Source organism: Hemiscyllium ocellatum, chromosome 32 (genome assembly GCF_020745735.1).
Source record: "Hemiscyllium ocellatum isolate sHemOce1 chromosome 32, sHemOce1.pat.X.cur, whole genome shotgun sequence".
Lineage (NCBI taxonomy): Eukaryota > Metazoa > Chordata > Chondrichthyes > Orectolobiformes > Hemiscylliidae > Hemiscyllium > Hemiscyllium ocellatum.
The window spans coordinates 42,032,231-42,176,409 of record NC_083432.1 but is presented as its reverse complement, the minus strand read 5'-3'; the positions used below and the strand labels follow the sequence as shown (position 1 = coordinate 42,176,409).

Here is a 144,179-nt window from a genome sequence, read left to right as displayed (position 1 = left end):
ACAGTATTTGTGGAGGGTGATTGTGAGGGATGGGTGTGAGAGGGCAAGAGATTTAGGACAAGGTTGATATTGACTGCTCGGGCCAGACTGTGAGGCACCTGCAGAGGGGAAATGAGTCACAGAGTCATAGGGTTGTGCAGAACGGAAACAAACACTTCGGGTCCAACTAGTCTGTACCAACCAGCTTTCCCAAACTAAACTAGTCCCATTTGCCTGTGTTTGGCCCATATCACTCTCAACCTTTCCTAATCTTGTACATGCTCAAATGTTTTTTAAATATTGTACCTGCATCCACCACTTCCTCTGGTAGTTCATTTCAAAGATGCACCACCCTCTCTATGAAAAAGGTGTCCCTTAGGTCCCTTTTAAGTATTTCTCCTCTCACCTTAAACCTATGTCCTCCAGAGTTGAACTCCCCAACTCTGGGGAAAAGACCTTTGCTATAGCCCTTGTGATTTTATAAACATCTATAAGGTCACCCCCCACCCTCCTACACTCCAGTAAAAAAGTCCCAGCCAACCCAGCGTCTCCTTATAACTCAAACCTCCAGTCCCAGTAACATCCTCTTTTCCACACTTTGAGAGTGCTGTCCAAGTTGGAATGTGGGACATGACAACTGCCAATGTTATGTCACCCTCCTGAGACAAAAAGGAGAATTTGCTACAGAAACTCAGCAGCTCTGGCAGTATCTGTGGAGAGAGAAACAGAGTTAACATTTCAAGTCCACTGTGCCCTTGTCACTCTGGGTGCCCTGTCCCCGGGATGGAGGGACGTCACTCCTATTGCAACAAAGCAACCCTGAAACTGACCATCGGAAACTGATCTTGAGTTCTGGCCCATACCACAGACCAGGGAGTCCACCACAACAGCCCATCACCCACCCCGCAGGGTGCAGACCTGACCCAGTGGGGGGGGATCCAACGTTCCTGGATCTCACCTCTGGATCCCAGTGATCTGGTACTGCCCAGCCAGAGCTCCAGGTAGGAATCAACGAGATCCCCAGGGAAACTCCACTGGGGGGAGATCAACCTGAGCCAAGATCGTGTTGCTGGAAAAGCACAGCAGGTCAGGCAGCATCCGAGGAGCAAGAAAATGAGGCTCATTCCTGATGAAGGGCTTATGCCCGAAACGTCGATTCTCCTCCTGGTCAGATGCTGCCTGACCTGCTGTGCTTTTCCAGCACCACACTCTCGACTCTGACCTCCAGCATCTGCAGTCCTCACTTTCTCTAGATCAACCCGAGCACCAACCACCCCCACCTCCACCCCACCTTCCCCTCAAGTGTGTAGGGCGCCTTTAAAGTTTGTGAAAGTTTGGTTGTTTGGAAAATCAGGGAAAGTTTGGGAAGTTTGTGAAAGTTGGGAAGTTTGTGAAAGTTGGGAAGTTTGTAAAAGTTGATCCCAATCCCGATCCCGGAGCCACCCTGAGCTACCTCCCAATGGAATTTCCTTTGGGGTCCCCGTGGGGGATGGGTCCTGTCACTCACCGGGAGGGAGGGAATGAAACAGGATCTTCCAAGCTCCAGGCAACTGACAACTCAGCCCCCAGAAAAACTTCCCCGTTCCCCTCCAGTCCCCGCTCCTGATTAAATCACTGAACATGGGGCTCTCCCTTCTATTGAGAACCTTCTGATAAAAGTGTGCATTGGAAATCAGAAACAAGCCCAGAAAATGCAGATCAGGGAACAGCTGTCAGTCCGATATGTACATCCCTTCATTTACATGTTCCTTAAGCCAAATGGCCAAGCTGTTAGCTGTAACTCATCAATGTTTATTGTAATTGAGATTCATCCGTGAGCTTGCCTGTTTCAAATGTTTTCACGTTATGATGTAACACCTTCTGATCCCTTATTGCACAAAACTATCAGGTGTAGGAGTGAAAGCTGGCCACTCAGCCCATCGACTCAACCTCTCCCTTTCAATGAATCATGGCTGACCAGATCATCTTTGAAATGACTGTTTTTTTTGTGTAAATCTACAATAGTGAGTAGAGTGAGGTTTTTAAGATTCTATATTTTATTGAGATCTGTCTTTTGATTAAACTTTGAAACTGTAAAACAGGAATACTAAGTTATCCTGGAACAGGAGCAAAGATGGGCTTTAGTAGAGTGACGTGTCCTTCCTGTCAGTTGTCGGAGATGAGGGAGAATTTCCATGTCACTGATAATTGAGGCTGTTGGAAGTGTGGCTATCAGTTGTATTGGATTGCATGGATTGTTGGAGCAGCAGTTAGATGCAATGAGGAATTTACAGGAGCTGGAGGTGTGATGGAAGGGAGGAGAGAAACCGAAGATAGAGTCAGATATATGGGTTACCTCCAGGAAAGGTAGGAGAGGAAAGTAGGTAGTTCAGGATTCTCCTGTGGCTAGCCCCATCTGTTTTGGAAAATGTAATCATTGATGGGCTCTCAGGCGAATGTAGCACTGTCAGGCAACCTCCTGAATCGGAGATAACGAAGAAAGAGATCAATCTGAGACTGATGCAGTTGGAAAAGGAGCAAGTCAGGCCATCAAGACAGACAGGAACAAAGCAGAGAGATGATTTAAACAACATTTTTTTCACTCCAAGAGGTCTAACATGTAAGGCAGATCAACGCAGAACATGGTTGGGAACATGGGACTGGGATATCACTGCGATGACAGAGATGTGGCTCAGAAATGGACAGAACTGGCAGTTTAATGTTCCAGGACATAGAAGCTATGGGAAGATAGAAAAGGGGACAATAGAGGAGGGGAGTGGTGCGATTGATTAGGGATAATATTACATCTGTACTTAGGGAGGGTATTCCAGGAAGTAGGGCAAGTGACGTTATTTGGGGGTAACTGAGAAATAAGAAAAAGATAATAATCGGATTAGGATTGTAGTATAGACCCTCAAATAGTCAATGGGAATTTGTAAGGAGATCTCAGTTCTTGTAAGATTAATAGTGTAGCAATGGTAGGGGATTATAACTTTCCAAACATGGATTGGGACTGCCTTTCTGTTAAGGGCATGGATGGAGAGGAATTTGTTAAATGTGTAAAGAACATTTTCTGATTCAGGATGTGGATGTATCTACTAGAGAAGAAGGAAAACTTGACCTACTGTTGGGAAAGAAATCTGGGCAGTTTACTGAGGTGTCAGTGAGGGAGCAACTTGGGACCAGTGATCATACTTTTATTAGTTTTAACAGTCATGGAAAATGATAGATTGGATCTAAAAGTTAAAGGTTTAAATTGGAGGAAAGCCAATTTTGACATTTTTGTGCAAGAACTTTAAAAATTGATTGGAGGCAGGTGTTTGCAGGTCAAGGAATGGCTAAAAAGTGGGAAGCCCTCAAAAATGAGATAACGAAAGTCCAGAGCCAGTATATTCCTGTTCAGGTGAAGATCAAGGCAAGTAGGTGTAGGGAATGCTGGATGATGAGAGAAATTGAGGGTTTGATCAAGACAAAGAATGAAGTATACGTCAAATATAGACAGCAGGTTTCGACTGAGTCACTAGAAGAATATAAAGGCAGCAGAAGGTTATTTAAGAGGGAAATCAGAAGGACAAAAAGGGGACATGAGATAACTTTAGCAAATCAGGTTAAGGAGAATCCAAAGGGATTGCACAAATACATTAGGGACAAAGAGTAACTCGGGAGAGAATAGGGCCTCTTAAAGATCAGGAAGGCAGTCTATGTGTGGAACCGCATGAGATAGGCGTAATACTAAATGAGTATTTTGCATCAGTGTTTGCTGAGGAAAAAGATATGGAATCTCAAGAACTTGGGGAAATAAATAGCAACACCTTAAAAAATGTCCACATTACAGAGGAGGACATACTGGACATCTTAACACATATAAAGATGGGTAAACCCCGGGACCTGGTCAGGTGTACCCTGGAACTTTGTGTGAAGATGAGGAGTGATTGCTGGGCCCCAAGCTCAGACATTTGTATCATCGATAGTGTTAGAAAGTGGAGGTTGACCCCCCCACTCTGAGAACTAAAACTGAAACACCCTAAGAGGAGCACTTCACTCTGTAATCCATAAAAGAAGTATGAAAAGTGGTGTAATCTGCTTGTCACCAACTTCTAGTGATTAAATAAAATAAATCCCCGACACTCACTTTAAAATCAACAAGTAACAATTTATTTATCTAACTCTAACATTGACCAAACTAACTAAACTATTGGCAAACCAAATAGATCCCTTCTAACTGTTAACTATTCCCAAATAAAGCAAGATTTTAATGGCATACTGTTCCAATAAATACAACTCTCACTCATATATAAAAAACCCCCATAATTTAGCTTCTTGACATTTCAGCAAGGTTGCGTGTCTTCCAGAATGTTCTGTGCCTTCTCCGTCGATTCTTCTGTCAGGAATGCCTTCTATGTCATTGGTATCATTATTATTTTGACGGTGCTTTCTCTATGATGTGGATGAGGCTGAGAGAGCCAACGATTCTCTCTCTCTCTCTCTCTCTCTTGAGAGAGAGAGAGAGAGAGAGAGCTGAGGGCTGTTAGCTCTAGTGGATGGCAGCTTGCTCTGAGGTCTTTGTTCAACTGCCCCTTTCTTTTTTATCATTGATAACATATCAATATCTCGTACGATAGGATTGGTCTGAGGTCATCAAAGCCATCAGATTTAAATTTAGTAGGTTTTTGGCATTTAATTACATTGTTCAAATTGATTGGCTAAATTCAAAGCCTGTTGTCTTGGTAAAAATAACTGCTGCTTGGCCTTTCAATCCAAATGTTTCAGTTGAGGTGCTGGCTGTGTATTTGCAAACTTTCAATCTGCTGCTCACAAATATCCATTTTAAATCGGTAAGTACCAAAAAAAGCACAATCTTTTAAAGAGACCATGGAATGCAGCCCTCCCTCACCCTGAGCATTTTACAACTTTACGACTTTACAAACGCCAAATTCTAACTTCCTGCCTTCCAATCCACAATTCCTCTACCCAATTTCACAACAGTAGCCACTGGTGAGGTGCAGGAAGACTGGTGGTTGGTTAACGTGGCGCCACTATTTAAGAAAGATGGTAAGGAAAAGCCATGGAACTGTAGACCAGTGAGTCTAACATCAGTGATGGGCAAATTGTTGGAGGGAATCCTGAGGGACTGGATTTAAATGCATTTGGAAAGACAAAGACTGATTAGGGATAGTCAACATGGCTTTGTGCATGGGCAGTTGTGTCTCACTAATTTGAGTTTTCTGAAGAAGTAATAAAGGGGATTGATGAGCAGTGGACGTGATCTATATGGACTTCAGCAAGATGTTTGACAAGGTTTCCCATGGTAGATTGGTTAACAAGGTTAGATAATTAGGAATATAGGGAGAACTAGCCATATGGATACAGAACTGGCTTGAAGGTTGAAGGAAAATAGTGGTGGTAGAGAGTCGCTTTTCAGATTGGAGGTTGTAACCAGTGGTGTGTCACAAGGATCGATGCTGGATCCACTGCTTTTTGTCATTTATATAAATGATTTGGATGTGAAAATAGGAGGTATAGTTAGTAAATTTGTAGATAACACCAAAAGTGGAGTTGGAGTGGGCAACGAAGAAGGTTATCTCAGAGTACAATGGGATTTTGATCAGATGGGCCAGTGGGCTGAGATGTGGCAGATGGAGTTTAATTTTGATACATGTGAAGTGCTACATTTTGGAAAGGCAAATCAGACCAGGATTTATACACTTAATGGTAAGATCCTGGGAAATGTTGCTGTACAGAGAACTTGGAGCACAGGTTCAAAGCTATTAGAAAGTGGAGTCATAGGTAGATGGGATAGTGAAGAAGGTGTTTGGTATGCTTTCCTTTATTGGTCAGTGCATTCAGTATAGGAGTTGGGAGGTCATGTTGTGAGTTTGGAGGTCATGTTATGAGTTTACAGGACATTGATTAGGCTACTTTTGGAATACTGCGTTCAAACCTGGTCTCTCTGCTATCAGAAGGATTTTGTGAAACTTGAAAGAGTTCTGAAAAGATGTGCAAGGATGTTGGCAGGTTTGAATTATAGAGAGAGGCTGATTAGGCTTGGGTTATATTCGCTCGTGCATTGGAGGCTGAGGGGCAACCTTACATAAATCAGTGCAATGGGTTCTGACTAACCAGCTCAAAGCCAGTCCTTGAATGAGGAGACTCCCTGGATCTACTGTTTATAGCAGTCAGTGAGGGCTCCATGATTGGCCCAGGTTAATAGCCCCAATCAAGGATCTCATAGTCAATGAGATCCACCTGGCCCTCATTCTAATCACTATGATCCTCTACTCCACTTTCCTGCTTTTCCCACAATTCTTGATTCCCTCACTGATTAAGAACCTACCTCAGCCTTGAATGTACTTGATGGCCCAGCCTCACTAGCCCTCTGTGGTAAAGGATTCCACAGATTCACTTCCCTCTGAGCGAAGATACTCATTTCTGTTTTAAACATGTGACCCCTTATTCTGAGATTATGGTCTCTGGGGCTAGGCTGTCCCACAGGAGGAAAGCAGACACTCCATGAATCAGATAATCCTGATCACGGTCTGTACGACTGGGAGATGGTGTGACTGGCGTGGAAACACTTACCCCCTCCTGCTCGCTATGTAACAGTGCAAGCTTCCTGTATAAAATTCAGATAGGGAAATAATGGTTTCAGCAGTAGATTAGGTTTCGATTACTTACAGCATGGAAACAGGCCCTTCGGCCCAACAAGTCCACACCGACCCGCCGAAGCGAAACCCACCCATACCCCTACATTACCCTTACCTAACACTACGGGCAATTTAGCATGGCCAATTCACCTGACCTGCACATTTTTGGACCGTGGAAGGAAACCAGAGCACCCGGAGGAAACCCACGCAGACACAGGGAGAACGTGCAAACTCCAAACAGTCAGTCGCCTGAGACAGTGAATCGAACCCAGGTTTCTGGCGCTGTGAGGCAGCAGTGCTAACCACCGTGCCACCGTGCCGCCAGTAAGGTGAACTGATACTGGATCTATGATAAATGAACTTGCATGTAACTCTAATGAAGTCCATTGTTCCAGCTTTACTGTGGAATTCTAAATCATATTTTACATTTGTTGATATTTAGAATCATGTTTCAAGAACTAACCAAGGAAATTGTGAATGAGATTGACCATGATGACAGATGGATTCCTATATCAAGCTTGGCTCAATCTCACTGTAAACCACTTCATCTCATCCTGAAAAAGAAGCCACGCATGCCCTTTTTTCAAGACAAATTCATCCCAATGCCATTCACTCTGACTGACATACTGCAGAACAGCAAAAACTTAGATTATGGTAACTTGTTCTTTTTATTTCAATTTGACTGTCTCAGCCTGGGTTCTCTCGCTAATGGGAGGGGGTGAGCGGGCAGGGCAGGGGTGGTGGGGGAGGTATTTGGATTCTACACCTTTATCACATTGGAGCAGGAGCAATCGCTCTTTCTCACTCAGTTTCAGATGAGTCATTGAGCCAATGTGGTAGTGTCACATCTCTAAGCTATCACCACCAACTCTCCGTCTAATTTTCATCCCAGGCCCATAGCTCTCTGAGTCCCATGCATGACAGAAATGTCCAGAACTAGAAGTCAATGCCTTGACTGGAGTACGGAGGCTAATTGCTGCGAGTGAAACAGATGTGCAGCTTAGAGGGAACTTTAATCATCACGATGACAAATAATAGCTCTTCTACTAAATCTCTTTTCATTCTTTCTGAAGGATTTATCTAGTTCTGTCAATGTAAATTAATGTGGCAGAATGGAACATCATCTCATTTTCCTGTAACAATGAAGGGCCTGTTTCCACACTGTAAGTCTAATCTAATCTAATCTAAAAAAACAAAGAACTGTAGATGCTGGAGATCTGAAACAAACAAAACAAAAAAATCACCGAATAAACTCAGCAAGTCTGGTAGTATTTGTGGAGAGAAAACAGCTAATGTCTCGAGTCCCCCCCTTATTCAGAATTAAATGCAACAGGAATAAGGTAATATTTCTGCTGATGATGGGAAAGGTAGGATGGAAAGAAGTAGAGAAGCTGAATAGGTGATAATGCGGTTTGGATGGTTGAAAATAGGCTGGCTGTGCTGAAAGCAACCCATTTCATAACTGCACCTGGGGTTGTGGGAGTCGGTAAAAAGACATGAAGAAGGATGTTCAGGTTCTGAAATTGATAAATAACTGTTGAGTCCTGAAAGCTGGAAAATACATAAGCAGAAGGTGAGGCGTTGTTCCTTCAGTTTGTGTTGAGCTTCGCTGGAGCACTGCAGTGTGTCTGAGGCAGAAATGGTCAGAAAGGAAACCCAGTGGTATGTTGATGTGATAGGCAACAGGAAGCTCAGGGCCATTTTTTGCAAACAGAATGTAGGTGTTCGGCAAAGTGGTCACCCAGTGTGTGTTTCATCTCCCCAGTGTTGAGGAGAGTGCATTGTGAGCAGCGAATACAGTAGACTAGATTGAGTGAAGTGAATAGTGATTGTTACAATTCAGCCAAGTGGACCTCATAGAATGTGAGTTGCCTTATTGGGCGGTCAACCCGGTTCAATCAGGGAGTCCAGGCTGACAGGTAAACATAGATTCTGTTCTCTGGGGGCTGAATCAGTGTCAAGGACTCTCCATGTGTGAATAAAGGGTGACTTGCTGATGGGATACCAGCCTCAGTGGAGTTATTTTGAAGTGAAGTTATATCGCTGTTTCACCTGGAAGGTGTGCTTGGGGCCTTGGTTAGTGAGGAGGGAGGAAACAAACAGGCAGTTTACATGGGAGGGTGACATGGGTGTGTGGATAGCTGTTGAGAATGGAGGAAGAGTAGACTGGGATGAACTGGTGGAATGGCCCCAGCAGAATGTTGATAAGGGAGGAGAGGGGAATATGTGTCTGCTGGTGGCATCCTCCTGGAGGTGGTAGAAAAATTCTTTATGATCCTTTGGATGTGGAGGTTGGTAGGATGGAAACTGAGGGCAAGAGGGACCCTGTTATTGTTGTGGAAGGGAGGAGTAGGGATCAGGGCAGATGTCCTGGAAAGAGGTTCGACACGCTAAGAGTCTTGGTCATTCTCAGCTGAGGGAAAAGGTGAACATTTCTGAGGCACCCCTGTAGAAGGTGGCATCGTTAGAACAGATGCAATGGTGATGGAGGAACTGGGAGAATGGAATGGCATTCTTATAGGAAGCAGGGTGTGAGGATGTATCGCAAAATGTGAGAAACCGAGGGTTTATATTGGATATTGGTGACCAGCCTATCCACAGAAATGGAAACAGAAATGTCAAGGAAGCCAAGGGAGGAGTCAGAAATGAATCAAGTGAAAATGAGGAAAGGATGGAATAAAATTGAAATCATCATGCATTCAACTAGTGTACACAAAACTGTCACTTTTCTCATCTCATCTTGGGATCTCCCCCACACAGCCTTCCAACTCATCGTCCTCCAACCCCATTCAGCATACTTCTGTCATCTTCCCAAAATCAACAAACATAACTGCCCAGGCAGACCCATTGTTTCTGACCATTCCCACCCCATGGCATTTATTTATTCCTCCCTGTACTTGAACGTTTTTTCTCCCCATGTCCAGTCCCTACCCATTTACATCTGACACTTCATGTCAGTTTCAAAGTTTCCAGTTTGTGGGCACTGACCCTTTCCCCTTCGCCATTGATGTGCAATCCCTCTCCATACAGCTCCCATCAGAACGGGCAGAGGGTTCTCCACTGCTTCCTGGAAAGAATGTCCTGAGCCTTCCCCATCCATCACCACCCTCCTCTGCCTGGCCAAGCACGTCCTGACCCTCCTCTGCCTGGCCAAGCACGTCCTGACCCTCCTCTGCCTGGCCAAGCATGTCCTGACCCTCCTCTGCCTGGCCAAGCACGTCCTGACCTTGAGATCTTCCTCTCACTTTCTTTAGGTCAGAGAGGTAGCCATGGGAACCCACATGGCCCTCAGTTTTACCTGTCTTTTGTGGGATATGGGGAACATTCCTATTTCCTGTCCTACTCAGGCCCCTCCCCACAACTCTTTCCCCAGTATATCAATGGCATCATCAATGCTGCTTTTCTCTCACGCTTTTGCTTCTAGCTCAGAAGAAAGGTCACTGAACCTGAAACGTTAACACTGCTTTCTCTCCACAGTTGCTGCCAGGAGTTTGTGCAGAAATTTCTGTTTCCTTAATTTCCTATTTGGCATTTTATAGTGCTCTGCCTTCAACAATGAGTTCAACAGCTTCATACCATCAAGCATGCCCCACCTTTCAATGCGGTCATGCCAGATCAAACACTTCAATGACTTTCATCCGCTCCATCTCCATAACCCTGTACCCCTTTAGTAATTAGAATTACATCAACCTCTACCTTAAAAACACAAAGACTGAGCCTCCAGAGGCATCTACAAGAGAGAATTCCAATGGTTCACTGAGTAAAAGCAAGTTATCCAAATCTCAGTCATGGGTGGTGTTCCATTTATTTTTAAATTCTGTCCACCAGTTCCAGACTTGACAAACGGGGGAAATATCTTACCTTCATCTACCCTGTATATCCTTCCAAATATTTTGTAACCTTCAATTAGATCACCTCTCGTTCTTCGAAACTCTGAAGAACACAGACCCAGTTGGCCAATCCCTCTTCACAGAACAGATCTAGCATCCTGGGACCCCACCCCACTCTGGCCTATCACCCTCACCTTGACCTCCTTCCATCTATCACATCTCCATCGCCCCTCCCCTAAGTCCCTCCTCCCTACCTTTTATCTTAGCCTGCTGGACACACTTTCCTCATTCCTGATGAAGGGCTTATGCCCGAAATGTCGAGTTTCCTGTTCCTTGGATGCTGCCTGACCTGCTGTGCTTTTCCGGCAGCACATTTTCGGCTCTGATCTCCAGCATCTGCAGACCTCACTTTCTCTTGGGAACAAGCCTGGTGAACTTTCATTGCATTCATTGTACGACAATGATATTCTTTCTGAGATAAGGAGATGAAAACTTAACACAGTGCTCCAGGTGTGGTTGAAAGAATTATACAATTGGAGCACCTGTGTTTAGGTCCCCCGTACTCAAATCCTCGTGCAATCAATGTAAAACTTCCTTTAGCCTTAGTAATAGCAGGCTGGACCAACAGGTTAGCTTTCAGTGCATTGTCAACAAGGACACATGGGTCCCTTTCCAACTGCTTACCATTTAGGAAATAATCTACACACTTGTTTCTCTGACCAAAGTGGATAACCTAACATTATACAGCATGTGGCACAATCTTATCCTTTCAGTAAACCTGTCCAAATCCTCCTGAAGCCATAACAACTTGCTGTTTTTCTGTTTTGTTTGTAGTATAATTGAAAAAACGTCAAGTTCATCCAGCACAATTCCAATGAACTCTGCCCTGCACTTCGAGTCTCTATCTTGTTTCTCAGGTTTTGCTTGCGGTCAGAACTGACCTTTACGGTGCTATTAATAATCACTCTTGTCAGTGCTTTCTTCCTTCACTACAACCTTTGCAAACCTCTCTATGTTGTCATTTCATAACCCTTTTGATCCATAATCTCTGTCATCAACTAAAATTTCCCTTTAGTTGCATTCCGTCCCAATCTGCCCAACAGCACTATGTATGTTAGCTTCCCATTGCCCTTAGATCACAAGGAGCGTTGAACTGGATTCAAAGCCTTGACTTTAGTGGGCGGCATGGTGGCACAGTGGTTAGCACTGCTACCTCACAGCGCCAGAGACCCGGGTTCAATTCCTGACTCAGGCAACTGAGTTTGCACATTCTCCCTGTGTCTGTGTGGGTGTGCTCCGGTTTCCTCCCACAGTCCAAAGACGTGCGGGTCAGGTGAATTGGCTATGCTAAATTGCCCATAGTGTTCGGTTAGGGATATGGTAGGGTTGCGCTTCGGCAGGTTGGAGTGGACTTGTTGGGCCGAAGGGCCTGTTTCCACACTGTAAGTGATCTAATCTTTGTTTCTGACTTCACAGACACTGCCAGATCTCTGGCATTTTCAGTTTTTAATAAAAATACTTAAATTTGTTTGGTTATCCATGTCATTTGGAATCCTTAAATATCATGAAAAATGCCAATGACTTATTCAATATTTTGGGATTCTTTTTGACTTCAGGAAGTATTATATCACACATAGGATAGTCTCAATCTCCTGTTAAGAAGCCTTCCAAATGTAGTTTCCAGTGTTTTGAGTCAGGTGAGCCAAGTTTTACATTGCTGTCTAAAGTTAAAATGCCTCTATCAAATCAATTCCTTCTATTTTTTTCTCAATTTATCTCTGTCTTCTTGAAATTGTGACACCCTGATAGGGAATGGTTGATGGCATTTCCCAGTATCAGACCCAAGAGGCAAACTCTAGGGATGGGTGACATTGAGTGTTAGTTGAAGAGCTGTTCTCATTGGTCCAATCCTCTCCATTAGAGTGGTGCTTCAAAAGCACAGCAGGGCAGGCAGCATCCAAAGAGCAGGAAAATTGACATTTTGGGCAAAAACCCTTCATCAGGAATGAGGCTGGGAGTCTCGGGGAGGGATAAATTGGAGGGAGGAGGTAGTTGAGAGTGCGATAGGTGGATGGAGGTGGGGTTAAAGGTGATAGGTCAGAGAGGAGGGTGGAGCGGATAGGAGGAAGGAAGATTGACAGGTGAGACAGGTCATAAGGATGGTGCTGAGCTGGAAGGTTGGAACTGGGGTAAGGGGGTGGAAGGGGAAATGAGGAAACTGGTGAAGTCCACACTGATGCCGTGGGGTTGAAGGGTCCTGTGGCGGAAGATGAGGTGTTTTTCCTGGACCTCCTCCATTGTCACTCCCTTACTATTTGACACCTAGAGGAAGAATGCCTCATCTTCCACCTCGGGATCCTTCAACCCCATGGCATCAATATGGACTTCACCAGTTTCCTCATTTCCCCTCGCCCTACCTTACCACAGTTCCAACCTTCTATCTCAGCACCATCCTCATGACCTGTCCCACCTGCCAATCTTCCTTCCCACCTATCTGCTCCACCCTCCGCTCTGACCTATCACCGTTACCCCCACCTCCATCCACCTATTACACTCTCAGCTACCTCCTCCCCAGCCCCACCCCCTCCCATTTATCTCTCCACCCCCAAGACTCCCAGTCTCATTCCTGATGAAGGGCTTTTGCCTGAAACATCGATTTTCCTGCTCCTCAGATGCTGCCTGACCTGCTGTGCTTTTCCAGCTCCACTCTAATCTTGACTCTAATCTCCAGCATCTGCAGTACCCACTTTCACCCAATCCTCTCCATGCCCAATGTCCATAATACCAGAGAGAGAAGGGAGGGAGAGATTGTGGAAGAGGGAGAGAGAAGTCATATTTCTATTGGTTTATTTTGTTATTGTAGGATTGGAATCCTCACCCGTGGCCAGTTATGGTCAGGGCTCTGACTCCTTCATCGATGCAAAGGTTTGGGTACCAATTGGGGAAGCAGGAGCTGACATTTCAGGAAGCAAATCCAATGCCACGTCTGTGATAGAAATGATAAAGCGAGCCATCTCAGAAACGAAACTGGCTGAAAATATCCAAGACAGGTACTTTTTCTAAACTCAAACTGACCCACCGACGAGAAGGAATGCAAGTGGCACATGCTGACAAAGACTATTTTTGCTACATGAGGCAATATATTGTATCTCTGTACTGTACTGAGAACCAGATAGCAATATCTAATGACAGCTCTTACCAGACTAATATTGTGGATAACATATCAAATTTTTCATCCAACTGTTATCATAAAGTGAAGTGACAGGTTTTATACTCAGCAATGGAACAATACTTCATACGTGCTTTCTGCACTCAGTGATGTGCATAACTTTGTAAACGTTGTTTCTGTTATGATGAGCAATACTTTGCATGATTGCTAATCCAAAATAAAATAATTTGATAATTTATTGTTGCATTTGCTTTTCTGAATCTCCATATAAATCAACGTACTCAACGCTGTTGTGACTATTCCATGATCTTGAACACTTTTATTTATGAAAGAAATATATACTTGATTTTATAACACGATTAGACAGGGAATTGTGCAGTTAATATCACTGACATTGTCCATTTTATGTCTAAGTGAACAAGGAAATCCTGAATAAACTGATGTCTTTTTTCTCTTTTTTCTCTGTCCAGGAAGATAGACAGAGAGAACAGCTTTGTGAAACAACTGAAGGATAATTTCATTTATATCATCACAGAAGTGATAGAGACAAAGGATCCATGTTATCTAGTCAAAACATTCAAGCCATCTTTAGGGATGAAATTCCTACTTAAGCTTATCAAGGGGAGTATAACTGTATCTGTAATGATTGTAATGAGGTCAACCAGAAAATGGGTATCCTGATTAGGACTGTTAAAATAGTCCAATCAGAAAGCCCTGGCTGACAGATATAAACAGGAGTGATCACAGAAAAAAAAGAATAAAAAAAAATAAACAGGAGTGAACAAGGTGGCAGCAACTATTATAACAAGAGGGAATGGACATCTTTTGAAATCCTTTAAGAAGTGAAGAAACCTGTCACAAATTTTGTTTTGCATTATGGGCAGTGTTGGATCTGGTGGACTTTTTTGCGTTTCCTCTGTAATTTTTAAATGCAAGTAATATTTGATGACTGTGACATTTTTTTGTAAAGGAGAAAAAGTTGTTGTGTGAAGTTTTTAAACTAATATAATGTACCACCATTTAGTTTTACTGCTGGTGAGCACATCGTGGATCAGTGTGGCAGATGTAAGGGGAAAATGTTTTTTTTGGTGTATGAGCTCTGTGAAATATTTCCATTTGTAACTCCTCCTGCGTGATTAAATAAAAACCTTTGTACGTGTTAAAAAAAATAATAAACAGGAGTGTTGTGTCTCACACCTGCACCCACACACCTTGGGTGCTGGGGGAAAAAAAAGAAAAAAAAAACAAAAAAAATGAAAGAATAAAAAAAACCCAGAGTGTCAGGGGTTTTGTTCACTCTGTGAGGTGGCACTGAGGAAGCTGGATCAGTGTCAAGGACTGTCCATGTGTAAATAAAGGGTGACTTGGCGATGGGATGGAGTTATTCTAGTATTAAACTGTCACCAAAGTTGGTAGATGAAGGATGAGCTGTAGATGTCATATACATGGACTTTAGTAAGGATTTGATAAGGTTCCCATGGTAAACTAATAGAGAAAGTGAAGTCACATGGTGTGCAGGGTGTTCTAGCTAGGTGGATAAAGAACTGGTTGGGCAACCGGAGACAGGGTGGTAGTTGAAGGGAATGTCTCGAAATGGAGAAATGTGACCAGTGATGTTCCACAGCGATCCATGCTGGGGCCACTGTTGTTTATGATGTACATAAATGATCTGGAAGAGGGCACTGTTGGTATGGTCAGCAAGTTTGCAGATGACATGAAGATTGGTGGAGTAGCAGAAAGCATAGGGGACTATCAAAGAATACAGGAGAATATAGATAGACTGGAGAGTTCGGCAGAGGAGTGGCAGATGGAGTTCAATCCAGGCATATGTGAGGTGATGCATTTTGGCAAGTCTAATTCTAGAGTGCATTATACAGTAAATGGAAGAGCCTTAGGAAAAGTTGATGAGCATAGAGATTTGGGCATTCAGGTCCATTGTACCCTGAAGGTTGCTGCACAGGTGGATAGAGTGGTCAAGACAGCATACGGTGTGCTCGCCTTCATCGGGCGGAGTATTGAGTATAAGAGCTGGCAGGCCATGTTAAAATTGTACACGAAGTTGGTTCGGCAGCATTTAGAATACCGTGTACGGTTCTGGGCGCCATATTACCAAAAGGATGTGGACGCTTTGGAGAGGGTGCAGAGAAGATTTACGAGGACGTTGCCTGGTATGGAAGGTGCTAGATATGAAGAGAGGTTGAGTGGGTTAGGTTTGTTTTTACTAGAAAAAAGGAGATTGAGGGGGGACCTGATTGAGGACTACAAAATCATAAAGGGTATAGACAGGGTAGATAGAGATGAGCTTTTTCCCAGGGTGAAGGATTCAGTAATGAGAGGTCACGCATTCAAGGTGAGAGGTGAAAAGTTTAAGGAGGATACAGGCGGCAGTACTTTACACAGAGGGTGGTAGGTGCCTGGAACGCGTTGCCAGCAGAGGTAGTAGAAGCAGGCACGGTAGATTCATTTAAGATGCATCTGGGTGAATGAGTAAGTGGGGAGCAGAGGGATACAGATGCTTCGGAATTGGGTGACAGGTTTAGACAGTCGATTTGGATTGGCTTAGGCTTGGAGAGCCGAAGGGCCTGTTCCTGGGCTGTAAATTTTCATTGTTCTTTGTTCTTTGTTCTATGTGATTGATTACTTCCTGTGTAGATGATTTACAATGAGAGAGGGACATGAATTCAAATCCCATTTTTGTAGCTGGGGAATTTAAATAGTCAGTCAAATAAAAATCTTGTACACTGTAACAGTAATAGTGGTAATGAAGTTACTGGAATATTAGGAAAATCCATGTGGAACAGTAATGTCATTCAGTGACGTTAGTTGCTTTACTAATTTACAAGAAGTCATTGACAAATCACATGACCTTGTGTAACAGAGGTTTGCTGCGGTCACATATCGCAGGGATAGCTCTGACATTGGCAGGTTCACTTCATGTTATGCTTAGACCGGAGAAGTTGCCACTTTTAAAGGGAGAAGACCCTGAGTAGCAGCTGCATGCAGATCCTTCGAAGGAGGAACGGAACAGAGCAGAGCAGTAGGCCATTCAGCCCGTTGAACCTGTTCTGTATTCAGTTACATCATGACTGATCAACTACCTCAGTGTTGCTTTCCAGCATTATCTCCAAAATCTTTTGATGTCATTAGTCTAAAGAATTTTATTGATTCCTGTCTTGAATATGTCCACAGTCATGTCACAGCATTCCAATGATTTACCACTCCCTGAGTGTTTAAAAGGGTTAACTTTATATATTAAATGTTATGTTTTTCTTCATTATATTAGATTGCTGCAGAATGCAAAATGAAAGAGACAAGAAAAATATTATTTCCTGCTGGAACTCCTATTGCATACAAGATCTCAAAACTAGCGATTGCTGGGGATGACACTTTAGGTATGTAGATGGAGAAGATGAAACCTGAAAATGGACAGGAGACTGTCCTGGTAGCAACTTGCTTGTGTTACCTCATGTTAATACAACTTCCTTCAGCTGTTTGTCTCATCTCCATGCATGCAATATTCTAGAGACTTTGTATTTTATAGATACCAGAATACAAACTCTTTAGATGCTTGGCTGAAGTTCCTATTTGCTCACCCTTGCATTTAGCATTGTCACCCAGCTCAAAATAAATTGGCAAGCCCTCCACTAAGACAGCAGTGAGGTCAATCAATTCCAGACTAATTCAGACAAGCAGCATATATCAGAGACTGGCCATGCTGCAGCAAATACAGCAATCCATGCCTGCTTAAAGTCGTTCTCCTATTCACAATGTCCTGGTCAGAAATGATATGGAAAACTTGCCACTTTGCATGATAGGTGGAACTCCAGAACTATTCATGAGCTTCAAGCATTATCCTGGAAAAGAGAATTCATGTACTTGGGAGCATCTCCAACACTTTAAACCTTTATTCTCTCCGCCAACAGTGTCCCTATCTCTGGGGCAGAAGGCCTGGGTTCAAGTCCTTTCTGTCCCAGCCATGTGTAATTATATCCTTGAACTGGTCAACTGGAAACTGTCTATACTGTCCACAGGATGCACTACAGAAAAAACTCTCCAAGGTGTGTCTTCAGCAGCATCTCCCAGATCTGATGCTTCCACAAAGGACTCAGGGCAGCAAGTGCATGGGAACATTGATATTGGCCATTTTTTTATTGTTGTCAAAGTGCTGGAGTTCTTTACCTAAAGCAATTGTGGAAGCATCTTCACCACATAAGCTGCACTCACAAAATCCCAACAGCAACCTGTTATGTGCAATCCAATATATATAATGAATGGGAGCCTTAATAATAAAATTGTGATGATCTCATGCATTAGTATCTCTGTAATTATTAAGGCCATTGTTTATTTCAGCTTTTCCTATTTGACTACACACTATTGGAAGGCAAGGCAATAGCTGTAAAGGGCGTGGGGGGGATTAGTAAATGACATGGTTAATGGGTTGAACAAGGAACCATTGGTGATTCTTGTTGTTTTACAAATTGATGGCCAATTCCTTGCAGGAATTCAACATTTTTGTCTGGTTTTTCAGGACTCCAATGGATGAAAACTAAACCTTGCTCTCTGCAACTTAGTAAGCCTGCATTATATTTCATAATGTGTTTTTTTACTAATCCAAGTAATCACAATACCACCATCCTAATGATTTGGAAGTCAAAATCAGAATCAAATCATCTTTAATGTATAACATCAGGAGAATCCAGCTCCACATGCACAGTTTCTTAGATTATCAACAGTAACCCAAATTACAACAGTGTGATTTTATAATTTGGTTCATCATCTTTGCTTTTAACATGCATAGTCAACTCTTAGAACAAAAATGATATGTCCAATGTTCATTGACGTGGAACGTCCACAATGGTCCATAAGAGTTAAGCCCATCACCTCCTGGAGAGACAAAGCAGCCTGAGGTAACCCCATGTAAATCACTGCTTATCTACCACACACCAAAGGTCATCCTAATCTCTGGGGATAGTCGGAGATCAGACACGCCCAAAAAATGTATGTCTGAAATTCCCAGGACGTTCAACGTTCCTTCGGGTATTCCTCTGCATTCAGAACGCTCCGATAAAAGCTCCAATGTGGCGACCTGATTTATTTACCTGGATACTTCCCCAGAGGATGTTAAGAAGTTTTGGGTAATTGTAGCCTGATCTCACTGACTAAATAAACATTTCTAATTTTATGACAATTTCTCCTGAAATCTCAGTTATAATAACTTCTTGCTTTGTAGCATCCAGGTCTGCCCAGAATGATGAGATTGACAATTCACTTGCTGAACTAACCAAGCTGCCGAAAGACAAACACCTGCTGTTCCACAACACATTCGTTGAGATCCTTGACAGCAGTGATAATCTTCCAGATATTGAGACAATGGTTTGTACTTTCATCTTCTGAAATTTAAAAGTAGAGATATTGCTATCCAATGATATTTTGGTGCCAAACACTTGTTTCCTTTTGGAAGGATTGATTTCAATAGTGGGAAATAAAATACATTTATAGAAATAAGACCTGCTCAAGTGTAATCAGGCTGCTCACCTGTTGTCATAAAGTTTGAGATGGGCTAAGTCATGAATATACCTCAATTCTTGCAAAACCATCTAATGCCACTTTCACACTGTTAAGCAAGACAGATGACAAACCATATTGCTTGACTCTTAAGGGTGTAAGATCACATGTAACACAGCCAGAATTAACTATCAAAGCTCATTGGAATGATGGGGGCCGTAAAATTTGAAATAAAGCTCAAAATTGGCAACAGAGTAGAGGAAACAAAGCTCTATTGCATATCAAAAATATTTATTTATTTTATCTATAACATATCAAATGTTAAGTTGGATTCACCGTGAAAAAAAAAAGTGAGAGTTGCCATTGTCCCAGAAGACTCCTCTTTTTGGCACATCCCTACATTAAAATATAGTTCACTCATTCAAAATTAAAGAATCAATTGCAAGGCTTTCTTGAGTAAACGAAGGAGGAACTTATTACTTTGTAACCTTGAGAAAGAAAGTATGCTACACATAGCATTCCACATTTACACACTCACAGACACAGGTCATGCAGTCATAATTATGAAATCTATTAATTATAGAGTCATAGAGTCATAGACATGTACAGCATGGAAACAGACCATACATCCAACTCATCCATGCAGACCAGATACCCCAACCCAATCTAGTCCCATTTTCCAGCACTTGGCCCATATCCCTCTAAACCCTTCATGTTCATATACCCATCCAGATGCTTTTTAAATGTGATATCTATGAATTCTTGATGAATTTGTCCAATTTGCTTGATCTCAAAGTTTGGGAGAAGATTTGTAGCTCGGGTGCTCGTTGTTGTGGTTCTGTTCGCCGAGCTGGGAGTTTTTGTTGCAAACGTTTCGTCCCCTTTCTAGGTGACATCCTCAGTGCTTGGGAGCCTCCTGTGAAGCGCTTCTGTGATGTTTCCTCCTGTATTTATAGTGGTTTGTCTCTGCCGCTTCCGGTTGTCAGTTGCTGTCCGCTGCAGTGGCTGGTAAAGCTGGATCAGTGTCAAGGACTGTCCATGTGTAAATAAAGGGTGACTTGGCAATGGGATGGAGTTATTCTAGTATTAAACTGTCACCAAAGTTGGTAGATGAAGGATGAGCTGTAGATGTCATATACATGGACTTTAGTAAGGATTTGATAAGGTTCCCATGGTAAACTAATAGAGAAAGTGAAGTCACATGGTGTGCAGGGTGTTCTAGCTAGGTGGATAAAGAACTGGTTGAGCAACCGGAGACAGAGGGTAGTAGTTGAAGGGAATGTCTCGAAATGGAGAAATGTGACCAGTGATGTTCCACAGGGATCCATGCTGGGGCCACTGTTGTTTATGATGTACATAAATGATCTGGAAGAGGGCACTGTTGGTATGGTCAGCAAGTTTGCAGATAACATGAAGATTGGTGGAGTAGCAGAAAGCATAGGGGACTATCAAAGAATACAGGAGAATATAGATAGACTGGAGAGTTTGGCAGAGAAGTGGCAGATGGAGTTCAATCCAGGCATATGTGAGGTGATGCATTTTGGCAAGTCTAATTCTAGAGTGAATTATACAGTAAACGGAAGAGCCTTAGGAAAAGTTGATAAGCATAGAGATTTGGGAGTTCAGGTCCATTGTACCATGAAGGTTGCTGCACAGGTGGATAGAGTGGTCAAGACAGCATATGGTGTGCTCGCCTTCATCGGGCGGAGTATTGAGTTTAAGAGCTGGCAGGCCATGTTAAAATTGTACACGAAGTTGGTTCGGCAGCATTTAAAATACCGTGTACGGTTCTGGGCGCCATATTACCAAAAGGATGTGGACGCTTTGGAGAGGGTGCAGAGAAGATTTACGAGGACGTTGCCTGGTATGGAAGGTGCTAGCTATGAAGAGAGGTTGAGTAGGTTAGGTTTGTTTTTACTAGAAAAAAGGAGATTGAGGGGGGACCTGATTGAGGACTACAAAATCATAAAGGGTATAGACAGGGTAGATAGAGATGAGCTTTTTCCCAGGGTGAAGGATTCAGTAATGAGAGGTCACGCATTCAAGGTGAGAGGTGAAAAGTTTAAGGAGGATACAGGCGGCAGTACTTTACACAGAGGGTGGTAGGTGCCTGGAACGCGTTGCCAGCAGAGGTAGTAGAAGCAGGCACGGTAGATTCATTTAAGATGCATCTGGGTGAATGAGTAAGTGGGGAGCAGAGGGATACAGATGCTTCGGAATTGGGCGACAGGTTTAGACAGTCGATTTGGATTGGCTCAGGCTTGGAGAGCCGAAGGGCCTGTTCCTGGGCTGTAAATTTTCATTGTTCTTTGTTCTTTGTTCTATGTGATTGATTACTTCCTGTGTAGATGATTTACAATGAGAGAGGGACATGAATTCAAATCCCATTTTTGTAGCTGGGAAATTTAAATAGTCAATCAAATAAAAATCTTGTACACTGTAACAGTAATAGTGGTAATGAAGTTACTGGAATATTAGGAAAATCCATGTGGAACAGTAATGTCATTCAGTGACGTTAGTTGCTTTACTAATTTACAAGAAGTCATTGACAAATCACATGACCTTGTGTAACAGAGGTTTGCTGCGGTCACATATCGCAGGGATAGCTCTGACATTGGCAGGTTCACTTCATGTTATGCTTAGACCGGAGAAGTTGCCACTTTTAAAGGGAGAAGACCCTGAGTAGCAGCTGCATGCAGATCCTTCGAAGGAGGAACGGAACAGAGCAGAGCAGTAGGCCATTCAGCCCGTTGAACCTGTTCTGTATTCAGTTACATCATGACTGATCAACTACCTCAGTGTTGCTTTCCAGCATTATCTCCAAAATCTTTTGATGTCATTAGTCTAAAGAATTTTATTGATTCCTGTCTTGAATATGTCCACAGTCATGTCACAGCATTCCAATGATTTACCACTCCCTGAGTGTTTAAAAGGGTTAACTTTATATATTAAATATTATGTTTTTCTTCATTATATTAGATTGCTGCAGAATGCAAAATGAAAGAGACAAAAAAAATATTATTTACTGCTGGAACTCCTATTGCAAACAAGATCTCAGAACTAGCGATTGCTGGGGATGACACTTTAGGTATGTAGATGGAGAAGATGAAACCTGAAAATGGACAGGAGACTGTCCTGGTAGCAACTTGCTTGTGTTACCTCATGTTAATACAACTTCCTTCAGCTGTTTGTCTCATCTCCATGCATGCAATATTCTAGAGACTTTGTATTTTATAGAGATACCAGAATACAAACTCTTTAGATGCTTGGCTGAAGTTCCTATTTGCTCACCCTTGCATTTAGCATTGTCACCCAGCTCAAAATAAATTGGCAAGCCCTCCACTAAGACAGCAGTGAGGTCAATCAATTCCAGACTAATTCAGACAAGCAGCGTATATCAGAGACTGGCCACGCTGCAGCAAATACAGCAATCCATGCCTGCTTAAAGTCGTTCTCCTATTCACAATGTCCTGGTCAGAAATGATATGGAAAACTTGCCACTTTGCATGATAGGTGGAACTCCAGAACTATTCATGAGCTTCAAGCATTATCCTGGAAAAGAGAATTCATGTACTTGGGAGCATCTCCAACACTTTAAACCTTTATTCTCTCCGCCAACAGTGTCCCTATCTCTGGGGCAGAAGGCCTGGGTTCAAGTCCTTTCTGTCCCAGCCATGTGTAATTATATCCTTGAACTGGTCAACTGGAAACTGTCTATACTGTCCACAGGATGCACTACAGAAAAAACTCTCCAAGGTGTGTCTTCAGCAGCATCTCCCAGATCTGATGCTTCCACAAAGGACTCAGGGCAGCAAGTGCATGGGAACATTGATATTGGCCATTTTTTTATTGTTGTCAAAGTGCTGGAGTTCTTTACCTAAAGCAATTGTGGAAGCATCTTCACCACATGAGCTGCACTGGTTCAAGAAATCCCAACAGCAACCTGTTATGTGCAATCCAATATATATAATGAATGGGAGCCTTAATAATAAAATTGTGATGATCTCATGCATTAGTATCTCTGTAATTATTAAGGCCATTGTTTATTTCAGCTTTTCCTATTTGACTACACACTGTTGGATGGCAAGGCAATAGCTGTAAAGGGTGTGGGGGGATTAGTAAATGACATGGTTAATGGGTTGAACAAGGAACCATTGGTGATTCTTGTTGTTTTACAAAAGTCCGAGCATTGATGGCCAATTCCTTGTAGGAATTCAACATTTTTTTCTGGTTTTTCAGGATTCCAATGGATGAAAACTAAACCTTGCTCTCTGCAACTTAGTATGTCTGCATTATATTTCATAATGCATTTCTTCACTAATCCAAGTAATCACAATACCACCATCCTAATGATTTGAAAGTCAAAATCAGAATCAAATCATCTTTAATGTATAACATCAGGAGAATCCAGCTCCACCTGCACAGTTTCTTAGATTATCAACAGTAACCCAAATTACAACAGTGTGATTTTATAATTTGGTTCATCATCTTTGCTTTTAACATGCATAGTCATCTCTTAGAACAAAAATGGTATGTCCAATGTTCATTGACGTGGAATGTCCACAATGGTCCATAAGAGTTAAGCCCATCACCTCCTGGAGAGACAAAGCAGCCTGAGGTAACCCCATGTAAATCACTGCTAATCTACCACACACCAAAGGTCATCCTAATCTCTGGGGCTAATCAAAGATCAGACATGCCCAAAAAATTCCCAGGAAGTTCAACGTTCCTTCGGGTAATTTCTCTGCATTCAGAACGCTCCGATAAAAGCTCCAATGTGGCGACCTGATTTATTTACCTGGATACTTCCCCAGAGGATGTTAAGAACTTTTGGGTAATTGTAGCCTGATCTCACTGACTAAATAAACATTTCTAATTTTATGACAATTTCTCCTGAAATCTCAGTTATAATAACTTCTTGCTTTATAGCATCCTTGTCTGCCCAGAAAGATGAGATTGACAATTCACTTGCTGAACTAACCAAGCTGCCGAAAGACAAACGCCTGCTGTTCCACAACACATTCGTTGAGATCCTTGACAGCAGTGATAATCTTCCAGATATTGAGACAATGGTTTGTACTTTCATCTTCTGAAATTTAAAAGTAGAGATATTGCTATCCAATGATATTTTGGTGCCAAACACTTGTTTCCTTTTGGAAGGATTGATTTCAATAGTGGGAAATAAAATACATTTATAGAAATAAGACCTGCTCAAGTGTAATCAGGCTGCTCACCTGTTGTCATAAAGTTTGAGATGGGCTAAGTCATGAATATACCTCAATTCTTGCAAAACCATCTAATGCCACTTTCACACTGTTAAGCAAGACAGATGACAAACCATATTGCTTGACGCTTAAGGGTGTAAGATCACATGTAACACAGCCAGAATTAACTATCAAAGCTCATTGGAATGATGGGGGCCGTAAAATTTGAAATAAAGCTCAAAATTGGCAACAGAGTAGAGGAAACAAAGCTCTATTGCATATCAAAAATATTTATTTATTTTATCTATAACATATCAAATGTTAAGTTGGATTCACCGTTAAATAAAAAAGTGAGAGTTGCCATTGTCCCAGAAGACTCCTCTTTTTGGCACATCCCTACATTAAAATATAGTTCACTCATTCAAAATTAAAGAATCAATTGCAAGGCTTTCTTGAGTAAACGAAGGAGGAACTTATTACTTTGTAACCTTGAGAAAGAAAGTATGCTACACATAGCATTCCACATTTACACACTCACAGACACAGGTCATGCAGTCATAATTATGAAATCTATTAATTATAGAGTCATAGACATGTACAGCATGGAAACAGACCAAACAGTCCAACTCATCCATGCAGACCAAACACCCCAACCCAATCTAGTCCCATTTTCCAGCACTTGGCCCATATCCCTCTAAACCCTTCATGTTCATATACCCATCCAGATGCTTTTTAAATGTGATATCTTTGAATTCTTGATGAATTTGTCCAATTTGCTTGATCTCAAAGTTTGGGAGAAGATTTGTAGCTCGGGTGCTTGTTGTTGTGGTTCTGTTCGCCGAGCTGGGAGTTTTTGTTGCAAACGTTTCGTCCCCTTTCTAGGTGACTTCCTCAGTGCTTGGGAGCCTCCTGTGAAGCGCTTCTGTGATGTTTCCTCCTGTATTTATAGTGGTTTGTCTCTGCCGCTTCCGGTTGTCAGTTGCTGTCCGCTGCATTGGCCGGTATATTGGGTCCAGGTTGATGTGTTTGTTAATACAATCTGTGGATGAGTGCCACCGATTCTATCAACAAACACATCGACCTGGACCCAATATACCGGCCACTGCAGCGGACAGCAACTGACAACCAGAAGCGGCAGAGACAAACCACTGCAAATGCCGGACGAAACATCACAGAAGCGCTTCACAGGAGGCTCCCAAGCACTGAGGATGTCACCTAGACAGGGGACGAAACGTTTGCTTGATCTTTTGAGACACTGAGAATGAAAAACAAGGCTGCAGTGAGAGTCATTCAGCTGAACTGTTTCAAATCCATTACGTCTCCTCTTTGCCAAAAAAATTCAGATCGTTTGTTTATTCCTGTGTTCTGGATTAATTTATTTTAAATCAACTTGGATAATCTGAAGGAAAGACTTTCATCCTATTTTGTGAACACTTTAAAAAGGTGTATAGAAAACTAGATATACAGATCGAAGTGACTGGTCTCAGTCATTTTGGTGACTTGTTAATTTCAGTTCAGACTTTTATTGACTGTCTCATGAAGCATGGCTCAACCAGGTCAGCTGATAACAGTGGCCATCTGATGTCAGTGCTTTACCTTTTATAATAAACATTTCAGTTCACAATAATTTCCAGTATTAGGTGCTGATGATGGATGTCAAACAGTGACAGTCCATTTTTGCCACTGTCATATAAATCCCATTGTCCCATTGGATACAAAAGTCAATCTAATTTTAACTTTCTACTCTTGCACATTCCCCCACATGTTTGAAGTTTGACCAAATGTGTGAAAGTCTCCAACCTGACCTTCAAATACTGGAGCTGATGGAAGATAAGGATGCAGCACATGTGGAGAAGCTGCTGGATCTGTTAGGAATTCAGAAGGCTGATCCACCGGGACAGCCCCTCACCTTGACACCTGGTCAGAATGAAGTCATTAAGACTGTAGCCATTCTCATCCAGTCACTCAACGGTATGAAATAAAGTGTACTTTGTGAAACTTACAGTTCATTAATGAGTTAACTTCTACCTTCCGATGCCTAGGGCTAAACTCTGGAATTTTCTGCTTTAAACCTCTCTTCCTCTCGGTTACACTCTTGCCTCTTTTAATATATTACTTAAAACCCCCTCTTTCATCATGATTAATTGTCTGATGTCAATTTGTTTTTGATACCATCCCTATGAAGTGCCACAAATACATGCAGAGGTGAACATGGTATTATCAAACAACTGACATCAACACCAAAGGATCCAGTTGGTTGATTGCTAACATTGTCTGTCTACTGTATTGCTGGGCTCTGTGCTGTAACCCAATATATTTCTGACTGTAAGCTGACCAGTATGACTGAAGTGCATTTAAAGAGAGATTCCTTGAAAAGTACCCTAACTAAAAGCTGAGAAGGAGATGCTTTGAATCACAGGGTCAGCAATCAGTCATGTTGAGTTTTCTGAAACAGAGGCACAAAGAACAGACTGGAGATTGGGAGGCTTGAACATTTTGAGTTAAGGACACTCTGTTACTGATCCAATTGTTTCAGTTGTCTTATGGTTGCTCTGGTACTGAGTGGAAATGTTATTTGACCAAAAGAAGGGTGTGACAACAAACTGTTATAAAGTTGAATGCCTGTGGACTATGAGTGACAATTTACAATGCAAGTTTAGCTTTGCTGTGAAGGAATGCACTGACAATATTTGCAGTGACCTGATGCTGGAGTGAATGCGAATGAAACTCTCTGGAATGAGCAGTAGATCTTATGAGGAAAGATTAAGCTGAGTAGAATTGTTTCCACTGGAAGGAATGCATTGACAATATTTGCAGCCTCATCTGGAGGCTCCATGCCTTCATTCCTGATGAAGAGCTTTTGCCTGAAACGTCGATTTTCCTGCTCCTCGGAGGCTGTCTGACCTGCTGTGCTTTTCTAGCACATTCTAATCTAGACTCTGATTTCCAGCATCTGCAGTCCTCACTTTATGCCTAATATTTGCAGTGACCTGATGCTGGAGTGAATACAAAGGCGACATGGTGGCACAGTGGTTAGCACTGCTGCCTCACAGCACCAGAGACCCGGGTTCAATTCCCGACTCAGGCGACTGACTGTGTGGAGTTTGCACTTTCTCCCCGTGTCTGCGTGGGTTTCCTCCGGGTGCTCCGGTTTCCTCCCACAGTCACAAAGATGTGCGGGTCAGGTGAATTGGCCATGCTAAATTGCCCGTAGTGTTAGGTAAGGGTATGGGTGGGTTGCGCTTCGGCGGGTCGGTGTGGACTTGTTGGGCCGAAGGGCCTGTTTCCACACTGTAAGTCTAAGTCTAAGTCTAAGTCTAAGAAACTCCCTGAAATGAGCAGTAGGTATTATGAGGAAAGATTAACAGGATAGAATTGTTTCCACTGGCATGTAGAAAACTGATGGATGACATGACTGAAATTTGTAACTTCTTGAATGTCTTTACAAGGTCTACAGCGAAGGTTGATTCCTCTTGCAGCTGAGTCCTTTCTCGAGGCACTGTTTAAAATGTGAGTTTGCCCACCTAGAACCAAGACGAGGAAATTAAGGTTCTCTCAGAGGGCTGTGTGACTTCTTAATTCTCAGAAGATGGTAGAGTCGGGTTCACTGAATATTTGTGAAGCTGTTATAGACATTCTTGTCAGGCAGTCTTGTCCAGGGTTAACGGGTTGGATTGGAATGTGGAAGGCAAAATACAAACAGAACAACAATGATCTTATTTATTGGCAGAGCAGGGTCGAGAAGCTGAATGGCTTAATTCTGCTGCTCATTTGCATGTTCAAAGGCAGAGAGGAGGATGATGAGCATTGTTCAGTCTGACATTTCATGGAACATAAATCCAGGTCCATGATAAATCTGTCTTACAATATGTTCAGAGTTTGTTGGCACTTCTTGAAATATTTTCAATCTATGTGATCCAAATTTAAATAACTCCACCCCAATCTGCATGTCCTTGGTGGAGTGGGAGGGGGAGTTGAAGTGTTGAGCCACAGGGTGGTTGGGTTGGTTGGTCTGGGTGTCCCAGAGGTGTTCTCTCAAACGTTCCGCAAGTAAGCGGCCTGTCTCCCCAATATAAAGGAGGCCACATCGGGTGCAGCGGATGCAGTAAATGATGTGTGTGGAGGTGCAGGTGAATTTGTGGTGGATATGGAAGGATCCCTTTGGGCCTTGGAGGGAAGTAAGGGGGGAGGTGTGGGCGCAAGTTTTACATTTCTTGCGGTTGCAGGGGAAGGTGTCGGGAGTGGAGGTTGGGTTGGTGGGGGGTGTGGACCTGACGAGGGAGTCACGGAGGGAGTGGTCTTTTTGGAACGCTGATAGGGGAGGGGAGGGAAGTATACCTCTGGTGGTGGGGTCCGTTTGGAGGTGGCGGAAATGACGACGGATGATACGATGTATACGGAGGTTGGTGGGGTGGTAGGTGACGACCAGTGATATTCTGTCCTGGCAGTGATTGGAGGGGCAGAGCTCAAGGGAAGAGGACCAGGAAGTGAAGGAGATGCAGTGGAGGGCATCGTCGATCACGTCTGGGGGGAAATTGCGGTCTTTGAAGAAGGAGGCCATCTGGGTTGTACGGTATTGGAACTGGTCCTCCTGGGAGCAGATGTAGCGGAGACAAAGGAATTGGGAATATGGGATGGCATTTTTACAGGGGACAGGGTGGGAGGAGGTGTAGCCTAGGTAGCTGTGGGAGTCGGTTGGTTTATAGTAAATGTCCGTGCTGATTCGGTTGCGCGAGATAGAAATGGAAAGGTCGAGGAAGGGGAGGGAGGATGCTGAGACGGTCCAGGTAAATTTGAGGTCGGGGTGGAAGGTGTTGGTAAAGCGGATGAACTATTCAACCTCCTCGTGGGAGCACGAGGCAGTGCTGATACAGTCATCGATGCAGCAGAGGAAAAGGTGGGGGGTGGTGCCAGTGTAGCTGCGGAAGATGGACTGTTCCACATATCCTATGAAGAGCAGGCATAGCTGGGGCCCATGCGGGTGCCCATGGCTACTCCTTTGGTTTGGAGGAAGTGGGAGGATTGGAAAGAGAAGTTGTTCAGGGTGAGGGCCAGTTCAGTCAGTCGAAGGAGGGTGTCGGTGGAATGGTACTGGCTGGTACGGCGGGAAAGGAAGAAGCGGAGGGCTTTGAGTCCTTCGTGATGGGGGGATGGAGGTGTACAGGGACTGGAAGTCCATGGTGAAGATAAAGCGTTGGGGACCAGGGAAGCGAAAATCATGGAGGAGGTGGAGGGCGTGGGTGGTGTCCCAAAAGTAAGTGGGGAGTTCTTGGACTAAGGGGGACAGGACCGTGTCGAGGTATGCAGAGATGAGTTCGGTGGTACAGGAGCAGGCTGAGACAATGGGTCGGCCGAGGCAGTCAGGTTTGTGGATTTTGGGCAGGCGGTAGAAGCGGGGTTGTGGGACTATGAGGTTGGAGGCGGTGGATGGGAGATCCCCTGAGGTGATGAGGTTATGGATGGTCTGGGAGATGATGGTTTGGTGGTGGGAGGTGGGGTCATGGTCAAGGGGGCAGTAGGAGGAGGTGTCCGCGAGCTGGCGTTTAGCCTCTGTGGTGTAAAGGTCGGTGCACCAAGCTATTACCGCGCCTCCCTTGTCTGCCGGTTTGATGGTAAGGTTGGGCTTGGAGCGGAGGGAGTGGACGGCTGCACGTTCCGAAGGTGAGAGGTTGGAGTGGGTGAGAGGGATGGAGAGGTTGAGGTGGCTAATATCGCGGCAGCAGTTGGCAATGAAGAGATCAAGGGCAGGTAAGAGGCCAGCACGGGGTGTCCAGGTGGATGGGGTGTGTTGGAGGCGGGAGAAGGGGTCATCAGAGGATGGGCGAGAGTCTTGGTTGAAGAGGTAGGCGCGGAGGCGAAGGCAGCAGAAGAATTGTTCGATGTCTCGCCGCGTGTTGAACTCGTTAATCTGAGAGTGTAGGGGAATGAAGGTGAGGCCACTGCTGAGGACTGATCTTTCACCACCCCATGGCTCAACACTTCAACTCCCCCTCCTACTCCACCATGGACATTCAGGTCCGTGGACTCCTCCATCACCAGACCATAGCAACATGACGGTTGGAGGAAGAGCGCCTCACCTTCCGCCTAGGAACGCTCCAACCACAAAGGATGAACTCAGATTTCTCCAGTTTCCTCATTTCCCCTCCCCCAACCTCGTCTCAGTCAAATCCCTCAAACTCAGCACCGCCCTCCTAACCTGCAATCTTCTTCCTGGCCTCTCCGCCCCCCACCCCCACTCCGGCCTATCACCCTCACCTTGACTTCCTTCCACCTATCGCATTTCCAACGCCCCTCCCCCAAGTCCCTCCTCCCTACCTTTTATCTTAGCCTGCTGGACACACTTTCCCCATTCCTGAAGAAGGGCTTATGCCCGAAACGTCGAATCTCCTGTTCCTTGGATGCTGCCTCACCTGCTGCGCTTTTCCAGCAACACATTTTCAGCTCTGATCTCCAGCATCTGCAGTCCTCACTTTCTCCCTTAGGATTCATTCCCTACATTTCTCCACAATACAACCTCTTTCTCCAGTGTCAACCTGTTACCTAAAACTTTTAGTCACCTGTCCTCATAACTACTTGCCTGTGAAAGTTATTTGATAAATTTCTGTGCAATGCTTTGGGCCATTTACCATGTTTAAGCAAGGCTCTGACGTTGCTGTTCAAGCGCAAACTCAATGGAGTTTCAACCCAGAAAGGCCTGAATTATTCTCCTTCCTTTTCAGAACTGAATCCTGATATTCTACCTGATTTGGCTGCTAGTGTTAAGATGAAGATAATACCCACACTATTAAAACTGGTAAGAAATAAGCTTTGTCATTAATTCTGGTGAACGTGTGTAGAGTTTGTCGAGACACATTAATTGACTTGATGCTGACCAGGATTTGAATCATATGACGGCTTCAGAAGACAGAGGTTCTTGAATGGAGTTAATTATAATGTAAGAAATGTTTTGAAATACAGAGGACAGAAATTACTGACACTCAAGTTAATATATGAATCATCAAAGGACTTGTAATAAATTCTTCTGTGTGATAACTTAAACAGATTTCACAAATTTCAGGAAGAATTTGACAAAATTTGCATAATACAACAGGAATATGCATGACCTTTGGACTGTGAGAAGCAGTAGTCCATCTCCAAATCAGGGACAGTACGTATAACAGAGAATCAGGGTTATGAGGGAAAAGGCAGGAAAGTGGAGTTGAGGATTTTCAGATCAGCCATGAATGGTGGAGTAGGCTTGATGGGCTGAATGGCCTACTTTACCTTCTATGTTTTAACAAGGCCAGTAAAAACTGGTAAACCCAGTTGGCAACTCATCAATTCTCTCTTGGTTTTGGTATTAAGTACCAGTAGCATTTCAATTCACTGCCACCAGGTAGAACACAGCTCTCCCTGGTAGCTTTCCACTGGTAGCTGGGCAGTAGATTTTTGATCTCAGAAGTTTGTATCATTCACAATTTCATGACTTAAATTAAATTGGTTCTCCAAACTGATTTTAAGTTTTCATAGCTATCAACATTGATGTAAATTTTAAATTTTATTGGTAACTTAAATTTGAAACAGTATGTCAGATGTGCGCTTGAATGGGACACAGACGCTCATAGCTCTTTTTAAACTTTTATACTTTTGCTGTGAAAAACCCCAAAAAGAGAACAATGAAAATGTGAAATTTAGTGAAGGAGATATAACACTTATTGAATCGATAAATTGTTGGAGGGTTATTTACATATCGTATTGTATCTGATGCGCATGGCTCCTTGTTTAAGTTTTGGATCCTGTCAGATTTGTAGCCGTCATTTTCTGTAGCTCCTTTGTAGCTCCTTCCCACTTAGCCCCTAGATGTGGAGTGTGGAGTGCAAAGCATGTGCTGTTGGTGTTAGACAAATGTGACCAGCCTATCTTCTCCGCACAAGATAGACATAAATCCAAGAGAAACAAAGTTGACATCAGACAACAGCTTGGATACCTCTGACAGCACCCAGCTTTGCAGTGGTTCCAATTCTCACAAACCATAGAGCTATGAAGGGAGTACTGAGCTTATGTGTGTGGTGTATCTGCATGACTCTCTTTTGATTGTGGAGCCAAAGCAATGAAGATCGAGTATTGAATCCCTTGGAAGGGTGGAAACAGTCGTACAAGCGCAGAAGTTTGTTCAGTATATTGAGTGATACCACAGCACAATAGTTATCCTACATGAAGAATGAGCACTGCAGATACTGGAAAATAGCTGATACCTGTGGAATTGTCCTCTAGCCACATACATCACCTGCACGAGTGAAGAAATTTGAGGGGAAACACATGTGGAATGAGTTAACTCTTGATGTTGTTGACGAGAGGGTCTCTTAAGTTACCTGTTCCTTGTTCAAATAAAATCAGCAACTTACACAGTATGTTTTACTCCAATTGTTTTTCCAGCTGGAAAAGATTGAGAAACGATATTTCAACCCATTTCCAATTCAGTTGGTGGATGAAGCTGGAAATATGCAGAAACCTGAGGAGACTCTGGAGACCCTGGCCCTTCAGTTGAAAGACAGTGAACTTCTAACAACTCAGAAGATCCTGAAACAATTTGGAGTTGACCTGAAGAGAGCGAAGTCTACAATCACACACCATTGTGATAATGGGCATGAGGCGATGCTGTTTCACATCTTCAGTAGTTTGTACATTCTCAGTGCTTGTGCTGAGTAAACATGATTCATGCAATGGTCCATGATCCTGATGATATCAGCCTTGAATCTTCAGATATCTCTTTGCTGATGTGAGGCTGCATCTCATCCTTATCTTTCCCCTTGTTGATGTTGTCCTTCAGTCTGATAATGATGGCAATATGCTCCTTTGGTCATTTTTTGGCTACTTGATCACCTTTGATGCAGAGGGTATCTTTTGTGCTTTGTGCTTACCTGTAGCATTGTAGAACTACAGAAAGTATATCTTTGTCAGCTCTCTAAGCTAATGTGGTGTACATGGTTTTATTATATTCTGCTGTATCACCTGTTACTTTGGTTCAATAAAGTCCTTGTATCTTACAATCGTGAAAGGAGAAATAATTGCAGTTCTACAGCACATTTCTCTACTTCAGGATCGTTCAAAAATCTTTACAGTCAATGAATTCCTTTTGAAATGAAGTCATACTTGTAAAGTTTAGAAAAATGGCAGCTCATTCATGCAGAGCAAGATCCCACATAGTAACATGAAAATACAGGAAAATCTGTAATTTCTGTGATGTTGATTGAGAGATGAATATCAGCCCAATGACCATTTCTTGCCTAATTACTTAATCAGTGGAAGCATACAACAACACTTGTCTTTATAGATCCCTTAACTTAGAAAACTGTACTCATGGACATCACAGCTGCATATTCAGACAAGCACTGACACTAAACTTGAGATGTTATTTTATGACCAAAAACATTGTGAAAGCAGTAGCATTGAAAGGTGGGCCGACAGTGAACCATGACAGGTATGACCATTAAATGAAGCCACTGTCAAGATTACAGCTTGATTTTTTTTTCCACGATACAGGTCACCCTGTACATGAGTTGGGAGAAAGTGAGGACTGCAGATGCTGGAGATCAGAGCTGAAAAATGTGTTGCTGGAAAAGAGCAGCAGGTCAAGCAGCATCCAAGGAGCAGGAGAATCGACGTTTCGGGCATAAGCCCTTCTTCAGGAATGAGGAAGGTGTGCCAAGCAGGCTAAGATAAAAGGAGGGACTTGGGGGAGGGGCGTTGGGAATGCAATAGGTGGAAGGAGGTTAAGGTGAGGGTGATAGACCGGAGTGGGGGTGGGGGCGGAGAGGTCAGGAAGAAGATTGCAGGTAAAGAAGGCGGTGCTGAGCCCAAGGATTGGGACTGAGATAAGGTGGGGGGAGGGGAAATGAGGAAGCTGGAGAAATCTGCATTCATCCCTTGTGGGTGGAGGGTTCCTAGGCGGAAGATGAGATGCTCTTCCTCAGGGCATCATGTTGGCATGATCTGGCGAAGGAGGTGGCCAAGGACCTGCATGTCCTTGGTGGAGTGGGAGGGGGAGTTAAAGTGTTCAGCCACGGAGCGGTTGGGTTGGTTGGTGAGGATGTCCCAGAGGTGTTCTCTGAAACGTTCCACAGGTTTTTCTGTAACGATAAGAAATGCAAAACTTGTGCTCACACCTCTGTCCTCACTTCCCTCCAAGGCCCCAAGGGATCCTTCTATATCCGTTCCAAATTCATCTGCACCTCCACACACATCATATACTGCATCCGCTGCACCAGATGTGGCCTCCGCTACATCGGAGAGACAGGCCGCCTACTTGCAGAACGTTTCAGAGAACACCTCTGGGACACCCGCACCAACCAACCCTACCGCCCCGTGGCGGAACACTTTAACTCCCCCCTCCCACTCCGCCAAGGACATGCAGGTCCTTGACCTCCTCCATCGCCAGACTATGGCAACACGACACCCAGAGGAAGAGCGCCTCATCTTCTGCCTAGGAACCCTCCAACCACAAGGGATGAATGCAGATTTCTCCAGCTTCCTCATTTCCCCTCCCCCCGCCTTATCTCAGTCTCAACCCTCAGACTCAGCACCATCTTCTTGACCCGCAATCTTCTTCCCGAACTCTCCGCCCCCACCCCCTCTTCAACCTATCACCTTCACCTTAACCTTCTTCAACCTATCGCATTCCCCATGCCCCTCTCCCAAGTCCCTCCTCCCTATCTTTTACCTTAGCCTGCTTGACACACCTTCTCATTCCTGAAAAGGGCTTATGCGTTGGGAAGTCAGATTGCAGGTGTACAGGATATTGGTTAGGCCACTTTTGGCATATTGTGTGCAAATCTGGTCTTCCTCCCACAGGAAGAATGTTGTAAAACTTGAAAGTGTTCAGAAAAGATTTCCAAGAATATTGGCAGGGTTGGAGGGTTTGTGCTATGGGGAGAGGCTGAACAGCCTGAAGCTGTTTTCCCTGGAGCGTGGGAGGTTAAGGGGTGACCTTACAGAGGTTTATAAAATCATGAGGGGCATGGAGAGGGTAAATAGACAAGATCTTTAACGTGGGGTGGTGGAGTCCAGAACTAGAGGGCAAGTGGTTTCATGTGAGAGGGGGAAGATTTAAAAGGGATTTGAGAGGCAATTTATTTCATGCAGAGGGTGTTGTGTGTATGGAATGAGCTGCTGGAGGAAGTGGAGGTGGCTGGTATAATTACAACATTTAAAAGGCATTTGGATGTGCATATGCTTAGGAAGGGTTAAGTGGAATATGGGCCAAGTGCTGGCAAATGGGACTAGATTTATTAAGGATAACTGCTCGACATGGTCGTGTTGGACCAAAGGGTCTGTGTCTGTGCTATTGGACTCTATGACAGAAATAATGAAAGCTTCATATACCGGGGATTCCACTTACTTTCGTGGAGATATTCTATTCCTAAACTGTCCATGGTTCCTACCAGCACTGCTAACTATGGTCCTGACTTTCCTCACCTCAATCATCTCGTCATCACCTTTTTGCACTTTCAGTCATTATCATCACCTTTGTCATTTGGTCACACCTCAATGTTCACTCAGACAGTGACCATGGAAGGGCAGTTTCGCTTTGAGGTGTTTGCTGTTGTGAGAGTTTTTGTTTCACTTGGGTTTCCTCAAGGCTGCTTCCGCCCAAGTGTGCTTCTTCTTACTTCGGAGCTTTTGCTCATTAGGAACATTTTGTTTCCTGTCTCTGCATTACGCAACTGGAGACAAAGCTGCATTTAATCTCCTAGCCAGCACCACCATCCGCAACGCCCCCCCCCCCCCCCCCCCCCCCCCCCCCACCCCCGCAAGTCCTGACACGTACAATTCTAATCAACGTGCTCAGATGAATTCTTAAATACCTGCAGGCCAAATGAGACATGAGTCAGGACTTGTCACTTGTACCACATGACCACAAATACCTTGAAACCAATGTAATGTGAGCCCACTGGGTGTGTTAATTGGAATCCAAGAGAGAAAAAAAGCTATTTCAAGAGAATCTTTTTGTTTAGTGATAGTTTCCCAATCTCTGGACCAGAAGTTCTGGATTCAAATCCTTACCTGCTACAGAGTCATGGAGTCATAGAGTCATAGAGATGTACAGCATGGAAACAAACCCTTCGGCCCAACCCTTCCAAGCCGACCAGATATCCCAACCCAATCTAGTCCCACCTGCCAGCACCCGGCCCATATCCCTCCAAATCCTTCCTATTCGTATACTGTGTTTTTGATTTAATTTATTATTGTCACATGGACCTAGGTACAGACAGATCATACCATACAAAGTGCATTAATAGGATATTAGAACACAGTGAAGAATATAATGTTATAGCTGCAGAGGAGGTGCACAAAGAGAGAGTGAAGAGTGTGGTGCTGGAAAAGCACAGCAGGTCAGGCAGCATCTGAGGAGCAGGAGAATCGACATTTCAGGCTTAAGCCCTTCATTCCTGATGAATCAGTGTCTGCAGTCCTCACTTTCTCCTTGCACAAAGAGAGAGATCAACATTAATATTTCAAATTTAAGATGCCCACTGAGAAGTGTAGGAACAGCAGGGATGAGACGGGTCTTGAATTTGTTGCTACACCTGTTTAAGATTTTGTATCTTCTGCCTGATGGAAGAGGTTGGAAGAGATTATAACCTGGGTGGGGGTGGTGGGGGTTGGGGGGGGGCTGGAATCTTTGATGATGTTGGCTGCCTTTCTGAGGCAGTGGGAAGTGGAGATGGAGTCAATGGATGGAAGGTTGGCTTGTGTGATGGACTGGTCTGTGCTCATAACACCCTGTAGTTTCTTACCATCCTGGGCAAAGCAGTGACTGTACCAAGCCATGATGCATCTGAATAGAATGTTATATGTGGTGTGTCTGTAAAAATTGGTTAGAGCTTTTATGGATATAGCCTCCCGAGGAAGTAGAGGTGTTGTTGTATTTTCTTGACCACAGCATCAACTTGGGTGGGCCAGGGCAGATTGTTGGTGAGCATCACTCCCAGGAATGTGACACTGTCAACCATCTCCAACCTAATCCATTGATGTAGACAGAGGTGTGCCCTCCACGTTGCTTCCTGAAGTCAATGACTAGATGTTTAATTGTGATGATGTTGAGGGACAGCTTGTTATTTTTACATCATGCCACCAAGCACTCTGTGTCTTTCCTGTATTCTATCTCATCATTGTTTGAGATTCAGCCTACAATGGGGGTGTCCAAACAAATCCAATAGAAATCATTTGGGAGTTGGATGAAAGTAATGGAATTTTTACTGCTCTGATAATCGAGAGGCTCTGGGTCATGACAGGGGATCAAATTCCACATGGAAGGTGGTGGAATGTGAATTCAATAGAAAGAGAGCAAATGTGCAGAAGGTGGGTTATGACTCATCCAAATCAGCTGATTTTTTAAAAAAAAGTCACCAGCATTCTCCTCAGAGAATCATGAATCCACAATCAGAAATCCATTCCAAATCTTCTGCAGATGGGTCCATGGACTCAAAACATTAACTCTGCTCCTCTCTCCACAGATGTTGCCAGACCTGTTGAGTTTCTCCAGAATTCTCTATGTTTGTTTCATTCCTCAGGTCAGAGACCATGGACTGGTGGTGCATCTTGGCCTGCATTCTGTACCCTAACGTTGGCAGGGAATAAGTGAGGGTGTTGCATCGTAGAAACCCAGAAATGATGACATGCAGGATGTGTGAATATTTAATACTTAATTAGGACTGATTTCTGATATACGAAGAGTGATTGGATCGATTGGGACTGTATTCATGCCATTCAGAAAAAAAAGGGACAATCTCATAGAACCTATAAAATTCTCACAGAACAAGATGGGGTAAATGTAGAAAGGACGTGGCCTATAGCAGTGGAGTCCAGAACTAGGGTGACTGATTTGAGGATATTGAGTAGTCCCTTTAGCACTAAGAAAGATTAGATTTCTCCAGTGTGGAAACAGGCCCTTTGGCCCAACCAGTCCACACTGACCCTCCAAAGAGTAACCCACCCAGACCCATTTCCCCTCTGACTAATGCACTTAGCACTATGGGCAATTTAGCATGGCCAATTCACCCTGGCCTGCAGGAGGAAACCCACACAGCACAGGGAGAATGTGGAAACACCACACAGACAGTCACCCAAGGCTGGAATTGAACCTGGGACCGTGAGGCAGCAGTGCTAACTACTGAGCCACCCTGCCTTTACTGAATTTCTTCATTCAGAGAGTGCTGAGCCTGTGTAATCCTCTATAGACAGGCAGAAGGCTGGAAGAACACAGCAAGCAAGCCAGCCAGCACCAGGAGGTGGAAGAAGTTGACATTTCAGTTGTAACCCTTCTTCAGGACAGTGTCACAGAAAGTGGTTGAAGGCAAACCATTTAATGTTTTCAAGAAGGAGATAGATACAGTTGTCATGTAGGGCACTGGGTAGTGTTGCTGAATGAACAGACCTCAGGGTTCAGGCAAAGAATTCTTCGATGTTTGTGTCATAAGTAGACAGGGTGGTTAAGAAGTTGTTTAGCATGTTTGCCTTCATTGCTCAGACATTTGAGTAGAGCAGTTGGGATGTCTTGTCGAGGTTGTACAGGACGTTGGTGAAGCCTCTTTTGGAGTACTGTGTCCAGTGCTGGTCATCCTGGTATAGGAAGGATATCATTAAGCTGGAGAGGGTTCAGAAAAGGTTTACCAGGATCTTGCCAGGAATGGCGGGTTTGAGTTATAAGGAGAGGATGGAAAGTCATAGAGTCATAGAGATATACAGCATGGAAACAGACCTTTCGCTCCAACTTATCCATGCTGACCAGATATCCCAAGCTAATCTAGACCCACTTGCCAGCACCCAGCCCATATCCCTCCAAACCCTTCCTATTCATATACCCATCCAGGTGCCTTTTAAATGTGGCAATTGTACCAGCCTGCACCACTTCCTCTGGCAGCTCTTTCCATACATGTACCACCCTCTGTGTGAAAAAGTTGTCCCTTAGGTCTCTTTTATATCTTTCCCCTCTCACCCTAAACCTATGCCCTCTAGTTCTGGACTCCCCCACCCCAGGGAAAAACCTTTGTCTATTTATCCTATCCATGCCCCTCACTATTTTATAAACCTCAATAAGGTCACCACTCAGCCTCCGACACTCCAGGGAAAACAGTCCCAACCTATTCAGCCTCTCCCTATAGCTCAAATCCTCCAACCCTGGCGGCATCCCGAGAAATACTCCCACTTTCCCCCCACTCCCAGCTCCTGGTTAAATCACTGAACACGGGGCAATCTACCATTGTAGATATTGTTTTCTAATCAGTTTGTTCAGAGATGGAACATGTGCAGGTTTGAACCGGGACCTACCCCTGCCTCACAAGAGAGCCCCCCCATTGGTATGCAACCCCCCCACTCACACCACCCTCTTTCACTATTCTCCCTCCCCTCATTCCAGCTCTGTCCTCACAATCGATTCCCAATCTTAGTGGGACTTGAGGAAAATCTGCAAACACACTTTTTCTTTATGTTTTTACATGATTAACCCCAAACCCCAACTTCTCAGCACAAACTCCCGACTGCATACTGGATAAAATCAATGGGGTGAGTGAGTGCCATGGTCCTGGGCTGTCTCACTGGGCAGTGGGGAGGGCTCACTGATGTGGAATAATTTTCCCTCTGCTTTTTTCTCTCACCATATAGTAGCACCCTATTGTAGAAATTAAGGAATAAGAATTAACAAATTGGACATTAAATGTAATACTAATTAGTATTTATTGCCCATATGCAGTATACCTGAGAACTCTGTGTGGGAAGTTCTCAACGGAGCAGGTAAGGGCTGTTTGGCAGTGGCTGTTTGAAGGCTCGGTGACGTTTGTTTAACGGTTTAAATTTGAAACCAGAAGCTGGTGTAGCGCAAGCTTCATCCTGGTGAGTCTTTTTCTGAACCCTTTCAAGTTTCACAACATCCTTCGATGGGAAGGATACCCGAATTGCACACAATATTCCAAAAGTGGCCGAAGCAACTCCTGGGGTTAGGACTTTTTTCACTGGAGCACGGGAAATTGAGAGGTGACCTTAGAGAGCTTTATAAACTCATAAAGGGTATTGATAAGGTGAATGGTGGATGTCTTTTTGTTTGGGTGAGGGAATTTAAGATTGGGGGCATATCTTTAAGGCGAGAGGGGGAAGATTTAAAAAAGACTTGAAGGGCAACTTTTTTACACACAGAGTGGCTGGTGTGTGGCATAAACTTCCAGAGGAAATGGTCGATGCGGGTAAACACTGAGGATGTTTAAAAGGCATTTGGATAAGATCATGAATGAGAAATGTCAGGCAGGATATGGGCCAAGTGCAGGCTGGTGGGACTAGTTTAATTTGGGATTATGGTCGGCATGGACTGGTTGGACGGAAGGGGCTGTTTCTGTGCTGTAACACTCTTACGATATGGAGGGAAAGCAGGAATAGGGGAGTGAGCTGGATCATACTGGGTGGCAGTGCAGGTTTAAAGGGCCCAATGGCCTCCTCCTGCTTATATTGTCTATATTTCCAAGAGATAAATTTAAAATTACTTCTGAACCTCTGCTAGTTTCTGACTGGACTGAATGTAGCAGAAAGCTCAGATGTTGCACTCCACTGAAAGTTTCACATTGATGTCTAAACTCTTCAGAAGGGACATTGCAATGGCCAAAGATGAAAGAAAATTAAAAACTTCTCCTGTCCCCCCACCCATATGTTTAAAGTGATGATGTAAACTTGCATGCAGAAGCATGTTTCACAAGATGTGTTGATGCCAAAGCATTTTGATACAAAAAAAACCTGCGGATGTTGAAGATCTGAAACAAAAACAGAAATTGCTGGCAAAATCAGCAGGTCTGGCAGCATCTGTGCAGGTAAAGCAGAATGAACATTTTTTTTAGATTAGATTGCTTACAGTGTGGGATCAGGCCCTTCGGCCCAACACGTCCACACCGACCCTCCGTAGAGCAATCCACCCAGCCCCATTCCCTTACATTTACGGGCAATTTAGCTTGGCCAATTCACCTAATCTGATGCAGTGTTCTGAAGGATAATCACTGGAGCCGAAACATTAATTCGACTTTCTCAGAATTGCTGAGCTTCGAGGCATTTTAAAGTTGCTCAGCCACTTTTGAGTTGTAGTCACATTTGTAACGCAGAGAAACGCCCACCCCCACCTTTCACAATTCAGACAGGAATGGGACAACGTCTTGTATCTCAAGGCGGCGGAGGTTGAGGGGGTGGGACTCTCTGGGAGGAGGGTGGGTGAAAGAACCTTTAAATAGAGCCAGCGTGAGGCAGAGGGAGGGAGAGAGAAGGACTGGACCCAAAGGTAAGTCTCACTGTGGCTGTGGTTATGAGGAGGTGGGTGTTCATCCAGGGAGCCCTCTCCCTTACCCACATAACAGTCCATCACCCACCCAACAACACTCCCCACCCCCTCACCCCCCATAACCCTGGGGTTGCAGACTTTCCCCCAGTACCCCCTTCCCCCGGGGGGGAGGGAGGTGCAGCCCCTCCTCTGGGTGGGGGTCACTTTCAGAGGCAGTGGGAGAGGTTTTTGTGTCCGTGCGGGGGACATCCAATGTCCCTGGATCCCGCCTCTGGATCCCAGGGATCTGGTCCCGCCCACCCGAATCTACCAGATCCCACCGCGACCCCCCCACCACCGGGAGATCCACCCGAGCTCCCCTCCCCCGGCTCCAGTCAGGAACGGGTCTTGAAAGTTTGGTAAGTTTATGAAAGTTGTGAAGTTTGTGAAAGTTGATCCCAATCCCGATCCCGGAGCCGCCCTGAGCTGCCTCCCGATGGAATTTCCTTCAGGGTCCCCGCGGGGGAGGGATCCTGTCACTCACCGGGAGGGAGGGAGTGAAACAGGACCTTCCCAGCTCCAGGCAACTGACAACTCCCCCTCCCACACCCCCAGAAAAGCTGCCCTCTACCGCCCCCCAGTCCCAGCTCCTGATTAAATCACTGAACACGGGGCAATCTACCATTGTAGGTATTGTTTTCTAATCAGTTTGTTCAGAGAATGAACATGTGCATCTTGAACCGGGACCTCCTGCCTCAGTGGTGGGGATACTACCCCTGCATCACAAGAGAGCCCCCCCCATTGGTATGCAACCCCTCACTCACACCACCCTCTTTCACCATTCTCCCTCCCCACCATCCCAGCTCTGTCCTCACAATCGATTCCCAATCTTAGTGGGACTTGAGGAAAATCCACAAACACACTTTTTCTTTATGTTTTTACATGATTAACCCCAAACCCCAACTTCCCAGCACAAACTCCGGACTGCATACTGGATAAAATCAAAGGGGTGAGTGAGTGCCATGGTCCTGGGCTGTCTCACAGGGCAGTGGGGAGGGCTCACTGATGTGGAATAATTTTCCCTCTGCTTTTTTCTCTCATCATATAGTAGCACCCTATTGTAGAAATCAAGGAATAAGAATTAATAAATTGGGCATTAAATGTAATACTAATTGTTACAGTCAGTCAAATTTATCAGAATTCTTTGAAGAGGTATCAGCAAGATACAGTGGGTGTAATATATTTGGATTTATACAATACAGGCAGAAACAGGCCTGTATTTCCACCTACCAAGCCTGGACAAATTCCTAATCTTTATTTAGACCCGCTATTTATTGCCCATATGCAGTATACCTGAGAACTCTGGGGGAAGCTAGAGAAGTGATTGCTGGGCCACTTGCTGAGATATTTGTATCATTAATAGTCACAGGTGAGGTGCCAGAAGACTGGAGGTTGGCAAACATGGTGCCATTGTTTAAGAAGGGCGGTAAAGACAAGCCAGGGAACTTTAGACCAGTGAGCCTGACCTCGGTGGTGGGCAAGTTGTTGGAAGGAATCCTGAGCGACAGGATGTACATGTATTTGGAAAGGCAAGGACTGATTCGGGGTAGTCAACATGACTTTGTGCTTGGGAAACCATGTCTCACAAACTTGATTGAGTTTTTTGAAGAAGTAACAAAGAAGATTGATGAGGGCAGAGTGGTAGATGTGATCTATGTGGACTTCAGTAAGGCGTTCGACAAGGTTCCCATTGGGAGACTGATTAGCAAGGTTAGATCTCATGGAATACAGGGAGAACTAGCCATTTGGATACAGAACTGGCTCAAACGTAGAAGACAGAGGGTGGTGGAGGGTTTTTTTTCAGACTGGAGGCTCAGTGAACAAACCTATATTCAGAACCTCAACCTGAGCTATAAATCTTCTCAAAACTTGCCAAAAACAGACCATGCTGGTTGAACTCAGCAGGCCTGGCAGCTTCTGTGGAGAGAGAAGAAAAACTTCTGAAGAACATTCATATTATCCTAAAAACATGAACCATATTTCTCTCTCCCGAGGTAGTGCCAGACGTGGTGAGTTTCTCTAGGATTTATGAAAAAATGGGATCATCTTGCTAAATTATAAAAGATACTGGCTGGTCCACATGTGGAATATTGTAATCAGTTTTCGTCCCCTTATCTAAAGCAAGATAAAACAACATTTCAGTCAATCCAGAGTATTGGGTATGGAGAGATTTTCTTATGCAGTGAGGTTGGGTAGGTTGGACCTGTTCTCATTAGAACATAGAAGAATGAGAGGAGACATTATGGAAAGACATATGATTTTTGATGGACTTGACAGAGAAGACGTTGTTTTCTCTTGTAGGACAGTCAAGGGATCAAGGGCATAAACTCAGCATAAGGGATCATCCAGTTAGGATCGGGATGAAGGGAATGTCTTCTCTCACAACGTTGTGAATCTGTGAAATTCTTTACTGCAGAGGGATGTAGATGTTGCGTTGTTAGATAGATTCAAGGCTGCAATAGACATTTTTTTTGTTAATTTGAGGAAAATCAAGGGTTATCAGAAAAATAGGAAAGTGCAGTTGAGGTTTATCATTTCAGTTGTGAAATCATTGAACAAATTTGATGGACCAAATGGCTCTTATATCTAATGTTCTCATAATGATGTAATTCTAGATGTGCGGGTCAGGTGAATTGGCCAGGCTAAATTGCCCGTAGTGTTAGGTAAGGGGTAAATGTAGGGGTATGGATGGGTTGCGCTTCGGCGGGTCGGTGTGGACTTGTTGGGCCGAAGGGCCTATTTCCGCACTGTAAGTAATCTAATCTAATCTAATCTAACCCAGTTTATTGTTTCAGTTTCAATGTATAATTATAAATTAATTCATATTTTATGTTTGTAGATTTGTACATCATGTTTCACAAAGCAACTCAGAAAATTGTGAATGAACTTGATCCTTATGGTGGCACACTGATTCCTGCCACAAGTCCCTATTTTTCTGATGACTTCAAGCCCCTGCACATCATCAAGAAAAGGAAGGGAACTTGGTTTTTCACAAAAGACAAATACATCCCAACATCCATCACACTGGCTGACATATTGAAGGATGGCAAAGATTTAGACATTGGTAATTGATTTGCTTTCTAGTAATATCTCTCTGCACAAAGTGAAACAGAGTAATCAGATAAATACTCAAGCAATATGAATTAAATCACACTGTTTATTAGGAACAGAAATATACACACCCGACTCCATGTACAGCATACTAGCAATAAAATGGGATGGTCAGGCTCTGATCTGAAGGTCACTTGTATTCTCTAGGTTCCTGACCTAGGGTCACGAGCTGGACAGTGATTCCCAGTTTATTGGTTTCACAATTCTACTTCCTCCCTCGTTTATACATTTTCTAGTTACCATTTACCTGGCAATTTAAGCTGTTGTTTTATATTCTTACTCCCCCTTCTTCATGCTGGTTAATTTGATCAAGCAAAACTGTGTTTTCACATTGATGCATTACTGTAATTTTTTACTGTTTATTTTACTTTCTCAGAGAACTCTAGCTTGTCCCCAGTAGAACGGTGTTGCAGAATGTTGGGTTCTCCACCATGAAGGGAGCTGGTGATGTCATTGGACCCGTAATCCACAACCCCAAGTTAATGTTCATAGAACGTGGTTCAAGTCTCACCACAGTGAATGGTGGAATTTAGAGTGATTGAGTCATGTAATTGTATAGCACAGAAACAGACCCTTTGGTCCAACTCATCCAAGCAAACCAGATATTCTGCATTAATATAGTCCCATTTGCCAGCATGTCGCCCGTATCCCTCTAAACTCTTTCTATTCAGATAACCATCCAGATACATTTTAAATGTTGCAATTGTACCAGCCTCTACCACTTCCTCCGACAGCTCATTCCATACATGCACCACCCTCTGTTTGAAAAGGTTGGCCATTAGGTCTCTTTTATATCTTTCCCCTCTCACCTCCCACTTACACCCTCTATTTTTGGAGTAGTTTAATATCTGTAATTAAAAAATAGTTAGTTTAGTGGCAACCACATAATCACCGAGAGTTGTAAAAGTCCATTGAATTCACTCATGCCGTTTAAGCAAGAAAATCTGGGCTACATGTGTCTCCAGATCCACACCAATGTTTGTAACTCTTAACTGCCATCTGGGTAGTAAATGCTAGCCAAGCCAGTCATACCCACACTAACTCATTTTTTAAATGAACACATTGGAACCTTTAACATTCAATTTTGGATAAGCCATTAAACCAGTGATGCAGTATCACTTCTTTGAGTTGAATTGAATTGAATTAGCTTTATTGTTACATGTACCCAAATGAGTACAGTGAAAAGTCTATAAGTCACCACTGCAGTGCTATCTTAGTTACAAATGCGGTTCCATTGTTTATAAATGGTAAGAAGGAAATACCAAAAAATTCTAGGCTAGTTAGTCTTACTTCGGTAGTTGTCAAAGTGCTGAAATCAGTCCTGAGAGATCGGATAAACTGTCACTTAGAAAGATATGGACTAGTCAAGGGTAGTCAGCATGGCTTTGTTAAGGGGAGGTTGTGCCTTACAAATTTGATTGAACTCTTTGAGGAAGTGAAAAGGAGTATTGTGGAGGCTAGTGCAGTGGATGATAACTACTTGGACTTCAGTGAGACATTTGACAAGGTTCCACATGGCAGACTGGTCAAAAATGTAAGAGCCCATTGGATACAGGGCAATGTGTTGAATGGAATCTAAACTTGGCTTGGAATAAAATAGAATATCCTTCATTGTCAGTGTTAGGTTCTTTTCCTGAGATTTTACACACGAGATGCAATTCGCACACACCAACTTCTGCAAACAGTTTATTAAAGGTTAGGTGACCCCCTTTGACCCTGTTCGCAAGTGTGCAGAGTCGAGTCAAAGTGAGGCCCTGAACAACGAAATGCATTCCCTTTGTACAGGTCAGCTGGTAATGCTTACAGGTATTATGGCCACTCCCCCACAGTCACATGCCACTCAAGACAACCCCCAGTCACTCCCTCGCAATCACGTTACCCCAGGTACAATGATAGGATGAGATCATCATCAGAGATAATGCAAATGTAAATGCCCTAATGCCGGGGAATCATTATGCAAATAATTTCCTGACTCAGTTATTCCCCAAGACAATGAAGGTGCGACATACCTCGCTGCCAGGAATGGCTGATGAAAGCATTTCTGAATGGAAGAGATTGAGTGATTGTTTAATTTGATAACAGTAGGGGGAGTAGTAGCAGTCGACTGTCTAATTGGGGGTGGGTGATTGGCATTCTTGCATGAATGTCAGCCCCACACACTTCCAGACTGTTCACTCAGTGCAGTTTAACCCTTTAATATTACATTAATGTCCAGAGAGATATTGCCATGTAATCCAAAATGATATAATTGGGTCGGTGGAGTGGGCAGAGAATGGCATTTGGAGTTCAGTTCTGGTAAGTGTGATGTAATGCATGTACGGAGACTAAACAGTAAAAGGGAATATGCAATAAATGGGAATATAGTGAGAGGGGTAGAGAAAGTGGGAGATCTTGACGTGCAAGAGCACAGCTCTCTTAATGTAGTGGGACAGGTGGATAAAGCTGTAAAGAAGGCATATGGAATACTGTTCTTTATTGGTAGAGTTAAAGAATATAAAAGTAGGATATGTGGGCTGCACGGTGGCACAGTGGTTAGCACTGCTGCCTCACAACGCCAGAGACCTGGGTTCAATTCCCGACTCAGGCGACTGACTGTGTGGAGTTTGCACGTTCTCCCCGTGTCTGCGTGGGTTTCCTCCGGTTTCCTCCCACAGTCCAAAGATGTGCGGGTCAGGTGAATTGGCCATGCTAAATTGCCTGTAGAGTTAGGTAAGGGGTAAATGTAGGGGTATGGGTGGGTTGCGCTTCAGCGGGTCGGTGTGGACTTGTTGGGCCAAAGGGCCTGTTTCCACACTGTAAGTAATCTAATCTAATCTAATCTAATCTAAAAGTAGGATATAATGATGAAACTGTATAAGACATTGGTGAGGCCACAACTGGAATATTATGTGGCAGTTCTAATTGGCACATTACAGGATGTAATTGCGCTGGAGAGAGTTGAGGGGAAATTTATTAGAATGTTGCCAGGGCTGTAGAATTATAGCTCCAGGGAGAAAAGTTGGGATTATTTTCCTTCGAACAGAGAAGGTTGAGGGGTGACATGATTGAGGCATATAAAATTGTGAGGGATCGAGGTTGATTAGACATGAGGAGCCTGTTTCTTTTTGTAGAGAGTTCAAAAACCAGGGGTCATTGATTAAGCGAAGCGGCAGAAGGTTGAGAGAGGAATATGACAAAGAAACATTTTTGCTGAGGCGGTGGATGCCTGAAATTCATTGCATGAGTTAGTGATTGAAGCAGAGACCCTAAAAAGTCCCTGGCTCTGCACTTTAAGTGCTGGACGCTGCAGAGTTATGGGCTATTTGCTGGAAGATGGGATAAGAAAGAGCATCTGGGGTCTCTGCGTCAGCATGGACAAAATGGGCCAAATCCCTCCTTTCTTCCTTTTTGTGGTTCTACAATTCTAACCATTCCATGATTCTATGAAGTACTCTTAGTATGGGCAGCATGATGGCTCAGTGGTTAGCACTGCAGCCTCATAGCGCCAGGGATCTGGGTTCAGTTCCAGTCTCAGGTGATTGTCTGTGTGGAGTTTGCACATTCTCCCTGTGTATGTGTAGGTTTCCTCTGGGTGCTCTGGTTTCCTCCCACAATCCAAACGATATGTAGGTTAGGTGAATTGGCTATGCTAAATTGTCCATAGTGTTCAAGGATGTGTCAGTAAGGTACATTCGTCAGGGGTAAATGGGTTTTGGTGGGATATTCTTAAGAGGTTCGGTGTGGATTTGTTGGGCCGTAGGTCCTGTTTCCACACAGTAGGGATTCTATGATGATGGTTTCCTCAGATCTGTTTCTGTTTTGAGATGTGACTGGATCTAAGTATGAAAAGAGTTCCTTTTAATTTCTCATAGCTGAGCATCCAAGGCAATGTCAAGACTATTCAATATGATTATTGCCAATAGAAGTTGCTGAACAAAGAGACCTTGGAGTGCAGGTTCATAGCTCCTTGAAGGTGAACTTGCGGGTAGATAGGTTAGTGAAGAAGGCGTTTGGTATGCTTTCCTTTATTGGTCAGAGCATTGAGTGCAGGTGTTGGGACTTCATGTTGTAGCTGTACAGGACATTGGTTAGGCCACTTTTGGAATATTGTGCGCAATTCTGGTTTCCCTCCAATCAGAAGGATGTTGTGAAACTTGAAAGGGTTCAGAAAAGACTTACAAAGATGTTGCCAGGGTTGGGGGATTTGAGCTATAGGGAGACTCTGAATAGGCTGGGTCTGTTTTCCCTGGAGCATTGAAAGCTAAGTGGTGACTTCACAGAGGTTTATAAAATCATGAGGGGCTTGGATAGAATAAATAGAAAAGTCTTTTCCCTGGGATGGAGGACTCCAGAACTAGAGGGCATAGGTTTAGGGTGAAAGGGGCAAGATATAAAAGGGACCTAAGGGGCAACTTTTCACGCAGAGGGTGGTGTGTGTATGAATGAGCTGCCAGAGGAAGCAGTGGAGCCTGGTACAATTACAACATTGAAAAGGCATCTAGATGGGTATATGAATAGGAAGGGTTCAGAGGGATATGGGTCAGGTGCTGGCAAATGGGACTAGATTAGGTTGGGATATCTGGTTGGCACGGATGAGTTGGACTGAAGAGCTGTATATTTTTGCGCTGTATATTTCTATGACTCTCCGACTCTGTATTTTATCCCACGTTTAGTGTGTTTTGTTATCCATTTCATTCGAATTTACATGAATTTATTGATCATGCCTGGAGGCATTTGGATCATAGACAACAGTGTCAAATACTCAATAAAATACAGGTCAACCCTTCCACTACCATTTCTGTTGATTAAATGGAGCTAGAAGCCAAGTATCGGGTGATAAGCTGAGATTTGCACAGCAGTCTAAGTCAAAATTCTTCTTCAAATTTGAAATAAGAATGTGTATGTGTGTGTGTGAGAGAGAGAGATGGAATGTTCAAACTTGATTATTTATTTTTTTCTAGGATTGCAAACCTCAAATTTTAGTGGCTATGCTGAGACATCTAGCTTTTATATTTTGGGAGAAGTAGATGCCAGTGTGTGTACTGTCGATGCAGGAGTGCATGCATCAGGTGGCGTGGCTGACATCATATCTACTGTGGAAATGAAGAAGCGAGTAATCTCTGAAATGATGCTGCTTGAGGCTACTAAGGACAGGTACTTTTATTTCAAACCCAAGTGAAGTAACTGGCACATGGAAACAAAGAGGATTTTGTAATGGGGAATTTTTCCAGTGTGTCTCAACTCCAAACTCTGCTTGCTATCAGCATTCAATTTGTAATTGCAGCCTTTTACAGACTCAAATAATGGACTTTATTTTGAATTTACCATCATCCTACATCCATTATCATCATCAATATCATCATTATTTTGTAAGTTTTGTGATCATTATTGGAATGAGCTTCACTTTGTAAACTATGGTTTTGTTATGCTATTATTGTACTAAGTTTAAATGTCTTAATTTGTTGACTTAGGGCAAAGCAGCCTTTACTTTTCTGAATCTGTATAAGGGGTCATACTGCAAACTTATTCTGAGCATTTCATATAGATATAAATTTTCCTGTTTTGTATGAAGTGTTCAGAGAAGATATTTTTGATCAACCTATTTAGGCATGTTACAACTTACCTCAAGAACAGGTGGGGCTTGAACCCAAGCCTTTTAGCTCAGAGCTAGGGACATGATCATTGACCCACACGAGCCTAAATTTATATGTATGAGTTTGAAGTTGCACATCATTTCAACTTGGAATGGGGAAAGGCAATGTTAACCAACTGTCATGGTTCATGGGTTTTCATAGTTAAAACAAGATCATCTCCTCCTTGATGAACGTATTTTCTCTGACACATGTAAATTCTCCTTTGTTTTCCTTCTATCTTTTCAGGAAGATTAACAGAAGACACCGTTTTGTGAAACAACTGTGTAACAATACTTTTCACATCATATTAGAAGTGGTGGAAACAGATAGACCATGTGACCTAAATAGCCTTTTCACGGCACATGCAGGAGTGGAAGTCCCAACTAAGATAATGAAGGCAAGTATGATTTAACCTTATCGCTTAGTCATAACTAACATGTTTACAGTGTTAGTTCATATGTGAATATAATGTGGTTGTGATTTTGAATTTATTATTGTTGAACATTAGGATAACGTGATCTGAAGCCATGACTACAAATCTTATCATTGCAGCTGAAGAATTTAACTTCTGTTCATTCAAAACTGAAGGAAAATAAGCTTGTGCCAGATGAGGTTGTGACTGGATTTCCATAAAAATATATTCGATTCCCAAAGGTCTTTTAGGAACAATTACCTGCTATCCCTGACCGATTTGGGTTTATATGTGATTGTAGATCTACAGCAATGTCATTGACTCTTAATTGTTCGCTGAGATGGCCGAACAAGCCAGTCAGTGATTAGGGAAGGACAGTCAATGCTGATCTTGACTGTGATGCCCACCTACTCTGAACACACAAGACAATCTGGCAAAACCCAAATAAAAAGAGTATCAGGACAAAAGTGAATTTCAACATTTCACTACTCATTCAGTGACATTTTCGGACTGAGAAAAGATACTGAAATAAAATCGCGAAAGAATAGGGCAAGGCAGAGCAGTGAAGAATGTTTTCTCAGAGTTGGCAAGATGGCAGCGATTCTGTAGAACTGTCATGGACATCTCTGTCTAACAGACACGGCATATTGGTGTTTTTGTCATTCCTGGCCAACTTATGTGGAGGAGTTATTAGTTTAAAGTTGTTGTGGTTCTGTTCGCCGGGCTGGGAGTTTTTCTTGCAAACGTTTCGTCCCCTTTCTAGGTGACATCCTCAGTGCTTGGGAGCCTCCTGTGAAGCGTTTCTGTGCTGATTCCTCCGGCATTTATACTGGTTTGAATCTGCCACTTCTAGTTGTCAGTAGCTGTCCGCTGCAGTGGCCGATATATAGGGTCTAGTAGCCTAGTATAGGATATCCCTAGTAGCCATACACTCAGATGACAAACAACATGAATTCCATTGGGACAACACCACTATTATAGGACAGGCCAAACAGAGAACAGCCAGGGAATTCCTAGAAGCATGGCACTCATTCACGAATTCAATCAACAGACATATCGACCTAGACCCTATATACCGGCCGCTGCAGTGGACAGCTACTGACAACCGGAAGCGGCAGATTCAAACCAGTATAAATGCCGGAGGAATCAGCACAGAAGCGCTTCACAGGAGGCTCCCAAGCACTGAAGATGTCACTTAGAAAGGGGACGAAATGTTTGCAAGAAAAACTCCCAGCTCGGTGAACAGAACCACAACAACGAGCACCCGAGCTACAAATCTTCTCACAAACTTTGAACACCTACGGGCGAGAGACACTAAGACAAGCCAGGAAATGGGAATCCTGTGCTAACCGCCTAAGCGCCACATATGAACAACTCTGATTCCTGCATGAATGCCGGAAGAATCGAATCCTTCCACGATGTGTCAGATACAGACCACCAGTCAACAATCCACAAGCCAGGGACACAGCCAGACAGAACGGACTCAGGATGATCCAGGTAATGATTACAGACGCTCACAACAGACTCCACAAATACAGACAAGAAATTGCGCGCCAAAAATCGTTAATTTAAAAACTACCAATCAGGAATGGACCTGGACCAGAGAACAGGCTATCACCTTGGTACAGAATAGGACCACGCACCACAAAAAACGGCACTGAAAGAAAAAAATGGCCAAACTAACACACAACGAAAAGGACACCACAACACAAACCTGGGTTAAAAACCTTTCCCACAGACAGCTCACAGACACGGAAAGAACAATACTGGCCAAGGGACTTAACTACAACCACAGGAATATCAAGACAACAGACTTCCTAGCAGCACTAGAATGCACACTCAGGAACAATGGATTAACAGAAGAGACACAACAAACAGTGAGACAAAGTATCGTACCTATGATAACAAGGAAAAGACAAACACACAACCTCAACACTAAGGAGTAGGAAGCACTAAAATCACTAAGAAACGATAAGACCATAATCATACTACCAGCAGACAAAGGCAGAATGACTGTTATACTGGAGAAGTCAGACTATATCTACAAAGCAGAACAACTACTTGCAGACACCAACACCTACCAAAAGAGGGAGTTTGACCCCACTCCACATCTCACCAATAGGATAAACAACACACTGAGGAATCTACAACAAAAAAACAAAAAAAACGGACAGATAACCAGGTCTGACCTACAAAGAATGAAACCGGAAAGCAACAACACCCCCAGATTCTATGGACTACCTAAAGTACACAAACCAGACATCCCACTCAGACCCATAGTATCACTACCAGGAACACCAACACACAAACTGGCTAAAGAACTACAGCAGAAACTGAAACACCTGGTTAGCGGATCCAGACACTCTATACAGTCAACACAAGAATTTTTGGACGTCATTAAAAGTATACACATTGACAAGGAAGAAACCATGGTCTCATTCGATGTAATGGTACTGTTCACCTCCATTGACAAAACCCTAGCCAGAGAAACAATATCCAACCTGCTGTCATACATAACAGACAACAGGACGCTGAACCTATTAACAAAGACGGCATACTTAAACTACTGGACCTGTGCCTCAACACACTTCACATTCAACAACCAGATATATGAACAAATCAACGGAACACCCACGGGCTCACCGATCTCCGGACTGATAGCAGAAGCAGTAATGCAAATGTTAGAAAAAACAGTTTTAACGCAACTACAACCCAAACTCTGGGTCAGATACGTGGATGACACCTTTGTAATCATTAAAAACACAGAAATAGAGAACACACACCAGATCATCAACGCCACACTAAAAAGAATCCGATTCACGAGAGAGGAAGGAAAGGACAACCAGCTCCCATTCCTGGATGTAATGGTACAAAGAACACCGAACGGAGAATTCACCATGAAGTATACAGAAAAGCCACACACACAGACCAAGTCCTGAACTATGAAAGCAACCACCCCAACACACACAAACGAAGTTGCATCAGGACATTATTCAAAAGGGCCACAACACACTGCAGCACACCTGAACTTCAAAAAGAGGAAGAAGAACACCTATACAAAAACGGATACCCGTGCAATTTCATCAACAGATGCCTCAGGGAAAGACAACGAAATGAGGACATGCCACAACCCAAAGGACTGGCCACACTCCCATACATCATGAGCATTTCTGAACTGACAGCCAGATTGCTGCGACCCCTAGGACTCATAACAGCGCACAAACCAATAGCCACTCTCAGACAACAACTCACCAGGACAAAGGACCCGATACCCAGCATGAGCAAAACCAATGTAGTGTACAAAATCCCATGCAAGGACTGCACAAAACACTACATAGGACAAACAGGAAGACAGCTAACAACCCGCATCCATGAACACCAACTGGTCACGAAACGACACGACCAGCTATCCCTAGTAGCCATACACTCGGATGACAAACAACATAAATTTGATTGGGGCAACACTACTATTATAGGACAGGCCACACAGAGAACAGCCAGGGAATTCCTAGAAGCATGGCACTCATCCACGAATTCGATCAACAGACACGTTGACCTAGACCCTATATACCGGCCACTGCAGCGGACAGCTACTGACAACCGGAAGCGGCAGATTCAAACCAGTATAAATGCCGGAGGAATTAGCACAGAAGCGCTTCACAGGAGGCTCCCAAGCACTGAAGATGTCACCTAGAAAGGGGACGAAATGTTTGCAAGAAAAACTCCCAGCCCGGCGAACAGAACCACAACAACGAGCACCCGCGCTACAAATCTTCTCACAAACTTATTAGTTTAAAACCTTACAGAACACCTATTTGTTAATATTTGGGAGTGGGAGGGATGCCAAAAGGAAAAGGAGCAAGCAGACAGCAGCAGGAAGGACATCTCCTGCAGCACCGGTCACGCCAGAGGTCACAGCATCAGCCTCTTCCCGAAACCCCAGGGGACCTGACGGATTCATAGAAATTGGCGGTGGCGATAGCAAGATTTACCGCAGAGGTTGGGACTGTGATTGAGGAGACCCATGAGGAGATCTGTGCCCAGATCCAACCCATTGCGTCCATGCTGCACAAGCCTGAACGGGAGCTCCAGGGCCTCAGGGAGTGGATGGAGGAGGTGGAGGGTCGAACCACCGTCTTGGAAGCAGCGATCGAGTCCTTGTCCAGATGGATCCAGGCCTTATGAGACCAGGTCAACGACTTGGAAAACTGAGGTCAGAGGACGAAGCTATGGACTATCGGTGTCCGGAGGGTGAAGAAGGTGGGCAGCAGTCAGCTTCTTTGAACACTGGCAGCCGCAGTTCCTGGGCCTTCAAATCGAGTCCGGCCAGCTGCACATTGACAAGGCCCATCAGGGGGTGGTGTGCAGATCCGGCCTGGTCTAAATGCACTTGTACACATACAGGGACAAGCTAAAAGTGATAAAAGCCTCCAGATCGCTGGGGAAAGATCCGCAGGCACTGCTGCACAAGGGGCCAAAAATCATATTTTTCCAGGATTTCTCAGCAGCTATAATCCGAAAGAGGAAGTCCTTCGATGAAGGTAAAAAGAGGCTGAGGAACCTGGGCATCCAATACTCCATGAGTTATCCCGCACTGCTCTGTTTCAGCCACGAGGACTCAGTTTATCTGTTTGACTCAGCAGATAGAGCCAAGAACTTTGTAAACACTTTAAAATAGACCGACCGGTCTGAAGTATACGATTGATGTTCATCCTTTTTTCCTTCTTTCCCTGTGTTTTTCCTTCCCCTTTTTTTTGTTTCTGTTTCCCTACTAATTAAAAAACAAAATCTTGGAATATGTTTGGATGGATATATGAATAGGAAGGGTTTGGAGGGATATAGGCTGGGTGCTGGCAGGTGGGACTAGATCGGATTGGGATATCTGGTTGACATGGACAGGTTGGACTGAAGGGTCTGATCCGTGCTGAACATCTCTATGACTCTATGTTGTTCCTATTACATTTTTATAACTGGATGGGAAATTTCATGACTGACCTTTGTTGTCTCCCTTTTTTGGTTCTCTTTCTCTTGGGTTGACATGGAGCCGGGGATGAACAGAGTGCTTATCCTGATTTTTTCCTTTTTTGTTGATTTAAGGATCATCTCCTTGTTTAGACATTTTTGCCTAAGGCTGGAGCACAGACCGGGCTTGAAGGAGCTGTGAATAGGGGGATGGGTAGGGTGAGTGCCCCCTATGGACAGGGGGGAGAATCTCTTATTCAAGGTTTTACTGTTGGTTTTCTTTGTAGTTTTCTGGTAGCAGTAGTCATTTGTAGTTTGATAGAGTAGTTTTTGTATACACAATTCTGCGACTCTAGAGTCTTTACTTACTTGTGCTCGGTGCATTGAGAGCAGGGTTCTCCCTCCTGGATGTTCAAGTGTCTTTGAAAAGGAATATGGCTAAATGTCTTGTTAAATGGTGCACCTGGAACATCAAGGGAAGTCATTTGCCTATTAAAAGAAAAAAAGTGCTCTCTAGCCTTAAGAGGGAAAGGGTTGACATCGCAGGAAACCCATATTGACGATGGGGAACACATGAAATTACAACAGGGGGGTTATGACCGGGTATTTTTTTTCATCCTTCACTACTATGCGTAGGGGAGTGGTGGTACTTATCCAGAAAAATCTTCTATCCACATTACTAGAGCAGGTGAAAGGTGAGCAAGGATGGTTTGTGATACTTAAGGCCCTAGTACATGGGGAGGAATGTGGCATTTTAAATGTCTACTGTCCTCTGGTGCATTCCCTCAAATTTTTGATTAGTGCCTTCTCTAAGCTGAGTGCCCTTGGAACACGGCACATGATTATGGAGAGGGGTGGATTTCAGTTGCCTTTTGGATCCAACAGTGGACAGGATGCCTCATGGGCCCCCAACTATCTCTTCGCAGGCTGAGCAGGTGGCTGACTTATGCGAGGAGTTGGCACAGATGAACATTTGGAGATGTCTTCACCCTACCGGCAGGAACTTTACCTTTTGTTCAAACTCACATAAAAGTCACATGAGGATTGGTCTTTTTCTAGCTCCCTTGGCCCTTCTGGATTCGATTATGGGTTGTAAAATGGGAACATAGCTATCTCTGATCACGTGGCGGTGTATTTGGGGGTTAAGGCTACATTCACAGCACTGGCATCTGGATCCTTTTCTCCTCAAGGGTTCCAAATTTATGGAATATGTTTTGAAGGAGTTTCAGAAGTTTTTTACTAGCAACTCAGGCACAGCCAGTAGTCCGTCTATGCTATCGGAGACCGCTAAGGCCTTTGCTAAGGGATTAGCTATTTCCTATTTGGCTAGCCGGAAACAACAGAATGGGGAACAGCAGCGTCTACTTGAGATGTGTTGAAAGTCGTGGAGGTGGCACATTTTATGAGGCCTTCAGTGACCAAGCTACAGCGTATCACTACCCTCCGGGCTCTCCTGAATTCATTATTTACTTAAATCGCAAAGAAAGAACTTGCTTTTGTGAGACAAAGGTTGTTCGAGGAGAAAATGAGTACTGCAGATGCTGGAGATCAGAGTCGAGAGTGTAGTGCTGGAAAAACACAGCAGGTCAGGCAGCAACTGAGGAGCAGGAGAATCGACGTTTCGGGTATAAGCTCTTCATCAAGAATCTAATCAGGAATCTAAAGGCTATTCGAGTATGGGGATAGGCCAGAGAAGTATTTATCATATCTGACTAGGAAAAAGCGTGCTCCCAATCCATTACCGTAATTAGAGACAGCAGCGGGGTCCTTACTTATGATGCCAAAAGGATTAATGAGACTTTTCAGAGTTTTTACTCTGAATTGTATCGGTCTGCAGGTTATGAGGACAGGTGAGCTAAAATGGAAGCCTTTTTTAAGAACCTGGACCTCCCAGAGGTAACCTTGGAACAGGCCTCTCTCCTTAATGCCCTCCTGACAGTTTAGGAAATACAGGAGGCAGCTAGGCAACTTCAGATTGGGAAAGAGCCTGGCCCTGATAGTCTCCCAGGTGAGTTTTATAAGGAGTTTACAGAGATTTTGTCAGGGCCGATGCTGGAAATGTGCAATCACTCCTATATGCATGAAAGCTTATCACCATCTTTGAGAGAAGCTAATATTTCCCTCATTCTTAAGAAGGGGAATGTTCCTGAGGATTGTGCCTCATACATCTCTCTATTAAATTCAGATTTTAAGATTCTATATAAGATTTTGGCATTGAGATTGGAGAAGGTGTTGCCTCATATTGTCAAAGAGGACCAGATAGATTTTATAAGGGGCCGTAGGTCTTCTAACAATATTAGAAGGTTGCTGAATATGATTGATTCAGGGGTTGGTGATTTCCTCAGATGCAGAGAAAGCCACATCTCTTTTATGTCTTAGAATAGTTTGGGTTGGGTGGGGTCTTTGCCAGGTGGGTGGAGGTTTTATATCGCCACCCTCTGGCCACAGTCATCACCAGCAGGGTGAAGTCTGGGAACTTTAGGATTGACAGGGATAGTTGTCAAGGCTGCCCCCTCTCACCGTTGTTGTTTACGTTAGTGATAGAACCGCTGGCAGAGGCCATTCATCAGAATGTCCACAAAACCGCTCCGGAAGTGGGGTCTCGGGTACACAAGACTACACTGTATGTGGATGTTTACACTCTATGTTTTTATCGGAACCGATGACCTCCATACCCCATCTGATGCAATGTATTAATTCATTTGGGGCTATTTCAGGATATAAGATTAACTTTGCAAAATCAGAGGCTATGCCTTTAGAGGATCTTAAGGAAGTGCCAGAGGTTGAAGGTGGCCTTAGGTTCCCCTTTGAGTGGTGATGGATGGGGTTCCGATACCTTGGTTTTTTTTTACCCCGTGTTTGATTGGTTATTTCAGATTAACTTCGCTCACTTGCTCGACAATATTAGGTGGCATCTCCATGGGCTCTTCCAATTTCATGGTTGGGCCAAACAGCCCTCATTAAGATGAATGGCCTTCCTCGTTTACTTTCTCCCATGTGTATCCTCCCTATAATGTTTCCCAGGTCAACGTTACGGGGTTGGTTCAGTCCTTTTGTTTGGCGTCGTGGGAGGCCACTCATTAAACTTACTAAATTGTAGTTGCCTCAAGGATGGAGAGGAGTTGATTTCCCAGACATCAGGACATATCATTTGAGTGCCCTGCTGTCCTTTGTGTGCGATTGGGCAGGCTCAATATGGCTGGATATCGAGGCCTCCCCAGCAAAGTACCCCATAAGACCATAAGACCATAAGACATAGGAGTGGAAGTAAGGCCATTCAGCCCATCGAGTCCACTCCGCCATTCAATCATGGCTGATGGGCATTTCAACTCCACTTACCAGCGTTCTCCCCGTAGCCCTTAATTCCTCGAGACAACAAGAATCTATCAATTTCTGCCTTGAAGACATTTAGCGTCCTGGCCTCCACTGCACTCTGCAGCAATGAATTCCATAGGCCCACCACCCTGTGGCTGAAGAAATGTCTCCGTATTTCTGTTCTGAATTGAACCCCTCTAATTCTAAGGCTGTGTCCACGGGTCCTAATCTCCTCGCCTAATGGAAACAACTTCCTAGCGTCCACCCTTTCCAAGCCATGTATTATCTTGTACGTCTCTATTAAGTCTCCCCTTAATCTTCTAAACTCCAATGAATACAATCCCAGGATCCTCAGCCGTTCCTCATATGTTAGACCTACCATTCCAGGGATCATCCGTGTGAATCTCCGCTGGACACGTTCCAGTGCCAGTATGTCCTTCCTGAGGTGGTGGGGACCAAAACTGGACACAGTACTCCAAATGGGGCCTAGCCAGAGCTTTATAAAGTCTCAGTAGCACATCTCTGCTTTTATATTCCAACTCTCTTGAGATAAGAGACAACATTGCATTCGCTTTCTTAATCACGGACTCAACCTGCATGTTTACCTTTAGAGAATCCTCGACTAGCACTCCCAGATCCCTTTCTACTTTGGCTTTGCTAATTTTCTCACCATTTAGAAAGTAGTCTATGCTTTTATTCTTTTTGCCAAAGTGCAAGACCTCGCACTTGCTCACGTTAAATTCCATCAGCCATTTCCTGGACCACTCTCCCAAACTGTCTAGATCCTTCTGTAGCCTTTCCACTTCCTCAGTACTACCTGCCTGTCCACCTAACTTCGTATCATCTGCAAACTTCGCTAGAATGCCCCCAGTCCCCTCATCCAAATCATTAATATATAATGCGAATAGCTGTGGCCCCAACACTGAACCCTGCGGGACACTGCTCGTCACCGGTTGCCATTCTGAAAAAGAACCTTTTATCCCAACTCTCTGCCTTCTGTTAGACAGCCAATCTTCAATCCATCCCAGCAGCTCACCTCGAACACCATGGGCCCTCACCTTGCTCAGCAGCCTCCCGTGTGGCACCTTATCAAAGGCCTTTTGAAAGTCTAGATAGACCACATCCACTGGGTTTCCCTGGTCTAACCTACTTGTCACCTCTTCAAAGAATTAACCTTATTAACCTGTTGATAGATCAGATGGGGACAGTTATTGACCACTGCCAGAATCCCATTGTTATTAGTATGGTCAAGGCATAGAGGGCAATGCGTCAGAGTGAGGGTTGCATATCCAAAACTTCGCCACTCACTCCCATAGATGGTATGCCGGGGTTCCGACCAGGGGTGATTGACTCAGAGATCAAACTACGGGCAGCGAGAGGAGTTGCCGGTTTGGGAGACTTGTTTGAGGGGGAGGTTATGATGTCTTTTGAGCACTTGAGCCACAAATACGGGTTGCCCAGAAGAGACCTTTTCCATTTCTCTCAGGTTAGGGATTCCATCCCGAAGAAGACAATGCTTCTCACTAAGCCCTATAAGCCCGATACAGAGAGGATGTTGCTACATTCCACAAGCACCCTTTCGGTTAGTGCCCTCCATCACCTGTTGGGTGGCAGGGCCTGGCAGGATATTAACCGGTTATATGAGGTCTGGGAGCAAGAGCTAGGAGTGAAGATCTTTTCTGAAATCTGGGAGGACATATGGGAGAATGTGGGAAAGATCTCAATCTGTAGTAGGACATGTGCTAGGCAGTTAAAAGTTCTGCACAAGGTTCATCTGGCACCAGACCGTCTGGTGAAATTTAAAAAACAGGCATCTTCAGTGTGCCCCAAGTGTAAAATAAGTGTAAGTGTTCTTACCCATTGCTTCCGGACATGTCACAAGCTCCGTCTTTATTGGACCGCTGTGGCGGGAGAGATAGAGAGGGTACTGAGGACCGAAGTTAAAAGTAGACCTGACATCTCTCCTCCTCGGTCGACTGAATTTATCATCTTCATGGCTCAGACGTAGGAACCCTACCACTGCATTACAAGAGCCCTCTTAAGATGGCAGTGGGATCAAGAAGCTATAAAGTAACACAACCTTAAAACTATCAATGTGTCAAACCTGATTGATGTCCCACTTGACATAACTGGCAAGAAATTGTGAGTACGTGTGGAAAGCTGGGTTAGAGAGAGCTTGGGCTATGAATGACAAGGAAAATTTACTCATCAGTTGTGCTAAGTTGGCTGAAATCAAAGTTAGCTAGAATGAGGCTGACAATTTTCTGTTAACTTGTTCATTCCTAAGTGTCAATAATTGGGTTTCTCTAAAGGAATGGCTTAAAGTCTGTTAGTTTTCGACCGAACACAACTTTAACCATTGAGGTAAAAATTCTATCCTCTGTTCTTTGACAGTTTATGTCCATTTTTATTATTTGTGAAATGCAGTGCATCACTGAGATGACAGATTTTCTCTGATACTTTTCCCAGTGATTGGTTCTGCCAGCTCTTTATCTGGCTGCGGTTCCTGCTGGAATGCTGCATTCCACACCGTAGCAACCATTCCCCTTTATGTTTATAGTCTGGTTGAAGATTTGTAGCTCGGGTGTCCGTTGTTGTGGTTCTGTTCGCCGAGCTGGAAGTTTTTGCTGCAAACGTTTCGTTCCCTGGCTAGGGAACATCATCAGTGCTATTGGAGCCTCCTGTGAAGCGCTGCTTTGATGTTTCTTCCTGTATTTAAAGTGATTTGTTCTTGCCACTTCCGGGTGTCAGTTTCAGCTGTAGTGGTTTGTATATGGGGTCCAGGTCCATGTGTCTGTTAATGGAGTTTGTGGATGAATGCCATGCCTCTAGGAATTCCCTGGCTGTTCTCTGTCTGGCTTGTCCTATGATGGTAGTGTTTTCCCAGTCAAATCCATGTTCCTGGTTGTCTGAGTGTATGGCTACTAGGGATAGCTGGTCGTGTCGTTTTGTGGCTAGCTGATGTTCATGGATGCGGATTGTTAGCTGTCTTCCTGTTTGTCCTATATAGTGTTTTGTGCAGTCCTTGCATGGTATTTTGTAAACTACGTTAGTTTGGCTCGTGCTGGCTATTGGGTCCTTTGTTCTAGTGAGTTGTTGTCTGAGTGTGGAAATTGGCTTGTGTGCTGTTATGAGTCCTAAGGGTCGCAGTAGTCTGGCTGTCAGTTCTGAGACGCTCCTGACGTATGGTAGTGTGGCTAGTCCTTTTGGTTGTGGCATGTCCTCGTTCCGTGGTCTATCTCTTAGGCATCTGGTGATAAAGTTGCGTGGGTATCCGTTTTTGGTGAATACCTTGTATAGGTGTTCCTCTTCCTCTTTTCGCAGTTCTGGTGTACTGCAGTGTGTTGTGGCTCTTTTGAATAGTGTCCTGATGCAGCTTCGTTTGTGTGTGTTGGGGTGGTTACTTTCATAGTTTAGGACTTGGTCCGTGTGTGTTGGTTTCCTGTGTACCCTTGTGGTGAATTCTCCGTTGGGTGTTCTCTCTACTAACACGTCTAGGAATGGGAGTTGGCTATCCTTTTCCTCTTCTCTCGTGAATCGTATTCCTGTGAGTGTGGCGTTGATGATTCGGTGTGTTTTTTCTATTTCTGTGTTTTTGATGATTACAAAGGTGTCATCGACGTATCTGATCCAGAGTTTGGGTTGGATTTGTGGTAGGGCTGTATGTTCTAACCTTTGCATAACTGCCTCTGCTATGAGTCCCGAGATTGGTGATCCCATGGGTGGTCCGTTGATTTGTTCGTATATCTGATTGTTGAATGTAAAGTGTGTGGTGAGGCACAGGTCTAGTAGTTTAAGTATGCCGTCCTTGTTGATAGGTTCGGCCTCCTGTGTTCTGTTATGTATGTCCAGTAGGTTGGCTATTGTTTCTCTGGCTAGGGTTTTGTCAATTGATGTGAACAGTGCCGTCACGTCGAATGATACCATGGTTTCTTCTTTGTCTATGTGTGTATTCCTGATGATGTCCAAGAATTCCTGTGTTGATTGTATGGAGTGTTTGGATCCGCTGACTAGGTGTTTCAGTTTTTGTTGTAGTTCTTTGGCCAGTTTGTATGCTGGTGTCCCTGGTAGTGATACTATGGGTCTGAGTGGGATGTCTGGTTTGTGTACTTTGGGTAGTCAGTAGAATCTGGGGGTGTTGTTGCTTTCAGGTTTCATTCTTTGCTGGTCCGCTTTGGTTATCTGTCCGTTTTTTTGTAGATTCCTTAGTGTGTTGATTATTCTATTGGTGAGTTGTGGTGTGGGGTCGGAATCCTTCATTTGGTAGGTGTTGGTGTCTGCGAGTAGTTGTTGTGCTTTATTGATGTAGTCTGATTTATCTAAGATGACCGTCATTCTGCCTTTATCTGCCGGTAGTATGATTATGTTCTTGTCATTTTTCAGTGCTTTCAGTGCTTCCCTCTCCTTGGTGTTGAGGTTATGTGTATGTCGTTTTCTTATCATCATAGGTACGACCGTTTGTCTCACTGTTTGTTGTGTCTCTTCTGTCAGTCCATTGTTCCTGAGTGTGCATTCTAGTGCTGCTAGGAAGTCTGCTGTGTTGGCATCCCTGTAGTTGTATTTGAGTCCCTTGGCCAGTATAGTTCTTTCCATGTCTGTGAGCTGTGAAGAACGGATTCAGGATGGTCCAGGTAATGATCACAGACGCTCACAACCGACTGCACAAATACAAGCAAGAAATTGCGCGCCAAAAGTCGTTAATTTTAAAAACCACTAATCAGGAATGGACCCGGACCATAGAACAGGCTATCACTATAGGACAGAACAGGACAACACTTCGCAAAAAAACGGCACTAAAAGAAAAAATGGACAAACTAACCCACAAACAGGAGGACACTACAACACACACCTGGGTTAAAAACCTCTCCCACAGACAGCTCACAGACGTGGAAAGAACTATACTGGCCAAGGGACTCAAATACAACTACAGGGATGCCAACACAGCAGACTTCCTAGCAGCACTAGAATGCACACTCAGGAACAATGGACTGACAGAAGAGACACAACAAACAGTGAGACAAACGGTCGTACCTATGATGATAAGAAAATGACATACACATAACCTCAACACCAAGGAGAGGGAAGCACTGAAAGCACTGAAAAATGACAAGAACATAATCATACTACCGGCAGATAAAGGCAGAATGACGGTCATCTTAGATAAATCAGACTACATCAATAAAGCACAGCAACTACTCGCAGACACCAACACCTACCAAATGAAGGATTCCGACCCCACACCACAACTCACCAATAGAATAATCAACACACTAAGGAATCTACAAAAAAACGGACAGATAACCAAAGCGGACCAGCAAAGAATGAAACCTGAAAGCAACACCCCCAGATTCTACGGACTACCCAAAGTACACAAACCAGACATCCCACTCAGACCCATAGTATCACTACCAGGGACACCAGCATACAAACTGGCCAAAGAACTACAACAAAAACTGAAACACCTAGTCAGCGGATCCAAACACTCCATACAATCAACACAGGAATTCTTGGACATCATCAGGAATACACACATAGACAAAGAAGAAACCATGGTATCATTCGACGTGACGGCACTGTTCACATCAATTGACAAAACCCTAGCCAGAGAAACAATAGCCAACCTACTGGACATACATAACAGAACACAGGAGGCCGAACCTATCAACAAGGACGGCATACTTAAACTACTAGACCTGTGCCTCACCACACACTTTACATTCAACAATCAGATATACGAACAAATCAACGGACCACCCATGGGATCACCAATCTCGGGACTCATAGCAGAGGCAGTTATGCAAAGGTTAGAACATACAGCCCTACCACAAATCCAACCCAAACTCTGGATCAGATACGTCGATGACACCTTTGTAATCATCAAAAACACAGAAATAGAAAAAACACACCGAATCATCAACGCCACACTCACAGGAATACGATTCACGAGAGAAGAGGAAAAGGATAGCCAACTCCCATTCCTAGACGTGTTAGTAGAGAGAACACCCAACGGAGAATTCACCACAAGGGTACACAGGAAACCAACACACACGGACCAAGTCCTAAACTATGAAAGTAACCACCCCAACACACACAAACGAAGCTGCATCAGGACACTATTCAAAAGAGCCACAACACACTGCAGTACACCAGAACTGCGAAAAGAGGAAGAGGAACACCTATACAAGGTATTCACCAAAAACGGATACCCACGCAACTTTATCACCAGATGCCTAAGAGATAGACCACGGAACGAGGACATGCCACAACCAAAAGGACTAGCCACACTACCATACGTCAGGAGCGTCTCAGAACTGACAGCCAGACTACTGCGACCCTTAGGACTCATAACAGCACACAAGCCAATTTCCACACTCAGACAACAACTCACTAGAACAAAGGACCCAATAGCCAGCACGAGCCAAACTAACGTAGTTTACAAAATACCATGCAAGGACTGCACAAAACACTATATAGGACAAACAGGAAGACAGCTAACAATCCGCATCCATGAACATCAGCTAGCCACAAAACGACACGACCAGCTATCCCTAGTGGCCATACACTCAGACAACCAGGAACATGAATTTGACTGGAAAACACTACCATCATAGGACAAGCCAGACAGAGAACAGCCAGGGAATTCCTAGAGGCATGGCATTCATCCACAAACTCCATTAACAGACACATGGACCTGGACCCCATATACAAACCACTACAGCTGAAACTGACACCCGGAAGCGGCAAGAACATCCATCAACAGACACATCGACCTGGACCCCACATACAAACTACTACAGCTGAAACTGACACCCGGAAGCGGCAAGAACAAACCACTATAAATACCGGAAGAAACATCAAAGCAGCGCTTCACAGGAGGCTCCAATAGCACTGATGATGTTCCCTAGCCAGGGAACGAAACGTTTGCAGCAAAAACTTCCAGCTCGGCGAACAGAACCACAACCTTTATGTTTATTTCAGAAATCTCAGTGTCTCTAGTTTGCCAGATAAATGAAGCCTCTTATTTTTGGTTACATTTCAGTAATTCTTTTCTAAAACCTATTGAATAATTTTGATTTTCCTGAGAACTCAGAATCATTGATTTGCAATATTAAGTATTATCATTTTCTTTCTTGGGCTAGGCTAAAGGAGGAGTTAATGTAGCTTTGAAGCAGAACTTATCGTTCCCTGCTGGAACTACCATTGCATTCAAAGTCTTAAAACTGAGGATAACAGAGGATGACACCCTGGGTATGTAAAATGCTAAAAAGGAAAATGGAGAGCTGACTGTAGACTTTTCCAATCGCAAATTGTTTTGCTAATGACTATTTTAAACATTCTCCAGCCATTTGTCCCACCACGTTGGCTGTTTGCTCACTGAGCTGGTGAGTTTGCTTTCAGATGTTTCATCACCATGCTAAGTAACATCATCAGTGAGCCTCCAGTGAAGTATTGGTGTGCTGTCCAGCTTGCTATTTATGTGTCTTGGTTTGTTGTGGTGAGTGATATCATTTCCAGTTCTGTTTCTGTGAGGTTGGTAAATGGTGTCCAAATCTATATGTTTGTTAATGGAGTTCCGGTTTGAATATTAGGCTTTTAGGAATTCCTATTGTGTCTTTGTTTAGCCTGTCCCAGGATGGATGTATTGTCCCAGTTGAACTGGTGTCCCTCTTCATTTGTGTGTATGGATACCAGTGATAATTGGTCATGTCATCTGATGGCTAGTTGGTGCTCATGTATCTGGTGGCTAGTTTCCTGCTGGTTTCTACAATAAGGCGTGGCTCAGTGGTTAGCACTGCTGCCTCAGGCACCCGGCTTCAGTTCCCACCTCAGGCAACTGTCTGTATGGAGTTTGCGCATTCTCCCCGTGTCTGTGTGGGTTTCCTCCAGGCGCTCCGCTTTCCTGTCACAGTCCAAAGGTTAGGTGAATTGGCCATGCTAAATTGCCCATAGTGTTAGGTGCATTAGTCAGGGGGAAATGTAAGGGAATGGGTCTGAGTGGGTTGCTCTTCGGAGGGTCAGTGTGGGCTTGTTGAGCCGAAGTTTCCACACTGTAGTGAATCTAATCTAATATGTTTGTTGCAGTCCTTAAAAGTAGATCTGACATCTCTCCTCCTAGGTCGACTGAATTTATCATCTTCATGGCTCAGATGTAGGAACTCTACCACTGCATTACAAGAGCCCTCTTAAGATGTTGTATTTGGTCTGTTGGCTGTGGGTATGGGAGTCCATTAAATTCATTAATTAGTTGTTTTAGTGTGGCAGTAGGTTTGTGGGCTAGCATGATTCCAAGGAGCTGGAGTTGTCTGGTGGTCATCTCTGAAATGTCTTTGATGTATGGTAGGGTGACTAGAGTCTCTGTGCACGTTGTGTCTTCCTGTTTTGGTCTGTTGTGCAGGAATCAGCAGATAGCTCTGAGCAGGTAACGGTTGTTCCTGAATACTTCGTGCAGGTGTTTCTCCTCGGCTTCTCGCTATTCTGGAGTGCTTTAGTGTGTTGTGGCTTGTTTAAATAGTGTCCTGATGCAGCTCCACTTGTGGGTGTTGGAATGGTTGCACCTGCATTTGAGTATCTGATCTGTGTATGTGTGGCTTTCCTGTAAATGCTGTTCTGCAGTTCTCCATTTTCGTTCTAACATGACGTGCCAGAAGGGGTGTTGGTTATTGTTCTGTTCCTTTTTGGTGAATTTTGTATCAGTGAGGATGTTATTTATGCGTTTGTGGGTTTCTTCTAGTTTGTCGCATTTTGTGATGACAAAGGTGTCATCCACATGGTGGACCCAAAACTTGGGTTGCATTGTGGGAACTGCTTCTGCCTTATGTCCTGGTATTGATGGTCCCATGGGCACCAATAAACGGAGCTGTACCAGAACATTATATAAACGAGCCACAACACACTGCAGCACCCTGGAACTATGAGGAGCCAAGGAAGAACACCTGTACAACATATTCAGGAACAACAGTTACGCAATAGACATAATCCGCTGATTCCTGCACAACAAATCAAAACAGGAAAACACAACACAATCCAGAGACTCTAGTCACTCTTCCATACACTTAACACATTTCAGAGATGACCCCAGACTACTCCGGCTCCTAGGCATCATGGAACCCACAAGCCTCCTATCACACTAAAACAACTACTGATGAATTTAAAGGACGCCATAGCAACAGCCAACAGAATGAATGTAATACACAAAATACCCTGCAAAGACTGCACCAAACATTACATTGTACAAACAGGTAGGAAACTAGCCACCAGGACACATGAGCACCCCCTAGCTTTTCTAAAATTGATTTTTCTCTCCCGCACTACATTTGGTGTTTGTCACTCATTTAAAGTAAGTTTTCTAACAGCTCCAGTAAGACAACATTGGGATGATTTTTGGATCAATTCAGTCAAGCCAAGGAAATTGAGTATTTGTGCACCTCTTAATTCTACTAAAGTTTATTTCCTATTGACAAGCCAAATAAAAGGTGATGTGGAATACCGTCCATTTGCTTGAATTGATACAACTCCGATGTTCCACATGAGTTTCAACACCCTCCAGCGGGATGCTGTCCATTTGACCAGGGTCTCGTCCATCACCTCATACATCTACCTCTTCCACCAATGGTGGACCCTGGCTTCTGTATACACTATCTGCAACTCATCCTGCTTTCATCAGTAACAACTCTTAACACAGCATCTTCTGCCAAGGACAAGGACAGCAGGAAAGAACATCACCTCGAAGTCACAGACTGTCTCAATTTGGATATATTCCAGTTGTCCTGCAACTCTTAATCTACCTTCATTGTGGAAGCACCTTCCACACAACGAAATGAAATATTTCAACAAGAAAACTCACCACCGATTTCTTAGGGTGTCTTGGGTTGGGCAATAACTGCTAGGCTTACCAATAATAATGCTAAACAGCCTGAGAATTACTTTTCAAAAAAAAATCAAGAAAAGATGGAGAATTAAAAAAGACAGAATAATTGGCAATGATGCCCACGTTCTGTCAATCCTTCTGTAGATGATTAGTTACCCAAGTAACAAGTTTTTAAAATCTGAAACCTCTATTTCTTTGTTCTTTCAGATACAGTTTGGCAAGAGTTTCAGACTTACAATTGTGGTAAATGTGTTTTCTATTTCTTAATTCTCCAGTTTTGTTATTGTAAATATGTCACATATCCAAACAATATCTTGATCTCAAGGAAGTGTTTGATAACAAATGAAAAAGATAATGGCCAGTGAAAGTACTGTAGTATCGACTGACTTCTCTGAACTTGCAGTGACAAGAACATCATCATATTCACTTTATCAGAACGTGGCATTTTCAATCAAAAATATTAGCAATGTTATATGACTTTGGTTCACAATGTGGTTCAATGCCAGAGGTATTTATTTCAATGCAAGAGTCCAAACAAGTAAGGGCATGGTTAGGAACCATGGGATGGGGATCTCATAGCAATTACAGAGGCATGGCTCAGGGATAAACAGGGGACAGACGCTTTCGGAAGGATAGAAAAGGGAACAAGAGAGGAGGGGGAATTTGATTAGGGATAACATTATGGTTGCACTTACGGAGGATATTCCTGGAAATATATCCAGGGATGTATTTGGATGGGACTGAGAAATAAGAAAGGGATGATCACTTTCTTGGGATTGTACAATACACCACTTCAGTAGTTAGCAGGAAATTGAGAAACAAATTTATAAGGAGATCTCAGTTATCTGTAAGAATAATAGGGTGGTTATGATAGGGAATTTTAAGTTTCCAAACAAAGACTGAGACTGCCATAGTGTTAAGGTAAGCACAAACTTTCAAAAGTTGTTTGGGGCATGGATGTTCGCAGGTAAATGGATAGCTGTAAAATGGAAAGCCTTCAAAAATGAGATAACAAGAGTCCAGAGACAGTTTGTTCCTGTTAGGATGAAAGGCATAGGGAATGCTGGATGCCTAGACAAATTGAGAGTTTGGTTAATGTTAAGAAGGAGATATATGTTAGCTATAAAGTTAAAAATCACACAACATCATTGTAACCCAGAATTTACGATTGAGCCCTCCACAATCACCTGATGAAGGACCGTCGCTCCGAAAGCTAGTGTGCTTTCAATTAAACCTGTTGGACTATAACCTGATGTTGTGTGATTTTTAACTTTGTACACCCCAGTCCAACACTGGCATCTCCAAATTATGTTAGCTATAGACAGCAGAGATCGAGTGAATCCCTTGAAGAGTATAAAGGCAGAAGGAGTTAAGCAGGAAATCTGGAGGGCAAAAAGTGGACATGAGATAGCTTTAGCAATTAGAGTTAAGGATAATCCAAAGGGATTCTACAAGTACATTAAGGATTAAAGGGTAAGTAGGGAGAGAATAGGACCCCTTAAAGATCAGTAAGGCCTCCTATATATGGTAAATGAGGATTTGCATCAGTTTTCACTGTGGAGAAGGATATGAAAGATAGAGAAATAAATAGTGACATCTTGAAACATATTCATATTACAGAGGAAGAGGTGCTGGACATCTCAAAATGCATACGGACAGATAAATCCCCAGGACCTGATCAGGTGTAATCTAGAACTCTGTGGGAAGCTAGGGAAGTGATTGCTGGGCCCCTTGCTGAGATATTTGTATCATCAATACCCACAGGTGAGGTGCTGGAAGGTTGGAGCTTGGCTAACATGGTGCCACATTTTAAGAGCGGTGGTAAGGAAAAGCCAGGGAATTATAGACCAGTGAGTCTGATATCAGTGGTGGGCAAATTGTTGGAGGGAATCCTGAGGGACAGGATTCCTATGTATTTGGAAAATCAAGGACTGATTAGAGATAGTCAGCATGGCTTTGTGCATGGAAAAACATGTCTCACTAACTTGATTGAGCTTTTTGAGAGATAACACAGAGGATTGATGGGATCAGAGCAGTGGATGTGATCTATATGGACTTCAGTAAGACATTTGACAAGGTTCTTCATGGTAAACTTGGTTAGCAAGGTAAGATCACATGAAATAGAGGGAGTACTAGCTATTTGGATACATAACTGGCTGGAAGGGTGGTGGTGGAGGGTTGCTTTTCAGACTGGAGGCCTGTGACCAGTGGTGTGTCACACGGATTGGTGCTGGGTCCACTGCTTTTGTTATTTATATAAATGATTTAGATGTGAACATAGGAGGTATGGTGAGTAAGTTTTCAGATAACACCAAAATTGGAGGTGTAGTGGATAGCGAAGAAGGTTACCCCCATATACAATGGGATCTTGATCAGATGGGCTAGTGGGCCAAAGGTTGGCAGATTGAGTTTAATTTAGATAAATGTGAGGTGCTGCATTTTAGAAAGGCAAATCAGGGCAGGACTTATACACTTAATAATAGGGTCCTGGGGAGTGTTGTTGAGCAAAGAAACCTTGGAGTGCAGATTTGTAGTTCCTTGAAAGAGTACTTTCAGATAGATAGGGTAGTGAAGAGGGTGTTTGGTATGCTTGCCTTTATTAGTCAATGCTTTGAGAATAGGAGTTGGATGTCATGTCGCACCTGTACAGGACATTGGTTTGGCCACAATTTGAATACGGTGTGCAATTCTGGTCTCCCTGCTATAGGAAGGATGCTATGAAACTTGAAAGCATTCAGAAAAGATTTACAAGGATGTTGCCAGGGTTTAAAGTGTTTAAAGTGAGGCACAGGTTTAAAGTGAGAGGGGGAAAAAATTAAAAGAGACCTAAGGACAACTTTTTCACACAGAGGATGGTACATATCTAGAAACAGCTGCCAGAGGGAGTGGTGGAGGCTGGTACAATTACAACATTTAAAAAGCATCTGGATGGGTATATGAATAGGAAGAGTTTAGAGGGGTTTGGACGAAATGCTGGCAATTTTTTGATTCATTTATAAATTTAAGATATCTAGACAGCATGTATAAGTTGGACCGAAGGGTCTGTTTCTGGGTGTCTATGACTCTGTAACCCTATAATGCAATAGAAATGCTATGTCCAAAGCACACTGGGATGGAATTGCAATGGATTCACACTGGAAGTTCAAGAGATTACCCCTCTCCCACCAAGTAGATTCTTGTTTGTTGATCACATTTCAAGGATCATACTTCCAAACAATCCTCAGAAAGTTGCTCTGAAATCAATATGCTCCAATGTAATGTGAACACTTTTGTTCAGATGAATGGTATGGGTAACCATTCTATATTTTAGACGAATCAGAATCAAGGAAACACCCATCCAGGAGCAACGCGTTACCCAGTATGTCAAGCCTTTGCTCTTTCAATCATGTTATTTGTTATTAAAAATCTTAGTCCATTATTTATACTAACTGTTCAACCAAAAACCGCCTTTTCCCTTTGGAGAAAAAGGACAGGATCTCACTAGATTCTTATTCAGAATTTCATTAACAATTTGTCTTTTGAAATATCAATCGCAATTTCTTTTCCCTTTTAGCAGCCTCGTGTTACCGGAAACCTGAGATTCCCTTCACAGAACTGACCAAACTGTCGAAGGACGTGAGCCAGCTATTCCTCAACACATTCCTTCAGATTCTTGGCAACAGCGATAACCTTCCTGTTCTTGACACAATGGTTTGTATCTTCTCAATTGTAGATTTACTGATGGCGCTGGCAAACCATATTTCTGTGGGTCATCACTTCCCTTCTTTAGGTTGATCATGGCAAGAGATTCGTTGCGGTAAATTGTGATCACCCAGTTTAGACAATTACACCCCATTTATTCAAAACGTACACCATTCACTCCTCATACCCAATTCTGGCCAAGACCTGAATTCTACTCCCATTCCTGGCAACTTCCTAAACTACTCGTGGTCACTACGCTGAGAAAGCTCTGTTTTGTGTTTAAAAAGCCATTAGGTTCCTTCACGGAAATAGTAATTGGCTTTTGTGACCATCCCCTGTCTCCCATTTGACCCATTTAATTCCTTACAGTGTGATTTTGAAGCAAAGCAGATGACAGTAATTTATTTCTGGGCTTTTCTTTTTGTGAATTCAGATGCAATACCGAAGGATCTCAGTTTCTGTCTGTGCCAGTGTTGATGAGCTGTGTAACTGCTAGTTACAGATTCACAACTGTGGGAATTTAATACCTAATTGAGTAATGCTTCCTTCACTCTGTCCTTAGTTTTGGAAGATTCTCCTATTGTCCCTAGAAGATTTTCCATTCTCATTTATCACTCGGAACATTCTCAGGGCTCATTGCCTGAGATTAATGACAAATTCTGATCAATTCCAGCATGTGGGATTTTTGTCAGTGCCACTGTGAAATTAATTTTACACAGATACTTTTAACATTCTGACAAAGGAGGTAATTGTTCATTAGGGATGACAGCAGTTGGACTAAATTACAATAGTTCAGCAAAACTGGGGAAGTTTGATTCTGCATCAGTCAATACAGTATCTCATTAGAGAATGCAGGATGCCAGCATTTCAAGTCTGAATTTGGAAAGCATGCCAATTCCTGACATATTGTCCCTTGTCACTGTGTACTATTTCTAATGTTACCTCGTCCATGTCTCAACATTTTCAGCTTGACCAGATATGTGAAGGTTTCCAGCCCGACCTCCAAGTCCTGGGTCTGATGGAAGACGAGGATAGAGCCTGTGTGGAGAAACTGTTGGATCTGTTGGGAATTCGGAAGGTTGATCCACCAGGACAGCCCCTCACCTTGACACCCCATCAGAATGAAGTCATAAAGACTGTAAACATTTTCGTCCAGTCACTCAATGGTATATTGCTTGTACACATACTGTCTTCTGCATTCAACCTTCTAGGTCCTCTGGCATTCACTCTCTAGACCTCTCCTCCTCCCTGTCTTTCCTTTAGACTTTGCTAGGAACTACCTCTTTGACCAACTTTAGATGATCTCTCCTTCTTCTAATGTGCATTACATAAATGCACATTGTACTCATTACTCCTAAATAGCTGATAGTAACCATTTCATCTCCGGGCCATTCATCATTGTGATTGGAAATATATTACTCATTCCTTCACTGTCGCTGGGTCAAAATCATGGAGTTCCCTCCCTAAGGGCATTGTGGGTCAACCATATGGACTGCAGCAAGTCAAGAAGGCAGTTCACCACCACCTTTTGAAGGGCTGATAAGGATGGACAATAAATTCTGGCTCAGCCAGAAATGGCCGCATTTCATAAATGATTAAAAGAAAAATTATTAGATCCAGTTGAGGGATTGTTAATGCTGCTGGATAGTACTGCAATCTGTGCCATAACCTAACATTTCAAGCTAACCAGCATATATCATGAGTATTTAAATGGAGACTTGTAATTAAGTTCTCTTGTTGAATGCTGAGAGGGCTAGTCTTTGAATTCAACGTCAACCATTGACCATGTTGGTAATTCAGGGGAAGTAGAAGCATACAGGACAGACTGCAGAATCCTGGTGTGAACATCAGTATGTTGATTTCTGTTTAAGAATCTATTCTCACTGGCCTAGTTGTTATCATTGAATGAATGATGCCATTATAACCTGGTTACAGCATTAAATATGTATGGACTCTCATTGTGCATTAATACTTTGCTTTGGCATGAAAGCATTGCTACTTTGTACTGACAGTCTCAGAGTGTCCAGTTTGACCTGTATCTGGAGTGAACTGAGACAAGATGGGATGCAGGACGATACTAGCAGTGATCAATTTGAAATGTCATGGAGCCTAAATCCAGGGCATATAAAATCCGGTTTAACCTTAAGAATCCTAATAAACAGGAATTAAAGTAGGCCGTTCGGCCCCTCCATCCTGCCCCACCATTCAGTAGGATCATGGCTAAACTCTTCACGTTCTCTTTCTTACTCTTTCCCCATAACCCTTAATTCCCCTCCTGATCCGGAATAGAAAATGGCTTAGAATATGCTGAGCACTTCTTTAAACCTTTTCTAATTATCTGGCCCCATTTTAAATAAGCAGAGGGCAATAATCTTACCCCAACTTGATCCCTAAACTTTTAAATGCTTAATCATAGAAACAGAAAGAGACACGTACATATATCCACATTTATGTGAAACTCTTCCTGAAATGAGACATTTAGCCAATTATACAGGAGCCTAGCAATGATATCAGTTAGCTAGCACACACAAAATGCAGCGACTACTATCAAACTGACCTTGAATGATACACAAACTCCCCCTCAGCTCTATGAAAACAAATAGGATTAAAACAGCATAAACTAAGTGCAACTTAACCTCAAATAAAACTCTTCTGCCTTTTCTACGGCTTGTACTAATTTGCTGTTCATTCATCAATTCTCTGAAGTGCTTTTGATCAATTTACTTTATTAAAGACCTTCAATGTACAATGCAATGGATCCATCATAGTAAGGTGCTCTGAATTATTCTGTTTCCTTTCAGAACTGAATCCTGACACTTTACCCCTACTGGCTACTAATGTTGAGATGAAGATTATATCCAGACAACTAAAGATGGTAAGAAATACACTTTATTGTTTTGTCATCTCAGGTGAATTTGCGAGGAGGGAACAGAGATACACAGACAAATTTAATTTCTGTTGGGTCGCCAGAGTCAGAAAGGTTTTGGGCACCCAAACATCAGAGATGGGGTTAATTACAAGATCAAAAAGGAGTTTAGCAAAAAAGACAGTTGCAGGAACCAAGACAGATATTTAAGTTTAAAAAATCACACAGTACCAGGTTATAGTCCAACAGATTTATTTCAAAGTACTAACTTTGGGAGTGCTGCTCATTCATCAAGTAGCTGTGGAGCAGGATCATCAGGCACAGAATTTAGAGCAAAATATCACAGATATTTAAGAAAATTGTTTGTGACTCAGAGCCAAGAGGTACCTTTGATATATGCGAAAGAGGGATTCTCGGAAGGGGAAATCAACCATGGTTAGCCTCAAAGGTTAAGGATAACATCAAACTGAAAGAAAATGTTTATCGCCTGATGAACATTAGTGGAAAACTTAAACAACTGGGAAACTTCAAAGCCAACAGAATATGACCAACCAAAACTTCAAAGGAGAAAAATAAAGTATGAGGGCAAACTAACAAGTAATAGAGCATCAGACAGTAAGAGCTTCTTGAAATCTAAAAAAAGGAAACATGGAGTCAGAGTGAACATAGGCCCCTTAGAGAATGAATGGGGAAATAATGATGAGGCGGTAAGAAATGGCAGAGGAGTTGATAACTACTCTATGTCGGTCTATATGGTAGACAACCTTCAATAGCATTCCAAAGATAATAAATAAACAAAACTCCAAGGTGGATGGAAATAAACAATAATGAGAGAAACTAGTGGGAATAAACATCATTTTGTCCCCTCAACTTGATTGGACTCATTCTAGGCTTTTAAAGGAAATAACTTCATAGATAGTGGATGCACTGGTTGTAAGCTTCCAAGAATCCTTCAGTTCAGGAAAAGTCCCAGATGATTGGAAAACTGGCAACGTAACACTTATTAAAAAAAGGGAGACAAAAAACAGTTAACTAAAAGTGAGGAAATTTAACATCTGTCATTAGGAAATATTAGAGTACATTACAAAGAATGTAGTAAATGTATTAGAGTCACTATGGATTCATGAGGGGCAAATTATGCCCGAAGGTCATAAGAAGAGGTAACAGCAGAGTAGATAAAAGGAAATCAGTAGGTATAATATATTTGAAATTCCATAAGGTGTTCAATAAGGTACCAATGATAAAGGTATTTAATAAGGGCCCATAGTGTTAGGAGTAGTATATTAGCATGGCTAGAGAATTGGCTAACCAGTAGAAGACAGAGAGTTGGAGTAAAGGAAGCATTTTCAGGATAGCAATCTGTAACTAGTGGAGTGTCACTGGGACCCAGTGGAGGACCACAATTATTTACAATCTATATTAATGACTTGGATGAGCAAAGTGAATATACTATAGCCAAGATTGAAGATGAGTCAAAAGTAGGTAGTAAGGCAAGTTGTGAGGATGGCACAGGAGTGTACAGAGGGATAGAGACAGATTGTGAGTGTGAAAGGACTTGTCACAGAAATATTCACCATGCTGTGCTATCCATTCCTTGTCCTTAGAGTCATGCAGATCCTTTAGTCCAACCTGTCCATGCTGACCAGATAGCCGAAAGTAATCTTGCCCCAATTACCAGCAATTGGCCCATATCCCTCTCAACCTTCCTATTCATTTACCCAAGCAGATACCTTTCCAAATCTGTTATATAAATGACAGAAAAACTGTGGACCCAGCTCCAATCTCCATAATACACTGCTGGTCACAGACTTCTGGTCCAAAAGCAACCCTCTACCATCACCCTCTGTCTTCTACCATCAGGCCAATTTTAAATCCAAATGGATAGTTTCATAGTAATAGGAGCAGGAGTAGGCCATTTGGCCCATTGAGCCTGCTCCGCTATTCATTAAGGTTACGGCTGATCTATTCATCATCTCAGCTCCTCCTACCTGCATTATGCCATAACTCTTTATTCCCCTACCATGCAAAAGTCCATCCAACTGTGTCTTGAATATATTTAATGAAGCTGCCTCTACTGCTTCCTTGGGCGGAGAATTCCATAGATTCACTACTTTTTGGGAAAAGCCCTTCCTCTACATTTCTGTTCTAAATCTGCTTGCCCTAATCTCGAGACCATATCCCCTAGCCCAAGTCTCACCCACCAGCAGTAACAACTTGCCTGCCTCGACCTTATCTACCCCTTTCATAATTTTATATGTTTCTATAAGATCCCCTCTCATTCTTTTAATTTCTGGTGAGTACAGTCTCTGTATTCCATGTGATCAGACCTTGCTAATCAGTCTACCATGTGGAACTTTGCCAAACGCCTTACTGAAATCCATATAGTCAACGTCCATGATTCTGCCTTCATGAATCCTCTTCGTCATTTCTTCAAAAAATTCAAACTAGTAAGACATGACTTCCCACACACAAAGCCATGTTGACTATCCTTAATCAGTCCTTGTCCTTCCGTGTACATATAAATCCTACACCTCAGAATCCCCTCTAACAACTTGCCCACCACTGATGTCAGGCTCACTGCTCTATAGATCCCTGGATTTTCCTTACCACCTTTCTTAAATAGTGCACCACATTAGCCAACCTCCCGTTTTCGGGTACACCACCCATGGCTATTGATGATACGATTATTTCAGCTTGTGGCCATGCAACCACTTCCCTAGCTTTCCACGAAGTTTGAGGGTATACCTGATCAGGTGCTGGAAATTCATCCACCTTTATGCATTTTAAGGATTCCTCTGTAATATGGGCACTTTTCAAGACATCATTATTTATTTCCCATGTTCTCTATCTTCCATATCCTTCTCCACAGTAAACACTGAGGCACAATGCTTGTTTAGTACTTCCTCCGTCTCCTGTGGTTCCACACATAACTGGCCTTGCTAATCTTTAAGGAGCCCTAATCTCTGCCCAGTTACTGTTTTGTCCTTAATGTATTTGTAGAATGTCTTTGGATTCTCCTTTACCCTATTTTCCAAAGCTACCTCATGTCTCCTTTTTGCCCTCCTGATTTCCCTCTTAAGTATACTCCTACTGCCCTTATATTCCTCAAAGGATTCATTCAATCCCTGCTGTCTATACCTGACATACGCTTCCTTCTTTTTCTTGACCAGAACTTCAACTTGTCATTTCATCCGGCATTCCTACCGGTCTCGCGCTTCACCCTAACAGGAACACACTATCTCTGGATTTTCATCTTTGAAGGCTTCCTACTTTCAAGCCATCAATTTACCTGTGAATATCCACCCCAATCAACTTTTGGAAGTTAAATAGAATAAATTGGCACCCTTACAGTGTGGGAACAGGCCAATTGGCCCAACAAGTCCACACAAAGTCTCTGAAGAGCACCCCACCCAGACTCATCCCCTCACCCTCTCCCTGTAATGTCTGTTTTTCCAATGGCTCGTTTACATAACCCAGCTTTGGAATGTAGGAGTAAACCAGAACATCCAGAGAATGTGCAAACTCTACATAGACAGTCACCCAGGTGTGGAATTGAACCCTACTCCCTGGCACTGTGAGGCAGCAGTGCTAACCTCTGAGTCATTGTGATGTCCCAAGTATTGTCAAAATTGGCCTAACTCCAATTCAGAACACTGAATTTTAGATCAGATTTAAACTTTTCCATAGCTATTTAAAAACTAATAAATCTATGTTCACTGGCCCCAAAGTGCTTCCCCACTGACACCTCAGTTACTTGCCCTGACTTATTTCCCAAGAGTAGGTTAAGATTTGCACCTTCTCTGGTAGGTGAATCTGCAATCTGAATATGAAAATTTTCTTGTACATAACAAGGTACTTAACAAGTACCTCTCCATCTGATCCCTTAACACTATGGCAAGCCTACTCTATGTTTGGAAAGTTAAAATCCCCTACCATAACCACACTGTTATTCTTACAGATAAGTAATTGCTCTGCACTTTATGCAGTGTACAACTGATTTGATCAGTACAAAATACTGTGACATTTCTTTTACAGTTTTAAGACAGAATAAAAGAAGACAGAAGACTAACTAAAATATTTTGTGCTAATTTGTTTTTCAGCTGGAAAAGATGGAAGAAAGATTTTTCATTTGTTTTGCACCTGAAATGCAAATCGATCCAGCTGAGGAGACTCTCGAGAGCCTGGCCCTTCAGTTCACAGAGAGCGAGTTTGAAATAACTCAGGGGATCCTGGAAGAATTTGGATTTCACCTAAAGAGCGAAAACACTTCAATCTCATGTGAAATGCATCACAGAAATGAGGATATGTTCTGTTCCATCTTTGTTGTTCTGAGTGTTCTCAAAGCATTAGATGACCAAGTAAAGATGTAATGATTTACATTGGTCAGCTATATTCCTTGAAGATTTACCCCTTCTCCTTCCAATTAGCTCCCTGCTAACCCAAGGCTGCATCCTTTTTCTATCCTTGAATGAAGGCAAAATACTGCACATGCTGAAATCAAAACCCAACACATCATCAGTTGAGAGAGAAACAGTGTTAACGTTTCAAGTCCAGTATGACTCTTCCCCAGCACATTCTCTTTTCTGTCTCTTTGAGAACTTGAAACACCGTTATTGGCTGCAAAAGAAGCTTTCCATGTATTGCACTTGCTTATATTAGTGAAGAACTGTAAAGTACGTATTTCAGTCAGCACTCTGCGAGGGAAGTTGGATATGTTGCTGCATCTTGTTGTACCACCTGAAATCTGTTTTAATAAAGTCTGGTGGAAAATAAATAATTTGTATTTACATTGTGCCTTTGACAACATTCGGACATTTCAAAGATCTGTGCAACTAATTAAATACTTGTGCATTATCATCACCACTGTAATGTGGAGACATGGCTTCTCAGACAGCCAACTTGCACAAACAGTACATGATAATGGCCAGGCGGTGTGTCTTCTCATTGAGGAATAAATATTGGCCAATATTAGCTTCATGGCCTAACGGGAAGCTGCGCATAGCAACAAGAACTTGCCTTTATAACAACAACATCACATTCCAAGGCATTTTGCAGAACTATAATTCAAACAAACACTAAGATGGATCATGTGGTAGATTTAGAGAGGACCTTAAACAAGGAGAATTCAAGGCTAACTAAGGAACTGATTACCAGAGACTGTGGCCCAAGAAAACAGTAGATGTAGATAACAACTGTAGGTTGAAGGAAGCAAAGGAGGAACAAGAGCCCAGAGCTGGAGGAGCACAAAGTTCTGAGAGATTTTAAAAGCTCACAGAGATATCGAAGAATGAGACCAAACAGTGATTTGAACAAAGGATCAAGAACTCTTGAATGGCCTTTGCTAATGTCCTAGCCACCTCGTTGGTTTCCTTGATAAATGGTGTTTAACATGTGCATTCCTTAGTAGCTCAATCCTGTCCTGAATTTGAATTTCTTACTGGAGGCTTTTTAGCTTTCAAAATGACGGCAGAGTAAGAAGTTCCAGTCAGAGCTCCTCTGCCCATCAGTTCCTTTTCTTTCTCCTCTTTATAGTACTTTTTCTTCCCCTCCCCAACTTTTAACCACCCTGACCTGGAGAATTGAGTCAAGGGATACAAATCCTGGAGCGGGGAGCAGAGTGAGTGTGGGCCGAGTCCCGGAACGGGGAGCAGAACGAGTCCTGGACAGAGGCCAGATCTTGGAGGCAGCGTGCCCGCATGTGAAAGCCAGTGGGTACAGACTCATGTTGGAAAGGACTAGGACTTAAGTACTTTGTCGTGAATTTTTATTATCATTATGAATTTTTAAACTCTATTCCCATGCTAACCAATTTTTTAAACTCTGTAACAATGCTTAAAGTAAGTCTACCTAGGTATAGTATCAAGGTAAAGTATCCGCACCAGAATACTCTGTAGCTCCCCTGGCCCTAAGAGGTGACATTACACACTTTTCAATGCACTCAAACGAATGCCTGTGACAATAAAGGCTAATTTATTCTAATCTATTCTATGCTATTCTATTCTAAAGTGTCTGTAAAGTTCTTTGCTCATTTTATTTATGATTTTTGATGATTTAAGTCTGAACTTTGCTTTTCAATTTGTTAAATGTCATCCTTTCATGCATATTTTGTTACTCTGTTTTGTCAGCATCTTTGTCATTGACGGTTTGACTTCTTGTAGTATTTGCTTTACCTTATTCAAGGTATTTCATTAGTATCATTCATAGAAAGTTTGCTCTTTTTTAAAGCAGAATAATTTACGCTGAACTGTACCTTTGCAAGTAACTCATACTGCTGTCCAATATTTTTATCAATTTCTTCTTCCTAATCTATCTGCCTTTCTTAGTTTGATGTTCAGCTCCTGATTTTTTTTCCCCAGCCCCATTACATTTGGAATTTGTCTCACTTATACCCTTTACAAATTTTATGTGAAACTTTGTTATCTTATCACCTCTAATTCCTCACACTTACTTAATTACCTGCCCTGGAGATTATTTTTCCTTTGTGTTTACCATGGAAAAAGACATGAAGACTTCAGAACTCGGTGAAGTTAGTGGTGACAACTTGGGGACAGTCAATGTCTCAGTAGAAGTGGTGTTGAATGTATTAAAATGTATGAAGATAGATAAATCTCATGGTCCTGGCTGGATATATCCAAGAACTCTGCAAGAGGCGAGAGAAGAAATTGCAGGGGTCCTGGCAGATATGTTTGCATAATCATTAGACAGGGATGAGGTCCTAGAAGATTAGAGGGTAGTAAATGTTGTGCCAATATTCAAGAAAGGCTGCAAAGAAAAACCTGGGAACTATAGACCAGTAAATCTAACATTTGTGGATTCTGAGGAATAAGATATACATGTATTTGGAAAGACGGGGTTTGATTAAGAGTAGTCAGCATGACTTGGTGCATGAGAGATCATGTTTCACAAATTTGTTAGAATTCAATGATGAAGTGACCGGAAAGGTTGATGAGAGCAGGGTGGTGGATGTAGTCTATATTGATTTAAGTAAGACCTTTTGTAAGGTTCCAAATGGTAGGCTGCTTTAGAAGGATCGATTGCATGGAATCCAAGGGGAGCTGACAAATTGGATACACAATTGGCTTGATGGTAGAAAGCAGAGGGTAATAGTGGAAGAATGCTTGTCAGACTGAAGGCCTGTGATTAGTGGTGTATCTCAGGAGTTGGCACTGGGCCCTTTGCTGTTTGTTATCTATATTAATGATTTGGATTGGAATGTACAAGGCATGATTAGTAGTATGCACATGACACTAAAATAGACAGTATCATGGACAGTGAGGGACGTTATCAGAAGTTGCAACAGGACCTTGATCAGCTGGGATAGTGGGCTGAGAAATGGCAAATGGAGTGTAATATAGATAAGTGTGAAGTCTTGTATTTTGGAAAGTAGGAGGAGTTTTAGGTGAATGGTAGTGCCTTAAGGACTGTAATGGAACAGAGCGACCTTGGAGTTCAGGTGCACAGTTCTCTGAAAGTGGAGTCCCAGGTAGATAGGACAGAAGGCTTTTAGCACAGTAGCCTTCATCACTCAGGGCATTGAGTGTAGAACTTGGGAAGTTATGTTGCTGTTGTATAGGACATTGGTGAGGCAGCACATGGATGTTGATATATATCAGTTTCTAGTTAAGAAATTAATTCTGTATCCACAATAAGAACAATATTTCACTACCAGCTCTCGCTACTTTACTTTGGCAAGTTGAAATCTCTCATGATTATTGTTCTGTATGTTTTATTAAGTTAATAGATTTGGATGCATATTTTTACTCCAATTCCCTAAGTAGTCTGGCAAATGAACATATTAGCATTAGAATCTCTTCTTGTCCTTTAGCTTAATCCATGGATTCTCTTTCTAGATTAGTGTTAGCTATCTCATTTTATTAATACTATTGCACTGTCTCTAACAATACTGCAAACCCACCCCCTTCCTCCTTCCCTATCTCTTTAAGTATTTAATTGTCATTGCTATTCTTTCATTTTTCTATTACCAATATTATTTCTGATTACTTCTCTCTTATGGTTTGCTTCATGATGGCATCTTAGAAGCAATGGTCATTTCCATCCAAACATCCAAATATACAGTGTAATGCAAGTACTTTAACATTTCCAGGTATAAACAGTTGTGTCAGGGGTTCTGTTCACTTTAGGAGCTGTCTCTGATCTATCTGGGTTACTGTCATGTACTATGCAAGTGTAAATAAAGGGTAACTTGGTGACAGGATAACGACCTTCGTGAAGTTATTTCAACTGGGACAGGTTTTTATTGAAAGGCTATCAATTATTTTCTGAATCAGCTATTTCACACAGTCGGAGTTTTTAAACAAAGCTGCAGAGCAATTTTGGAAGCATTTTCACCACAAAAGTTGCACTGGTTCAAGAAAGCCCAACAGCAACCTGTTAAGTACAATCTGATATGTATAATGCACGGGAGCCTTAATATTAAAATGCCTCAGCATCATTGTTTATTTCAGCTTTGTCTATCTGACTATCCACTGTACAATGGCAAGGCAATAATGGTGGGTGGGTGGTGGAACAGGATTTTGGGGTGTTGGATGATGGTTGTGAGGTGAGGGGATGGTTGGAGTGGACTGTGTGGGGAATGGGAATAGGGGGAGCGTGGATGGGGTAGGGGTGGAGGGACAGGGTGAGGTGGTGGGTGGGAATGATCAACATGATTAATGGATGATCAAGGAACCATTGCTCATTCTTGTTGTTTTATATCAGTCCTAATATTGAAAGCCAATTCCTGTTTAGGAATTCCAAACTTTTAGTTTTGTTTCTTCAGGATTTGAGTGGAAGAAATGTGAAAATCAATGTCTGCATCTTAGTAAGTCTGCAGTATATTTCTTAATGCATTTTGTCACTAATCTAAATAAAGAACACCACCATCCCATTGTTGTGAAGGTAAAAATCAGAATCAAATTATCTTTAATGTATAACATTCAGAAGAATCCAGCTTCACCTGCACAATTTCTCAGATTATTAACAGTAACTCAAATTAATTGAACATTATGATGTTATTATTTGGTCCATCAACTTTCTGTTTTAACATGCATAGTCATCTCTTACAATAAGAATAGTATGTCCCATATTCAATAGCGTGGAACCTCCACTGTCCACAAGATGTAAGCCCATTTTATGCTGAAGCCACAAAGGAACTTGAGGTAGTCCCAAGGAAATTCCTGCTTATCTACCAAACACCAAAGGGCACCCTGCTCTCTGTCTCTCTGGATAATCAAACATTGGACTTACCTGAAAAGATCTAACTGGACTACATGAGAAGTTTAACGTTCCTTAGAGTAATTCCCCTGCATCCAAAAAGTATCCAATGGTGTGACATGACTTATTTACCTGGATATTTACCCAGAAGATATTAAGAATTTTGCAAATCAGAGTCAGATATCCTGAAATCTTAGTAAGAATAAATGTTTGCTTATTAGCATCATTCTCTGCCCAGATAGCTGAGATTGACAATTCACTTCCTGAACTAACCAAGCTGTCTAAAGACAAATCCCTGCTGTTCCTCAACATTTTCCTTTAGGTTCAAGGCAGCAGTGATAATCTTCCAGATTTTGAGACAATGGTTTGTACTTTCATCTTTGAAATTTAAAAGTAGAGATCTTGCTGGCCAATAATGTTTTTGTGTTAAGCGTTTCTTTTCTTTTGGAAGGATTGATTTCAAAATTGGGAAATAAAAAAAAATCCATTGGAATAAAATTTGCTCAACTGTAATCAGGCTGCTGACTTGCTGTCATAAAGCCTGAGATGGACTAAGTCATGAATACACCACAATTTTTGCAAACTATCTTCCAATGCCACTTTCACACTGTTAAGCTGGACAGATGACAAATCATGTTGTGTGATTCTTAAGAACGTAAGTAACATGAGCAGAATTAGAGCTAAGAGCAGCAAGGAGGGGACATGAAAAGTCCTTGGTTGGTAGGATTAGGGAAAACCCAAAGGCTTTCTATAGGTATGTCAGGAATAAAAGAATGACTAGGATAGGAATAGGTCCAGTCAAGGTTAGTAGTGGGAAGTTGCGTGTGGAGGCTGAAGAAATTGGGGCGACACTGAATGAATACTTTTCGACAGTATTCACTCAGGAACATGACATTGTTGCTGATGTGAATATTGAGTCACAATTAATTAGAATGGATGGCTTTGAGGTATGTAGGGAAGAGGTGTTGGGAATTCTGGAAAGGGTGAAAATAGATAAGTCCCCTGGGCCTGATGGCATTTATCCTAGGATTCTCTGGGAAGCAAGGGAGGAGATTGCAGAGCCATTGGCCTTGATTTTTATGTCCTCGTTGTCTACAGGAATAGCGCCAGAAGACACAGAGGATAGCAAATGTGGTTCCCCTGTTCAAGAGGGGGAGTAGGGATAACCCTAGTAACTATAGGCCAGTGAGTCTTACCTCTGTTGTGGGCAATGTCTTAGGGAGAATTGTAAGGGATAGGATATATGAACATCAGGATAGGAATAATGTGATCAAGGATAGTCAGCATGGTTTTGTGAAGGGCAGGTCGTGCCTCACAAACCTTATTGAATTCTTTGAGAAGGTGACTAAGGAGGTGGATGAGGGTAAAGCGGTAGATGTGGTGTATGTGGATTTTAGTAAGGCAATTGATAAGGTTCCCCATGTTAGGCTACTGCAAAAAATACGGAGGTATGGCATTGAGGGTGCATTAGAGGTTTGGATTAGGAATTGGCTGGTTGGAAGAAGACAGAGGGTAGTAGTTGATGGTAAAGGTTCATCTTGGAGTGCAGTTACCAGTAGCGTTCCACAAGGATCTGTTTTGGGACCATTGCTGTTTGTCATTTTTACAAATGACCTGGAGGAGGGGCTAGAAGGTTGGGTGAGCAAGTTTGCGGATGATACGAAAGTCAGTGTAGTTGTTGACAGTGAGGAAGGATGTGGCATGTTACAGCGGGATATAGATAAGCTGCAGAGCTGGGCAGAAAGGGGGCAAATGGAGTTCAATGTAGCTAAGTGTGAAGTGATTCACTTTGGTAAGAGTAACAAGAAGATGGAGTACTGGGCTAATGGTCAGATACTTGGTAGTGTGGATGAGCAGAGGGATCTTGGTGTCCATGTACACAGATCTCTGAAAGTTGCCACCCAGGTAAATAGTGCTGTGAAGAAGGCATATGGCGTACTGGCTTTTATTGGTAGAGGAATTGAGTTCCGGAGTCCTGAGGTCATGTTGCAGTTGTATAAGACTCTGGTGCAGTCGCATCTGGAGTATTGTGGGCAGTTTTGGTTGCCATACTATAGGAAGGATGTGGAGGCACTGGAATGGGTGCAAAGGAGGTTTACCAGGATGTTGCCTGGTATGGTAGGAAGATCATATGAGGAAAGGCTGAGGCACTTGGGCTGTTTTCATTGGAGAAAAGAAGGTTTAGGGGTGATTTGATAGAGGTGTACAAGATGATTAGGGGTTTAGATAGGGTTGACCATGAGAACCTTTTTCCACTTATGGGGTCAGATATTACAAGGGGGCATAGCTTTAAATTAAGGGGTGGTAGGTATAGGACTGATGTTAGGGGTAGATTCTTTACTTAGCAAGTCATGAGTTCATGGAATGCCCTACCAGTAACAGCGGTGGACTCTCCCTCTTTATGGGCATTTAAACGGGCATTGGATAGGCATATGGAGGATAGTGGGCTAGTGTAGGTTAGCTTGGCTTGGATCGGTGCAACATTGAGGGCTGAAGGGCCTGTACTGCGCTGTTTTTCTATGTTCTATGTTCCATGTTCTAATTAAGTATGCCGTACAAACGATCAAAACTTAGTGAAATGATACAAGGTCATGAAATTCAAAATGAATCACAAAATGGACAACAGTAGACGAAATGCAATTCAATTGCATATCAAATTTATTTATGAAGATTTATTTATTATCTATTACATATCAAATTATAAATTGGCTTCACCATTAAAAAGTTACATCGTCCCAAAGAACTCCTCTTTTCGTCACATAGCTACATTTTATTTCCATGAAAATATTACTCACTACTTTAAACTGAAGGAGCCATTTGCAAGATTTCCTTGAGTGAAAGAAGGAGGAACGTCAGAAAGAAAGTATGCTACACAAAGCACACCACATACACATACACAAACACAGGTCATAGAGTCAGACAGCATGGAAACAAACCCTGCATTAATTTTTTTAAAAAGGCAAGAGAGTCTCATAAAAAAAGGGTGGCACAGTGGTTAGCACTACTACCTCACAGTGCCAGGGACCTGGGTTCAATTCCCGCCTCGGGCAACTGTCTGTGTGGAGTTTGTACATTCTTCCCATGTCCTTCGGGTGCTCCGGTTTCCTCCCACAGTCCGAAGATGTGCAGGTTAGGTGAATTGGCCGTGCTAAATTACCCATAGTGTTAGGTGGATTAGTCAGAGGTAAATATAGGGGGGTGGGTTTCTCTTCGGAGGGTCAGTGTGGACTTGTTGGGCCAAAGGGCCTGTTTCCACACTGTAGGTAATCAATTCTTGATTGAAATACTTGACCTGTTGATTTAACCTGACCATATGTTTGTTTAATTGATGATTAATTACCATTAGTAGTGAAATCTACTGATACTTTTGAATTCTTTCTGAAAAGATTTTTGTCCAATTTGCTTTATCACTGGGCATTGTCTTTTGAAATGCTGAGAATAAAAAGCAAGGCTGTAGTGAGAGTCATTCAGTTGTGCTGTTTGTTACAACACAGGGTAAACCCCCTCTGCTTAAAGGTATAGTACACCCACATCTTCATAACATGTTACAAATCCTTTACATCTCCTTTATCGTTGCCAAAAAGTTACAGTTCATTTGTTCATTCCTGTGTTCTGGATTAATTGTTTAAAACAAGCTGAATAATGTGAAGGGAAGATTTTCATTCTATTTTTTGAACACTTAAGAAAGGTGTACATCAAGCTGCAGATACAGATCGAAGTGACTGGTCTCAGTCATTTTGGTGACTTGTTAAATTCAGCTCAGACTTTTATTGAATGTCTCATGAAGCATGGCTCAACCAGGTCAGCTGATAACAGTAGCCATCTGATGTCAGTGTTTTACCTTTTATAATAAACATTTCAGTCCACAATAATTTCCAGTAGTAGGTGCTGATGATGGATGTCAAACAGTGACAGTCCATTTTTGCCACTGTCATATAAATCCCATTGTCCCATTGGACACAAAAGTCAATCTAATTTTAACTTTCTACTCTTGCACATTCCCCCACATATTTGAAGTTTGACCAAATGTGTGAAAGTCTCCAACCTGACCTTCAAATACTGGAGCTGATGGAAGATAAGGACGCAGCACGTGTGGAGAAGCTGCTGGATCTGTTAGGAATTCAGAAGGCTGATCCACTGGGACAGCCCCTCACCTTGACACCTGGTCAGAATGAAGTCATTAAGACTGTAGCCATTCTCATCCAGTCACTCAACGGTATGAAATAAAATATATTTTGTGAAACTTACAGTTCATTAATAAGTTAACTTCTACCTTCCGATGCCGAGAGCTCACCTCTAGATTTTCATTCTTTAACCCCCCCTTCTCTATCACACTCTTGCCTCTTTTAACATATTCCTTAAAATTCCCTTTTTGATCATGATTGATGGTTTGATGTTAATTTGTTTTTGATACCATCCCTATGAAGTGCCACAAATACATGCAGAGGTGAACATGGTATTATCAAACAACTGACATCAACACCAAAGGATCCAGTTGGTTGATTGCTAACATTGTCTGTCTACTGTATTGCTGGGCTCTGTGCCGTAACCCAATATATTTCTGGCTGTAAGCTGACCAGTATGACTGAAGTGCATTTAAAGAGAGATTCCTTGAAAAGCACCCTAACTAAAAGCTGAGAAGGAGATGCTTTGAATCACAGGGTCAGCAATCAGTCATGTTGAGTTTTCTGAAACAGAGGCACTAGGAACAGACTGGAGATTGGGAGGCTTGAACATTTTGAGTTAAGGACACTTTGTTACTGATCCAATTGTTTCAGTTGTCTTATAGTTGCTCTGGTACTGACTGGAAAAGCTATTTGACCAAAGGAAGGGTGTGACAACAAACTGTTATAAAGTTGAATGCCTGTGGACTATGAGTGACAATTTACAATGCAAGTTTAGCTTTGCTGTGAAGGAATGCACTGACAATATTTGCAGTGACCTGATGCTGGAGTGAATGTGAATGAAACTCTCTGGAATGAGCAGTAGATCTTATGAGGAAAGATTAAACAGAATAGAATTGCTTCCACTGGCGTGTAGAAAACTGATGGGGGACTTGACTGAAACTTGCAATATCGTGACTGTCTTGACAAAATCCGCATGGAAAGGTTGATTCCTCTTGCAACTGAGTTCTTTTTACAAGGCACTGTTTAAAATGTGAGTTTGCCCACCTAGAACAGAGATGAGGAAATTAAGGTTCTCTCAGAGGGCTGTGTGACTTTGGAATTCTCAAAAGCTGGTGGAGACAGGTTCACTAAATATTTGTGAAGCTGTTACAGACATTCTTGTCAGGCAGTGATATCAAGGATTATTGGGGTGGATTGGAATGTGGAAGGCAAAACACAAACAGAGCATTTATTATTAGTATTTATTTATTGGCAGAGCAGGAGAGAGAGGCTGAATGGTTTAATTCTGCTGCTAATTTGTATGTTCATAGGCAAAGAGGAGGATGATTAGCATTGCTCTGTCCAGGTCAATGCCAGATCTGTCTTACAATGTGTTTAGAGTTTGTTGGCACTTCTTGAAATATTTTCAATCTATCTGACCCAAATTTAAACAACTCCACCCAAGTCGGTGCTGTAAATATCTAAAATCTTTCCTGTTGAGTGAGGGTTGTGTACATGTTGATATCCGGATATACAAAAAGTTGTTTCTGGAGCCAGATATTTAGCCTTCCAACAAGGCAAGACCAAGGAATGGTTTTAGTTCACTGGAGCACAAACTGAGCCAACATCCCCAGGGTCAGACTAACAACAGAATTTCCTCAGCTGAATGAAATCCAGTTGCATTCAATAACTTTAATTTAAATTTCTCTATCTTCATGACATCATCCTTCACAGTCACAGATTCAGACAAGCACAGACATCAAACGTAAGGACATGTTACTCTATGACCTCAGCATTGTGAAAGAGCTAGCTTTCAAAGGTGGGCCTTTAATGAACACTGAGAGGTCTGACCATTAAAGGAAGTTACTCTCAAGATTACAGATTGATTGTTTTCTAATCCCTTTTTATCTGCTTTTGTCATTATTTGCTTTATTTTTTTGATGATATAAGTTCAATGTTCCTTTTAACTCTTTATTCATCCATATATTCCTTTATTGGCTAGTTTGGTTTTGTACCTTTAGCAAAACACAATTCTCCTGAAAGCTGCAGATGAACTTTCTAATTGTTTCCCTCTGGTCATGTTGACCTTTGTCAATGTTTTTTTTCCCAGATTGTAGACTCATACACTCATACAGCAGGGAGACAGACTCTTCAGTCTAACTCATCCTTGCCAACCAGACATCTCAATCTGACCTAGTCCCATTTACCAACATTTGACCCATATCCCTCTAAACACTTCCTATTCAAATGCCCATCCAGATGCCTTTTAAATGTTGTAATTGTATTAGCATCCACCACTCCGTTTCGTAGTTCATTCTACACATGCACCACCCTCTGTGTGAAAAGGTTGTCCCTCAGGTCCATTCCTTTCCCCTCTCACCTTAAATCTATGTCTTCTAGTTCTGGAACCCCCTATCTTGGGGAAAAGACCTTGGCTATTCACCCTATTTTTCCCAGTTTAATCTTCTTCCCCTAATAATTTGACTTTCCAATCTATTACTTTGCTCTTTGAAAATGTTGGAAAAGAGAATGCTCCAAAGTAGAGTCAAACTGGACTTGAAATGTTAACTCCGTTTCTCTCTCAATGGATGATGTATTGGGTTTTGATTTCATCATGTGCAGTATTTTGCCTTTATTCAAGGATAGAAAAAGGACGCAGCATTGGGTTAGCAAGGAGATGACTGGAAGGGAAGGGATAAATCTTCAAGGAATATGGCTGACTGACATAAATCATTACATGCTTACTCGGTCATCTAAAGCTTTGAGAACTTTCAGAGCAACAAAGATGGAACAGAACATACCTTCATTTCCATGATTCCTTTCACATGAGATTGAAGCGTTTTTCCCTCTCTTCAGGTGAAATCCAAATTCTACCAGGATCCTCTGAGTTATTTCAAACTCGCTCTCTGTGAACTGAAGGGCTAGGTTCTCCAGAATTTCCTCCGCTGGGTTGATTTTCCTTTAAAATGCGGAATATTTGGGGAGATTCAAGGTGGCGGCAATCTGAAAAGTATGCTGTGTTGAGCTCTGTGCCACACCCCAGACAAGGTGAGCTCCTAAACCCCCGCCACCACCCACCACCCCCACCCCAGCTACTCCTGAGGAAAACTTTCAGTACAAAGCAGGCAAAGCACCTAGACCCCTTGAAATTAGGATTTGGAGACTCTGGAATCGAAATGAAGATGTCTAAAGGAGAGGGAGCTAGGGGAGAGCAGCAGGGACAGTACTCCCCTGCTGTGTCGGGTGCACCTGTAGCTGCTGCTTCAACTCCTGTGCCGGCGCCTTTAAGCTCGGAGGGGCAGCAGTACCTACTCACAGAGTTTGCAAAACCCTGTGAAAAAAAATTGAAACAGCGCTGGAACTGATTTCTGCCATGCTGACAAAGCATGAGCAGGAGATCCAGGCGTTGGATTGCTGCGTGGAAGCGGTTGAGCAAAGGACTGCAGCCTCTGAGACTGTGACGGAGAACTCCAAGGGGCGGCTCCAAACCTTGGAAGACCAGCTTCGGACCTTGCGGGAACAGGTCGACGACCTCGAAAATCGAGGTGGGAGGAAAAAAGCTTACGTGTCGTGGGTCTTCCGGAGTGTGAGGAGGTCGAGAATCAGGCTGTGTTCCCTGAGAGGTGGCTCCCAGAGTTGCTGGTGCTGGAGACCAAGTCGGGCCGGGTGAGTCTGGAGCGGGCCCACCGGATTGCGATGCATAGGTTTAGGTTGGATCAGCACCCCTGCCCGGTCCTAACTGCGACTCCAGCACTATAAAGAAAAGCAAATAATAGAGACATCCAGAAAACTGGGAAGAGATCCACAGGTGAAAATGTGTTGCTGGAAAAGCGCAGCAGGTCAGGCAGCATCCAAGGAGCAGGAGAAGCGACGTTTCGGGCATAAGCCCTTCTTCAGGAATGAGGAAGGTGTGCCAAGCAGGCTAAGATAAAAGGTAGGGAGGAGGGACTTGAGGGAGGGGCGCTGGAAATGCAATAGGTGGAAGGAGGTTATGGTGAGGCTCAGTCAAATCCCTTGAACTCAGCACCACCTTCCTAACCTGCAATTTTCTTCCTGACCTCTCCCCCCCACCCCCTCTCCAGCCTATCACCCTCACCTTGACCTCCTTCCACCTATCGCATTTCAAACGCCCCTCCCCCAAGTCCCTCCTCCCTACCTTTTATCTTAGCCTCTGGACACACTTTCCTTATTCCTGAAGAAGGGCTCATGCCCGAAACGTCGATCCTCCTGCTCCTTGGATGCTGCCCGACCTGCTGCGCTTTTCCAGCAACACATTTTCAGCTCTGTGATCCAGCATCTGCAGTCCTCACTTTCTCCTAAGAGATCCACAGGCTCTGGTTTATACCAGTATCGAGGATAATGTTTTCTCAAGGCTTTTCTGGGGCCATTATTAAGAAAAGGAAGACTTCTGATGATGTTAAGAAAAAATTAAGAGACCTAAATATTCAATATTCTTTGAGGTACCCGGCAATGCTACATTTTAATTATGGGGGATCTGTCTATAACTTCAACTCTGCAGAAAAAGCAAAAAAATATGTGAACTCGCTGAAATAATAGACTGGGACCAAGGGGGAAAGAGGAGAAGATGTATGCAGACACTGGCATAAGTTTTTTTATCTTCACTTTCTTTGTTCTTTTACCTTTCGTGGTCTTGGGCCTTATAGGCTTGGTATTGCTTTAGTGTAAAATCTGGTTTGTTCCATATTATGTTCATTTGGTTATCTGTTATTGTACTGCTCTGTTTTTCTGGTTGAGGGGTGGTTACTTCTTTGATGTAAACATGTATAGGGTTGAGATGTGGAGGAGGAGGGGTGGGTGTCCATTGTTAACTTGCAGGGGTGTAAATAACATGTTTTTTTCTCTATTGCCTGGGTTTGGGGCGCAGTCTTAACTGGAGGTGCCATGATGGCTGTGAGGTTGGGAGTGAATGCCCCCTATTGGCGATGGGAGAGATCGCTGGAGACTTGTGGTTTGTGTATTTATTTGTTCAAGTTAGGAGTAGTGGTTAGTTTCTTAGTTTTAGTAGTATTGTTGGGAATAGTTTTCAGATTTGATAAAGTCTGTGTTTTTTCCAATCATCGCACATTGAATGGGCTTCTTCCTCTTGGGGGAATGTGGGCTGCAGTGTGCAGCCATGACTAGCAATCTGTTCAGGTGGGTCAACTGGAATATAAAGGGGAGCCATTTCCCCAATAAAAGGAAAAAGGTGCTCTCACATCTTAAGAAAGATGGGATTGCCATCACTCTGTTGCAAGAGACACATTTAACCGATAGGGAACATCTGAAGTTACAGCGGGGGATACGGTAGGGCATTCTTCTCTCCTTCAACTCCAAAAGCAGAGGAGTGGCCATACTGGTAGAAAGGAACCTCCTGTTTCAGGTGATAGATCAAATCAAGGTTGAGTACAAACGGTTCATCATTCTCAATGCTCTGGTACACGGAGAAGAGTATGGCATCCTGAATGTTTAGATTAGATTCCCTACAGTGTGGAAACAGGCCCTTCGGCCCAACAAGTCCATACGACCCTCCGAACAGAAATCCACCCAGACCCATTCCGCTACATTCATCCCTGACTAATGCACCTAACCTGCATATCTTTGGACTGTGGGAGGAAACGGGAGTACCTGAAGGAAACCCACGCAGACATGGGGCGAATGTTCAAACTCCACGCAGACAGTTGCCTGAGGCGGTAATTGAACCCGGTGTCTAGCGTTGTGAGGCAGCAGTGCTAACCACTGAGCCACCGTGCCACCCCTACTGTCCCCCTGCGCATCCTCTCAAATTTTTAGTTGACCGAGTCTCTAAACTAATGGCTCTTGGGGTGTGCCGTACGATTATAGGAGGAGACTTTAATTGTCTCATGGACCCTGTGGTAGACACGATGCCAAGGGGTCTGTCAGGTACACCTCTGCAGCCTAGACAGTTAGTGGATTTGTGTGAGGAGCTGAGGCTAGTGGATGTGTAGAGGTGTCTCCACCCTAATGGGAGGGATTTTACCTTTTACTCGAACCTGCACAAGTGCCACACAAGAATTGATATGTTCTTTGTTCCATCAGTTTGTTTGGACTTGGTTTGGCCTGCAGGATTGGGAACATAACTATTTCTGACCATGCTGCAGTGTACTTGGATGTTAAGACCAAGGGCAGTAGAATAGAAACATGGCGCTGGTGCATGGATCCATTTCGGTTGAGAGATGGCAACTCTGTACAGTACAATACAAGGGAGTTCAGGGCTTTTTGGGACATCAATTGGGGTACGGCCAGTAATCCACTGGTGTTTTGGGAGACCACCAAAATGCATTTAAGGGGTCAGATTCATACTCAACATGAAAAAGAGGCAGAGAGGGGAGCAGCAATGGATGCTTGAGGCCTGGCCGAAGGCAGCCGAGTCGGCTTATTATACCAGACCATCCGTGGTCAAACTGCAATGGTCATGGCTGTCCGGGCTGCTCGGAACTCAGTGCTCACACAAGTGGGGAAGAGAGGGGTCTCATTGGCAATACAAAGGCTGTTTGAATATGGGGATAAGCCAGGTAGACACCTGGCCCACCTGGCTGGGAAAAAAAGTGTTCTGTTGTCCATTGTAGGGTGAGAACTGGCAACATCACACATGAGCTGTAAAAGATTAATGCCAGATTCCAGGAATTCTATGCAGAGTTATACCAGTTGGAGGGCTGTGGGGTTGGAGAAATGAGAATGGAATCCTTTTGTGAAAACCTGGACCTCCTCTGTATAAACGCAGATCAGGCCTCCCTTTTAAATGCACGTCTGACACACAGGAGGTGCAGGAGGTGGTAAGGCATCTCCAAGGTGGCAAAACACCCAGTCCAGATGGGTTCCTGAGTGAATTTTACAAGGAGTTTATACCCATGTTAGCTGAACCACTCCTGGAGATGTATTGTCATTCATACAGCCAAGACTGTCTTCCGCCCTCTCTTAGGGAGGCCAATATCTCCCTTATTTTAAAGAAAGGGAAAGACCTCAAGGACTGCACGTCATTCAGACCCACCTCGTTACTGAATGTAGGCTTCAGAACTTTATCAAAGGTGCTGGCTGTGAGGTTGGAAAAGGTGTTGACTGTTATTATAAAAGAGGATCAGATGAGTCTTATCAAGGGCCGCAGCTCCTCTAACAGCATCAGGCGGGTATTGAACACAGTGTAAGCTTTTCAGCAGAGATTGGTTCCCGGCTTGGTGGTCTCCCTGGATGCAGAGGAGACTTTTGATCTGGTGGAATGGTCATATCTCTTTGATGTTCTAGATCATTTTAGCCGAGGAGAGGCCTCCACCAAGTGGGTGGCAGTGTTACATAGAGACCCCAAGCCATTAAGAATGGTGTGAAATCGAGTAAATTTAGTGATGGGAGAGGCAGCTGACAGGGATGTCCTCTCTCGCCACTGTTAATTACCTTGGTAATTGAGCCATTGGGGGAAGCCATCCGAAAGGAGCCTGGAATAATAGCTCCAAAAGTGGGAATTGGGGAACACGAAATTACTCTTTACGCAAATGGTTTTGGCTTACCTGGAAAAGTCCGTAACCCAACTAATGCAAACAATTAAATAATTCAACAGTTTTCCGGGACACGGGATAAATAGTGCAAAGATGGAGGTCATGCCCGTGGGGGGATTGGTGGAAGTGTCTGAACTGGAGGACAGTTTCTTTTTCGGTGATCACAGAAATGTTTTCTCTATCTGCGAATTTTTATTACACCTACCTTCCGTCAGCTATATGGAGCTAACTTTTTTGAGAGATAAAGCAGGACTAGCAGCGGTGGGAGGAGCTACCATATCATGACTAGGCCATATAGGCTTGATTGAAATGCATGTTCTTTCTCAGTTATTATATCCTATGAGGATGCTCCCATTGTTATTACCCGAACAGGGGCTGCGGGGGTTTGCCAGTTGGCTTGGATCATTTATCTGGTGTCGCAGGTGTCCCCTAATTAAATTTACCAAGCTGTAACTTCTGCAGGATATGGGGAGGGGTGGGTAGACCTCCTAGATCTGAAGAGATACCAAGCAGGTGCCTTGTTGTCATGTGGGGGGTACTGGGCACGTAATGACTCAAGGTCAATATGGCTTGATGTTGAGGCTTCACAGGCGAGATGTCCCCTCATCAACTTACTGTTCATGGATTCACCCTGCTACAAGATTCGTGGATTCTGGGGTACCATTGTGAATGAGCCTGATTATCATAAATATGGTCAAAGCATGGAGGATAATGCAGCAGGGTGAGGGCAATTTGCTTAAGACATTGCTATTCAACCCATTAGTGGGAGCCCCAGGCTTTCGACCAGGGTCAATGGACTCCTGCTTTAGAGCATTGGAGGGTAAGGGAGTCTCCTATTTGGGAGATTTATTCAAGGGAGAGGTATTGATGCCTTTCAACCAATTAAGTCAGAAATACGGGATTCCTAATAGGGACTTTTTCCAATACTTCCAGGTTAGGGATTATATACAGAAGAAGACCATGCTCTTGGGTCAACCCTACAAGTCGGGTATAGAGATAAGAGTGCTCCGATGTGGGAGTGCTCCCTCGGTTAGTACCATATATCATCTGCAGAGAGGGAGTGCCTTGGGGCATACGGAGAGACTCCATGGCATCTGGAATCAAGAGTTAGGGGAAGAAATCTCATCGGAAACATTGGGGGATATATGGGGGAATGTAAAGAGAATTTCAATAACCAATAAAGCACAAGCTATGTAATTGAAGATCCTTCACAGGGCCCATATGGCACCAGAGAGGTTAGTGAAGTTAAAGAAATGATCTTCTCCTAAATGTCCCAAATGTAAAATCAGCACAGGTAGCCTCACAATTGCTTTTGGCCCTGCTACAAGATTCGTGGATTCTGCGGTACCACTGTGAAAGAGCTGGAGAAGATCCTGGGAATTGAAGTTAAGGTGGATCTGGTATCCCTTCTATTGCGACTACCAAATTTGCCCTCTCTGGGTGAGCATGGGAAGAGGTTATTTAACATTCTCTCACACTGTGCGAGGAAGAACATCCTCATGAATTGGATATTAGAGAAACCTCCAGATCTTGCAGGGTGGTGCAAACTTGTGATGGAGCACGTCCCCCAAGATTATCCGACAAGTATAGTGCGCCATGGAACAGAGCAATTTTATAAGACATGGCAACTTTTTCTAAATTACATAGACACAGCCCTATTGGCGGTACTGATTAGGTCCTTTATATAGCCACGAGGTCTGGGGATGCCAGGGGGGAGGAGGCTGAATTAAAATGGGCATAATAATTGTTGCTCCCTTGGACATATGCTTCAGTGGAGGTGCAGCTAGTGGAGTAATATAATGTCATTTAATTTTAGTGGATTGCAATTTAATTTAATACCGTTTCATTTAACTTGAGTTCATTTTAACTTTGGTTCAGTAAATATGAAACAATTGTATCTTGAACTGTAGTAGGTTATTGTTAACATTACTGCAATATAATAATGTGTTATTATTTCTACTTTTCTGTATTTTTGTACTTTTATAACTTTTCAATTTTTTTGTAGAAGAGTAAATATTTTTCAATAAATATATATATATATATATATATATATTAAAAATGCAGAATGTTTGAAAGATCTTTCCTTAGTCCTTTCCAACTGAAAAACAAATTGGCACAAAATATTTCAGTTAGTCTCCTGGCTTCCTTTATTCTGTCTTCAACCTGTTCCATTGAAAGAAGCTGTCACAGTATTTTGTACTTATCAGTCCGACCATACAGTGCATAAACTGCAGAGCAATTAATTATCTGTAAGAATAATAGGATGGTAATGATAGGAGATTTTAACTTTCTGAACATATACTGGGACTGCCGTAGTGTTAAGGGATGGGATGGAGAAGAATTTGTAAGTGTGTACACCGTGGGCGGCACGGTGGCACAGTGGTTAGCACTGCTGCCTCACAGCGCCTGAGACCCGGGTTCAATTCCCGATTCAGGCCACTGACTGTGTGGAGTTTGCACGTTCTCCCCGTGTCTGCGTGGGTTTCCTCCGGGTGCTCCGGTTTCCTCCCACAGTCCAAAGATGTGCGGGTCAGGTGAATTGAGCATGCTAAATTGCCCGTAGTGTTAGGTAAGGGGTAAATCTAGGGGTATGGGTGGGTTGCGCTTCGGCAGGTCGGTGTGGACTTGTTGGGCCGAAGGGCCTGTTTCCACACTGTAAGTAATCTAAAATGTTTTTGTTCAGAACGTGGATATACCTACTGGCAAAAGAGCAAAACTTCACCTATTCCTGGGAAATAAGACAGGACAAGCAACTGAGGTGTCAGTCGGGAAGTCATTTGGGACCAGTGATCAAAAATCTATTCATTTTAAATAGTTTTAAAATTGTTTTTGTGATGGGAAAGAAAATGGGGGATGTGGAGGTAGCAATTTGTAAAGCTGTCAAATAATGGGATTGTGATCTCTGATGGTGTAGCAGTGGCATCAGCTAATGTCCAAAAAGAGACAAGATCAGTCTATTTGGGAGAGATATGCCAGCCTTACTGTATAGTATTAGAAAGTTGGTTAGCTCAGTTGGCAGAGTGACACCAAAAGCATGGACTCAATTCCCACATTAGCTGAGGTTAACGTGAAGGATTCTCATTTTCAGCCTCTCCCCTGCCTTAAGGCATTGTGACCCTCAGATGAAACCACCACCAGTCGTTTCTCTTGCTCATATGATTTGGTAAGACTATGGCAATTTTACCAGTATAGTTTCGTTTTGATTTATTATTGTCAAATGTACTTTGGTACAGTGAAAAGTTTTGTTTTGCATTGTTATGGACTAGGCCAGACCACTCAAAATATTCTTAAGCAGGCAGCCCAGACTGTAACTTTGCAATTTCTTTCAGTAAATGTACAGTGAAAATTACCTAGAGTAAGGTAGCTAGGTTGACTACTAGGTTTTAAAACAGACAAAAATGTATTCACAAAATTACGGAATCAAACAAAGAACAGAATAAAGAATACCTGCAGAACTCAGACTATCCCAAACTATACTTAATTATGCTGTTCCGAATGCACACAACAGTACCAATTATCAAACCCCTTAAACATAGTAGAAATAAAACAGAGGCTTACAGGTCAATGTTAGAAGGGCAGAAAAGGGAGAGTTTAAACAGCCTGTTTCCACATAGATCCTGCTGCACTGACTGAAAAAAAGACTACAGCTTTTAGGACTGACCACTCCCCTTTCATTATACAGGTCACTTCTACAAGATTAAAGCTTTGGCCAAAAGCCCCATCTGTTTACTTACAAATAAAAAGGCCTCCCAATACTCTTTTATCTCTGTACTAAACCAGTCAATTCAGAGTGTGAATGGTTTACAATCCCTCTGAAAAGAACCAAGAAAACAGTACCCTTTAGAAATAGAGACCAGCTTTGTGACACTATACACACGCAAAAATGCACAACCACATGCGTACTCAGGCTGTGGCACACCCGCCTCCGAACACCCCCCATATCTCATTCGAGTCTCGACAACACGCCAGCAATCACGTTCTCATGAACCTGCCATGTGCACAATTGTCAAATGGAATGGCTACAACAACAAGCTCCATTTAGGCAATCTGGCATTTTTGCCCTTAAGTTTTTCCACAAATGTCAATGGGCTATGATCAGCGTATACGATTGTCCCAGATGCATTGCTGGTAATATATAAACACTGAAATGTTGTAATGCCAACACCAAGCTCAAAGTCTCTTTCTCCACTGCTGAATATTTCAATTGATGAACATTCAACTTCCTGGAAAAATACCTGATTGATCTTTCTATTCCCTCGTCACCCTCCTGCAGGAGCACCGCACTGACACCCACATCACTGGCACCAATAGCCACCTTGTAAGGCTTCATGTAATCAGGTGTGACTAATACTGGGGCAGTGGTTAACACAGTCTTCAGGCTGTCAAATGCCTTTTGACAGTCCACTGTCCACTGAAAGGTCTTGCCCTTTTTTAACAATTCAGTGAGTGAAGCAGCCACACTGCTAAAATTTGGCACAAACATTTGACAACATCCACTCAATCCCAGGAACTGTAATACTGCTATTTTCGTTGATGGCGTTGGAAATTCCTCAAATACTTTCATTTTCACATCCCATGGGGCCATTTGTCCGTGTCCAATGACATGGCCCAGGAAGGTGACTTGGGCTTTGGCAAATTCACTTTTATCTGGGTTTACCACCAAGCCAGCCTTCCGAAGTCGATCGAATAAGTCCGATCAATGCTGTAAATGTTCCTTCCACGAGTGACTAAAAATCACCAGGTTATCAATATCCACCGCATGGTTAGGTAATCCGGCAATTACCTTATTAATTAGTCTCTGAAATGTGGCTGGAGCATTTTTCTTACGAAATGGCATGACTTTGAACTGATATAGTCCATTTGGAGTTATGAAAGCTGAAATTGCCTTTGCTCTGTCTGACAGAGGTGCTTGCCAGTAGCCTCTGAGTAAGTCCTACTTAGAAATATAAGTTGCTTGTTCCACCTTTTTGACGCAGTCCTCCAACCGCAGAATTAGATATGCCTCAGTCTTTGTAACGGCATTGACTTTGCGACTGTCTGCACATAACCGTGGGTACCATCTGACTTTGGCACCATGACTATGGGTGAGATCCAGTCACTGTAACTTACTTTGATTATGCCATCTTTGAGCATGCATTCTATCTCCTTCTGAACCTGTGCCAACTTTGGAGGGTTATGCCTATATGGAAGTTGCTTAATTGGAACAACGTCTCCAAAATCTACATCATTCATAATTAGATTCGTACTTCCCAGTTTATTAACAGATATCTCCCATGTGATAGTAATAACTCTTTTAGGTCATTTTGATTTTATTGTGAAAGGTAACTCAATAATTTATCTCAATTTTTGACCACTTCCTCATTATCCAATTTGATTTGAGGAATGTCCAATTCAGAATCCTCTGAACTTGGTTCTTCAGTCTGTGCTGTAGTTATTAACACCTTCTTCTCTGGCTTTCATTCCCGATCAAAATACCTTTTGAACATAGTCACATGACACACTCTGTGAGACTTATTCCTGTCTGGAGTCCTTCTCCAGTAGTTCACTCACTCAGTTTAGATTAGATACCCGACAGTGTGGATATAGGCCCTTCGGCCCAACCAGTCCACATCGACTCTCCAAAGAGTAAACCGCCCAGACCCATTTCTCTCTGACTAATGCACCCAGCACTATGGGCAATTTAACATGGCCTACACGTCTTTGTGGAAGGCAACCAGAGGAAATCCACATAGACATGGGGAGAATTTGCAAACTCCACACAGACAGTTGCCCAGAGCTGGAATCAAAACTAGGATCCTGGTGCTGTGAGGCAGCAGTGCTAACCACTGAGCTACCATGTCAATTAAGGTTGACTAAGCCTTGCTTTTATAGGTTCACCTTTTACTGGAAGTAACACCAATACCTTATCCTCAAAGGCAAAATTGTGATATTTTGATTTCTTATCGACTTCCTGTTTCATTGCATGCTGCGATACTTTTAAATGTTGTCGCCAAATCCCCAGCTCTATTTAGTCATTTCCTAAAATTTGACACATAGTCCAAATGTGTGATCTCTGAATTCTGGCTTCTTAATGATTAGGAGATGCCGGTGTTGGACTGGGATGTACAAAGTTAAAATCACACAACAGCAGGTTATAGTCCAACAGTTTTAATTGGAAGCACTAGCTTTCAGAGTGCTGCTCCTTCATCAGATAGTTGTGGAGTATAAGACTTAATAATTTCTCCTTAATGAATTTTAATGGTCATCTTACTTCATGCCCAAAACTTAATTTAAATGGACTGAATTTGGTCGATTCATTCGGTGCATCTCTGATCATAAAAAGCACAAATAGAGCTCCCTTATCCCAATCATCTGGATAAACTTGACTGTTGCCCTCAATATGGTCTTTAATGTTTGATGCCATCTCTCTGTGCTCCCTGCAATTCTGGATGATACGCAGTAGATTTGAATTGCTTTACTCCGAACCTCCTTAAATAGTTTGGATGTGAAGTTTGACCCTTGATCGGACTGTATCTCTATTGGTAGTCTGTATCAAGCAAAAAAGGTTGATTAATTCTTCTACAACCCTTTTAGCTGTGATATTGCGTAATGGTACTGCCTCTGGAAATCTCGCCAATACGTCCATTATTGTTAATAAATATTTATTTCCGCTTTTTGTTTGAGGCAGGGGACCTATGCAATCAATCAAGACTTTTGTGAAAGGTTCCGCAAATGCTGGAATAGATATTAAAGGTGCAGCTTTAATTACTGCCTGTGGTTTTCCGATTACTGACACGTGTGACATGTCTGGCAAAATTCAGCTACATCTTTGTGTAGTCCAGGCCAAATATCTTTGTATTTTAGCCTGTGTTTTCCTCGCTCCTAAATGACCTCCAAGCGGTAGCTCATGCGCCACTCACAGCACCTCCTTTCTATTCCCTCCTGACAAAACAATCTGATGAATGTCTGGCATTCCTCATCTGCTTGGCTGTGAGATTGTCTCCATTTCCTCATTCAGACATCATTTATTAAGTAATAACACACAGGGATGCCTTCACTCTCCTTCTTGGTATATACCTTTTGATACAACTGTTTGAAATTTTCATCTCTCTGCTGCAACTCAATAAGCTGAGCAGAGTGAAAGATATTTGCATGTTTATCTATTTGATCTTGTTCTGTCCCACTTATCTGATAGAAGAAAGTCTCTAATAATACTTCAGCTTCCTTATCTGTACATTTTGATCTCTCCTGCCTCAGCTTGTGACTCTGTGACCTCATTACTACACAATCAGGGAAGATCCCAGGATAAATGTCCTGCGTTTCTTCAGTAGTCTGTGTCTCCACTGGCTTTTCAACTAGGGTTGGCAGCACACCAGCCAGTGAATCAGCTATATCATTTGCAAGGACAAATTGTATTCCTGGAGCTCAGAGTTTGTCTAATAATCCCACCACAAATTCTCCATTCTCTTCTGGACACACACTAACCTCACCTTACATAATTGAGCACTTTTTGTCTCACCACGGATTCCTGTTACTAGTATCTTTTCTGGCAATAGTCTCTCAGGAGTACACAGTCGAGAGTGTGGTACTGGTAAAGCACAGCAGATCAGGCAGCAGGAGAATCGATGATTTGCGCAAAAGCCCTTTATCAGGAATGAGGTTTGTGAGCCAGGGGGCTGAGAGATAATCGTGAGGGAAGTGGGGCTGGGGGTAAGGAAGCTGAGAGCACGATAGGTAGATATAGGTGGGAGTAATGGTGATAGGTTGGAAAGACAGGAGGAGTGGTTAGGTGGGAAGGAAGATGAACAGGTAGGACTCCAACTCAGCAGCACCCTCGTGACTTATCCTACGTGTCCAACTTCCAACTCACCTATCCGTTCCACCTTCTCTCCGACCTATCACCATTACCCTCACCTCCATCTACCTTTCGCACTCTCAACTACTTCTCCTCAGCCGCATGCCCCCTCCCATTTATCTTTTAGCCCCCGGCCCACAAGCCTCATTTCTGATGAAGAGCTTTTGCTCCTTGGATGCTGTCTGTCCTGCTGCGCTTTTCCAACACCTCACTCTCGACTCTGATCTCCAGCATCTGCAGTCTTCCCTTTCTCCTCAAGAGTACACATCTTTTCATCCTTCAGCATTACAGGCTGAGAGCATTCTGTGTCTCTTAATATTGTAACCTCTTTACCTGCTACTCCAGGCCTATGTGAATAAACTTTACCTTTGCAGGTATATTTTTTAAGCAGATCTGGCACTTCCTCCTTAACCAAACTCTAATCATCTTGTACACTCCGAGGCAGTTGCCTAACGTCCCTTGTGCTTTTTGTTACCAGTCCAACAAAACTTCCAGGCTGTCCTGTTTTCCTACATCTGGCTGTCTCCTAGCCCACCAGCAGTGTGATTTTGTGTGGCCTACTTCATTACAATGAAAACACAAGAGCTTTTTACCTTCTTTGTCCCCTTCAAGGGTTTCCTTTTTACCCTGTGGTAAGTCATTCTTATGATCTTCACTGAGATCTACCTTTCCCTTTCCACGTGAGGATTTCTCTTTGCCCCAATTTTAATTCCTCATGGACTGAAATTGATTCTGGTAACCAAACCGAGTTTTATGGACCAGCTCATAATCATCAGCCCCTTCAGCTGCTAACCCTGCTGTTTTAACTCTCTGTTCTTCCACCTGAGTTCACTCCACTTCAGGCAATGTATTTTTGAATTCCTCCAAATGAATTACCTCTATAAAGGCGTTATAGATTTGCTCGATTTTTAAAACTCTTATCCACCTATCAAAATTATTCTGTTTGATCCTTTCAAACTCAACATAGGTTTGACCAGGGTCCCTCCTTAGATTCCTGAAATGTTGTCTATAGGCTTCTGGTACAAGGTCATATGTACTTAAGAGGCTTTTTTCACTTCCTCATACTGTCCAGATCCCTCCTCTGATAGTGATGCAAAGACCTCACTGGCACTACATACAAGTTTTGTTAGGATCGACAAAACCCATATGGTCTTTGGCCACTGCATTTGTTTGGCCACTTTTTCAAATGAGATGAAAAAGGCTTCCACATCCTTCTCATCAAATGTAGGCAATGCTTGAACATACTTAAGCCGTTTCTCACTAGGCTTTTGACTACCATGGATTTGGCCATGCCCACTCTCTTCCTCATTAGACTTACCTTCAGCCTTCATCTCCTTCCGTTTCAAGTATCAGTTTCTGAAGTTCAAACTCTCTCTTTTTTCTTTCTCTTCTGCTCCTAAACGTAATTCAAGCTGTGTCAATTCTACTGCCCTTTCCTTCTCTCTCGACTCTAACCCAAGTTGCTTCATTTGCAATTGAAGTCCTGCCATCTCTATTGATCCTGATAGTGTTTCCAGCAAATTTAATTGCTGAGCTACTGCTGTAGTTCTCTTTCCTTTCCTCACAGAAGGAGGCACTCCAACCCCAGCTTGTCTGCTAATTCCAGCAACCTGGTCCTATTCATCTATTGCAAAACTACTAAGTTCACCTCATCCACCTCCAGAAAACAATGGCAACTGAAAGAGCCAGTGCTATCGCAAGCTTTGTTTACCCAACCAAACCATCATCCAAAATAAAGACACGAACACCTTCCACTCACTGTTCAAAAGCCCACAAAGAGTCCCCAGTATGTTATGGCCTATGCCAAACCACTCAAAACAGTCGTAGGCCAGTTGTAGGCCAGACCAGATAAGGATGGCCATTTCCTTCCCTAAAGGACATTAGTGAAGTAGATCGGATTTTTCCAAACAATCGACAATGGATTGTGGTTATCATTAGACTCGAAATTACAGACCTTTATCTTACTGAATTCAAGTTGCACCATCTACCATGGCATGGTTTGAACTCGTGTCACCAAAATATGACCTGTGCCCCTGGATTAACAGTCTAGCAATAATGACATCACTCAGCCATCGCCTCCCATTCGATCTAATGCAAGTGGCTGGAGGCTTCATGGGAGATGTGATGACAATATTTTCATTCAGAGGGTGGTAAGAATCTGGAAGTCATTGCCTGTAAGAATGGTTGAGGCAGAAACTTCCGATAAACATTGAGGAAGTATTTAAATGTGCAATAGTGATACAAGGCTATGTGCCAGGTATTGGGCAATATAAAAGTTAGGTGGCTGTTTCTGACTAGTGCAAGCTTGATGGACTAAATGACCTTTTTCTGTATTGTAGACCTCTACGATAAATATCACTGCAGGGTCTATAAATTCTCCAGGGCGGATGATTGAAGTAAGCACTGGGACATATAGGCGATAACAAAGTTCCATATAATGATTGCAAAGGGCGTAAGTGAGACAAAGTCAAAACATAATAGGGCATGTAAACAAATTAAATATCAGTGGCTGAACATCAAACAAAGAAAGGTAGATAGATTAGAAGGAAGAAATTGATAAAATGATTGAGCAGTGAGTCATTTAAAAGGCACAGTTCTGCAGAAATATATTCTGCTTTAATAAAGAACAAACTATCTCCCAATGAAACACCTCAGATAGGGAAAGCAATGAGAAATAATAAAACAAATAAAAAAGCCACAAACTAATCAAAAAGTCAATGCCAAAGAGGGTGACAAAACAGAGTAACAAAGTATCCATGAAAAGATTCAATTTAATAATTGGAAAAACAAAGAGAAAGCTCAAAATTAAATCATCAAAAATCATAAGCAAAATTAATGAAAAACTTTACAAATACTTAAGTAAGAAATTCAAATTCAGGTTAGAATCGGGTCTCTATGGAATGCATTTAGAGTCATAGTGCTATATAGCCCAAACTCAGGATTGTTGATCCAACTTGTCCGTGCCGACCAGATATCCTAAATTTATCTAGTCCCATTTGCCAGCATTTGGCCCATATTCCACTAAACCCTTACTGTTCGTACACCCATCCAGACAACTTTTAAATATTGTAATTGCACCAGCCACCAAACGTGCTCTGGCAGATTGTTTCCATACACACGCCACCGTCTGTGTGAGTAAGTTACTCCTTTGATCCCTTTTAAATCTTTCCACTCTCACCCTAAACCTATGCCCTCTAGTTCTGGACTCTCCATCCCAGGGAAAAGACCTTGTCTATTTACCTTGTCTATCTACCCATGCCCCTCATGATTTCATAAATCTCTATAAGGTCACCGCTCAACCTCTGATGCTCCAGGGAAAATAGCCACTGTTTATTCAGCATCTCCTTTATAGCTCAAACCCTCCAACCCTGGCAACATCCTTGTAAATCTTTTCTGAATCTTCTCAAGTTTCACAACATCCTTCGTACAGCAGGCAGATCAGAATTGCATGCAGCCTAACCAATGTCTTATACAGCCAGAACATGACTTTCCAACTCCTATGCTCAATGCACTGACCAATAAAGGAAAGCATAGCAAACACTTTCTTCACTATCCTGTCCACCTGCGACTCTACTTTCAAGGAACAATGAATCTGCACTTTAAGGTCTCTTTGTTCAGCAACACCCCTCAAGACCTTACCATTAAGTGTATAACTCCTGCACTGATTTGCCTTTCCAAAATGCAGTACCTCCCATTTATCTAAATTAAGCTCCATCTGCGACCCATCCACCCATTCGCCCATCTGATCAAGATCCCATTGTAATCTGAGGTAACCTTCTTCACTGTCCACTGCATCTTCAATTTTGGTGTAATCTGCAAACTTAGTAGCTATACTTCCTACGTTCACATCCAAATCATTTATAAATATAATGAAAGACAGTGGACACAGCACCAAATTTTGCAGTACACCATTGGTCACAGGCTTCCTGTCTAAAAACCAACTCTCCACCACCACCCTCTGTCTTCTACCTTTGAGCCAGTTCTGTATCCAAATGGCTAGTTCTCCCTCTATTCCATGAGATCTAACCTTGCTAACCAGTCTACTATGAGTAACCTTGTCAAATGCCTTACTCAAGTTCATGTAAATCACATCCACCACTTTGCCCTCATCAATCCTCTTCGGTACTTCTTCAAAAACTCAATCAAGTTTGTGAGACATGATTTCCCACACACAGTGTCATGTTGACTATCCCTAATCAGTCCTTGCTTTTCCAAATACATGTAAATCTTGTCCCTCAGGATTCCAACAATTTTCCCACCACAGGTGTCAGCCTCAATGGTCTATCGTTCCCTGGCTTGTCCTGACAACCTTTCTTAAACAGCGGCACCACGTTAGCCAACCTCTAGTCTTCTGGCACTTCACCCGTAGCTATCAATGATACAAATATCTCAGCAAGGGGACAGCAATCACTGAGCTTCCCATAGATTTCTTGATTACACCTGATCAGGTTCTTGGAATTTATACACCCTTATACATTTTAAGATATCCAGCACCTCCTCTGCTGTAACATGGACCTTTTCCAAGATGTCACTATCTAGCTCCCCACATTCTCTGTCTTCCATATCTTTCTCTATAGTAAACACTGAAGCAAAATACTTGTTTATTATCTCCCCCATCTCCTGAGCTTACACACATAGGCAGCCTTGCTGATCTTTAAGAGGCCCTATTCTCTCCCTAGCTACTCTTTTGTCTTTAATGTAGTTGTAGAAACCCTTTGGATTCTCCTTAACCCTATTTGCTAAAGTTATCTCATGCCCTCCTGATTTCCCTGTTATGAATACTCCTACTGCCTTATACTCTTCTAGGGATCTACTAGATCCCTGCTGCCTGTACTTGACAAATGTTTCATTCTTTTCTTTTTGACCAAAACCTCAATTTCTCTACTCATCCAGGATTCCCTACACCTCCCAGCTTTGCCCTTCACCCTAACAGGAACGTACTGTCTCCAGACTCCCAAAACCAACAAGGTGGTCAGACATAAAGGCCAGTTAAGAGTTCTTGCTCCTTTGTCAAATCACTGTATGGTCTCTTTCTTCACTATCTCTGTGGGTCTGCCAGCCCTTCAGATGTCTCAGAACTTTGTACTCCTTCAGCTCTGGGCTCTTGTTCCTCCTTTGCTTCCTTCAACCTGCAGTTGTTATCTACATCTACAGTTTTCTGGACCACAGCCTCTGGTATTCAGTTAAGAGAAAGTGAGGACTGCAGATGCTGGAGGTCAGAGTCGCGAGTGTGGTGCTGGAAAAGCACAGCAGGCCAGGCAGCATCCGGGGGACAGGAGAATCGACATTTTGGGCAAAAACCCTTCATCAGGAAATTGCCAACCATTCGATCTATCTTAACGTTTCAGCCCTTGGACCAATGTTTGCTGAACAATAGTTCTGGTATGCCTTGGTATGTTTTGTTACATATGGTGCCACACAAAGGCAAATTGTTGTTGCTATATACACCTTCCCATTAAACCATGAAGGAAATATTAGCCAATAATTTTTTCCATAATGAGGAGGCACATGGTCTGGTCGTTATTATGTACCATTTGTGTGAGTTCAATCATAGAATCCCTACAATGTGGAAACAGGCCATTTGGCCAATCATGTACACACCAACTCTGTAAAGACTATCCCATCCAGACTCAGCCTAAGTATTTAATAAGTTTCACAGATCTTTGAAATGTGCCAATGTCATCAAAGACACTCTGTGAATATAAAGTATTTTGTTTCCAATGAGCTTTATTAAAACAGGTTTCAGTTGGTACAGCAAAGTGCAGTAACATTCCCAACTTCCATCGCAGAGTGCTGTTTGAAATATGTACTTTACAGTTCTTCACAGACATAAGCAAGTGCAAAACATGAAAAGCTTCTTTTGCCATCAACAAATTCTTAAAGAGAGAGAAAAGAGAATGTTCTGAAGAAAGGTCACACTGGACGTGAAACATTAACACTGTTTCTCTCACACAGATGATGTGTTGGATTTTGATTTCAGCATGTGCAGTATTTTGCCTTCATTCAAGGATAGAAACAGGATGCACCCTTGGGTTAGCAGGGAGATAACTGGAAGGAGAAGGGGTAAATCTTCAAGGTATATGGCTGACTGATGTAAATCATTACTTGTTTACTCGGTCATCTAAAGCTTTGAGAACACTCAGAGCAGTAAAGATGGAACAGAACATATCTTCATTTTTGTCCTTCATTTCATATGAGATTGAAGTGTTTTCTCTCTTTAGGTGAAATCCAAATTCTTCCAGGATCCCCTGAGTTATTTCAAACTCGCTCTCTGTGAACTGAAGGGCCAGGCTCTCGAGAGTCTCCTCAGCTCGGTTGTTTTGCATTTCATGTTTGGAACGTTTGAAAAATCTTTCTTCAACCTTTTCTACCTGAAAAACAAATTTGAACAAAATCTTTTAGTTTGTCTTCTTTTATTCTGTCTTCAACCTGTTCCATTAAAAAGATTGTCACAGTATTTTGTACTGATCGTATCAATCATACAGTATGTAAACTGCAGAGCAATTAACTAAAGACAAGGAATGGGTAACACAGTATATAACTTTCCTTCTCCTTAGAAGCTTAAAGGGTTAACAGTGGGACGTTCCAATGATCTGTGCAATTAATCACATCCTTGTGAACTGCCATCCCTGCTGTGATAGTTTGCTCCTTCCCTGTTGTGTACTGTTGCAAGATAATTATATAGCTTTTGCCAGTAGCTTTTGAGTGTCTCCCTCAAAAGCAGATTCTTCATAATTTGGATGTTAGATTAGATTACTTATAGTGTGGAAACAGACCCTTCAGCCCAACAAGTCCACACCGACCCTCTGAAGAGCAACCCACCCAGACCCATCCCCCCCTTCACCTAACAGTACAGGCAAATTAGCATGGCCAATCTACCTAACCTGAACATTTTTGGACTGTGGGAGGAAACTGGAGCACCCAGAGGACACCCACACAGACATGGGGAGAATGTGCAAACTCCACACAGACAATTGCCTGAGGCAGGAATCGAACCCAAGTCTGTGGCACTGTGAGGCAGCAGTGCTAACCATTGTGCCAACTTATTGAGCTGGAAAGGGTGCAAAGAAGATATACAAGGATGCCACCGAGGCTGGAAGGTTTGAGTTATGAAGAAGAGGCTGGATAGGCTGAGACTTGATTGCCTAGAGCTAGCAGACTGACATTTTGAGATTTATAAAATCATGAGGGGCATAGATAAGGGGAATAGCCAAGGTCTTTTCCCCACGACAGGGGAGTCCAAAATTAGAGGGCATTGGTTTAAGGTGAGAGGGGAAAGTTTTAAAAGGGACTTGAGGGGCAATGTCTTCACTCAGAGGATGTTGTGAAAATGGAACGAGTTGCCAAAGGAAGTGGTAGAGGCAGGTACAATTTCAACATTTAAAAGACATTTGGACAGGTACATAGATAAGAATAGTCTAGAGGGATATGGGCCAATCACAGTCAAATGGGACTAGTTCAGGAATCCTGGTTGGTATGAACGAGTTGGGCCGAAGGGTCAGTTTCCGTACTGTGTGACTCAATTAATCTAATTATCTGTGGAAGTCGTGACTGAATCTATATCACAAAATGTCTAAACGCATGCACATATGTGCACGCTCCTGCCTTTACCATCCGGGAGGTTCCAGCAATTCAGAACAAGAATTCTGATTGATTGAATTTCATTCTCTCTTGCTTGGGACACACACAAACCAAGTCTGAATGTTGTATCACAGTTTTGCTGAGATGTGGACAGTTGCAGCCTTTGCACAGGACCTTATACTTGAGTAGAGTGGTGCTGGAAAAGCACAGCAGTTCAGGCAGCATCTGAGGAGCAGGAAAATCCAGGACCTTATACTCAGAGTTGGGTGTTTCAGTTCCGTGAAGAATGGAGAATAACATGGTAAAGCAACAACATTGCTCAGACAAAACAAAAAGTGGGTCTGGAAATCAGAAACAAAAACAGGAATTCCTGGGAAAACTCAGCATGTTAGGCAGCATCTGAAGAGACAAAGCAGAATTAACATTTTGGATACAGTAGCCCTTCTTCAGAACTCATTGTAGCTAGGAAATGTTGGTTCATGATGAAGATGAGTGGGGGGTAAGGGAAGGTTACATGATATTTGGAAATGGAGCCCAGAGAGAGAGAAAAATACAGCAGAGAAAGGCATGTCTAAAGGTCAGCCTGGGAGAATGAATAGCTGCTAATGAGGACCATTAGGGCTGATGATGGGTTGTTGGTGGGAACAGTTCATGTGATGACAGGGCCCGGACTGTGGGGTTTGGGGTGAGGGCATGCGAGAAGGTGACAATCTCTAAAACTGGTGAACATGATTCCAGAAGGCTACAGGGTCCCCAAACAGAAAATGCCCAGATTGTACTGAGTTTCACTGGAGCACTGCAGCAACGCTGAGCCAGAGATGTTGGCCAGGGAACACAGTGGTGTGTTGAAATGGCAGAACTACTCCTTCATAGAACACCTACATTCTGACTGCAGACATGATCCTGAGTTTCTGGTTCCTTGCTACGTACTAAGAGAAAAATATCCTCTTCATTTTTGTACACAATGGGGGGGCGCCATTCACTCTGAGCTAATACATTCTGGTACAAGATCCTCCCATGAGGGGAAACATCCTCTCTGCATTGACCGTGTCAAGTCCCCTAATATTCTTCTATGTTTTAATAAGGTCTCCTCTGATTCTTCTAAATTCCAATGAGTACAGGCCCAACTTACTCACCATCTCCTTATAAAAAAAAACCTTCATTATCCAGTTTTTGAAGAAATAACAAAGAGGATTGATGATGGCAGAGTGATGGACATGATCTATATGGACTTCAGTAAGGCGCTTGACAAGGTTCCCCATGGGAGACTGATTAGCAAGGTTAAATCTCCTGGAATACAGGGAGAACTAGCCATTTGGATACAAAATTGGCTCAAAGGAAGAAGACAGGGTGTTGGTGGAGGGTTGTTTTTCAGACTGGAGGCCTGTGGCCAGTGGAGTGCCACAAAGATTGGTTCTGGGTCCACTACTTTTCATCATTTAAATAAATAATTTGGAATGTGACCATAAGAGGTATAGTTAGTAAGTTTGCAGATGATACCAAAATCAGAGGTTTAGTGGACATCGAAGACGGTTACCTCAAGTTACAACAGGATCTTGATCAGATGGCAAATGGGCTGAGAAATGGCAGATTATGTTTAATTTAAATCAATGCGAGGTGCTGCATTTTGAGAAAACAAATCAGAGCAGGACTTATACACTTAATGGTAAGGGCCTAGGGAGTGTTGCTGAACAAAGAGACCTTGGAGTGCAGGTTCATAGCTCCTTGAAAGTGGACTCGCAGGTAGATAGGATAGTGAAGAAGGTGTTTGGTATGCTTTCCTTTATTGGTCAGAGTATTGAGTACAGGAGTTGCGGCTGTACAAGACATTGGTTAGTTCACTTTTGGAATATTGCTTTGCAATTCTGGTCTCCTTCCTATCGGAAAGATGATGTGAAACTTGAAATGGTTCAGAAAAGGTTTACAAAGATGTTGCCAGGGTTGGAGGATTTGAGCTACAGGAAGAGGTTAAATAGGCTGTTTGCCCTGGAGCGTCAAAGGCTGAGGGGTGACCTTACAGAGGTTTATAAAATCATGAGGGGCATGGATAGAATAAATAGACAAAGTATTTTCCCTGGGGTGAGGGGCATAGGTTTAGGGTGAGAGGGGAAAGATATAAAAGAGACCTAAGGGGCAACTTCATGCAGAGGATGGTACGTGTATGGAATGAGCTGCCTGAGGAAGAGTTAGAGGTTAGTATGATTGCAACATTTGAAAGGAAGGGTTTGGAGGGCTATGGCCAGATGCTGGCAGGTGGGACTAGATTGGGTTGGGATATGTGGTCAGCATGACGAGTTGGACCAGAAGGTCTGTTTCTGTGCTGTACATCTCTATGACTCTATGACCCAGAATCAATCCAGTGAACATTTTCTGGACGTTTCCAATGCCAGCATAACCTTCCTTAGATAAGGGAACCAAAGACATTCACAGTATTTCCGGTGTGGTCTGATTAGTACCTTGTATAGCTTTTGCAAAACTTTATTTTTATGCACTAGTCACTTTGAAATAAAGGCTAATGTTCAATTTCCTTCCCTGTTACCTGCTAAACATTATGCCAGCTTTTTGTAATTCATTCAAAAAGATACAGAAGTCTCTCTTCCTGCAGTCTTTCCCCATTTATATAATATTCATCACTCTGTTCTTCTTGTCAAAACACATAACCTCATTTTTTCACATTTTATTCAATATAAGTCTTTTCCCACTCACAATCTGTCTCTATCCCTCTGTAGACTCCTGTTTCATCCTCACAACTTGCCTTACCACCTTTTTTTTGACTCATTTTCAAGCTTGGCTACAGTACCTTCCCTTGACAAGTCATTAATATAGATTGTAAATAATCGTGGTCCTCCACTGGGTCCCAGTGACACTCCACTAGTTACAGATTGCTATCCTGAAAATGCTTCCTTTACTCCAACTCTCTGTCTTCTACTGGTTAGCCAATTCTCTAGCCATGCTAATATACTACGTCTAACACCATGGGCTCTTATCTTATTAAATAGCTTTATGACTGGTACCTTATTGTACACCTTATGGAATTTCAAATATATTATACCTACTGGTTTCCTTTTATCTCGCCTGCTGTTATCTCTTCTTATGACCTTCGGGCATAATTTGCCCTTCATGATTCCATAGTGACTCTAATACATTTCATTACATCCTTTATAATAGGAATCTAACATTTCTCAGATGTTAAATTTCCTCACTTGTAGTTACCTACTTTTAGTCTCCCTTCTTTTTTTAATAGAAGTGTTACATTGCCAGTTTTCCAATCATCTGGGACCTGATCCAAAAGATTCTTGATTTGGAGATGCCAGTGTTGGACTGGTGTGAACAAAAATCACACAACACCAGTTTATAGAACTATGTGAGATTTTTTAAAAAGGATTCTTGAAAGCTTCCTACCTGTGCATCCTCTATCAATGCAGTTATTTCCTTTAAAATCCTAAAATGAATCCAAACAAGCTGAGGAGAAATGTTGTTGTTTATTCCGATTAGGTTCCTTAGCTATTCTTTATTTCCATCCACCTTGGCTTTGAACAATTGTTATTCTCAGAATGCTGCATTGACTATGAAATCTGATGTAGTGTATTTCATAATTCTTCTGCCGTTTCTGAGTTCTTCACTATTATCATAGAATCTCTACAGTGTGGAAAAGGCCCTCCAGCCCAAGTCCACACTGACCCTCCAAATAATATCCCAACCAAACCCTATCTTTACCCCTGACTAATGTACCTAACCTACACATCCCTAAACACCATTAGCAATCTAGCATGGCGAATTCACCTAACCTGCACATCTTTGGATTGTGGGAAGAAACCGGAGCAAACCTGGGGAAGAAAGTGCAAATGCCACGCGAGCAGTCACCTGAGACTGGAATTGAACCCAGGTCTCTAACACTGTGAGACAGTAATGCTAACCACTGAGCTACTGTGCCACCCCAGCCTTTAGCCAACTTCATTCTATATGGGACCGATGTTCACTCTGACCCCATTTTTCCTTTTTATATATTTCAAGAAGCCCTGACTGTCTGATTCCATATTACTTGATAGTTTGCCCTCTTCCTTTATTTTTTCACTGTTTGATTTTTGTAGATCTTACCCTTCAGAGAATCCCTCTCCCTCACACATCAGAGGTATGTCTGTGCTGTGAGTCGTAAACTATTTTCTTAAATATCTGCCATTGTTCCTCAACTGTCTTTTTTGCTAAACTCCTATTTGTCATTGTAACTAAACCCATTCCTGATTTTTGTGTAAGGAACGTGGAACATTACAGCGCGGTACAGGCCCTTCAGCCCTTGATGTTGCGCTGACCTGTGAAACCAATCTGAAGCCCATCTAACCTACACTATTCCATTCTCGTTCATATGCCTACCCAATGACCATTTAAATTCCCTTAAAGTTGGTGAGTCCACGACTATTGTAGGCAGTTGTTCCATGACCCTGCCACTCTCTGAGTAAAGAAACTATCTCTGACATCTGTCCTATATCTATCACCCCTCAATTAAAAGTTATGTGCCCCTGTGCTAGCCATCACCATCCGAGGACAAAGGCGCTCATTGTCCAAACTATCTAAGCCTCTGAGGATCTTATATGTGTTAATGAAGTCACCTCTCAACTTTCCTCTCTCTAAAAGAAACAGCCTCAAGTCCCTCAGCCTTTCCTTGTAAGACCTTCCCTCCATACCAGGCAACATCCCAGTAAATCTCCTCTGAACCCTTTCCAAAGCTTCCACATCCTTCCTATAATGTGGTGTCCAGAATTGTACACAATATTCCAAGTGCAGCCGCAGCGTGACCTCCTGGTTCCAAAATTCAATCCCTCTACCAATAAAAGCTAACACACCGTATGCCTTCTTAACAACCCTATCAACTTGGGTGGCAACTTTCCAGAATCTATGTATCCAGACACCAAGATCTCTCTGCTCATCTACACTACCAAGAATCTTAACATTAACCCAGTACTCTTTATTCTTGTTGCTTCTTCCAAAGTGAATCACCTCACACTTTTCTGCATTAAACTCCATTTGCCACCTCTCAGCCCAGCTCTGCAGCTTGTCTAAGTCCCTCTGTAACCTACAACATCCTTTATCACTATTCACAACTCTACTGAACTTAGTATCATCCACATATTTACGAACCCATCCTTCTATGCCCTCATTCAGGTCATTTATAAAAATGACAAACAACAGTGGCCCCAAAACAGATCCTTGCAGTACACCACTAGTAACTGAACTCTAGGATGAAAATTTCTCATCAACCAATATCCTCTGTCTTCTATCAGCTATCCAATTTCTGATCTAAACCGCTAAATCACCCTCAAACCCATGCCTCCATATTTTGTGCAATTGCTTACCATTGGGAACCTTATCAAATACCTCACTGAAATCCATATACACCATAACTGCTTTATCTGCATCGATCTGTTTTGTCAGCTTCTTATGTAACTAAATAAGGTGTATGAGGTACAACCTACCCTTCACAAAATCATGTTGACTATCCCTAATCAACGTATTCCTTTCTAGATGATTATGAATCCTATGTCTTATAATCTTTTCCAATACTTCACCCACAACTGATGTAAGGTTCACTGGTCAATAATTACCAGGGCTGTGTCTGCTCCCTTTCTTAGACAAGGGAACAACGTTTGCTATCAACCAGTCTTCTGGTACTATTCCCATTGACAATGATGACATAAAGATCAAAGACAAAGACTCAGCAATCTCTTCCCTGGCTTCCCGGAAAATCCTAGGATAAGCCCAATCCGGCTCAGGGAACTTATCTATTTTTACACTTTTCAGAAATGCTAACATCTCTTTCTTGTGAAGTTCAATCCCCTCTGGTCTAGTAACCTGTACCTCAGTATTCTCCTTGGCAACATTGTCTTTTTCTAGTGCGAGTACTGACAAAAAGTATTCATTTAGCATTTCCCCTATCTTGTCTGACTCCACACACAACTTCCCACTACTATCCTTGATTGGTCCTAATCTTATGCTAGTCATTCTTTTGTTCCTGGTATATCTATAGAAAACCTTAAGGTTTCCTGATCCTATCCGTCAACAACTTCTCAAGTCCTCTCCTGGCTCTTCCTAGCTCTCTCTTTAGGTCTTTCCTGCTAACTTGTAACTCTCAAGCGCCCTAACGGAGCCATCACATCGCGTCCTAACATAAGCCTTCTTCGTCCTCTTGACAAGAGATTCAACTTTCTTAGTAAACCATGGCTCCCATGTTCAACAACTTCCTCCCCGCCTGACTGGAGTATAGTTATCAAGGATCTGGAGTAGCTGTTCCTTGAATAAGCTCCACATTTCAGTTGTGCCCATCCCCTGCATTTCCTTCCCCGTCCTATGCTCCTAAATCTTACCTAATTTATTTGGGTCCCCAAAATGTTTCTGACCCTGGTGACCCTCCAGAAATCAAATCTGTCTGTGTCTCTCTGTTCTCTTCTTGCACATTCACCTGAGATGAAATAACACAAAAATGTATTCCTTACCAGCTTTAGTTGTCTGGATATAATCTTCATCTCAACACTAGTAGCCAGTAGGATTAAAGTGTCAGGATTCAGTTCTGAAAGGAATCAGAATAATTCAGAGCACCTTGCTACGATGGATCCATTGCATTGTACATTGAGGATTGAACAATAACAACAAAAACGTATATCTTTAAGAAAGTAAATTGATCCAAAGCACTTCAGAGAATTGATTGATGAACAGCAAATTGGTGCAAGGGATGGTGTCAAAAAGAGAATGAAGTTGGGGAAATAATAATCACAAGCTTTGTGTGAGCTTAAGTTGCAGTTAGATTATGCTGTTTTAAGGCTATTGGTTTTCATTATATTGAGGGAGAGTTTGTGTATAATTCAAGGTCAGTTTGATAGTAGTTGCTGCATTTTGTGAAACCATTGCTAGGCTCCTGTAAAATTGGCTAACTATCCTATTTCAGGAAGAATTTTGCATAAATGTGGATTAACATGTGTGTGTGTCTCTTTCTCTTTCTGTCTCAACAATAAGAATTTAAAAGTTTAGGGACAAAGTTGGGGTAAGATTATTGCTCTCTGGTTATTGAAAATGGGGTCAGATCTCTTGAATACATTTAAAAATGTGCTAGTAAACGTTCAGCATATTATAAATCATTTCATATTCTTGATCAGGAGGGGAATCATGGGTTATGGGAAAGAGTAGGAAGTGAACATGAATTAGGAGGTTCGGTCATGATGCTATTGAATGGTGGTGCAGGGTGATGGGGCCGAATGGCCTACTCCTGTTCCTATTTATTAGGATTCTCATGGTTAAACCAGATTTGATACTGCCTGGATTTAGACTCCATGACATTTCAAATTGATCATTGTTAGTGCAGAAGTCTTGTCTTTTAATTTTAGTCATTCATGAAACGTGGCTGTCTCTGGCTGGGCCAGAATTTATTGTTGATCCCTATCTACCCTTGAGAAGGTGGTGGTGAGCTGCCTTCTTGAACCACTGCAGTCCGTATACTATAGGTTGACCCACAATGCCCTTAGGGAGGGAATTCCAGGGTTTTGACCCAGCAACAGTGAAGGAACTGACAACATATTTCCAGTCAGGATGATGAGTGGCTCGGAGAGGAAATGGTTACTATCAGCTATTTAGGACTAATGAAAACAAAATGCATTTATATAATGCACATTAGAAGGAGGAAATATCATCCAAAGCTTAGTCAAAGTGGTAGTTCCTAGCAAAGTCTAAAAGAAAGAGAGGAAGGAGGAGAGATCTAGAGAGGGAATGCCAGAGGACTGAGACAGCTGATTAGATAAGGCAGTATGTGTCAAAGCAATATACCATTGAGTGACTGGATGAAAATGTTTACAGTCTTTATGACTTCATTCTGATGGGGTGTCAAGGTGAGGGGCTGTCCCGGTGGATCAACCTTCCGAATTCCCAACAGATCCAACAGTTTCTCCACACAGGCTCTATCCTCGTCTTCCATCAGACCCAGGACTTGGAGGTCGGGCTGGAAACCTTCACATATCTGGTCAAGCTGAAAATGTTGAGACATGGACGAGGTAACATCAGAAATAGTACACAGTGACAAGGGACAGTATGTCAGGAATTGGCATGCTTTCCAAATTCAGACTTAAAATGCTGGCATCCTGCATTCTCTAATGAGATACTGTATTGACTGATGCAGAATCAAACTTCCCCAATCTTGTCAAACTAATGTGATTTAGTCCTACTGCTGTCATCCCTAATGAACAGTTATCTTCTTTGTCAGAATATTAAAGGTATTTGTGTAAAATCAAAAATCACACAACACCAGGTTATGGTCCAACATGTTTATTTGGAAGCACTAGCTTTCAGAATATTGCTCCTTCATCAGGTAGCAGTGGACTATTACCTGGTGATTTTTAACTTTATCCACCCCAGTCCAACACCGGCTTCTCCACATCATGTGTAAAATCAATTTGACAGTGGCAACTGACAAAAATCCCACAGGCTAGAATCGTTCAGAGTTTGTCATTAAACTTGCCTAATGAGCCCTGAGAATGTTAGCAGTGATAGATGAGAAAGGAAAATCTTGTAGGGACAATAGGAACATTCTTCCGAAATGTAGCTGAAACACAAAATTGAGGATAAAGTAGAGGTAACATTACTCTATTAGATAACAAATTTACACAGCAGTGAATCTGTAACCAGCAGTTACACAGCTCATCAGCACCTGCACAGACAGAAACTGAGATCCTTTGATATTACATCTGAACTCACAAACAAAAGAAAAGCCCCAAAACAAGTTACTGTCATCTGTTTTGCTTCAAGATCACACTGTAAGGAAGTAAATGGGTCAAATGAGAGACAGGGGATGGTTATGAAAGCCAATTACTATTTCCTTGAAGGAATCTAATGGCTTTTTAAACACAATCCAGAGCTTTCTCAGTTTAGTGACCACTAGTAGTTTAGGATGTTGCCAGGAATGGGAGCTGAATTCAGATCTTGGTCAGACTTAGGTATGAGGAGTGAATGGTGTAGGTTTTGAATTAGTGAAATGTAATTGTCTAAAGTAGGTGATCGAGGAATGACGATAACCAACAACTTGTCCTGGAATTCCCATGTAGATGCAATAATCATGAAGGCAATTCATCGCCTTTACCCCCCTCAGGTGCCTCAGAAAATATGGCATGTCCATAAGCACCCTCACCCACTTTTACAGATGCACCATTGAAAGCATTCTGTTTTGGTGTATAATGGCCTGATACGGCAACTGCTCTGCCCAGGACCGTACAAAACTACAGAAAGTCGTATGCATAGCCCAGACCATCATGGAAGCCAACCTTCCATCCATGGACTCCATTTGCATGGGTAATTGCTGCAGAAAGTCTGCCAATATCATCAAAGACCCTGTAGCACTTTCTTTTTCCATCAGGCAGAAGATGCAGAAACTTGAAAACATGCTCCAGCAAGTTTAAGAACCACTTCTTCCCTGCCAGTATTAGACTGATGAATGGACTCTCTAACTTAAGACCATAAGACATAGGAGTGGAAGTAAGGCTATTCGGCCCATCGAGTCCACTCCGCCATTCAATCATGGTTCATGGGCATTTCAACTCCACTTACCAGCGTTCTCCCCGTAGCCCTTAATTCCTCGAGACAACAAGAATCTATCAATTTCTGCCTTGAAGACATTTAGCGTCCCAGCCTCCACTGCACTCCGTGGCAATGAATTCCACAGGCCCCCCACCCTCTGGCTGAAGAAATGTCTCCGCACTTCTGTTCTGAATTGACCCCCTCTAATTCTAAGGCTGTGTCCACGGTCCTAGTCTCCTCGCCTAACGGAAACAATTTCCTCACATCCACCCTTTCCAAGCCATGTATTATCTTGTACGTCTCTATTAAGTCTCCCCTTAATATTCTAAACTCCAATGAATACAATCCCAGGATCCTCAGCCGTTCCTCATATGTTAGACCTAGCATTCCTGGGATCATCCGTGTGAATCTCCGCTGGACACGTTCCAGTGCCAGTATGTCCTTCCTGAGGTGTGGGGACCAAAACTGGATACAGTACTCTAAATGGGGCCTAACCAGAGCTTTATAAAGTCTCAGTAGCACATCTCTGCTTTTATATTCCAACCCTCTTGAGATAAGAGACAACATTGCATTCGCTTTCTTAATCATGGACTCAACCTGCATGTTTACCTTTAGAGAATCCTCGACTAGCACTCCCAGATCCCTTTCTACTTCGGCTTTACTAATTTTCTCACCATTTAGAAAGTAGTCTATGCTTTTATTCTTTTTGCCAAAGTGCAAGACCTCGCACTTGCTCACGTTAAATTCCATCAGCCATTTCCTGGACCACTCTCCCAAACTGTCTAGATCCTTCTGTAGCCTCCCCACTTCCTCAGTACTACCTGCCTGTCCACCTAACTTCGTATCACCTGCAAACTTCGCTAGAATGCCCCCAGTCCCCTCATCCAAATCATTAATATATAATGCGAAAAGCAGTGGCCCCAACACTGAACCCTGTGGGACACCGCTCGTCACCGGCTGCCATTCTGAAAAAGAACCTTTTATCCCAACTCTCTGCCTTCTGTTAGACAGCCAATCCTCAATCCATCCCAGCAGCTCACCTCGAACACCATGGGCCCTCACCTTGCTCAGCAGCCTCCCATGTGGCACCTTATCAAAGGGCTTTTGAAAGTCTAGATAGACCACATCCACTGGGTTTCCCTGGTCTAACCTACTTGTCACCTCTTCAAGGAATTAATATGGAAGTAGTACGAACTTGGCATATTGCTGCATGATGGGATACTTGACCAAGGGAAAAGGTATCTTGTCTCTCAGGTTCACAGCTTTAATGAAAGAATACTGCTAGAGATAAAGACTGAGGTTGTGCAGTTATAATTTGACAAAATATAGGGAGTGTATCTTTGGCTCGTTATTTTCTCCATCCTTGAGCAACATCAAAGAACAAAGGTGATAGCTGCAATCTGCTTATCTTTATCTTGAATTATTGCAAAGTGTGAAATGTAAGCAAAGCTGTTTGTATCATTGCAAATCGTATAGGCTGACTGTTCAGCTCGAGAGAGTGTTGAGACAGAGACAACTGTGGAGCCTTTCTGTGAATTCATGAAAAATAAAACTTCTTGAAGCAAGACTCAAAGTAAAAAATGAGGTCTGCAGATGCTGGAGATCACAGCTGCAAATGTGTTGCTGGTCAAAGCACAGCAGGTTAGGCAGCATCTCAGGAATAGAGAATTCGACGTTTCGAGCATAAGCCCTTCATCAGGAATCAGGGCTTATGCTCGAAACGTTGAATTCTCTATTCCTGAGATGCTGCCTAACCTGCTGTGCTTTGACCAGCAACACATTTGCAGCAAGACTCAAAGTCTCAGACTAAGTAATTTCCTCGCCACTTCAAATAATGTTGGTCTTGCCTAGTGCATGTCCTGTGTGATGTAACCTGTCCAAGTTTTATTTTGTCCCTATGATCTGTATGTCCTTGCTTACTATGATCTGCCTGCACTGCTCGTAAACAAAGCTTTTCACTGTACTTAGGTACACGTGACAGTAAATCACATCAAATCAAATCAATTTGCCACAGTGAATCTCTTGTCATGATCAACCCGAGGAAGGGAAATGATATCCCACAGAAATGTGGCTTGCCAGCACAGTCAGTAAGTTTACAATTGAGAAGGTACGAACCATTGTCACAAGAACAGGAAGGTTATCACTGTTACCAAGAATCTGAAGGAATGTGTTGAGGAACAGTTGGCTCACGTCCTTCGACAGTTTGGTCAGTTCTGTGAGAGGAATCTCAGGTGTCTGGTATAATGATTCTAAAAGGAAAAAGGAATTACTATTGACATTTCAAAAGACAAATTGTTAATAACACCCAAATAATAATCCAGTGAGTTCCTGCCCTGTTTACCCAAAGGGCAAAAGTAATTTTTGGTTTTGCATGTATTATAAATAATGGATTGAGATTTTTAATAATAATAACATGATTGAAAGAGCAAGGATTAGACATACTAAGTAATGCTCTGCTCCTGGATGGGTATTTACTCACTTTCTTTAATTCTGATTCCTCCTAAAATATAGAATGGCTGCATGCATCATTCATCTGAGTGAAAGTGTTTGCATTGCATGGGAGCATATTCGCTTCAGAGCAACTTTCTGAGAATTGTTTGGACAATTGTTTGGAAATATGACCTTTAAAATGTGATAGGCAAACAAGAATCTACTTGGTGGGAGAGGGGGAACTCCCAGTGTGACTCCAGGGGAAACTGGAGTTGCATAGAAGCAATGGAAACTCCACCCAATGTGCATTGGACACAGCATTTTTATTGTATAGTAGGATTAATTATTTATAGTAAAACATTTATATGGTGAAGCAAAATTATATAATAACACTGCAAATATTTTTGATTAAAAATGCCATTTTCTGAAAAAGTGAACATGAAGATTGACTCTCGCTGCATTGCAAGGTAAAGGAAATCAGTAAATGCTACATTACCTTCACTGGCCACCATCTTTTTCATTTGTTATTGAACACTTCCCTAATGTCAAGATATTGTTTGGATACGTGACATATTTACAATCACAAAACTGGAGCATTAAGAAATAGAAAATTAGTTTACCTAAGTGGCTTCTCAACCAATCATCCCAAACTATATCTGAAAGAACAAAGAAAAGGGAGTTTCAGATTTTTAAACCTTGTTAATTAGATAACTGATGATTTACAGATGGATTGGCAGAAAATAGGCACATGGTCAATTATTCTGTCTTCTTTAGTTCTCCACTTTTCTTGCTATCATGCATTGAACAGCCAGAAAAAAAAATAAAAGTGACAATTATCTTTACATACTCATAATACTAACTTATACATTTTTTAAGACATACTTGTCGGGCTGTATTGGTAAGCCTCGCATTTATTGCCCATCCCAAGACACCCTAAGAAAGCTTTCTTGTTGAACTATTTAATTTTGTTGTCTGGAAGGTGCTCTCACAATGAAGGTGGATAAGGAGTTGCAGGACAGCTGGAATCTATCCAAATCAAGACCGTATGTGACTTGGAGGTGATGTTCCTTCCTGCTGTCCTTGTCCTTGGCAGAGGATGTAGTGTTTAGAGTTGCTGCTGAAGAAACCAGGCTGAGTTGCAGATAGTGTATACAGGAGCTGGGGTCCCCCATTGGTGGAACAGGCAGATGTACAAAGTGATGGACGAGACCCCGGTCAAATGGACAGCTCCCCCCTGGAGGGTGTTGTAGCTCTTGTGAAACATTGGAGATGTATCAATTCAAGCAACTGGAGGGTATTCCACATCACCTTTTACTTGGCTTGTCAATAGTAGATATGTTTGGTAGCATATTAGGAGGTGTACAGAATACCTGAGTTGCTTGGTTTGTCTGAATTGATCTAAAATTCATCTCAAAGTTGTCTTACTGGAGGTGTTAACAAACTTGTTTTAAATGAGAGAAAACATGAAATGTAGTGAAGGAGGGAGAACCGATTTTAGAAAAGCTTCTAAACGTGGCTAAATATAAATCCCAAGTTGACATTGAATATTGAAAACACATCGATGGGACAAATGGCTGAAGAATGTTTAAATGGCCATTGATAAGGCAATTTACTCTTGGAAACGTCTGTAGCCAGCTCTCTGTATTCCTTTCTTCCCTTTTACATACCCAGGGTGTCATCCTCTGTTATCCTCAGTTTTGAGAGTTTGAATGCAATGGTAGTTCCAGCGTGGAAGGTTAAATTCTCCTTCGAACATACATCAGCTCCTCCTTTAGCCTAATTCAAGGAAGAAAATGACAATATTTAATGTTGCAAATTAATTATTTCGTGTTCTCAGGAAAATACTTACTAAAATGCAACCAGGAATAAGAAGCTTCATTTACCTGACAAACTAGAGAAACTGGGAATGTTATAGTGAATCATTCTGAAATAAAACTTAAAAATGGATGGTTGCTACAGTGTGGAATGCAGCATTCCACCAGGAACAGCAGCCAGATAAAGAACTGGCAGAACCAATCACTGGGAAAAATATCAGAGAAAATCTGTCATCTCAGTGATGCACTGCATTTCACAACTAACAATAATAATGGACATAAACCGTCAAAGAACAGACGAAAGATTTACCTCGATGGTTAAAGTTGTGTTAGTTCAAAAATTAACTAACTTTGAGCCATTTCTCTAGAGAAACCCATCTGACTTGCTTTATTCTTTCGTAATTTTAATTTAGTACCTTTTCTCAGTGAGCAAATGTTACTCAATCAGGAGTGAAATGTTGAAATTTATTTTTGTCCTGATTCTCTTTGTTTCTTTCGTTTTTGCTAGATTGTACTGTGCATCGGGAGAAGATGGGCGTCACTGACAAGATCAGCATTCACTGTCCGTCACGATTCACCAACTGGTTTGTTAGGCCATCTCAGAGGACAATTAAGAGTCAAGGACATTGCTGTGGATCTAAAGTCACATATAAACCAAATTGGTCAGGGACAGCAGGTATTTGTTCCTAAAAGACGTTTGGGAATCAAATGGATTTTTATAAAAGTCCAGTAATTTCATGACCACAATTACTGTCATGAGTTTATTTTCCTTCAGCTTTTAATGAACACAAGTTAAACTCCTCAACAGCAATGATGAGACTTGAAGTCATGGCTTCAAATCACGTTATCCTAAAGTTTTCAAAGATAATGAATTCAAAATCTCAACCACATTATATTTACAAATATATTCACATTGCAAACATTTAGGGCGGCACGGTGGCACAGTGGTTAGCACTGCTGCCTCACAGCACCAGGGACCTGGGTTCAATTCCCACCTCAGGCGACTGACTGTGTGGAGTTTGCACGTTCTCCCCGTGTCTGCATGGGTTTCCTCCGGGTGCTCCGGTTTCCTCCCACAGTCCAAAGATGTGCGGGTCAGGTGTATTGGCCATGCTAAATTGCCCATAGTGTTGGGTAAGGGGTAAATGTAGAGGTATGGGTGGATTGCGCTTCGGTGGGTCGGTGTGGACTTGTTGGGCCGAAGGGCCTGTTTCCACACTGTAAGTAATCTAATGTTAGTTATGACTCAGTGATGCAGTACAGTTATACTCCCCTTGATTATGTCAGTTGGGACTGCCACTCCTCCTTTTGCCTCGAAAAGACTGTTTAGATCACATGGTCTATCTGTTTCCACCACTTCTGATATAACATAAAAAATATCTCCAGGCAGTTTTTTCACAAAGATGTGTCCTCTGTCAATCTTCCTGAGAAAGATGGAAGGAAAACAGCAAAGGGTTTATCTGTTCCAGAAAACAATATGTTCATAAAGAAGGAGATGATATCACTTTAACTTTGAAAACCCACGGCCATGGCACTGAGATTCCCCCTTCCAATTTGAAATGTAGTGCAATTTCAAACTCATGCATCTAAATTTGGGCTCTTGTGGCACAGTGTTCATGTCCCTAGCTCTGAGCTAAAAGGCCTGGGTTCAAGCACCACCTGCTCTTGAGGTACATTGCAACATGATTAAAAATATGGATTATGAACACTTTATGGAAAATAACAAGAAACTTTGGATCTACATGAAATGCTCAGATCAATATTACAATATGGCCCCTGTTAGAGATTCAGAGAGGCAAAGGCCGTTTTGATCTAAACCAACAAATTAAGACATTTAAGGTTAGTACAACAATAGTCAGCACAACAGAAACATAGTTTACAAAGTGAAACACATTCCAATAATAATTACAAAATACGTGATAATGGATATAGGTTGATGGTAAATTCAAAACAAAATCCATTATTTGAGTCTGTAAAAGGCTGCTATTACACACTGCTATCTGACACCCAGCAGAGTTTGGAGTTAAGACAAACTGGAAAAATTCCCTATTACAAAACCCTCTTGTTTCCAGGTGCCAGTTACTTCACTTGGGTTTGAGATACAAGTACCTGTCCTTAGTAGCCTCAAGCAGCATCTTTTCAGAGATTACTCGCTTCTTCAATTCCACAGTAGATATGATGTCAGCCACACCACCTGATGCATGCACTCCTGCATCGACAATACACACACTGGCATCCACACCTCCAGAAATGGACTTGCTAGCTCCATAGTTGCAAAACTTTGAGCTTTGCAATCCTAGAAAAAAAAATCAAGCTTGAATATTCTGTTTGTCTGTCTGTCTGTCTCTCTCTCTCTCATTCCCCTGATATTGTGTGCTTATGGGTGTTTAGATAATGGTTATCTGGGAATGTCTCTTTTGATGTTGATCCCATTCTCCCGCATACTCCTAGCAAATGTCTAGGTTATCAACAACAAAATGGATTAACTCAGATCCAAACCTACCAGCCAGAGGAAATTGAGGGACTGTTGTGTGCTCTACTTCATAGACACTTTGCTCACCCCTGCCATTTCCGACTGCCCCCAACAAGCTGATGGGTTCTCCGTTCGTCGCATGGATTGTACAGAGTCTTTGGACAAGGCAAAGGGTGGTGGGGTATGTTTCCTGATCAATACTTGATGGTATGCGGATGTAACAACCCTGGCAAGCCATTGCTCCCTGGACCGACAATATCTTACAGTAAAATGCTGTCCCTATTACCTATTGCGAGAGTTCACCTCCACCATCCTGACAGCAGCTTAAATACCACCCTATGTGGATGTGAAGAGTGCCCTAGACATGATTTACACCATCACAAACACTCCAGAGATGAAATTTCCCAAGACCCTATTCATTGTGGCCGGCAACTTCAACCAAGCCAACCTCAAGAAGGTGCTGCCAAAGTACCACCAAACGTCTCCTGCCCCACCAGAGGACCCAACATCCTGGATCACTGCTACACAACCATCAAAGATGCCTACCATCAAAGTTTCCACCCACACTTTGGAAACTCAGATCACAGCTCTGTGTTCCTCCTCCCAACTTACAAGCAGAATCTGAAATGGGAGGAGCCTTCACAAAAGGAAGTACAATGCTGGTCCAAGGCTGTGGAAGACCATCTCCAGGACTGCTTGGAATCGGTGAACTGGACCGTGTTCAAGTACTCAGTGGAAAACCTAGACGAGTATGCTACTGCCCTCACAGACTTCATTAGCAAATGTGCGGAGGGCTGCAGACCAAACAAGACAATCCGAGTGTTCCCTAACCGTAAACTTCGGATGAATGAAGAAATCCACTCCCAGTTGAAAACTAGGCATGCAGCATTCAAGTCAGGAGATGCAGACCAATACAGGAAATCCAGATATGACCTCTGCAAAGCCATCAGGGATGCCCGTACATTTCTATGACTCTAATAAGCTGAGTGGAATATGCACGTAATAGAACAATCCCGATATATTTTCATGTATACCTGAGCAGATTTGAATTTATGAAGCTCAGTTCCCTCATTTGACTGTGTTGGAATGTGAATGTCTCACTACCCTTACAGGCTAGGAAAAACCTGGCATAGCACAGAAGTTGGAAGATATTTACGTGCGAGAGAGAGAGAAAACATTCTTCTGTAAATTACATTCACTGACTGAAGGGTTCAATGGACAGAGAGAGAGAGATAGACAGACAGACAGACAGGACAGAAGCTAGTGGAAAGATTAACCCTTTACGGTCTGACTTGAGTGAACACTGGCTTGTCGTGGATTGAATGTGTGTGTTGTTTCCTGGACCTTGAGATCCGGGAATGTTATGAACTTAGTTGCATTTGGGAATCCAAGATGATTTTAAAAGAAAAAGCCATTTTGTAGGACAATGGTACTGGCCATGTTAGCTGAGCGAGATGATCCCATGACCTTTTCCACATAGTTCAGACGAGTCTCTCATTGAGATGCACTAGCCAAAGCAATTGACCATCTGGCCTGACTTGATCCAGGATTCCCACTTTGATGTCCATGTAGTTTAATTAGTCAAGCACACACAGAACTGTCAATGAGTTTTGTTTCCTCTGCAATCTTTTGCCATTTTACTGCTGCTTATCTGATTAAGGACATGTGGCGTTTTTGTAATTTTAATACCAAATTCTGTATCAAGACAGCTTTTTTACAGCAATCAGGGGAGTAGCCTAACAAAGCACTTAGAAGTAAGAGCTGGCGCTCCTACTCTGCTAATGATTTCAGAACCTTAGCTCACGCCTGGCTTGTAGGTATCTATGTTATAGTGTAACATTGATGCCATTGGTAAATAAAAGTAATAACTTAAACTAAACTGTATGTAAGAGTTTAATATTCCAGACGACCACAGAGTATGATCTCCGGGACGAACTAAAAGAGACTTACAGATCGAGTCCAACAGGGATTCTCTGAGCTGTCTCGAATAGGTACTTTAACAAGATCATTGACTTTGGAAAGTAAGGAGGAGAACATGCCTCCAACTGCAACAACGGAACTGAAGCTGAGAGGATGAACAACATCATGAGAACCAACAATCTGTCCTGGACTCCCCACGTAGATGCAACAATCAAGAAGCCTCAGGAAATTTTACATTTCTGTAAGGACCCTCACTAATGTCTACAGATGCGCCATTGAGAGCATACTGTGCGGGAACATAACAGCCTGGTATGACAACTGCCCTGCCCAGGACCATGAGAAAGGTGGTGTGCACAGCCCAGACCATCACAGAAGCCAACCTCCCATCCATGGACTCCATTTATGCAGCTTGCTGTCGCGCACAGGCTGCCAGCATCATCAGACAGACAGTACACCCAGGTATTGCTCTCCTCCAACCTCTTCCATCAGACAGAAGATACAGAAGCCTGAACCCATGCATGAGCAGCTTCTTCCTGGCCATTATTACACTGATGAATGGACTGCAGCTTCAAATAATGTTGATCTTGTGTAGTCCTGTGCAATGTAACCTGCATGATTCTAAGTCTTTTGATATATGCATCCTTGACTACCACAACCTGCTTGCAATGGTCGTAATCAAAGCTTTTCACTGTACTTCAGTACATGTGACAATAAATTAATCAATCAATTCTACATGGAGATGGCCCTGAGTGAAGGATTGAGGAACCCCAGCAACTGTCCCACAGCACAGAGTTAAACACCCTCAGGAGGACAGAGATTGATGGAACACATTTAATGGAAACAAATTTGATGAAGAATTTTGACTTCATACTGCTGTGTTAAAATCAGCTCACCACCCATTACCTGGTTTTTATCTCCATTTAATCAACAGAAATGGAACTGAAAGGGGTGTTTAATAGATGACCTGTATTTTACTGTATGTTCTACACTGTGGTCTAAAATCAAAATGACTCTTGGCATGTTCAATAAGCTTCTGTTAGCACTATCACTGATCATATTGATTAGTAATGATATTGTGTTGGATGCTCAGTGATGAGAAATTAAAAGAAATTCACTTCATAGTTAGATCCAGTCACATTTCACTACAGCAGCAGATCGGAGGAAACACGGAGAGTGCTGTCATAGAATCATGAAATGGTTAGAATCAGAAAAAGGAAGAAAGGGGCTATTTGGCCCATCTTGTTCATGCCGACTCAAAGACACCCAGATGCCCTCTCTAATCCCATTGTCCTGCACATGGCCAATAGCAGATGCAGATCCAGGGACGTTTTGAAAGAATTTAGGATCTCTGCCTCAACCTCCAACAGTGAATTCCAGACACCCATCATCCTCTAGAAATAAAAATTCCTCACATTCCCCTCTAATCCTCTGCCACTTAGTTTGAATTGATGTCTCCTGGTGTTTGAACTCTCTACCAAGGGAAACAGGTTCTTCCTGTCTACTCTATCTCTCCCCCGCACACTCTGTATACCTCAATCATGCCATCCCTCAACCTTCTCTGTTCCAAGGAAAACAATCCCAACCTCCCAAATCTCTCCTCATAGCGACAGTTTTCCAGCCCTGGCCACATTCTAATAAATGTTTGCTGCACTCTCTCCAAAGCAATTACATCCTTCCTGTAATATGATAACCAGAACTGCACAATATTCCAGTTGTGGTCTCACTGGTGTCATATACTGATTCATCATTATATCCTTACTTTTGTATTGTATGTCTCTTCCAATAAAGGATAGCATTCCATATGCCTTTTTTTTACAATTTTATCCACCTGACCTGCTACCTTCAGGGAGCTGTACACTTGCACATCAAGATCTTTCACTTCCTCCACCCCCTCACTATATTCCTGTTTATTGCATATTCCCTTTTACTGTTTTGATCTCACACTTACCAGAACTGCACTCCAAATGCCATTCTCTGCCCACTCCACCGACACAAACATATCATTTTGGAGATTATCCTCTACACTCTCCACTGCATGACAATTATTTGTGCCATCTACAAATTTCCCAATTGTGCCCCCTACATTCAAGTCCAAATCATTAATGTATAAAACATACAGCAGGGGTCCCAACATCACTTGAAACACATTTCCATTCCATTGATCATTATCCTTTGTTTCCTGTCATTGGCAATTAAGGAATGTTCTGTACTATTCGAAGCCAACTTTGGATCCAGTTCAGCACATTACTCTTTATCCCATGGGCTTTTATGTTTTTGACCAGTCTGCTATATGAGAGCTTGTCAAAGTCTCACTAAAGTCCAAGTATATAATATCGACTGCACAATCCTCACTGATCATCCTTGTCACTTCCTCAAAGAATTCAATCAAATTTGTAAGACATGACCTCCCCTTAACAAAGCCATGCCAACTACCCCTGACTAGTCCATATCTTTCTAAGTCACAGTTTATCCGATCTCTCAGGATTGATTTGAGCACTTTGAAAACCACTGAAGTAAGACTAACAGACTGAGAATTATTTTTGGCATTTTCGTTTGACCATTTTTAAACAATAGATCCAAATTTTGCATTCCTGCATTTGAAAATAATCCTCAGAGCATCTGCTATTTTCTCCCTGACCACTTTCAACATCCAAGGGAACAATACACCTGATCCTGGCAACTTATCAACTTGCGAGGAATCTAGTGGTGGAGGTGGGTACAATTGCAACATCTAAAAGGCATCTGGATGGGTATATGAATAGGAAGGGTTTAGAGGGATGTCAGCCAGATGCTGTCAAATGGGACTAGATCAGATTGGTCAGCATGGACAAGAAGGGTCTGCTCCTGTGCTGTCTGACTCTAGACTTCCTTTCTCGTTATGATTATTTTGTCCAATAGTTCACACTGCTCCTCTTGCATTACTATATCCACATCATCCTTTTCCTTTGAATATACAGAGAGAAAAAATAATTTAAAATTCTTCCCATATCTTCTGCATCTTCATACATTTCCTTCTTCATCCCTGATAGGTCCCAATTTTTCCTTAACTATCCTTTTGCTCTTTATCTACAGGTAAAACATCTTTTGATTTTCCTTTATCTTGCTTTCTAGATATTTTCACTTCCTTTCTTTGATTTCTTTGTTTCTTTTTTAATTTGATCCCTGTACTTTCTATACTCCTCCAGGGTAAGTGAAGTGTTGTGTTGAGTTTGTGCGCTCAAGAGGAGGCCTTTAGACCCTGTGCCATTTTTCCCGCTGTGGCCCGACACCTCAACTTCTTCAGTTTTCTGTCTCAAGATATTGATAGTTTGACGGAGTTACATAAACTCTATACAAAAACAAATTTTTGAATTCACATCACTGGCTCATTTTTCTATCCCATTTGTGTGTCTGTGTTATCAACCGTCCCCTAGTCAAGAGATTTGGTGAAAGAGCTATTTTGTGACATCGTGGTAACTCGGAACAGTGATACAGCAACACTGGTTAAATGGCTTCTCCCAAATTGAATGGTAAAGATAGACAGCCTTGATTCCAATGTGTTCATTCGTAGAATGTGCCAATGTGTGCATCACTGGCTCGGTTAGCGTTTAGTGCCCGGAAGGCAGTTAAGACTCACAAGAAACCTAATTCTAAATCTAAAGGGCATGAATGAATTAAATGGGCTTTTACAACAATCAGTGGTTAGATGATCGTCACTAAGCTAACTATGTTTTAATTCCAAATTTCAAACTGGTCTTACATCTGCCATGACAAGATTGCAACTATATGGGTGGCATGGTGGCTCAGTGGTTAGCACTGCTGCTTCATAGCACCAGAGAACATGGGTTCGGTTCCAGCCTTTGGTGATTGTCTGTGTGGTGATTGCACATTCTCCCCGTGTCTGCATGGGTTTCCTCCCACAGTCCAAAGATGTGCAGGTTAGGTATATTGGCCATGCTAAATTGTCCATAGTGTTAGGTACATTAGTCAGAGGGAAATGGGTCAGGGTGGCTCACTCTTTGGAGGATCAGTGTGGACTTGTTGGGCCAAATGGCATGTTTCCACACTGTAGGGAATCTAATCTAATATCTTGTCCAAAACTAGAGGGCACAGGTGAGAGGGAAAGATTTAAAAGGGACCTAATGAAGAGCTTTTTTTATGCAGAGAATGGCACATGCATGGAATGAGCTGCCAGAGGAAGTGAAGGGAGCTGGTACAATTACAACATTTATTAGGCATCTGGATGAGTACATGAACAGGAACAGTTTAGAGGGATACGGGGCAAATGCTGGCAAATTGGATTAGTTTCAGAGATCTGGTCCACTTGGATGAGTGGTTTCAAAGGGTCTCTTTCCGTGCTATACAATTCTATGACCTTATCACTCTGAATTCCACAATTCACCATCCACCACGGTGAGACTTGAAGCATGTTCTATGCACATTAACTTGGGGTTGTGGGTTACTAGTCCAATGGCATCATGGGCTGCCCTTATGATGGAGAACCCAATGTTCTGCATCACCATTCTACTGGGGATAAGCTAGTGTCCTCTGTGATAGTAAAACTGAAATAAACAGTAAAATATTACAGCAAGGCACCGGTGTGAAAACACAGCTTTGCTTGATCAAATTAACCAGCATGAAGAAGAGGTAGTAAGAGTATAAAACAACAGCTTAAACTGCCATGTAGATGGTAACTAGAAAACATATAAAAGAGGAAGGAGATAGCATTGTGAAAGCAATAAACTGCGATCCAGCTTGCGACTCTAAGTCAGGAACCTTGAGAACAGCAGTGATCTTTGGATCAGAGCCTGACCATCCCTTTTTATTGCTAGTATTCTGTACAAGGAGTCAGGTGTGTTCATTTGTGATTCTAATCAACAGTGTGATTTAATTCGTATTGCTTCTGAGTATTTATCTGATTACTCTGTTTCACTTTATGCAGAGAAATATCAGTAAAAAGCAAATCAGTTACCAATGTCTAAATCTTTGCCATCCTTTAATATTTCAGCCAGTGTGACGGATGTCGGGATGTATTTGTCTTTTGTGAAAAACCAAGTTTTTTCCTTTTTCCTGATGATGTACAGGGGCTTGAAGCCATCAGAAAAATAGGGACTTGCGGCAGGAATCAGTGTGCCACCATAAGGGTCAATTTCTTTCACGATTTTCCGAGTTGCTTTGTGAAACATGACGTAAAAATCTACAAACATAAAATATGAATTGATTTATAATTATACATTGAAACTGAAACAATAAACTGGGTTAGAATGATATCGTTGTGAGAGCATTAGATATCAGTGCAGAAGTTGGCCATTCGGTACATTGAGTTTGCTCCACAATTCAATGAAACCATGACTGATCCAATAAATCTCAAATGCACTTTACTGCTTTTTTCCCAAAACCCTCGGTTCCCTTAAATGAATAAAACATATTAATATCAACTTATTAATTTAATATTAGCATCCCAACTTCTACATGGCTCTGCAGTAAAGAATTCCACAGATTCACAACCCTTTGAGTGAAGAAATTCTTTTCATCGTGATCTTAACTGGATGACTCTTTATATCTTCTTGTCCTAGACTCTGCCACAAGGGAAAACACCCTTTCCACATCTACTTTGTCAAGTCCTCTAAGTATCTTATATGTTTCAACAAGCAGGGACATTCGCAACATTTAAGGCGGACCTTGATAGACACATGAACGGGAGGCAAACAGAGGGATAGAAACTGCACATGGGCAATAGTTCGTGGATTTAAATAAGGATTAAGAATTGCTGCAGGCTTGGTGGTGGTGCTGGTGGTGGGGGGGGTCTCTTCCTATGCTGTATGGTAAAATCCAAATGTATTACATTCACTGGTTCTCCTTTATCTATCCTGTTGGTTACCTCTTCAAAGAATTTGGATAAATTTGATAGACTGTAACAGTTACTATTACATTCATAGAAAGCACAACAGTGATTTGGCTATTTGGCCCAACAAGTCCACAATGACCCTCTAAAGAGTAACCCACCCAGACTCATTCCCCTACCCTAATGTTCTTCATTTACCCTTAACTAATGCACTTAACCTACACATACCTGAACACTATGGGCAATTTAGCACGGCCAATTCACCTGACCTGCACATCTTTGGATTGTTGTAGGAAACCGGAGCACCCGGAGGAAACCCATGTGTAAACTCCACACAGTCACCCGAGGCTGGAATCAAACCTGGGTCCCTGGCGCTGTGGGGCAGCACTGCTAACCACTGGGCCACTGCCCAATCTATTAATTCTCATTCCCTAATTTTTACAATATAGTGCTACGTTTTGTGGAGAGAAAATGTTCGAAACAAAGCTCACTTATAAATCAGCCGGAGACAAAGCCATAGAAACAAGGACAATTTATTACAAACTTGCAAGTCCGGACACTCCTACTGCTAGCCTGGCGAAGAGTGCCCGGATATCAATTATACAATCATTTTTGTACAGTTTGTGTGCTGCAGGCTCACATTCCCCACCCCCACCTTCCCCTACTCTTACCCTATCATAATAATTTATTTCATTTCATTTCCTTATTTGGCCTAACATTAAGATGATTACCTCACTTGTTTTTCTCTTTACTTATCTCTGTACCAGGTTGATCTTGGATGTCTGCCTTCTTTGTCTTGTTACTACAAGCTTTATTGTGAAAATACTCTTACTTTCTGCTACAACATTCCATAGTTATTTCCTAGCTTAAAACTATTTTCTTTAAAACTACTTCTTTAAAAGACCCCCTAAATTCATTAAAGTCTTAGCCTTAAGGATACTGCATGCTACAAGAAGTCCATGACCGTTTGTATAATGTCTCACCCCTTCACCCATCTACAGAAATTACACTCCACTAGCACTTACAACAACTACATTTCTATATCGCCTGCAGAAAACTACATTTCTTATTTCCCACAAAAATAACAGAGAAAAAATTATTCCACATCAGTGACCCCTCCCCACTGCTCTGTGAGACAGCCTAAGACCATGACACTCACTCACCCCTTTGATTTTATCCAGTATGCAGTCGGGAGTTTGTGCTGAGAAGTTGGGGTTTGGGGTTAATCATGTAAAAACATAAAGAAAAAGTGTGTTTGTGGATTTTCCTCAAGTCCCACTAAGACTGGGAATCGATTGTGAGGACAGAGCTGGGATGGTGGGGAGGGAGAATGGTGAAAGAGGGTGGTGTGAGTGGGAGGTTGCATACCAATGGGGGGGCTCTCTCGTGATGCAGGGGTAGTGTCCCCACCACTGAGGCAGGAGGTCCCGGTTCAAATCTGCACATGTTCCATCTCTGAACAAACTGATTAGAAAACAATATCTACAATGGTAGATTGCCCCGTGTTCAGTGATTTAATCAGGAGCTGGGACTGGGGGGTTGGGGGGAAAGGGGGAGTTTTTCTGGGGGTGGAGGAGCTGGGAAGGTCCTGTTTCACTCCCTCCCTCCCGGTGAGTGACAGGATCCCTCCCCCGCGGGGACCCCTAAGGAAATTCCATCGGGAGGCAGCTCAGGGCGGCTCCGGGATCGGGATTGGGACCAACTTTCACAAACTTCACAACTTTCATAAACTTCCCAAACTTTCACAAACTTTCAAGACCCGTTCCTGACTGGAGCCGGGGGAGGGGAGCTCGGGTGGATCTCCCGGCGGTGGGGGGGATCGCGGTGGGATCTGGTAGACTCGGGTGGGCGGGACCAGATCCCTGGGATCCAGAGGCGAGATCCAGGGACATTGGATGTCCCCCGCACGGACACAAAAACCTCTCCCACTGCCTCTGAAAGTGACCCCCACCCAGAGGAGGGGCTGCACTTCCCCCCCCCCCCCAAGGGAAGGGGGTACTGGGGAAAAGTCTGCAACCCCAGGGTGGTGGGGGGTGAGGGGGTGGGGAGTGTTGTTGGGTGGGTGATGGACTGTTATGGGGGTAAGGGAGAGGGCTCCCTGGATGAACACCCACCTCCTCATAACCACAGCCACAGTGAGTCTTACCTTTGGGTCCAGTCCTTCTGTCTCCCTCCCTCTGCCTCACGCTGGCTCTATTTAAAGGTTCTTTCACCCACCCTCCTCCCAGAGAGTCCCACCCCCTCAACCCCCACCGCCTTGAGATACAAGACGTTGTCCCATTCCTGTCTGAATTGTGAAAGGTGGGGGTGGGCGTTTCTCTGCGTTACAAATGTGACTACAACTCAAAAATGCCTAAATAATGTTTTCTTTAATTTCAAAAATACACTTTATTCAAAAAAATCTCCTTGTATAAATATATTATCACAAAAGCAATTGGGTTCTGTACTGTTGCATATCAAGTAAATAAACAAAACTTTGGACTTTGACTCTCTCCAAAAATCTAAAGGTACAGTGCTAAGAGATACAATTAAAAATCACACAATAACTGTTTATAGGCCATGAGATTTATTTGGAAGCAGTGTTTCCAAATCAACTTTTTGGACGATAACCTGGTATTGTGTGATTTTTATTAACTTTGTCCACCCAGTCCAGCACCAGCTCCTCCACATCGTAGATACATATGTTGGGTAAAGTGGCTAAATAACTCTTAAAACGCCCTGGAGCTCAGCAAGTCTGGCAGCTTCAGTAAAGAGAAAGTAGAAGTAGTTTTATGTCCAGTGACCCTCCTTCAGAACACTGGACTCTAAACATCAACTCTGCTTTCCCTCCACAGTTGCTGCCAGACCTGTTGCGTTTGTCCAGCAATTTCTGTTTGTTTTCATCATCTGCCATTATTTGTATTAAAATGCTTAGGCATCTCCAGATATTGGGAAATGCGCTCCCTAAACAGCAAATTTACATTTTTCACTTCAAACTTGTCAAGGAGGAGTTTGGTGGCTGAGTTTTGTTTCCTTACTCCTTCGACCATGTATTCCCTACAATCTTTAGACATCAATGTGAAGCTTTCAGTGTAGGGCAACATTTGGGCTTTCTGCTGCATTCAGTCCTGTCTGAAAATAGCAGAGTTCAGAAGTAATTTCAAATTTATCTCCTGGAAATATAGAACATCAGGGTAGGCCATTCAGCCTTTCAAGCTTGCTCTGCTATTCAGTATGATCATGGCTGATCATCCAACTCAGTGCCCTGTTCCAGCTTTCTTCCCATATCATTGTGGTATAGAGTCAAAGAACTATACACCACAGAAACAGATCCTTCAGTCCAACCGGTCCATGCTGACCATAATCCCAAGTTAAACTAGTCCCACCTGCCTGCATTTGGCTCACACCCATCCAAACATTTCTTATTCATGAACTAGTCCAAATGTCTTTAAAATGTTGTAACTATAGTTGCATCCACCACCTACTCTGGAAGTACATTCTACACACTCTGTGTAAAAAGGTTGCTCCTCATGTCTTTTTGAAATCTTTCTCCTCTCAACTTAAAAAATGCCCCCTGGTCTTGAAATTCCCCACCCTAGTGAAAAGATACTTGCTATTTACCTTGTCGATACCCCTTATGATTTTATAAACCTCTATAAGGTCACCTCTCAATCTCCTACTCCAGTGAAAAAGTTTTAGCCTACCCAGTCTCTCCTTATAACTCAACCCCTCCATTCCCAGCAACATTCTGGTAAATCTTTTATGAACCCTCTCCAGCTGAATGATATCCTTCCTATCCCAGGGTGAACAGAACTGGATGCAGTACTCCAGAAGAGGCTTCACCAATGTCCTGTGCAATTTTAACATGATGTCCCAACTTACTCAGAGATCTGAGCAATGATGGCAAGTGTGCGAAATACCTTCTTAATCAAGTCTGCATGTGGCACAAACATCAAAGAATTATGTACCTGAACCCCTCGGTCTCTCATTTCAATCTAACTATCCAATGGTCTACATGACAACTACATCTATCTCCTTCTTGAAAACATTGCATGATCGGCTTCAACCACTTTCTATGCCAGAGGATTACACAGGCTCGCCAATCTCTGGATGAAGAAATTTCAGATTCCAGCATCTGCAGTACAGGGTAATTTGCTCCTGCTATGTGTGCAATTGGGATCTATTCCCCCAGATGGCAGTGTTGAATTATTTTGGTGTTAGCACATTTGATTACAGGTCAAGCAATTCTTCATTTAATTTTAGGTGCCCCTTTTTCAGATGTGTCTGAACCCAACATGTGTGCAGTTGGAACCTATTCCTCAACCTGGTTAAATCAAGCAGGAGTGTTTCAGAGGCAAAGAGTCTTCAGGAGTTGGGTCATTCTGGTGTGGTATTCAATTCCCTCAGCATCACTTCCTTTTACTCCAAGTGTAGCATGAATATGGCTGATTGTCAGAAATACAACTGTCTTGTTGCATACTTGTTGCAATGCATCGCGTAAACTCAAAAGAGGCTGCCCCATCAGTTAAGGGGGTATAGCTCAGTGGAAACACATTTGACTGTGGGTCAAAAGGTCCCCTTTCCAAATCCTTGTGCCTATTCTCAAGTTTTGTCTTAAATCAAAATGTGTGCAATCAGTAACTGCTCCACGAAAAGCCTATGCCAAGTTGGAGGTCTTCCAGGTGGCAGTACTCTCTTTGTATTGTAGTGTGGCCGAGCGGTCTCAGGTGCTGGATTTAGGCTCTAGTCTCAACAGGGGCGTGGGTTTGAATCCCACCACTGCCACTTCTACTGCTCAACTCCAAATGCACAGCTTGTTAAATTTCCTGTTCCTTGGATGCTGCCTAACCTGCTGTGCTTTAACCAGCAACACATTTTCAGCTGCATTCTGGAATAGTATTCTTTCCCTCTATACCTCCTTTTACACCGAGTGCAGCACACCTACACCTGAATGCCAGAAATACAATTGTTGTAATACATCGCATAAGCTCAAAAGGAACTGCACTGTTTTGTGGTGGAGCATTTGACAACTAGTCATAAGGTTCTTGGTTCTATTGTAGGCTTTTTCCCTTTTAGATTGCAACTGAAATCTAATCCCCACCTCCAGTTTAAATATGGCTGTCAATCTTTCAGATAACACTATTGAATCATTTTGGAGAGTTTTCAATTCTCTCAGAACCTTACCTTTTGACTCTGAGTGCAGCCTGGGGTTACAGTTGAAATCTCAGAAACATAACTTTAACAGTGTAGATATGGTACTATGCACCAATTAAGTTCAAAAGTGACAGGATTGTAGCTCAATGGTAGAGCATCCGTCAACAGATTATGCAATCTCTGATTAAAATCTAGGTTCCCCAGTTCACCTTAACCCGATATGCATGCACCTGGAATCCACTCCACAGCCATTTGCATTAGGCTGGTGATCTATTAGATTGTACTTTAGAAACTTCAACCAGTTTGTGGATTAACCAACACTTTCCTCAAGTACTCTCCTCAAAGAGACTCAGAATCTGGTTTGCAGTACAACTTGATTTTATAGACAAAATATTCCCTTAAAAACACCATGGGAACACTTCCCAAACTGCCATTATATTTACACTCTATCCACCTCCATCTGTCTGAGGAAGGATATTACCTGCACCAATCCACATGTTTGAGCTGAGCTGTTGGAAGCACCTTCCTCTCTGTGACTTAGGGCTGCCTCTCTTCCATGAAGGTGGATCTTGCAGACCAGAGCAGATCTTCTCGTGGGCCTTCTTGAGTTGCTGCATGGTTTTTGCTGAGTCATCACTTAGAGGGTGGCATCCAGGTGTGTGTTCTTATACCCCCTCACACTTGACCTTCCAGAGTGTTCAGTGGCCTTTGGCCAACAGGGTCATGAGCTTGGTTCAAATTATCTAACGGGATAACGTCAAAATCTTTCACTGTTGCCATGGTGAAAGGTGCAAAGTGAATACTCAGGCAGTCAAGATGCCAGAATATCTGACCGACACTTCTCCAGTACATAATGCTCAGGCTGGTTGTAACTCTTTCTACTTGAACCTTTACGACCTTTTTGAACTTGGTTTCCACTGTTGGCTGTAGCCGATAGCTGCTGGTCACTGTTTAGTTTAATTTGGCCAATTCTCTGTCAGGCCTGATTTCTCTGGCTGTGGATATCCAATTTTGGGCCTGGGGTCACTTGACAGCATTCCCTCAGCACCAATCCATTCTGGTCCAGGTGCAGCACAATGGCAACCGAATGTCAGGAATGCAATAGTTATGCTACATACCTGTTGCAATGCATCGTTTAAGCTCAAAAGGGACAGCTTCCAGAGTGAGGAGGTACTGTTCAGTCATAGAGCATCCGTCTATAGATCAAGAAGACCCTGAACAGCTTAAAAATATGGGGTAGACTATTTAAGATAGAGATGAGGAGAAACTTCTTCACCCAGAGAGTGGTGGCTGTGTGGAATGCTCTGCCCCAGAGGGCAGTGGAGGCCCAGTCTCTGGATTCATTTAAGAAAGAGTTGGATAGAGCTCTCAAAGATAGTGGAATCAAGGGTTATGGAGATAAGGCAGGAACAGGATACTGATTAGGAATGATCAGCCATGATCACATTGAATGGCAGTGCAGTCTCGAAGGGCTGAATGGCCTACTCCTGCACCTATTGTCTATTGATTCAAGTTGCATTTTAACCCATGATATGTAGAACTGGAATCTACTGAACAACCAGTTTACATCAGGTTGACGGTCTAGCAGTAGACAGTACTCTCTCTAGCATTGGGTCATTTTGGAGTTGTATTCAATTTACTAGTTTCTCCAAGAGCACCACAATTACAGCTAAGTGTCAGACATGGAATTGTTGCAATGTGCCACTTCAACTCAAAAGGGACCATGACAGATGTGCAGCTGGTATACGGTGTAGTGGAGCTTTTGTCTAAGAAAGTTCAAGAAAGCTCTGGTTCAAAGTCTGTGCTCTTCTTGAATTTGTGTCTTCAACAAGGCTGTTTAGAACTGGAATTTACTCGACCAGCAGTTGACAGCAGGGTTTTTCCAATAATAGTGTTGGGTTGTTTTGAGATCAGAAGTCAGCTGACACCAGGTTATAGTCCAACAGGTTTATTTGAAGACACAAGCTTTCGGAGCTTTGCCTCTTCATCAGGTGAAGTGAAAGAGAAGCAAACGGTCACAGAATATATAGGCAGAGAGATCAATGGAATGCATTGCCGAGGAGGTGGTAGAAACTGGTACAACATTTGTAGTTAAGTACAACATTTGTACAACAGTTAAGAGACATTTAGACAGACACATGAACTGGCAAGGAATGGAAGACAGGCAGATGGTATGACAAAGAAAAGAGGACCTATACTGCGGACTAGAAATCTGAAATGAAAACAAAGAGCCAGAGAAACGGAGAACTCAGTTTTAAGAATGCAATGTGCAATGGTAGTGTCATGGTGGGCTAAAGACCCTGTTCCTGTGCTATGTTCTAACTCAATACTGTTATCTGAACTGCCTCCAGCTTGAAACAAACTGGTTCTAGTCGATTCCAGCTCCACACACCATGGGCTAAGATACAATTTGAAAGGGGGCATCTAGATTTGAATGCAGGCACTGCATAACCTTACAGTTAAATGCTCTACCAGTGAGCTATACCCCAGCTCCTACTCATTAAGTTGGACTGCGGATGCTGAAGATCTGAAACAAAAATGTCATATTGCTGGGGAAACTCAGCAGATCTGGGCAACATCTGTGGAGAGAAACCATTCTGAGGAAGGGTCACTTGATCAAAAGTATTAACTCTGCTTTCTCTGTTCAGACGCTGTCAGACCTGCTGAGTTTCTCCAGCACTTTCTGTTGGTCACCCACATCCACCCCCCTCCCCACCCCCGACTCATGTTGAAGTCCCATTTGAGCTGAAGTGATGCATTGCCACTAGCGTACACAGTTACAATTGACAATTGACTGTAATAGTGCTGCATTCTGATTACAAGGAGATGCTGAGGGGATAGAATCCAACTCCAAAATGACTCAGTACTGGAGAGAATACTGCCATCAGAAAGACCATCGGCCTGTTTTAAACAGGTTGAAGAACAGTTTCCAATGCTAAAATCTTGAATCAAACTGCAACTTAAGAATTAACATTTCGAGTCCAGCAGGATATTTTCTAATCGACCTATTCAGAGATTACATTAGACTAGATTAGATTAGATTCCCTACAGTGTGGAAACAGGCCATTTGGTCCAACAACTCCACAACAACTCTCCGAAGAGTAACCCATCCAGACCCATTTCCCTCTGATGTTATGATAAATCTCTGGACCAGGTGTGGCCTGAAGATGGGCCTCCTAGCTCAGAGGCAGGCACACTACCATTGCACTCAGGCATGGCTTCTTAAAGCTGAGTTCTCCGTTTCTCCAGCTCTTTGTTTTCATTTCAGATTTCTAGTTTCCACAGTATAGGTCCTCTTTTCTTTGTCATTGGTATAAATGATTTGGAT

The 144,179-nt window shown here is 42.7% G+C and overlaps 2 protein-coding genes across 2 annotated transcripts; one reads left to right on the top strand and one right to left on the bottom strand.

Moving 5' to 3' along the window:
* Nucleotides 1-41,569: 41,569 nt before the first annotated feature.
* On the top strand, nucleotides 41,570-80,243 carry LOC132830879 (uncharacterized). Its single transcript, XM_060848794.1, has 10 exons — nucleotides 41,570-41,600; nucleotides 44,479-44,703; nucleotides 49,691-49,883; nucleotides 50,609-50,759; nucleotides 66,191-66,299; nucleotides 69,127-69,162; nucleotides 72,473-72,609; nucleotides 73,568-73,766; nucleotides 75,402-75,475; nucleotides 79,567-80,243. Exons 2-10 carry the CDS (start codon nucleotides 44,490-44,492, stop codon nucleotides 79,834-79,836), a joined length of 1,383 nt encoding a protein of 460 aa, XP_060704777.1. The 5' UTR covers nucleotides 41,570-41,600; nucleotides 44,479-44,489; the 3' UTR covers nucleotides 79,837-80,243.
* A 29,603-nt stretch (nucleotides 80,244-109,846) lies between these two features.
* On the bottom strand, nucleotides 109,847-137,893 carry LOC132830815 (uncharacterized). The gene is made up of 10 exons (XM_060848680.1): nucleotides 137,865-137,893; nucleotides 134,846-135,070; nucleotides 127,611-127,797; nucleotides 126,777-126,925; nucleotides 125,355-125,465; nucleotides 124,308-124,343; nucleotides 123,373-123,506; nucleotides 119,518-119,716; nucleotides 118,197-118,270; nucleotides 109,847-110,498 (listed from the first exon to the last, which is right to left on the bottom strand). The coding sequence occupies exons 2-10, from the start codon at nucleotides 135,057-135,059 to the stop codon at nucleotides 110,229-110,231; spliced, it is 1,374 nt and encodes a 457-aa protein (XP_060704663.1). The 5' UTR covers nucleotides 135,060-135,070; nucleotides 137,865-137,893; the 3' UTR covers nucleotides 109,847-110,228.
* Between the last annotated feature and the right edge of the window lie 6,286 nt (nucleotides 137,894-144,179).

Coding starts and splice junctions, on each gene's coding strand:
- LOC132830879 (XM_060848794.1), top strand. CDS start 44,490: ATGTTTCACAAAGCAACTCAGAAAATTGTGAATGAACTTGATCCTTAT. Junction 69,163..72,472: donor GTTTCAGACTTACAATTGTG/GTAAATGTGTTT, acceptor TTTCCCTTTTAG/CAGCCTCGTGTTACCGGAAA. Junction 73,767..75,401: donor TTTCGTCCAGTCACTCAATG/GTATATTGCTTG, acceptor GTTTCCTTTCAG/AACTGAATCCTGACACTTTA.
- LOC132830815 (XM_060848680.1), bottom strand. CDS start 135,059: ATGTTTCACAAAGCAACTCGGAAAATCGTGAAAGAAATTGACCCTTAT. Junction 125,466..126,776: donor AGTCCCAACTGACATAATCA/AGGGGAGTATAA, acceptor CTTCCTTGAATT/AGGCTAAAGGAGGAGCTGAT. Junction 123,507..124,307: donor TTGGTTGAGAAGCCACTTAG/GTAAACTAATTT, acceptor TTTTCCTTTTAG/AATCATTATACCAGACACCT.